The sequence below is a fragment of the Juglans regia genome, chromosome 1 (assembly GCF_001411555.2).
Source record: "Juglans regia cultivar Chandler chromosome 1, Walnut 2.0, whole genome shotgun sequence".
In the NCBI taxonomy this organism is placed as follows: domain Eukaryota; kingdom Viridiplantae; phylum Streptophyta; class Magnoliopsida; order Fagales; family Juglandaceae; genus Juglans; species Juglans regia.
The window spans coordinates 41,346,180-41,464,377 of record NC_049901.1 but is presented as its reverse complement, the minus strand read 5'-3'; the positions used below and the strand labels follow the sequence as shown (position 1 = coordinate 41,464,377).

At 34.2% G+C, this 118,198-nt stretch overlaps 9 protein-coding genes across 11 annotated transcripts; 7 read left to right on the top strand and 2 right to left on the bottom strand.

The window, feature by feature from the left end:
• Positions 1-13,430: 13,430 nt before the first annotated feature.
• Positions 13,431-21,185, top strand: LOC108995652 (bifunctional purple acid phosphatase 26-like). The gene is made up of 10 exons (XM_018971244.2): positions 13,431-13,607; positions 14,916-15,142; positions 15,297-15,497; positions 16,127-16,238; positions 16,498-16,724; positions 17,479-17,617; positions 18,391-18,611; positions 19,615-19,736; positions 19,896-20,057; positions 20,754-21,185. Exons 2-10 carry the CDS (start codon positions 14,951-14,953, stop codon positions 20,824-20,826), a joined length of 1,449 nt encoding a protein of 482 aa, XP_018826789.1. The 5' UTR covers positions 13,431-13,607; positions 14,916-14,950; the 3' UTR covers positions 20,827-21,185.
• Positions 21,186-24,369: 3,184 nt separating this feature from the next.
• LOC108995670 (synaptotagmin-5-like) lies at positions 24,370-31,934 on the bottom strand. Its single transcript, XM_018971278.2, has 12 exons — positions 31,524-31,934; positions 31,376-31,426; positions 31,164-31,284; positions 30,564-30,688; positions 30,193-30,294; positions 29,877-29,951; positions 28,727-28,806; positions 28,181-28,331; positions 27,868-28,098; positions 26,333-26,629; positions 26,022-26,135; positions 24,370-24,739 (listed from the first exon to the last, which is right to left on the bottom strand). Exons 1-12 carry the CDS (start codon positions 31,731-31,733, stop codon positions 24,593-24,595), a joined length of 1,704 nt encoding a protein of 567 aa, XP_018826823.1. The 5' UTR covers positions 31,734-31,934; the 3' UTR covers positions 24,370-24,592.
• Positions 31,935-40,624: 8,690 nt separating this feature from the next.
• Positions 40,625-45,846, top strand: LOC108995632 (putative chloride channel-like protein CLC-g). Its single transcript, XM_018971222.2, has 7 exons — positions 40,625-40,935; positions 41,031-41,231; positions 41,421-41,598; positions 42,261-42,523; positions 43,241-43,510; positions 43,617-44,748; positions 45,404-45,846. The coding sequence occupies exons 1-7, from the start codon at positions 40,778-40,780 to the stop codon at positions 45,536-45,538; spliced, it is 2,337 nt and encodes a 778-aa protein (XP_018826767.1). The 5' UTR covers positions 40,625-40,777; the 3' UTR covers positions 45,539-45,846.
• Positions 45,847-46,131: 285 nt separating this feature from the next.
• On the bottom strand, positions 46,132-51,373 carry LOC108995633 (calmodulin-binding receptor-like cytoplasmic kinase 3). 2 transcript variants are annotated; one of them, XM_018971223.2, is made up of 8 exons: positions 51,203-51,373; positions 50,149-50,932; positions 49,803-50,030; positions 49,245-49,513; positions 48,403-48,568; positions 48,229-48,318; positions 47,193-47,491; positions 46,132-46,624 (listed from the first exon to the last, which is right to left on the bottom strand). In XM_018971223.2, the coding sequence occupies exons 2-8, from the start codon at positions 50,402-50,404 to the stop codon at positions 46,412-46,414; spliced, it is 1,521 nt and encodes a 506-aa protein (XP_018826768.1). In that variant the 5' UTR covers positions 50,405-50,932; positions 51,203-51,373; the 3' UTR covers positions 46,132-46,411. The 2 variants fall into 2 exon arrangements, with proteins under 2 accessions (XP_018826768.1, XP_018826769.1); XM_018971224.2 differs by having other exon boundaries at positions 50,149-50,904.
• Positions 51,374-66,731: 15,358 nt separating this feature from the next.
• LOC108995651 (probable sucrose-phosphate synthase 1) lies at positions 66,732-74,965 on the top strand. Its single transcript, XM_018971242.2, has 13 exons — positions 66,732-67,128; positions 67,248-67,337; positions 68,975-69,216; positions 69,533-69,596; positions 69,719-70,417; positions 71,025-71,141; positions 71,298-71,429; positions 71,550-71,726; positions 72,215-72,268; positions 72,358-72,420; positions 72,540-73,484; positions 73,701-73,828; positions 74,449-74,965. Exons 1-13 carry the CDS (start codon positions 66,946-66,948, stop codon positions 74,720-74,722), a joined length of 3,168 nt encoding a protein of 1,055 aa, XP_018826787.1. The 5' UTR covers positions 66,732-66,945; the 3' UTR covers positions 74,723-74,965.
• A 2,684-nt stretch (positions 74,966-77,649) lies between these two features.
• Positions 77,650-80,671, top strand: LOC108995585 (heptahelical transmembrane protein 1-like). The gene is made up of 4 exons (XM_018971175.2): positions 77,650-78,042; positions 78,153-78,245; positions 79,561-79,618; positions 79,740-80,671. Exons 1-4 carry the CDS (start codon positions 77,795-77,797, stop codon positions 80,418-80,420), a joined length of 1,080 nt encoding a protein of 359 aa, XP_018826720.1. The 5' UTR covers positions 77,650-77,794; the 3' UTR covers positions 80,421-80,671.
• Positions 80,672-84,203: 3,532 nt separating this feature from the next.
• LOC108995595 (probable glycosyltransferase At3g42180) lies at positions 84,204-85,828 on the top strand. Its single transcript, XM_035683310.1, has 2 exons — positions 84,204-84,572; positions 85,085-85,828. Exons 1-2 carry the CDS (start codon positions 84,222-84,224, stop codon positions 85,772-85,774), a joined length of 1,041 nt encoding a protein of 346 aa, XP_035539203.1. The 5' UTR covers positions 84,204-84,221; the 3' UTR covers positions 85,775-85,828.
• Positions 85,829-98,603: 12,775 nt separating this feature from the next.
• Positions 98,604-99,887, top strand: LOC108995588 (probable glycosyltransferase At3g42180). Its single transcript, XM_035683332.1, has 2 exons — positions 98,604-98,963; positions 99,225-99,887. The coding sequence occupies exons 1-2, from the start codon at positions 98,622-98,624 to the stop codon at positions 99,885-99,887; spliced, it is 1,005 nt and encodes a 334-aa protein (XP_035539225.1). The 5' UTR covers positions 98,604-98,621.
• Positions 99,888-101,125: 1,238 nt separating this feature from the next.
• Positions 101,126-117,155, top strand: LOC108995653 (N-alpha-acetyltransferase 35, NatC auxiliary subunit). 2 transcript variants are annotated; one of them, XM_018971246.2, is made up of 16 exons: positions 101,126-101,396; positions 102,491-102,558; positions 103,570-103,725; positions 104,431-104,598; positions 105,316-105,466; positions 111,482-111,561; positions 112,194-112,466; positions 112,586-112,729; positions 113,685-113,819; positions 114,195-114,293; positions 114,684-114,740; positions 114,884-115,088; positions 115,482-115,600; positions 115,927-115,995; positions 116,355-116,453; positions 116,562-117,155. In XM_018971246.2, the coding sequence occupies exons 1-16, from the start codon at positions 101,273-101,275 to the stop codon at positions 116,637-116,639; spliced, it is 2,025 nt and encodes a 674-aa protein (XP_018826791.1). In that variant the 5' UTR covers positions 101,126-101,272; the 3' UTR covers positions 116,640-117,155. The 2 variants fall into 2 exon arrangements, with proteins under 2 accessions (XP_018826791.1, XP_018826790.1); XM_018971245.2 differs by having other exon boundaries at positions 116,534-117,152.
• Positions 117,156-118,198: the final 1,043 nt, after the last annotated feature.

The following is a 118,198-nucleotide window of genomic DNA, read 5'->3' as shown; positions in this document are numbered from 1 at the left end:
GCAGCTTCAGCATCAGAGACGCAAGTCTCCCTCACTCTGACCAATATCTCCTGCTTGAAAGCCCTCCTCTCCCTCTGCCTCAGCCCCTCCCCGACCTCCAACTGCACTGCAAATCTTGCCACACAGCTGGCAAATGGGTGGCTCTCCAAGAACCTCTTCTCCCTACTCTCCCTGTTCCCCTCCAGCCCACCAGCCCCAACCCCTTCATTCTCTTTCCCATCACCACTACCATACCTTCCCATGTCTATCAAATCCCCACCCAGTTCTGACCTCTGCAGCTCCACGAGCTTTTTTATCAATCCCTCTCTAAGCATTGCTTCAATGGCTTCTTTCCGCCCGAAATACCCAATCTCAAGCACGCAGTCCATGCCCAAGACCTGAATTTCCAGGTCTTGATGACTCAAGAAGCTTATGATTTTGGGTATTTCCCCATTGGACTCAATCTCGTCCACGAGCGGAGACTTTATAGACCTTATCAAGGAACATAGAACTCTGATAGATGCCGAGGAAGCCATTGTTACAAGTGAGCCAATTGTCGGACCCATAAGTACTTGGCCCACGAACACGTCCTTGTTGAATCTGGTTAATGCCCCAATAGCAAAAGCGCAACTCTCGCGTATCCGCTTCGAACAATTGGGGTTGCACAGATTCGATTCCAGCAACGAGAACAGCTTGGATTTGAGGACAAGATCCTGCAACTCGCGGTTGAAACCTTGGGAGACGCGGTCCTCGAACTGACTCAGGAGCTTGATCAGCTCGACCTCGTTGTCGAAAGGCTGCTCGCGCAGGACGCGGGTCAGGGTGTCGATACTCTCGCGGTCGATCCAGGCTTGGATTTCGGACTCGATGGATCCGGCGACACGGGAGATGGAGTGGGTGGAGGCCCGGCGAGCCAGGAACGATTTGAGGCCGTGATGGCCGCCGGATTTCTGGAGGTTTTCGACGAGGGCTTTGAGGTCGGAGAGGTGATGGGAGAGGGAGGATAGATTTGGGTCCTTGGAGAGGATTGCATCGGACTCGGTCTCGAGCTCCAGCAGAGCTTTAATGGCGGAGGAAGAGTTGAGCTCCTCCGAGTTGGGACTCGGGTGGGATTGTAACTGGTGCGAAGCTTGTTTCAGAGCTTCAAGGACTTTGAGGACTCGCGGGCTATCGTCCTTCGACGATGGCTCTTCCATGGTCGAGTAGAACCCTTGAGAAAGAGCTCGTAGTCTGCTGCGTTTGGGTTTTGTTTTTTTTTAGAGAGTTATGGTCGGAAATGAACTCAACGACCAGTCGTAGTTTGTAATGCCATACCGACTACTCTTGGACTCCCAACTTCGTTGTTTGTTTTGTCTTGTCTAAAACCAGCATATACTAGAATTTTCTAAGATGGGTATTTTTTTTTTTCAAAAGACGTATATTTTATCAGAGTTTAAGAGATGATTCAGCAGTTTGGTGTTTGTCATTTAGTTAGTGAGCATGAATGGAAAATTATCTTATTATGTAAGATGTGATATATTTATCATTATTAGATAATTTTTTATTAGATTATTTTTTATTATTAAATGATGATAAATATATTACATCTTACATAATAAGATAAAAATAAAATGAGAGTATGGTGTATAACATTATTCGAATATAAATTAATTAGTATTTTCAGCTCGAAAATTATTTGTGCAAGAAATAAAAAAGGGGAGCAAAATAGTGCACTGTTCATATAGTGCTCATATTTTGAACTTGCATGTAGCACGATTCTTTTCAACTAGCAGAAGATGCAGACAAAAATTAACCTGAAAATAGAGAGAAATGATAGGAAAAGCAGAAAAGCTTTGCTACACAATCTCCACCACACTCTATACTTTTTTAAATTTTTTAAATTTTTAATATTTTTTTTAAAATTTTTTTTGAGTTTATTTTTTTTAAATTATTTTAAATTTTTTATTCATTATTTATATAATAAATATTTAATAAAAGAAAAAAATAATAAAAATTAAAAATAATATGGAGTGTGAAGGTTATATAAATAGTAAGAAGTTGAGTAGATTTTTTGAAAGCAGAATTGGAAGCACATGAATTTTGGGTTGGAACTGTTGTATTTATTGAAGTGGCTTCAAGATGATATCGAGAGCTACTTAAGTACTATGAGGTGTAGGGCATGCAGAGCTCCAGTACATGTTGTCATTGGTCGTCTCGTGATATTGATGAGTGGGTTCACATTCTACATGATGCTGACATAAGTTTGGCTTACATGGAAAGATTGATGGAAAATCTAATTTATTTTTTCAAATAGAACGTATTCAGTCACATTTTAACAAGATGTAAGCCAAAATGATAATAACTCAATAATTTATTCTTAGGTCTCGTTGGAATATTAAAATGGGTTCATCTCATCTCATATCATCATTATAATTTTTTTAAATTTTTACACAAAATATAATATATAATTCAATTTTTTTAAATTTTAAAATAATAATAATATTACAAAATAATATTTTAATAATATTTTATTTAATTTATCTAAAGCTATCTCATCTCACTATCTAAATAGTATATTAATTATCCAGCTAAAAACAAAAGGTATTTCTAGCTTAAAAACAACATAATTATTCTCATTTTATGAAAACCATAACCATAACTCTCATGACCACCAATTTTTTTTTAGGACGGTGCTACTCCCATAGAAGGAGTCCACCGAATAGGCAAATTTATTAAATATTTCTTTTTTAAAAAATAAAAAATATATATTTATTTTAAAATAATTACTTAACAATTAAGTAAAAAAATAAAAATAAAAATAAATAAAAAAAGGCATTCGGTGGCCACCATCGGTGACCACCTTCTGTGTGGGAGAAGCAATTTCAACATGGCCGTGCATGGCAGCTCCCACGATGGACCATTATTTTTTTTATTTTATTTAAAGAAATATCTACTTTATTGGAGGGTAAGTATGCTATTTTTAATATAAATGTGATGTAATAATTTACTTCCCCATTTTGTGGAGTTTACGTAATTTACACCTTAGAAATAATAAGGATTTGAAAATGATCAACTTATAAATTTATAATTACAACAACATGAAATGTCGCCACTTTTCATCAAGAAAAAGTTGACAAGCGAACTAATGCAAATTAGCAAGCAAACTGCATTGATGATGATGATGATCCAGCAGGTGGTGGGCGGCATATTCGGATTCAAAGCATCCCTGCAATGGTATATTATGTTGGCTTTATCATTTAAATCCTTTAATTCAAAGATAATGCAGTGACACACGTACGCACGCACAAGCACCTAGGGGTGGGGGGCGGGCCCCACATCAAGCCCATGCCAACCCGTCCGGTCCCAGCTTAGGGCACACAACGGGTGGATGTCTCGAGGGACAGAGGTCGAGCTAGGCTGGCCTTGCTCGAGTTAGCCTAGCTCGAGTTCTCACCCGTATGCCCGATCCAATATATATTAATAAGACATTTTTTAATAAAAACAACTTCGTTTTAGAAAGATTTTTTCTAAAACAACGTCATTTTGTCTTAGGTTACGTTTTCAACACTCTCCCCTCCCGTGTTGCTCAACACATTAGGGGTGCTACCCGCCCCTACATGATGGGGCAAATCCTTCCCTGCCGCTGCATGGGTGCGTGTGGGGAATTTTTTCCAGTACCCCGCCCCCGTCCATGCGGGGGCAGGGTACCCCATCCGCTGCCCAGAGTGTAGGGGTGGACCTCCATCCGTCCACCCCCCCACCCCTTACTGGGCCTTCGATCCAGTTTAGTTATCTAGGTTCTAAATAGCTCAGAATCTGTTTTTGTGCCACTTTGTGCCTAAAATTTAACTAAAATAAATAAATATATTTAAAAATTGAAAACAAAAAATAAAATATATAGATAGAACTATTAAGAAGTATTAACTAATTAAGTAATAATCATCATTAAAGTACTAAGCTATTACGATTTACAATTATACAAATTAAGAGAACTAATAAACTATTACAATATTACAAACTCATCTCTGAGACTATGGTACTAATAGGGATGACTAAAATATTGCGGGCTATCTCTCCAAGGACGGGATACTTCACAGTATTCAACTTCCATCAACTTAATATATCGAAGTCTTGTGAAAATGGTAGAAACTTCGCTGCAAAGTATCTGTCTATCTCTGATTGAGCTTTTACAAAACTCCGAATGAATGGGGTCTGCTCCAACCTCTCACCTCAATCTAATCTACGTCTTTTCCTAATCTCAACTTCTGGAACTTGTTGGGGGGTAGGTATATATAGGTGCCATAATATTACCACCCAGCAAGATGGTAAACTCATCAAATAATCTACTAAGGGTTTCCCGAACCCTTGCTACAATAAGTTCCGCCCATGCTTGCATGTACACAATGCCCAATCCAAATATCATGCCATCTACCTTAAACCGAGGGTCAAAGACGACATCTACATATAACAAAATATTAGCCCTATTAAAATCTTCCAAATACTTGTCGTACTTTGTCCTCATAATCAATGCCATCTCCCACAGCCTAATGCGACCACCTGCGACCATGTCATCTAATTCTTCTTTTACCCTACATATTTGCTGACATAATTGATGTGATGTAGGGTACAAAGTTTCACATAGCATCGTGGTAACCTCGTAAAAAAGCCTAAAAAAATCTACAAAAATAGATACAATTTCACAATCATCATCTACGTATTTTCCCAATCTCTCGTAATCATCAAAATATTTAACATATTGGATGTTTTCATCATCCAATAATGCAAATGTCAGCTTATATTTTTGGGCCGCCTTCAACAAAAAAAATTTTGAGTTCCATCGTGTAGGCATATCAGTACAAAGGCCCTTCTTGGATGTTAAGCCCGTAGACCTTATAGAAATTTTGAATTTTTCCAACCTTGAAGAAGAATATATGACCCATCTCACAACAGTCCTGACCCGAGCAATCGCGTCATGAAGATCTTTCAAACCATCAGTGACAATAAGATTCAGGACATGTGCCGCACATCTCACATGCAAACACTCACCACCCATAATTGTCTTATTTGCCTATCTAAGATAGGTCTTCAGATGTCTCAATACGACATCGTTAGAAGAAACATTATCAATTGTGACTGTAACAACTCGGATTAACCCTCACTCCTTTATTATGGCCTCTAAGGCCTTTCCAATTGTCTCACCCTTGTGATTGATGATTTGATAAAATTTTATAATTTTCTTATCCAATGTCCAATCACAATTAACAAAATGCACAATCAAAGACATATAATTAAAATTTTGGACTGATTCCAAGTATCAGGGTGAGACAAACAAATTGACCCACCAATTGACCCCTCAACTTCTCTTTTCCAGACCAAAAATATTTTTTTACATTCTTTGCCACCGTGAGGCAAAAATGAATATTAAATCTTGATTTCAAGTAGCGAGAATATGCTTAAAACCCATTCCCATCAACAACTTGAAAAGATAGCTTGTCCATGATGATCATACGAGCTACGTGTCTTCTACATTTATCAAGATCATACTTAGTATATCCCCTCAAAGTTGCACTCTCACTACTTTCATCCGCTATTTTTTTTAGTCCAATTTCTAGCATAAATTGACTCTTATCTTGTAATGATCTTAATATTAGACTTTTTTTACATTACTATTCTAAGTGCACATTTAATTGTGAGGTGTCATGTTTCCTATAGTGGTATCTATAAATTTGTTTACAGTAGTTACACTTGACTTGGAGGTTTTTGGGGTCACCACCCTCTAGTTTGGTGAAATGAGCCCAAGCTATAGAAGTAGGTTTATTATTGGGCTTGGGGGCGGGGCAAGGTGTCATAGGGGTATGTGTTGGGCTAGGGGTAGGATTTGGGATAAGAGTAGGGGTAGGGGTACCCTAGGCTGGAAATGAGAGCTCGCACTAAAATCTGCTGGCATATCCATAAACTCAAGCAAACAAGAAATCTGAAATTATAGCAAACTTAATAACATGCCAAACAATTAACATCCAAGCATTAGCATCCAAACATTAATTATGGGACTTAACATCCAAACAATTAACATTCAAGCATTAACATATATATTGGAAGTTAGAAGATAGAGGAAATGATTATGAAAATTGAGGAAATAGTATCGAGAAATTTGTCTTAAAATAGAAAGTCACTTATTTCATGATATTGATCCTCTATTCTAAGTTGAAATTTTGAACCATATATATAAATAAACTTTGTGATAAAAAAAAAAAAAAAAAAAAAAGGTTCAACATCAAACAATTCAAACATAAAAAAATAAAAAAATAAATTTTAGAACTGTGAATGCAATAGATATCGAGTAGACAATATAAATATATATATATGTATATATAAGAGCCAGCTTGTGTGGTTAATCTTTTTTTCTTTTTAAGCAAAGTTTTCAAACTTAATCCAAATTAAATTTATGGTATTTCAAAATACCTTGAATTAATTTAGAGGTTTCAATCTCTACATTAATTTAGAAGTTTCAATCTCTAAATTAATTTAAGATATTTCGAAATCCTAATTTAATTCAGGGATTTCAATCGCTAAATTATTTTAGGGTATTTCGAAACCCTAAATTAATTTAGGATTTCAATCCGAATTAATTAGCCACAAATTCACTATCATATATTCAATTATCAAAATTCAAAACACATTACATAATACAAACCCAAGAAAATAAAAAACACACTGACAGATTCACACACAGTCACATCATTCATCAATCATCAACGAATCAAACCACATACACAATCAAGTCTCCACATACACAATCAAGTCTCCACAGCACATAATTCACAAAATCTCATCATCCATCTCCGATTAAACCTCATCCTTCCTCAAATCTTCATTCCATAAATCACAAAAAATAAAACTTTAACATTGTTTCTTATCTTCGACGACGACGTAGTGCTCACAACAACGATGGAGATTCGAGAGAGAGAGAGAGAGAAGAAAGGGGCTCATGCCGAGGGGGGGATCTTAACAAATAACGAAACGACGTTGTTTCATACTTGGGTTATATATATATATATAAATACTTACATAGTTATATATATATATATATTTTATAGGGCGGGGCCGGGCGGGGTGGGGGTAACCCCTATCTCGGCCTCACCTTGGGTGCCAGATGTAGGCAGGGCCACCCGGTCCCTGCATCTAGTGGACGGGGCAAGCCGCCCCACCATACTGAAGCGGGGCGGGGCCCCACTGTCCATCCCTACAACACATCTCTTTCATCTCTCTCTTTTTACTCTCTCTGTTTTTCCCCATTGCCGATCTCTCGCTATTGCCCCTAACTCCAAGTCTCTCTCTCTCTCTCTCTCTCTCTCTCTCTCTCTCTCTCTCTCTCTCTCTCTCTCTCTCTCTCTCCTGCACATTGGGTTGTGGGTAGACAACATCAAGATAGAGGTACTTGCCCATGGGGGTCGGGGCCCAACTTGTCCCCTGCCCATGCAGGGAAGGTGGGTAGGGCCGGGGTGGCCCTCTCGGAAGGTGTGAATAGCACCCCTACATGCACCGATCAATAGTTTATGTGCCATGAAATTGAAACTCAACTCCAAGTCACAATGCATGCATGTGTTCTACTAATGTTGTGACAAACCTTTCTGCAACCTATGTATGGGGGTACAACACTACTGCACGTATAATTTTCATCCAAGAAAAAACCTTCAAGGAATAATGTTCCTACACATGGTAATTATTTTTGCTGTCATTTTGGGATAGAGTCGCCTTGATGAATGAATAGACATGTTCATTACATTGGTAGCTGAGATTTGAATCTTTACAATAAAAATCTTATCTAAGTTAAAAAAACGTTTTGGGTGTTCACAATTTCATATATATATATATATATATATATGTAATGTATATAATAAGCCTTATATGACATTTTGTTGAATATTTAATATTGTCCAAAAAATTCTCTCAAACAGTTATAAATAGTGCATGTATCACATCATACGTGTATCGTTCTTCAGCTCTAAGCCCTAGAGATCGAAAGCAAAACTCTTGATAGTCTAATTCTTATATATTATACCTAGCACATTACAATAGCTAATTAGTAGAATTTCTTCTCGTTTGATATATATATACATATGTATATATAAAAAAACACATGCTATTTTTAAGTGATCATATTCTTTTAATCAAAAGATGTCATCAAATTAAGAGAGAGGATAAAAGTGATGCAAGATGTCTATGATTGGTGGCAATGTTAGTGTATTTAAATAAAAGTAAACAAAGAAATTAACATAATATTGGTTTATATAGATGTGATATCTAATTCCCATATATTTTGTTGCTTTCAACGTGGAAAAGGAGCAATCAAATACGCACAAAGATGTCAAAGAATGTGATAGAATCATGAGATTATTATTCTTAGGGGGTTGTAAAATAAATCGAAAAACTGGTTGAATCACATCGGTAGGTTCGGTCTAGTTTGGAACCAGTTCTTAACTAGTTTGGTACCGGTTTTCATATTTTAAAAATCGATTTGAATCGAACTGGATCGATATATATAGATATATATATATATATAGGGCTGTAATGGAGCCAAGCCAAGCCGGTTTTCGGTTTGCCAAGCTTGGTTCGACTCAAAATACTCGAGTTCGAGATTTTTTTTTATTGTTTATTCGAGCTCAACTCGATAAGCTAAACACTTAACTCGAGCTCGTCCCAAAAACGAGTTCGAGTCGAGCCGAGCTCGAGCTCGAATTGTGGATTTTTTTTTATTTTTTGAATAAGATTTAATAATTGATAAATAAAAAAATAAAAAAATCTAATATTAAATTTATATAACTAACAAGTAGAATCTTTGTTGAATTATAAAATTTTATAAAATTTATAAATAATTAATATCTAACTAGTTGATATTTATCCAAAATAATAATATATTATATGCCTATATATATTATTAGTACATACACTTAATATGATAGCATATATCTATTTCATATATGATTCTCACATACTAGTATATTAAATTATTAAGTTTTATCGACTAATTATTATACAAATTATAAAATATACTTATGAAGTATATTCACTATATAGATATAAGTAATTAGATTACATATTTATATTTTATTATAAAAGTGGTTTGCTTATATTATTAGTTACTACATATATATATATATGTGTATATATACATAGGCGTATGTATATATTTATCAATATATGACTGAGTTTTAATCGAGTCGACTCGAACATAAACAAGCGAGTCTTAACGAGCCTTAACCGAGTTAAGTCGAGTTTTGTCGGGTATGTATCATTTACAAATCAAGCAGTTATCTGCTTTCACGAACAAACTTTTTTTTTCACGAGTCGAGATCGATTCGAGTTTAACCGAGTGAGCTATCGAACATACTGGCTCATTTACAGCCCTATATATATGTACTTTAAATTTTATATTATATTATATATTATATACTAATTAAATTTCTAATTAATATAATATAAAATTTTAATTTTATTATTTAAGTCTATTAATCTTATAATATAAACTTAATATAATATTTTATACAAGCTAGACATTACTTATATACTAGTATAATTAGACACTAATTATACTATTTTAATCTTATCATTCAAGTCTATTAATCTCAATAATAAATTAGTCACTAATGAGTAATGAATTAGTAATTGTTAATAGCCCGGACACCCTAGGTTATAAAAAAATTAAAAATTAAAAATTAAGTTTAGTAATTGTTAATAATAAGGACTAAATTTTAACAATTAAGTTTAGTTTTGAAAAAATTAAAATACTAAATTTATGTAGTGTCACACGTGTAAACGGTAAATCGAAAAACTCGAAAGTTCCGATTTCGATAATGAATCAATCCATACGGTTATTAAATTTTTAAAATCAATGTATACCAATCAATGTTGTTAATACTGTACCGGCCGGTACGGTATTTTTCGTACCAGCCACTGCGCCGGTATAAGTACTATATGTATTTCATACCGGTCGAAATACCGCCGTACCGGCCTGTATTTTTTTTTTCAAACTTACAAGCTCATTTTTTGACACATAATTCAAACTAGGCTATTTATAATTTATATATATATTTATATATAATTTGTTAATATATAGACTATTATTTTGGAATATAATTTATATATATATAATTTATTCATATATTGACTATCTCAAAATGGTATACGAAACGGTACCGATACGGCATCCGGTACGGTATTTAAAATATTGATACCAATTTGATTCTAAAATTGATAAAAAAATCGGATTGAACTGATTACACCCATACTCGATACACACTTGTTACTGTTACTGTTCACGAGAGTGTACCTGCATGAATCCAATGTATACATATAAAAGTAATAATATTGTAAACGTATCTTTACTCATAGATAATAGGTACAGGTCCTTTTAACAGTGTCATATGGGAGAATAAGTTCCAACATTATGATAAGAGGTATTGCTATTTTAAGACATCTACACTACACATCTATTATTTGACATAATTTGATTTGAAAACTAAATTTTAAATTATAAATTTTACAAATTAAATTTTATCATTTTAGTGATGTTGATAATAGAATAATTTTATGATAAGGGTTATCCTTTGAGTTAAGTAACATCTCATTTTATTTATATCACATTGTGTTAATATGATATTGTTCATCAATCATTAAATCTGTCTTTATATCTTAAATTAATGTTCACGAGCACAGTAAAAAAAATCATAACTCAAAAATTGATTAATAAAGTGGTATTCGCATGCTAAAATAAGAGTGAAATAATAGTATAATATAATATATATGAACTATTTTTTAGCCTATGGTACTTATTTTCTTTCAATGAGAGCGACAGATATCTTGATCTAGGTTTTGATATTCTCTTCCACGTCAGGAAATACACACACAGAGAAAATGAAATATTAATAAAAAAAAAATAAAAAATAAACCTTGAGAAATGATGCAAATATAACTCTTTTATAGTAGAAATTTTTTTCACATCAGTCACTATTCACTATCTCACATCCCACACCTTAGGAAAAAAAAATTGTAGATATAGAGTATGATAGTGAATAATGACTAATGAGTAGAATTATTCTTTATAGTTTTTACACGACTCTTCAATAACTATATGTTATTTTTTGAATTAAAACCCATCGAAGTTAAATAAAAATCCAAATAAACTTAAAAAATAACATTTAATTAAAAAGGATTGTAAAAAATTATAAAACAATTGTGTTTATATACATGTTAGTTACAATCTTGGTGTATAACACTATTTAGTGTGAGGTCTATTATATTTATAAAATAAGTTAAAGTAACGATATCTTTTTTATGTAAGCTGATATAATAAATAATTTGTACATTAATTCATCTGTCAATAAAAAGGTTTGTAAATAGATTTATAATTTTTGTTACAATATAAACGTATATACACTTTAAAAATGATTCCATTTGATAATTCTTAAAAGAAAAAAAATATATATTTGTATTGATTTTTGTTAAAAAAATATTAGAAAATTACTAAAATGAAGAGCATGAAACATACTCTTTTAAGAAATGATTTGTATAAATTTTAAATAGACAAGTTCCATACAAGTTCTTATAAAAAAAATAAATCTCACCTTAAAAAAGTATAAAAAAATTATTTTTTATTAATAAAATTTATTATTTTATAAAAAAAAATTTATATAAAATTTATCTATTTAAAATTTATATATACCATTACCATGCTCTTTTTATCTTCAGGGAAATCTGAATGGCACGGTTTCCAATACAAAACATATGCTCGACCTGTTTACTCCTTAGAGCATTCTCATTGGATTAGTTAAAAGCTAAATCCAATGAGAATTTAGCTATTAGGTGGATAAATTGCTCACATTGAATTAGCTATATTCCAAATATAGCTACAGTAATATCCAAACTAATTTTCAAATTTGGAAGACACTATTCATTCATCAAATCTTTTTTATATTATTTCTTTCTCTTTCCTTTTAATATTAATTATTTCTCTCTCCATTTTAAATGACAATTGAAAAAATATAATTAGAATACAATTACAAATTAATATATAATATTATAAATAGTAAAATATGAAAAAATAAAATAAATTCATAATTAAAAAAATTAAAAAATTTTTAAAATTATTAATTACTCATTACTATATAATGAATAAATAGATAATTCAATTTGGAGATTTGATGTGAATAGTCAAAATTAAATTCATCTTATATTATTTTATTGTCATATAATGAAAAAATGGCTATTCCAATGTAGAGATTTATATAAATGGAATAGTTAAAAGTTAAATTCATCTTATATTCATTAAAAATATACTTTAATTTAGCTATTCCAATGAGTGCTCTTAGCTGAAGATAATAATAGCAACAAAGTTAGCCCATTCAATTTTGTCTATACTCGATGCTTTGCAGTTTGCTCTGCGCCACCCTTTTTCCCGACTACCAGTGATTTAAGAGCACACAGTATACAGTTTAAATCACCACAAAAGTTTGAGCACATTTTACCAACTTTGTAGCAAAAATCACACAAAAAGTAAGCTACATCTTACTCTTTAATTTTGATATACTTTTTCAAAAGTTAGTCATGTGAAATCATTCGTTGTCTTATAAGATTAAACTAATAGAAAAATATAATTTTTTATTATTTATTATATATTTTAACACTTTTATTTACATATAAGTCGGTCCCTTTTAATAAGTAGACCCGATCAACATGTAGAGTATTTAATTAAATGAAATAAAGTGTAAAGTTAAGATTTAAACTCAACACATTTACTCTGATACTATGTGAAATCATAACTCGTTTTAAAAGTTTAAACTAATGAGAATATGTATATTTATATTATTTATTTTATATCTTAATAATTCTATACAAAAATCTTACACAAAAGAATTTATACATTGATATAATTTAATGTAATATCTCAAATTTATTAATCTAACAAGTTAGATTAAATTATGTCAATTTATAAATTTTATTGTATGTATAAGATTATGGATTGATGGATAAAAAATGCAAATTCCTTTTTGTATTATTTACTCTTTTTTAAGGCTGTGTTTGAATATTGGGATAATATGAATTGATCTATAAATAGTATATTTTGTTGGTCATATTGAGATGTGTTTGAATGTAAATAGATTAAGATATATATTTGAATGTATAATATAAGTTAGATGAGTTTAATTTTTTATGAAAAATTAAAAAAAAAATAGCCTAAATTTAAAATGGATTAACATCTTTAGATCGAAACATAGCCTAAACAAACTTGTGACGGTTTTGTTTTAAACATTCTTTTTCGTATATTTTTATTTTATTTTTCGGAGCATATAATGGGAACTGGACACATGATAATTTTCTCTGATCATTCTGACATAGACCATGACTCAGTGGGTCCCTTCAAAGAGAACCGCTAATGGTATGCCACCACGTACGTGGAAAGCCCAACCAGAAGAATATTTCCCTCGTCTTTATGCCATCTATGAGCCACGTGACAAAATACGGTTCCTTATAGTTACATATCTACGCAGCGCCGCTCTCCCTGCCACCATACGCCTCCCATCTCCATCATGGATTATTAATCTCGACAATCGGCGTCCTCGCCCTCTACCCAAGACTGCAAATTCCTTAAGGTTCGCTCTCTCTCTGTCTCTCCCTCTCGCTGGTGTCTTGAGAATTTCTGCTCCATTATGCTGATATCATATTTCTGCTTCTGTTGTTTTCTATTTCTTTTGCTATCGGTTTCTCGAATACTTCCCATTGTTCGTTTTCATTTAGCTATGTTGTGCATTAATCAGACTACTTTTATTGGTGTAGCAATGAATTCAAACCCGATGCTTTCGGTTTAATGTATCATGAAATTCTCAAATCCTTAATGGTTGATCATTCTATGTGGAGTTTGATTTTGAAGAATGAGAGTTGTCCTTGATAGAATATGAATGTTTTACTTACCCACCTAAAAAAAAAGGGTTTTTTCTCATTTTATTTTATTCGAAATACTTCTGGCTGTTGGCTAGAGATCTGGGTCTTTTCTTTTTTATAAATTTATGGTTGGTGGTCATGCTTATGCGGTTTCGTTCTGATTGGACCATGGAATTTTGGGGCTGAGCTTTGAGAGGGTTTGTGCCAATTCGTGTTGAAGTCAAGTTTTCCTGGATATTGGTGGCAAGAAACCAGTCAGGGTAGAAGTGGAACTCTTAAGAAATGTGAAAACTCCCCCGATGTGATAGGTGTCAGAATTATTCGCCCAGAAATTGAAGCAGTTGTGGAGGATGAAAGACGAGAAGAAAGAACCGGCGAGTAAAAAGATTGCTGAGAGTTAGTCAGGTGGAAACGGATTTAGGCGTTTTTGTATAAAAAGAAACTGGCTTATGAGAGGTGAAATTGTGGTAGGAAGTTTGGTTTGAAGTAACAGAAAGGGAAAGTTCGAGTCTTGAGTTGCATAAACTAATAATCCAAAGTTGCTTGCTAAGCTACCCTTCTGTAAATGTCCTAACTGTCTCCTTTGAAGTTAATTATGGATTGTACTTGAAGGCTGAATGTAGACAGGTTTATACCTTTTTTCTTCTTATATGACGCGCTTCCTGACAAAAAATGAATGGGAATGATGGTAATTGTTTGGAAATAATCTCTTTTTGACTGAATAGAAGAGATTTTTTTTTTTTTTTTTTCCGAGGGGCTGGAGGATCTAAGCTTGGTGGAAGTTTTATTTCGAGAGGATCATCTTCCATATCAGATTGATGTTTAAATGGGCATCAAAACTTACCGTTTACCACTTCAAAATAGCATTGGTTTTTGCTCTACTCTGTTTTTCCTTTTTATTGTGAAGCATTTATAGTCTGAATGGAAACGTATGTTTTAAATAGGATAAAAATGGTATTCATTTATTTGTGGTTTACCTATGCTTAAAATAGATAAACTTGACAATTTCTTTGATGCAGCTGATAATACTTTTGTCGGTGGTTGATAAACAATCATGCTGGAGGTTGCTAGGATGCTGTCCTTGTTGCTTCAACTTGCTTTCACTTCCTTTGTCCTTTTGAGTTCTGTGAATACTGGCAATGCAGGGATAACTAGTACTTTCATTCGCTCTGAGTGGCCGTCTACAGACATCCCTCTTGATAATGAAGTGTTTGCAGTTCCAAAGGGTCATAATGTTCCACACCAAGTAAGAATTCATACTTTTGATATTTCCAGTGGAAAACTCTGGAATATCAAGACAGATAAAGGTGGAAATGGGCATCATGCATTTCATTACTATGATTATCTTGTGTTCCCTTTTGTTCCAACAATTACATAATACATATCTTTCCCTTTTTTAGGTGCATATTACCCAAGGCGACTACGATGGAAAGGCTGTAATCATCTCATGGGTGACAGATGATGAACCAGGGCCCAGTAAAGTACAATATGGTACATCAAAGAATAGATATGACCTTACTGCAGAGGGTTCAATGACAAACTATACCTTTTACAAATATAAGTCGGGCTACATCCATCACTGTCTCATCGATGGCCTCAAGGTAAATACTCATTCATTGTGTAAAATGTTTTTATCAACATAGGCATGATCTTTCTCTTGGATAAAATACAATAATTGATTGAAGTCCAAAGTAAATAAGTACTAAACAGTTGCCTCTATTGTTTGATCACATATACACCAAGGTATCTTTGTCTTATGCAATATACTAGGCTTCTTATGTATAGTGACCAAAATTGTAATCTCTTAAGGGCCCTTTAATCTTACCTACTGAATCAGCACTTTGTCTTATTCAACACTCCCCTTCACGTGTGGATTAGAGTCCCTTTTAATAAGTCCAACACGGATAATATTTAATTGACATGGGGGTGAAGTGTAATCATGTTTGCACTTAAGACTTCTGTCTTGATACCATTTTTAATCACAACTTATCTCATAAATTTAAGCTAATTGGAATGGATAAATTTAACTTTTTAGGTTATTAGGTTATAATCTAACAATGCCTTAGAAGGAATCGAGGATTGGTTTGTGATGGATGGAGTAGACTGTGCTGGGTATTCCAAATTGATACAAGCCACCGATTGTCCACTTTCTAGTTGCATATTTAGAATTTTCTTGCCTCTCGTCCTGTAATTTGTTTCCTCTTTTAGTTTAATGGTTTCTTGTTTTCAGTATGACACCAAGTACTATTACAAGTTAGGGAGTGGTGATTCTTCTCGAGAATTTTGGTTTCAAACACCTCCAAAGATTGATCCAGATGCTACTTACCATTTTGGGATCATCGGTGGGTTGTTTTCTTTCTATGCAGGGTCTTCTAGTAGAACTTTGGCTTCATGGCATTCCTTCATAATATACATTTCTTGGTCTATATGGTTCATGACCAACCATCTAATTTGATTTTTTATGCAAATTTTCCTCAATTGGTCACCTCTAGCTTCCAGAAACTATCTCTTTTGTTCAGTTATGTCTAAGGTTTCTTGACGCATCTTTTCAACATCCCCAAATTCTACAATTTACCAATGAACCCTCAATTTATGTTGCAGGAGATTTGGGCCAGACATACAACTCTCTTTCTACTCTTGAGCATTACATGCAGAGTCCAGGACAAACTGTCTTATTTGTTGGAGATCTTTCTTATGCTGATAGATATCAGTACACTGATGTTGGTTTACGGTGGGACACATGGGGTCAATTCGTTGAACGAAGTACAGCATATCAGCCATGGATTTGGGCTGCTGGAAATCATGAAATAGAGTACATGCCTTATATGGTAAGGGTTAAACAGATACTTTCATCAAACTGTTGGAGTAACTTATTATCCTGGCCTATTTCAATTATGTATATTTTTAATCAATCACATAAAATTCTCTACACAGGGAGATAGTGAATACCCTCTGGTCCATTAACAAACTGTGTTGCACTGTTGCTATAGTGCCCTATTTTCTCATTTTCAAAATCGTAGAACAGTCTCAAGGAAATCTATGTTTCTTCCACTCTTTGCTTCTACAATATGGATCGAGGAAAAAAGGTTACCAAAAAGTCAACCAACTGCAAATTGCTAGGCAGAAGGGTGCCAACCCAATGTAACGTTACTACCTGCACGAATGCTTTTTTGTCAATTACCAGCCCTAGAACATTGTATTTCCTTTGACCAATTATAAGAGGTGCAGGAGTGATTACGAGTTTATGGGCCCTTGTAGCCAATGTTCTTTGAATAAAATGGAACTTTCTCTCCCTTAACTAGACAGTTTGACCTGATTAGACCTTTGGTCATGGCAGTCATGGTAGGTCACTGCCATTTCACATCATTGTATGGCTTTGAAATAGCTTTGAAATTTTGTTTTTGGCTCTTTTTCTTGTAAGGATCATTGTGAGGACTTCACTATTAGATATATAAATATATTTTCTTTCTACTAACAAATGGGTTATACAGTCATTTGTTTAAAAAATCTTCATATTCTTAGAATTACAACCTATAAAACTTCTTGTATAACTTTTGAGAGGCTGTAAATGCATATGCGTAGGGGGAAGTTATTCCTTTCAAATCCTACCTCCATCGATACACTACACCTTATTTGGCCTCCAAAAGTAGCAGTCCTCTTTGGTACTCCATCAGGCGTGCATCTGCTCATATAATCGTGCTATCCAGCTATTCATCATTTGGTAACTTTTCATTTCCCTGTCTATTGTTGGTTTCAAAATTTTATAATTTTCTTTTGATAGACAATGGAGGAAATATTTGCTAGTTTATTAATTGCATCATGTGAGAATTCCATTTTTTATTTATTTGGTAGCTCGAGCTCAAGAACCTTTTTTCAAACTCAGCTCGTCTAATATTAACTAATTTCCAGGTACAAAAAATCAGGTTTCATTGATTATTATAAATAAATACAAATCATACTATAAACTTTAACCACAAAAAAACTTTTAGTTTGAGTTGATAATACATATAGTTATTTATACTTAAGTTATATGAAAGTATAATGATAACATGTACATGTTATACCTATAGTAACTATATAAAACTCTATATATAAGTTATAAGTTGGCATGTTTAAATTTTACATATAGTGTAGTACAGTACCATTACATTATGAGCATTATTTTATTAACATAATATAATACTCTAATCTTACTAGTTATAATAATATAACACAGTCAGAGTTTTGGTCTTTTGTGTTTATTCATAAATATTTGATTACTTAGCAAAAAAATATATTATAATAATATTATGGTTTATCCTATGTTATTATGGGTACGTAACGTACGTCACAGGTTAAATACAATTTTCAAATATGGAAAATAATGGATATTAAGCATATATATTTTATATCTAGGTATATCATTTAATATCTATCATATAAACGTATAGTATAAATAACAAATAACGTGGATGGAGAATCACAAACATAAGAATTTCTGGTTGAGTCTGACAGTGACGTACACCCCTCAATGGATGTGGCTTAAAGAAGAGTTAACAAGGGTTGACAGGGAGAAGACTCCTTGGCTCATTGTTCTTATGCATGTGCCAATCTACAATAGCAATGAAGCTCACTACATGGAGGGGGAAAGTATGCGAGCTGTATTTGAGAGTTGGTTCATCCATTACAAAGTTGATGTAGTCTTTGCTGGCCATGTCCATGCTTATGAAAGATCTGTACGGTTCTTTACCTCTACAATTTCATGTTGTTTTGCAAATGGGTTATTTTTCGATCAGTTTGACTTGGATTTTTGGGGTCCATGCCTATGAAAGATCTGTATGGTTCTTTACCTCTATAATTTCATGTTGTTTTGCATGCGGATTATTTTTGTTCAGATTGACATGGTTTTTTGGGGTCCATATCTGTTCATGCATATCATTTATCTGGATTCATTGCGTCTGTGATATTAAAGTTTTAAGCAACTAAGATTGTTAGTACGAGGATTTAATTACTTGTACAACCAATGCATTCACTTACATGTTAAGCCTTTATACTTTGAGCAGAAGTTTTGATTTGGATCATTATGCATATGAAAAATCTTGTTGACATAGGTATGCAGTAGGCAATTTTAATCTCTGCTTAAAAATTACAAATTTGGTTGTTTCTCGTGTCCTAACTATTGTTTGTTCTTTTGTATACTTTACACAGGCTATGCCTATTTAATTCGTATCAATAAATTTACTCTTACTTGTCAAAAAAGAAATTACAAATTTGGAGAATGGTTTTATGATGCCGATAAAAGGAAATTTTGAACCGTAAACACTTTATTTTAACATTTAAAGTCGAAAGTATATGATTTGTGAATATAGTTTATTGAACTGACTCAACACTCTTCCCAGCTTTCATATTCTAATTTTGGTATATTTTTATGTATATCAATGTATGTATTTTTTCATGATAATTCAAGACATGGATCGACCAGTAATGGAAAACTTCTCTATATAACCCATGAAAAAGAAATAATTGTTTTTCATTTTTATTAAATACAAATCAGTCCTTGAATCTTAACTCATTTGCAGAAAGCTTTATAGATTTCCAATTTTCGCAAATTAAACCTTGGGTTTTCAAATCTAGTTTGTCACAATGGGAGAACATATTTTATGCTGATCTACTAGCAAGATGAGTGCTGAAGCAACATAGCTATGCCAAAATTTAAGAATATTCATTTTGCGTTTTCAGTATCGAATTTCAAACATAAACTACAACATAACTAGTGGGGACCGCTACCCTGTACCAGACAAATCTGCACCTGTGTACATAACAGTTGGAGATGGAGGAAATCAGGAAGGTCTTGCTGAAAGGTGAGTTGGCCTGCATGATCAAGTAAAATTTATTGTCCTTACTAGTTTTCAATGATGAGTCATATGAAATAGTGAGTCCCTCCTGTAATCACTAGCAGAAATCATACTTATTTTCCTGCAGTGCAGTTATGGGTTAACAACTGTTAGTTGGTGCTGCAGGTTTAGAGATCCACAACCAGATTATTCTGCATTCCGAGAAGCCAGTTATGGACACTCTACGCTGGAGATAAAAAATAGGACACATGCAGTCTACCATTGGAATCGAAATGATGATGGCAAAAAAGTGGCAACTGATTCGTTCATATTACACAATCAGTACTGGTGTGTAACCATTCCTTACTTTTATTATTAACTCGTGAAAACCATCAGTCCAAGTTAACAGAATGGTATCAACAAGACTTGAACCAATGACTTTACGAACAACCAATTTCAGATACCTTGTTGAAAACCATCAATTATAAGAGCTTTAGCTATTTGCATATTGAGTTCACACATTTTGGTTTAACGTAAAAAATGTAGCATGACATGCCACTATGCCAGCGTCCTAATACTTTTGAACCACGAATGTCAGATAGTTCAGGTGTCATTGCATTCTCTTCAAATGGTTAGCCACGAAAGACAGAAATCAAACTTTCTTTCTCTGCCTCACATGACATGTGACAGAAAAAAGTGCAAGCTGAACTATAAAAGAAAATGTCAATTGGTATAACTAGTCATTGGCCATGAGGACATATAGACAATGGTAAATAATTACATGCCATTTATAAAAATAGCCAAGGTAAGAGCATTAATCGCATAGCTATGCACTCATGCATTCAATGGGTATTTGGGTCATTCACTTGTATTGATCTCAGCATCAGTAGCCTGCAATATCATGCTACAACTTTTGCCAACTGTTAAATTCAAAATATAGAGACCTGGATAGCAATTAATCAGTTACTTGGGATGCCAATGTTTATGGTGATCTACTTTTATGATATAAGAACATTATGACATGTTTGATTTCTGGTAATGCAGGGCAAGCAATATTAGGAGGAGAAAATTGAAGAAGCATTATCTAAGGAGTGTTGTTGGCCAGGTTTCCACGTAGTGATTAGAGTTTAAGTGTAGTGGCATTACATGATTTTGGAGAGGAATGGAATTGCAGAGAAAGATATGATGCCCAAGCTTGTTATTTGTATTCTGTACAAAGGAACTCTGGCCTGCCTTTGCTGATGGTTGCTTCCTCACAGAAAATGAATATTGCACATCTTGATTATTGTCATTAATAAAATTCTCGTTTGCTTATCAAAACAAATTATTGTACTTCTAATTCTCTGTTATGGAAGATGCACTTGGTCCATTAATTAAATGTCCAACAGTCTGCTCTAATGAGAATGCACGGTTCATGTATCCAGTTGAAAACGTGCAATTCATAGATGCATTATTTATTTAGAGCTGTTATGGTAACTGGATAGCTTCTTTGTGTCTCATTTGGAAATATTGCTATGCTGCCAAACCCCTCTCCCCGAACTTCTAAGAACACTTCTATTAATAATATGCAGTCTGCTTTCCACCTGGATAGCCTGAGTTCTTGCACCAAACCCGTAAACATTTTGTGGTAAGCAAAACCAGGGCTAGAAATACCAAATACCAATGAAGTTCACCACGTCAGAGAAAGGATCAACAAGATGGCTCTTGATAGTGTAAGATGTTCACTTGATCAACAAGATGGCTCTTGATAATGTAAGATGTTCACCCGCTGATCCCATATGGTAGTTCTTGAAAACTTTAGCACTTCTTGAAAAGGAACCAAACTGTGGGCATACAGCGGTAGTTCGAAGCCTCGAACCATGCATCCAGCCGGTCAAAACAGTATCCCAGCTAAATGTTCGAGTCCCATGAACTTGAAAATCATGTTGACTTGGATCCTGGGATATACATCTATGGCACGATGTTGTAATTAAGGGATAAAAGGTGTAAAGCGCACAATGCTTTGGTAGCACTTACCAATCACTTCTAGTTTTTACAGTAATTGGCTAGTTGGGACCAATTCAAAAGATCCCGCTGACGTGCAACCCTTTATAGGAAAAAGATTTCAGGTAGGGGGGCTTCATAGACCTGACTTGATTGCACAGAGAGAGAGAGAGAGAGATAATACCGGCCAAACAGAAGTTTACAAACCAGAACACTACATGGAACGCAGAAAGGCAGCATGTAACAATATTATGCAATGATTAGCCCATTTGTATCCATATCAAAGTCTCATCAATTTACATTTAGCCGTATGTTGTGAGATTATGTACATAGCAGTCTAAGACTGTTCATCCTGGCCGGTCCGAAACCCGGAAAACCAAGTTCCGGTTACTGGTTCCAGCCCGGATACTATCCGAGCCAGAATCCGCATCACTCCTAACCCGGGCCGATTACAATATTACATCCGGGTAACGGATTTTAACCCCGATACCAAGTTTTAATAATAAAAAAAAAATGAAGCCTAACTCTAAAGCCCCCACCCACCCATTGGCTGAATCCTATCTCACTGCTCTCCTCTCTCTCTCCCCCTCTAGCCATGAAACCCTAGCCTTCTCCTTCAAGTTTTGCCGCCGTCTCTCTCTCTCTCGCCATCGCCGCTGGCCAGACTTCCGATCGATAAGTCTCTCTTCTCTCTCTCACTTTGGTAACTCTCTCTTCTCTCCTCACTTCGGTAAGTCTCTCTCTCGATCTATGAGCAATGCCTTTGGACAAATCTTATATGGGTATAGAGTATATGCATTTATTTTTCTAGATCTGCTCTATTTTGTTAAACATGGGTTTTTTTTTAAAAAAAAAATTTTGAGGGTTTACATTTTGGTTCCTCTCTCTCTCTCTCTCTCTCTCACACACACACACACACACATGCTTAAACCCGCTTTCTCTCTCTTACTCTCATGTCGAAACCCTAGCCTCATCAGCCGATCAAAGCGTCGTCTTCATCCTCGTGCTATCGTCTTCATCCTTGGGTATGTTTTATTCTCTCTATTTGTTTTGTTCTCTCTTTGTTATTTTGAGTTTGTTTTGATGAGAATGTTTGAATATTTGAGGAGTATTTTTATGGGTTAGATCCTCGTGCCGTCGTTTTCATCCGTGGGTATGTTTTCTTCTCTCTGTATGTTTTATTCTCTGTTTGTTGATTTTGAGTTTGTTTTGTTGATTTCGACGAAGGTCTTGTGAGATTCAATGCTTTTTCTTTAGCTTTGTTTTTAGAAGATTTGATGTTGTCGGTGAAAATTTTGAAGTTGAATTTAATAGATAAGAAGTAGCTACTCCATATATATTATAAACATGATTATTCGGTTGTGATGAGTTTTAGACTTTGGGGTGAAGTGATGGATTAATGTTTTCTTAGATCTCCTCTTTTTTTTTTTTATAACATGGGTCGTTTTTCACTACTGATCTGTCCAGATCTTAAGTTTCTTCAGCCAAAGATCTAAGAAGGAGCAGATACTGCACATGACCTCGTATAGACCCTTTCCCCGTTCTAGCACGTCCCTGTATGGAACTCTCTCTCTTTTGTGTGTGTGCGCGCGTCTTGGTATGGGTTGTTTTCTTGAGAGCCAAACAAAATGTTTTCTACCTGTATTTTTGAAAAGTTTGACTTGTTATGCAACAATACTGAGAAAAAAAAATTTAGACTTTTCCTGTCTGAAAAGTCTTTACAAGGGTTACAACTTCCCATTATTGATTTAAAAATGGAATTCAGTGATCAACATCTTTTTTTTTAGTCCATCACTAAACATATCTTCAAAGATATTGTATCTCGGTATAATTTTTTACTAGAATCTATGCTTAGCATTGTCACAATTTTCTTTTACATGTATCTATCTTGTAGAGAAAGAGATAGAAGATAACTTAGCTAGGATGAAACAATTTGTGTTAGGCAAGCTTGGAAAAGTTTCTGATGAAATGTCAGCAAAGGCTTCTTTGGGGAGCTTTTTCGGTGTGAGATTAAATCACTGATGGGAAGACTGTGCTTCTGATTTTGTAACTCATTTCTTGTAATTTTGTGTTTGGTAATGAAATTTATAAATATTAATAGTGTAATATGTAGTAAATTGCATTGTGATGCATGCATAGATGAATATTGGATTTATTTTTTTGTTTTACATGCATTTAGTATTTTTAGAACACAAATAAAATAATGGCTTTTAGAAATAAAATAAAGGCTTTCATGAACTTGACTTCTTAGAAAAAAAATTAATAAAATAAAGGCTTTTACTTAAAAAATTTTTAAAAAAAAATCCAGGTACAACTCGGATTTCCTGATTTTAAAAACCCGGATCCATCCGGGTTCAGGCCCGGGTCTGACCTGGACCGACCTGGACCAGGTTCCAACCTGAATTTGAAACCCAGGTCCCAGTACGGATATACCTGTGTTTCCGGGTTGGAACCCAGATGAACACCCATAAATAGCACTCAAAAATACTTGATACAAGGTCTATGAATCTATTAATTCGTATCGGTGTCAGCAATGTTCTTTTAATACATTTAGCACGCAATACAACCTCTTTGATTTAGGGCCCGTTTGGAACTTGGAGTTCAATCTAATTTTAAGCTGAGTCTAACATTCAAACACCCAACTCTCAAATAACTAAACTCATCTCAACTCAAAACCTTTTCACGCATGAAACTTACAACATTTTTCAACTCAAAACATCTTTACCCGCGGGAACTACAAATCTTTTTAACTTCTCATAAATACATCTAAACTCATCTTAGGTGGGCCCCACAAAACTTACTCCACTATCTCAACTCATTATTATTCGTAAAGAAATCAAGTCAGCTCAACATCCAAATGAGGCTTTAATGTCTCACCATCAGCTACGGAACAGGAGCACTTAAGAATCACGGTAAACTGGCCGTGGCATCCACTTGAGATGCAAGTTCAGTTTTCCTGATTTTGCTTCGTCTAGCTGGAAGCACTCTCTGTATTCCCCTTCCAATACAACCCTAGTTAGTGTCAAGATGCATCTCCCCATATAATCCTGCATGATTTAAAAGTAGGTGTTAGTACATAATATAAAAATTTCGAGATAAATAGCCACCACAAGGAAGTTGAAAGCAGCAATCTTTACATAGAAAATGCTTGATTTCTGTATTTCACATCTTCAAAAGCTGAAAGCACTCTTAAGTGATAACATTAAATGACCACTGTAAGGTTCAAGTAGCATTGAAATACTGTTCAAAGGGTCAGAATGCAGCCCAGTTGTCAAAAGACGGGTTTGGGACAAGCTTGTGGACTTCAACATCTTGAGTTCAATTCTGCACTAAAAATTTTCTTAAATTACTTGATACATGGTTCTAATGGCTCTGGTCATTATCCAGGTAATTTCCTCCTCAAGAGTGGGTTGAAGAACCCTACCTTGGTGAGGCTGCACGTCATAAAAAAAGAAAAATTAACCAAGAAACTCCAAGCATATATTAACACGCAAATACATGTGTGCTTCAAACCTTTTTTTTTTTTTTTTTTCTCTTGTGCAAGGATACTAAAACAGCTGGGTCCATATGGGAAGTTGTCTAATGATCCTTCTTCATGATACGGCAGATGGGCACCATTAAAGTACATTACTTGGCATAGACTCATCAATCAGTGTAACTGGGTCCACTGATCCAGTTAAAGATGCAGCCACCTTTGAGAAAGATTGATTCATGTTATCCTAAATAGCCAATAACTAATGGGGAAAGTACATTTTGAAACCTCAATTTGATAACGGATTTGTACTCTGCAGTCCGACCTATCACAACTGATGCACTGCACCCTCTGACCACTAAAAACTGACAAATAATACATTCAACCATATTAAGATGGATCGAAAATAGGTGATATGACCCAGTTCTGAATGTCGAATCGTAACGGAGTGTCCGCATTTCAAATTAATGGTAGTTTGGGGGGGTGAACGTGACAATTTTGGTAGCTTGAGGTGCAAAGTGCAAAACCTAAGTAGTTTAAGGGTGGAAAGTGTTTCTATCCAATAATTAACTAGTCAGAGACCCTTCGATATGTTGTTTCCATCCAGATATTTCACAATGGGACTTTAACATTGGAATGATGCTCATTCAAAATTCAACCACCCATCTGTTTAGCTAGGATTTCCACAGTCCACATACCCATACAAAAAAGGCAGAGCCAACAAGGTTTAACACGCCACATTGCTGATGCAGGAAGTCAACCGGGTAGAACTATGGATTTTGCACATCTTGATGGAAAAATATACAGCAGCAACAATAAGAAGAATAACAATAATAATGACCATAGAATAATTATACCTTTCCAAATGTGTCATGGTCCCAGACTTCAAGGATTAACATATCATGTAATCCATCCTCAACAACAAAGTCAAAAGTTTGATTCCAAACTGGGTTCAAGCTCTCATTCACAACCTGAGAAACAAGGACTTGTAAGTATATCTACAGCCCAAATAACTAGAGGTAACTGCACTATGCCCACAAGAATCCAAGAGCAGTATGGTACATGCAAGGGGACCAGAATTCCACTAAAAGATACCAAACAAGAGGCCAAGGAAAAAACACAAAAGGAAACAAATCAAGGAAGAAAGAATGGCTAACCAAGAGATTACCCGAGTTTTATTTCTTGTTTCTGATTTCTTCAAGATGAGTACAACATAGGGATCGGCCTTCCCTATAAGATCCACTGCTGGCAAGTCATCAGCAGATACCACAGTAACAGAAAGAACTCCTCTAACAATAACCTCGTTTTTCTTCTGTATGACTGATTTCTCATTTTCAATGGCTTCTGTTCCGTTAACCCCATTTTTAAGAAACCTCTCCAAGGGGTTCATCGAAACATTAAAGCCAAAAGGGTTGGTAAATATACTCGCCATCCCATTAGGACGGTATAAAAGCTCCAAATGCACCTAAAGCACAAAGAAGAAAGTTTAACATACTTAAATAAACACAGATATCCATATCCCAAAATAAAATTAAATAATAATAACACCAAGTATGCAACAACGAAAGTCAAAAAATAAAATCCTATAGCAAATTTAGTTGGAAAGTAACTGTTCTATTCAGATCCCATAACCATCCTAAAAACAAAGGAATTATTTCAACTTATGAGCTTGTGTATCTCCTTAATTGATTATTCTCTTGCAACATAATGGCTCAACTGACTCAAAGACAGACCCCCAGTTGTCCACAAAGTAGTCAGATATATGGGTCATGTAGGTCAGTTTCTATGATTTCTAAGCACCTTTCGGACAAAGAAGAGTGTGTGTGTTTGTACAAAACATCTTGAGACAAAAAGCAATGATGGACTTCGTCTTATCTAAACTGCAATTATTTCCAAAAAATATAGCTCAAGTGAAATATAGATTTAAGTTCGAAAAAATACTTCTTTGTGACCCAAATTGATAAGTCTTACATCTTAAGCCTCAAAATAAAATATTCACAAGATCATTGAAGCCTCTATAGTAAAAAAGTCATCAAATTATCATCACCGAACTGTGCTTTACCCGATAGAAAGGGGTGGGTGGAGGGGAGGGTAGGGTAGGGAAGGTTGGCTGTTTAGAAAGAAAAGAAAACATGAAGATTTCAGCATATATAGGACAATATGAAGTCTTATAAATCTCCTTGGAGATACCACAGACATCCCAGATGGGGAGCCGATTCCACTAGCAGTATTACCAATTTACCAAATGTAATATGCACAACACAAAACAGACGGTTCATCATAGAATGATCATTCGAGTCTTTTTACTCTTTAGAGCATACATAGTACATTAACACCTTGAACATTAGCGCCAAACCCAACAAGATCAGTTTAGAATTTATCACCCTCAAGGCAACCAAGCAGACTTCCTTTCAGCTTTATTCCCAACATTGACAAGTTATGAATTTTATTGCTAGAACTAGAAGACAATTTGGTCAGCCTAAGATCCAACCCAGAAAGCACTTACAGGATGCATGCAGGAAGTACCTTTCTTTTAAGAAGAAAGGCATATAACATTGCGGAGGTTAGTTAACATAGCATCAGCAGGGGACAGGTGCTGCAATTCTCGAAGTTTGGTCAAACAAAAATTTGCCAACAGAAAAAGAAAGGTAGCTCTCACAGTCAATAACAAGTTTAATGATTCAAAGCATTTTGCGTTCTCACCTGCCCCCTGTGTTTATTATCTCTATGGACCTCCAAATCTTTAACAAGTTTCAACCAAACATCCTTCACTTTACCGGGCTGAAGTTCGCTTAGCTGTATTTGAGCACACCCAATGAGCTCAGATGTCTGAACCCCCTCATCATCATAAACTTTCACCACCAAATGTTGAGTGGATGCATCTTCAACAATAAATTCATAGTGTTCGTTCCAGATTGGGTTTAGATCATTATTCTGAATAAAAAAAAAAAAAAAAGGATCTCTTTCAAAAACAAGTGACGAAAACAGGAATTAAGGAAAATGCAGAAGAACTTACAACTATTTTGCTACGTTTCATTCTGTCATGTAATGGTCGTACATATAATACAGCATAGGGATCTGACTTTCCAATGATATCTTTATTTGTCAGCTCCTTTGCTTGCACAAGCTTCACCTCTAATATCCCAACAGACTTCAACTCCAGGTCACTAAACAACAAAAGCACTAACTATTAGACCGAAGAAAATCACAATATGAATCAATGAGCGAAGACCACCACTCTCTCTCTCTCTCTCTCTCCCCATTAGCCACCTAATGCATGCATAACAAGGCAGCTAGTTGATAATGATAATAATCAGTGAGCAAAGACCACGTTTCCTTTCTCCCTCTTACCACCTTGATATAGTAACTCAAGCGCATGCCAAGGCTGCTGATGAATGATAAAAATGATCATCGATGAGCAAAGACCTCCCCCAGCCATTTAGAGGCATCAGCATGCATATCCATTGTGTTCATGGCATGCACAACGATACCACAGATAACTACAAGAATAATCGCAATTTCCAAAGGTTTAGCTCATATCCTTGTCCATATGAAGGCCTACCTGTAATCCCCAGGCAAAATAGGTACAACTTTTCGAGCAGGCCACATAAGAGTATCTTCTATAGCATCCCGTATTGTACTCTGTATAAACATATATACCTCTTCGTTACACAGATTTTTTATAATGCAAATCCCGACGATGTATACATAAGATACACATACTCAGTGTTAAAAGACTAAATTCAATGCATGGCATTATTATTTGAAAAAAAAAAAAGGCATGGAAACCAGAAATTGTAGTTGGCCATAGAACACAGTTACACATATAAATCCTTAAAGTACCTCAACAAACACAATGTACTATCAAATTATCTCTCAAATTACCAAACCAAAATTTATCGATTAATTTCTCCCATGGTGCAAAAAAAAGTTCAAGTCTTGGTAAATTTTGGCATTTCAAATAAACATACAATAATTAGTTCAGTATGCAAACTGAATACAACTCGTAATTATAGTTCAAAACCTTGACACTGACTGAAGGTCACTCTCTGACAATGACTCTCCGTTGTAACAAAAAATAAGCTTATTCATGTAATACCCTGATTGGTGCATCACTAGTCAAAACTCAATGAAACATGCAAGTAATGCAAATTAGTTTCACTGGAGGAGTTAAGTTCGCAAATTGGTTCTTTCAAAGCTACACAAGTTCAAAACCTTGTGAACTTTGGCTGATAAATCTGCTTAAGTACGCACCAAAATCACTATTACGGGAGCTGACTTGGGAATATTTCTGTTATTGTTTGACCGACCTAATAAATTCCAAACCATGCTAAGCGATCAAGTGCAAGTTGCCAACTAGAGCATGAAACATATTTATCTAATTTTTGTGAATCACAATTAATTTCTTGGATGAATAATTGGGAGGAACTACAATCCTAATATCCACATCTGGGACCAGATGTTATCAGAACATCCGAAACCTCAATATGATATCAATGGACTTGATATTTTAAGACATACTGTATTTTCAAGTAGATTTTTTTTTGGGGGTGTTGGGGGGGCTGGCTTACAAGGTACAACTTTTGGTGTCTGATTGGACTGGTCAATTTCATATCAGGAACAAAAAAAACTCATAGATATTAGCACTTGATGATAAAAAACAGTCTGGTAAAATGGCAACAATAGTAACACGTGATGGAATTTTCTCAAACCTCTATTGCATCTTGGAGCCCAGGAACCGTTGATATGTCACCACCAACAACTTTAAGTGTAAAATCCAAATTTTTCTGCAAGGGAAATTTTAATATTCACAAAACCATATGCATTGTGAATGTGTGTGTGTGTGTGTGTGTGTGTGTGTGTGTGTGTGTGTGAGAGAGAGAGAGAGAGAGAGAGAGAGAGAGAGAGAGAGAGAGAGAGAGATTGAAAACTCCAAAAGATAAAAGGTCATCTGATATGCATAATTTATGCGTATACATCCTTTCTACTTCCAATATCTTATAGGATGGTTATAGAAAGACGTGGCACCTTTTCTCTTAGAGAACAACAAACAGCTCCAAAGCACGGAAACTCCTCAACCAATGGCTTAAAAATCAACCTGAAAACCCCCGTGAATCCGATATTTTTCACCTAAACAGAATAAAGAAAGCATCAAAATTAGAATCAAAGCATTCAGGGAGGAAGCTCAAGAAGATACACTGTCAGTGTTTTCAGAGGAAGTCACGCTTCCCAGGGAAGCTGAAGTTTCCAATGAAATGGAGCTACAATTATTTTTCAGTTCCTCGACACATTCAAATAGGAGAGAAAATATATCATAGCCTAAAAGTTGGTACTTAATTTCTACCTTTGAGAAATCCCATCCTAGATTAATTTCCATACAAAAATTAGAAAAACATTACCTGCACCGGAAGTCCAACACCAAGTCTAGTCTTAATATCCAGTATTATACTTGGGTTCCCATCCCAGTTCATCTCCAACTCCATGGTGACACTATCTTGATCTCCGTTTTCAATAATAGAAAGTCCTAAAAGGATAAAATTGATCCATAAGAACCTCTAACGTTATAAGAAAAATGAGTATTTATGATAATAATGACTATTTGTGACGAAAACAGATTCATTCTATCAGGAAATAGTTATAACTGGTCACAAATAAACAGTTTTATTATAACTAGCTAAATATTTAAGTTTGAAGCGGAAGAAGAGAAATAGTGGTACTATAGAGCAAAGACTATTAATCTTTTCTATATAATAGATCGTGATTCTTTCTTCTTGACTTACCAAGAGTGGTACTTAAAAAGGAATTGAATACCTCTTATGGCAAGTTAATAAGAAAGGATCATGAGGTTTCTAGCAATAAGCTCTGTTGCATTAACCAAATGCATGTGATCAAACTAGTAATTACAAACGGAAACAGAATTCTGCATGCATACACACATACACTTCAAAAGCATAAATATAAAAAAATAAAAATTAGTACGGCGAATGTAGGTAATTAACCTGTAAATTGTGGTGCCACTGTACCGAGAGTGAACTTGGAAAATTTGAGCGAGGACAGTATAATCGGTCTATATTGTTCCAGAACCGGCTCAACCGAAGTCTTTATCAGCTCAGACGCTGCCTACAATCACCAAGTTCATCCTCTAAATCACCATCACTCAAAACACAAAACTCGTATTGATCTTTTCTTTTCAACTAGATACAAATAATACCTCATCAACATAAGGCCAGATCTTTTTGAGATGAAGATTAAGCCAACTCAACTGTACCCCAAAATAAAAAAGAAAGTAAACCCACAAAAATGTCAGTCTCTCGATGATTATGTAAGAGACTCGGAAAATATGGAGAGTGATAGCTCAACTTCTGGCGCTGAGAGAAGACGACCCAGGAAGGGTAGTGATCTGGAGTGAGGATCTTTCTGGAATCTTCGACGGTCATCCTTGCAAAAGCGGCAATGGTGGTGGCCAGTGCGGACCGGCGCTTTGATCGTACGTTCTCACACCGGGCGAAGCCGACTATCAGCGCTAGTCCCATGGCAATTCCAAGTATCAGCCCCACAAAGAACCCCATTTTCGCTCTTCTTCTTCTTCACTCTTTTTGTGGGAGATCACTAGAGTAGCAAAAGACTTGTGCCGGGTAAAGAAGAAGCAGTGCCAGATTAGAGTTCAATGTCCATACGTATTATCATTGTTACCAAAGATCTTGGCGGACCAATGATCCCACCTTTTTTTCCTTCTGCTGCTGCTTTTCCAGTATCGGAACTCTCATAGTACGCGTAAAAAGAGCGTTACCGACAAAAAACTGTTTAGTTTGGTCGTTGAGGCAGACCTCTGACCATTTAAATCCCTACGTGTCGGCTCATTTGGGTTAGACGTAGATTTTTAGCTCAACTGTCAACGACCTTTACTGCTCGTCTTATAACCCACCAAGCATTATATATATATTTTTTATTCTTTTTAAATTAAATAAATTATTCTATTTATTATTCATACACCACATATCTAATAAAATAAATAAAAATTATATATAATATGTTACGTGAGATAATGAGTAAAAGTTTTACTCATTTTATCCCATTAACTTAGAACTTAGGTGTCGTGAATTGTTAATATATATATATATATATATTCAAAACAAAATCATATTCAAAAACATAAAAATAAAAATATTGAATTCTAGATTTAGTCTATCTCTTATATGTTTGTGTTTTTAGTTCTTTTATATTTTTAACAAGTCATGTGACACCACGTGTTTTTTTTTAAATTCTTTTATGTGACATCACGAACAAAATAAGTGATATAAATTAGATGATATGATAGCATTTATCCTCTATATATATATATATATATAATTATTATGGATAAGATTTCTTTTAAATAATTTATTGAATATGATAAATTATGGAAGAATCGCATTTTGAAAGATTACATTTCAAAGATTTTTATATTCTTGATATGTCAAACTCAAAAAGTAGTTCAAATTTTATTTTATTTTATTTTATAACTTAATTCTAGTCATATCAATATTGCAAAAGATGCCTTCTTTGCACCAACAGTATGAAAGGAACCTTTTTAATGAATCGTTACAAGAATCATAATCTTTTTAGAGTATCTTAGACTTTTGGTATATAAAGTTCCTTATATTTTAATTTTAAAATAATTTTTCAAAATTTGAGATCTGAGAATTTATCATCTTTAAAATGTGATGGAATATGGAAAAGAGTATTGCTACTGATAAAGGCATATGTGCACACTAATAGACACATGAATAACTAACCGTGATTTCACTATTTATATGTTTATTAAGTCATCTTTGAATGTCGATGTTATCTCAATTCATCTCATCTCAACATCTAAATACCACTCAAATATAATGCTTTTTAATTTTTAATTTTGAAGTATTAACTTGGTATAAATATAATACTTCAAACTAAAAAATAAAATAAAATAAAATAAATTATTATCTTCTAAAACAAAATAGTTTAATTGCGAATATTGATTATTATTTATTAAAAAAAAAGTGAAGATTTTGAAGAGAAAAGGTATGAGAAGTGAGAACAATGTATAATGTTGTAGGGCCAGGGCTTTTGGGGCTTGGGCCCCAGTCCTGGAGTACCGAGCAAAGCTATAACGAGGCCTGGAAACAAAGTCTAAATGCTGGGTTTTAATGGACTTGTGGATTACGGGCTTGCTGGGCCTTTGGGGACAGAGTCAGCAGTAATGAGTGAAAAATACTTCAAAATTTTGTAAATAATAGTGAAATGATTTTAAGTAAAAATATTTTATTAGATTTTGAAAAATACAATATAATTTTTGTTTTAAAGTTTGTAAAAATTGAATTGATTTTTGTATTTGAATAATGATTAGATTCAAAAGCTGAAAACTTGAAATTGAAAAGTATTTTATATTTGAGTGATAATTGTGAATGAAATTATGAAAAATTTAAAGAATTCTGAGAATTTTCATAGTGTCCAAACATGCCCTTAAATCAAATTTTCTATCCCTAATCCTACTTATTTGAAGTTGTAGGCTAGTGAAGTGCTAGTGCTAGTGTTTAGTATAAGAAGATGAGTAATGCTACTCATCATCTCAATTCTCATCATCCTCTCATCATTTCATGATATAACATTAAATGATTGAATATTATTTATTATATTTTATTTGTACACCTATCATTTAATGTCACATTATTCTATATGAGAAATAATACTTGCAGTCGTGAGTGTGCAAACGTCATGCAATCGCTTTAAAAAAAATAAATAAATATAAGACCCACATGAAAAAAAATAATAATTTTTTAATAATGAACCCTATTCTTTTTTTAAAACGATTGTACGATATTTGCGCATTCTACGACTGACCATGATATGATATAGTAATTTGGACAAGTTTCCTTATTCGAGAGAGCAACATGAAAGTACCATAGATTTTGGCTGATTCCAAGAGCAGAAATTGCGTGCCCACATTTAATTCCAAAACTGTTGAAACTTCCCCCATTCAAAGACGACATTGATGGGAAACTTCTTAAAGGATCCCCAACTTGTTTGATGCTGGAATTGAGGTTGTCTATCTTCTCTGCTTATCAATTCTAAATTCAAATTTTAAAATAAAGTTTTTGTCATGACAAGTGTAGTGCATCCATTTACCAAACAGTCAACCCCCCTTCGGTTGGGTGCTCGCGCATGGTGCACATGGAAACCGATAATTCTTATAAGTTTTATGGTAATTTCACAACCTGATGTGACAAGTACATTGCATAAACTCTGTTTTATGGTATTTGAGTAATGCTAGATAAAATTTCAAATATACAAATATTATATAAATATTTTATAAAAATATGATTCTCATCAAGAAAAAGTGAATTTTTCACATTTTTTTATAATAGAATCGACTTTTTGATAAAGTGTTTGTACGAAACACATAAATATATATATATATATATATATATAATTTCCCTTTTGAATTTTGATATCAAGGACATAAACCTTCTCATTTCTTTTCTTTTTTCTCCCCCTTCTTTAGTGGTTTTTTTTTTCATGGTTTAAATACAACTTATACAAATTCCTTGAAAAATAATTAGCACACCCAACATTACATTTGGATCTAGAACTTCAAATTCTTTAAATATCCTTATTCGAATTCGCTAATCATTAATTTGTATTTAAAATTAAATTTTAAACAATCTAATAATCACAATGATTTATCTTTTTTTTTTTATCTTTAAAATTTGAATGAATCAAGTAGTTTATTTTAAAAAATTTCTAAATTCTGAAGAATCTCATAAAACGTGTTAAGATTTGAATATGATACATTTATTTTAAATTGTTTTATTTTGTCAGTTTTTAATTGGGGAGAGAGTACAGGACGATTAGGAGTGGTTTAGATTTAAATATGAATTGAGATGGTTTGTAAATAGTAGAATAAAAATTAAATTATTTATTATATTTTGTGTGGAAATTTGAGAAAGTTATTTTGAAATTTAAAAAAATTGAATTGTTTATTATATTTTGTATGAAAATTTAAGAAAATTATAATGATGAGATGAGATGAATTGAAGTGGGTTGAAATGAGTTACGAATACAAACGAAACCTAAATTATAATTGAACACACATTTTGGGCACATCGCGACACAAGAAAAAATTCATTTTGCTAACTATGTTGCAAAGGACAAAAGAAGGCTTCCTTTAGAATTGTATAGAAAAAATAGAAATAGTATTTACAGTCATAGAATGCGTAAATATCGTGTATTTTAAAAAATAAATAAATAAATATGAGAATTTAAATGAATAAATTAATTTTTTAATAGTAACTGTATTTTTTTTAAAAGATGTGTACAGCGCTTACACAACTCATAATTGTATCTAACATTATTCAATAAGAAACTATGATTTTATTTTTCACGACATAATTAATATAGAATTAAATTTAAATTGAATAAACCATTATTATCTGTAGATCTCACAAGATGTTACTCTTTCTCTCTCAAAATGTGCAAGGGCAAATAAGTTAAATTTCTTCCTAAAAAAAAATCTATTTCGTTGTCTCTATGAAAACAACGTGATTGGGATACATACGAGTACGATTGGGCCACGTGTATTTCACTTAGAAAAGCTTATTTTTGGGTGAGAGAGTGCGCTGTCGTATTTATTGTTGTGTATTTTTGTTTGACAGTACATAAGTTCAAGCCTCTGTGATTAAGTTTGATGAGTTACATTCATTGAATTGATTTGAAGGGTAATTTTGTCCAAAAGCTCACAGCAATTGTATCCACAGTTGTCTTTTGTGTCATTTTGGTTTTACCAATGAAAGTGTTTCATGTCTGATTAAGATTCTCTAAACTCTTTAATTTTCTAAATTTTAATCTAATTCAATCATTATTTTTCAAAATTAACGTCAAGAACTCAACCATATCAGACGTAATTTCAAATATTTATAGTTTTAAAATCTCGTTTATTTTTACATATAAGACGAAATGAGCTGAAATAAAAGTTAAAAATTAAATAAAATATTATTTTTTAATATTATTTTTATTTTAAAATTTAAAAAATATTGAATTGTTTATTTTATTTTATGTGAGAATGTAAAAAAAAATTATAATAATTAAATAAAATAAAATAAAAAATTTTGTAGAAATAAACGAGACGAAATTTAAGTTACGACATTATTAACATTAGTTGGTACTCATTAAGACCCAATTTTAGATAACTCATCCGTACTCATTAGGCTTTAAGTTTACTCTATTTGTAATTTGATGCAAATAATTTAAAGGGAACATCAAAGTCAGACAGACGAAACTTTCCCTTAAATTATGTCTAACTTGTAAAAAACTCATGTAGTCGGGATTTTATTCTCAAACATCCAAAAAGATAAAACCAAATTATGGCTTCCTTGATTATTTCTCTTCAAGTTTCCCGACTTTATATTCATTAGGAAGAATAGTAAAAAGCTTAGATCATTACAAAAATAAATAAATTGGGTCTTAATGAGTACGGACTAATGTTAATAATGTGGTAAACTTTCACAATTTCGAAAATATATTCTGTCTTGTTTGCATTTAAAATTCACTGTAGTTCAACTTATCTAATCATTATAACTTTATCAAATTTTCATATAAAATATAATAAATAATTCAAAATTTTTAAATTCAAAATAATTTTCTTAAATTTTTATACAAAATTTAATAAATAATTTAATTTTTATTTTATTATTTACTATTCATCTTAACTCATAAATTCAAATCACTCTTTGATTGAGCTGTGTCTCTTCCTTGGCCTATAAATGAGAGAGAGAGAGGTGTAGAAGCCACCTACCGCTACCTGTCTTTTTTATTACGCTAAAAAGAGTCCCATATCGGAAGTTTCCTCCTATCGAGTACACGCATTTACGTACAGAACACAACTGATGTGATTTTCTCGCATGGTTTTAGAGGTAAAATAATTAAAGTTAAAAAATTAAATAAAATATATATTTTATTTTTATTTTTATTTTAAAATTTTAAAAAATTATATTATTTATTTTATTTTATATGATAATTGATGAAAATTATAATAATGAGATGAGAGATTTTTAAAATTTTTAAAATTTAAAATTTTAATCTTAAAAGTAAACCAATTTTCTATTTTACTATTAAAAAATTTATTATTATTATTATTATTTTATAGATCGTGCAAAATAATAACACGACATAAATTATGGATAAAGATAAAGTTACTATCTTCTTACTATTTATTTATTATTCTTTTTATACTTTATTTGTTTGTAATTTTTAATCTTATCTAATGGTTAAAGAAGTGAAAAATTATATATTTTTTTAATTTTTTTTTAATGATTAAAGATGTTAAAAAAATATTTAAAAAATAATAAAAATATAAAATACTTTAAATATATTATAAATAATAAATAAATAGGAAGAGAATAATAAACTTATCACAACCCATAAATTATTGTCAGAGGGCGTCTGCCACTCTGCTACCGTACTCTCCTTTCCATTCGTTTTTTTATATTATTATTTCCATAAATTTTAGATTTTGTGATTTGAAAAAAATATATATATATTTGATTTTAATTTTTTTGTTACGATTTCGAATATTAAAATTTTAATAAATTTTTTTATCAATAGTTAATAATTTCTATCGATATAAAGACCACGTCACGGGTCACGAAGATGGCAAATCTATATAATGGATTAAAATGTTCTGTTACTATTAGATATTAATTTGATTAAATTTTTAGGTTAGGTTTGAATAGTAATTTAAGATGAGATGAATAGAGATAAAAATTTAAAATAAAATAAAATATTATTATTATTTTAGAATTTAAAAAAATTGAATGATTTTTTATATTTTATGTAAAAATTTATAAAAATTATAATGATGAGATAAAATTAGATGAGTTGAAAGTATTACTCAATCCAAACTAAGCCGATCTCGTGATGATAACAGTTTTAATATATATATATATATATATATATATATATATTGTCTTGGCCAACTTGGTATTAAATGATATATTGACAATGAATAAATCTTTTCATCAGTTACTGTCAGGGGTGTAATCTGTCCGGTCCAGTTTTGGATAAAATCTAGGACCGAATCAGTATATACTGATTTTTCATTTTTCAAAATCGATTACGCTCCTAAACCGGTACATCCGATTTTACCAGTTTTCGATCCGGTCCGGTCCGGTTTATTAAAATGTAAAAAACATATAATAAAATGTTACTTCTTATGATAAAATATTATTAATAATTTAATATATATATATATCATGTTTAAAGCATATGATCAATTAAATTTTCATTTTTAAGATTAAACTTTTATTTTATAAATTATAATAATATTATCTTATATATAATTATATTAATAACATTTGATTAAACAAATTACAAATGTTCATATTTAAGATTAACATTTTATGTTATAATTTATAAATTATAATATTAAATTATTTCATATATGATATATAATTATATATTATATATAAAAAATTAATATATTATTATATATTATATATATAAATATTTTGTATAATGTATAAAATTAATTTATATATATTTTTTTCCAAATGGTTCGGTTCGGTTCCGGAAATTACGGAACCGAAACCAGATCGGTTCTAGCCAGTTTTCATAATATAGGAACTTGTTCCAGACCGGACCAATTCAAAACCGGACCAACCGGTTTGGTCTGACTTTTCGATTTTCCGGTTTAAATTTACATCCCTAATTACTGTGCCAAATCCCAAACCGCACAACCTACACTCTATGTGTGAACCGACTTGATAAGAGAGAGAGAGGGGGTCTGATAAGAGAGAGAGGTTAAAGAGAGAGAGAGATTGAAGAGAGAGAGAGGTCGAAGAGAGAGAGCTTTAAAAAAAAGTTGTCAAGCATGGAGTGAATAATAATTGATGTATAGTAAAATCTATTGACAATATATTGCAATAGATATTAATGAATTTGCCAAATTAATGAATCGGCAAGCATTAGAATTGATTTTTCTATATGCATATACAAAATCACATATTTTAAAGATTAATTTTACATATCAAGAAAACCTCTCACATTGAATTATACATATTTGAACCAAATAATAAAAAAGATTATTATTATTTATTTATTTTCCTAACTTTTTTTATATTTTACAATTAGTACCACCGCAAATTCTATCATTTAACACTTACTATAATTTTTTTCTTAAAATTCTATCTATTGGTGGAGAGATAGGAGAGGAGAGAGAAAAAAAAATAAAAAAAGATTTAAAGAGTGAACAATGTATTTTTAAATTTGTAGAAATATTGTTTATAACTATGTAAGTTTTTAGATACGCATAATCTAATAAAACCTAATTTAAGATCATATTATATAAATATATGTATATATAGATACATAATCCAATACTAATGCTCTAAATAAATAACTATTTGGTAATTGGGTAAAAATCAAGATATTATTAGTTTTGTGAATTGGGATTAATTAGGGCATAATAAAATATAAAAAAACAAATGCAAAATTAATTTAAAAGAGAAAAAGAGTAGGGAATCCCGAGGATTGATGTGGATATATATCCTCTTTTGCTACTAACAAAAATAAAAGCAACAGCACATTTCTTGTCGAAAAGTTATTAGTAGAGTCCGTTTAATTTTACTGTTCATATATTTTATTTATTTTTTATTTAATAATTAAAGAAATAATTTTTAATTAAATTATATAATTTTTAATAATTAAAAATATTAAAAAGTATTTAAAAAATAAAAAATTTATAATTAACGATATGTCTAACGATAAACTGTGTCAGTGGCCCGCTACCATCATCCTTCATTGTCTGCTCGGCACCCTCAACTTATTCGGTAAATTTTATTTTTTGAAAAATCATATTTATAATTAGAGGGTGTGTAAGTGTTGTTATTCATTTTAAAAGAAAGTGAGTAAATATAAAATATATATAAAAAAATTAAAAAAGTATACTGTTTTTGTACAATTATCTAATATTATTTTATTTTTTCTTTTTTTTAAATGTTAAAAAAATACAAATTCATTTATAGTATTTTTTTTTTAAATATTTAAAGAAACAAAAATAAATACACCAACAGACTAAGGTAAAGTCAAAATGATCAGTGGCGAGTCTCTCGTGCTTCTTTTTTATTTATCTTTTGGTATTATTATTATTAATTTTAATTTTTTTCAAGACAGCGAGTATATTTAGCTTAATTAATTTCTACAATTTTTTATTGTATTTCATCGAGTATATTTCTTTTAAATCTTATTTATTTTTTTAAACTTAGCTTAAAAATTTGTCAAGCCAGTATTTATTAATTTTAAGTTATACTAAAAAATAATTTTTCGTAAACTAAAAAATAAAAAATAAATAAAAATTAATATTATTCAGATGACTATGTAATTACCAATTACCAAACACTGGCATCACTCGTTACCATTTTATTTATTAACAAAAGAAAGAAAACTAGAATTTCACTTTGTCACAAACACGACAACCTTCGTCTCAGAACTTGAGAAGTTGAGAAACTCCGAATCAGCTTTGACCCTCTCTCTCTCTATATCTGTGTGTTCAGAGTTCTGAGCAGAATCCAGATGGTGTTCAACTGAAACACTCTAAAGAAGCATGTCCAGCGTCATCATCAGCACGGCCGATCCCAATGCCGACCGAGAGGACTCCATCACCGTCCCCTTGCTCTCCGGCCTACGATCCGTCCCCAACTCCTCCTCCCAAGTCGCCATCGTCGGCGTCAATGTCTGTCCCATCGAGAGCCTCGATTACGAGTATGTTCCAAGCGCTTTCTTCTTCTTCTTCGAAATGGGTAAATCGTGATTGTTTGATAAAATGTTTTTTTATTTGAAAAATGGAAAAATTGCAGGATATTCGAGAATGAGCTGTTCAAGCAGGACTGGAGGAGCCGGGGAAAGTTGCAGATATTCCAATACACGTTTATGAAGTGGCTCTTGTGCTTTCTCATCGGTTTGATTGTCAGCCTCGTCGGCTTTTGCAATAACCTCGCCGTCGAGAATCTCGCCGGCATGAAGTTCGTCGTCACTTCTAACATGATGTTGGAGAGCAGGTGTTATATAATTTCACTCTGAATTTTGCACTTTGGTTCTGATTGGCTTGGTGGAAACTGTTAAATTTTCCCGAGACAAATAAAAGAGAATGATTGTTGAAAAATGGGACTCTGCTCTCTCTTTTTGTTTTGTTTTGTTTTGATGAGCTCTGGGGAAGCTATTGATGGGTTTGGGAAATGTATTGGCAGGTATGGAATGGCATTTCTTGTATTTTCGGTGTCTAATTTCGTTCTGACTCTGTTCGCGTCTATAATTACGGCTTTTATAGCGCCGGCGGCTGCCGGTTCGGGTATTCCGGAAGTGAAAGCATACCTGAACGGCGTGGATGCGCCTGGAATATTTACGTTACGGACTTTGGTTGTTAAGGTAGGGAATTTTTTATGTTTCTGATATTTTTATCAAATATTTTGGATTCTATGGCTTGCTTTCCTTTCCTTTTACAATAAGACCGGAGGCATGGGGTTGCTGAATTAACTAGATTTTTTTTTTTTATATATATATTATCTGATAAACGCAAGTTGAGTTATTTTAAGTTTTGCCTACTTTCTTGAATCAGCTACTCCGTGATATTTATAGTATATGACATTTTCTAATACAAATCTACTAAATAGATAAGAAGCATTTCTCCAATGCTAATCTTGAATCAGCTACTTGTGTTAGAGGTGTTGACTGCGATGAAATCCCTCCAATATTAATAAGTTAAACCTTTAAACTTTCATAAAGAAGGCATTCGGTATGTGTATCTCTACAACTTAAGTGTTGGCCTGCTGTTTGATACTTTGATTAGCTTCGAAACTCAAGTTGCCTACTTTCAGTTGAAGTTATGTAATTACTATTCTTACCAATATAGCATTCTTCTACAGACATTGAGTTCAAATGTTGCCAACCATCAGGCAGTTGAATGTTCGAGTGTTTAAAAAATCTTAGACATTTGGCAAGCTCAATATGTTTCTTGCAGAAATCCATGTAGTCCTTGTTTTGGAAAATGGTGAGAGTGTCTTATTTTTTTTTTTATGCTCAATGAACAGATAGTCGGCAGCATTTCCGCTGTATCATCGTCTCTTCTTGTGGGAAAGGCAGGGCCCATGGTCCATACTGGTGCATGTATAGCATCATTGCTAGGTCAGGGTGGGTCAAAGAAATATGGTTTAACATGGGGATGGTTACGCTTTTTCAAGAATGACCGAGACCGAAGAGATCTTGTAACATGTGGATCAGCAGCTGGAATTGCTGCCGCTTTCCGTGCCCCTGTTGGTGGTGTGCTGTTTGCTCTTGAAGAGATGGCATCTTGGTATTTTAACATATTTATCTGATCTTGTTTGTTCTGTACATCATAGTAATTTAATGTATCTCAATTTTTCACGTGGTGATCGGATCTGGTGCAAAACCTTGAACTTAACAATTATATAGTAGTGCTCTCTGTTTATTTTCATTTGTTGTTTATGGATGGAATGAAGCCTATATATGTGCAAACATTTCAGACATGAATGTCAAATATTTATGCTCTAATACTCCCTTTTGGGGGGTACACTTAATTTTATTTTAGTTTAACACACTAAAAAGAAGAGCTTGTTACCTTTTCCGTACTTCGGAGTTTTTCCTGCATTATATATGGCAAGGTGGTGGTTTTTTGCGTCATGGAAAACACACAGAGTTAGCCCTCTCCCATCTTGACGAAGCTAGTATTTGATCCCTAAGGTCTCTATTAAGACCTCCTAAAGGCTTTAGTAGCAAGCTGGTAGCCCCTTCTGGTGTGATTTTTTTTTCTGTCTGCTTTTTTTGGTATACATGCATAGATGAGTGTTCACAACATGACCAAGCTAGCAGTAAGTATGCTAATTGTTTTGTCACACATGCTGGTCATGGCCTCATCATCTTGTCCTAAATCATGCCAAAATGTCTATTTGTTTTTCAAGTTGTATGTGTTGGTGCAGCTTAAAGGGTGAAAATGCCAAAATTAAAGCATCCTGATTCCATAAAATACTAAGCACCGAGTTCTGTTCTACAGGTGGAGAAGTGCCCTTCTATGGAGATCTTTCTTCACAACAGCTGTTGTGGCACTAGTACTCCGTGCTTTCATTGATCTTTGCTTAAGTGGAAAATGTGGGCTCTTTGGTACAGGGGGGCTCATAATGTTTGATGTCTACTCAGAATCTGTTTCATATCATCTTGTGGATGTGCCTCCTGTGCTTGCCCTTGGAGTTATAGGGGGCATATTGGGAAGTTTATATAATTTTCTTCTAGAGAAGGTTCTCCGAATTTACAGTCTCATAAATGAGTAAGCCGCCTTTTTCAGATTTGTGATGTGCACAATATTTTTAGTGTTATAAAATGTTGTGGCAACATATTATCTGAACTCACTTTTATATTTTGACTTTTTTCAGAAGAAGCATTGGTTACAAAATTTGTCTTGCTTGCTCCATCTCCATTTTCACATCTTGTCTTCTCTTTGGATTACCATGGCTTGCAAGTTGCCGACCTTGTCCAGCTGATGCATCTGAGGCCTGCCCTACAATAGGCCGCTCTGGTAACTACAAGAAGTTCCAATGCCCCGCTGGTTACTATAACGATCTTGCCAGCCTCATTTTTAACACAAATGATGATGCTATTAGAAATCTTTTTAGTAAAGGCACCGATGATGAGTTCCAACACTCCTCAGTTCTCATATTCTTTTTTACTTGCTTTTTTTTAAGCATCTTTAGCTATGGGGTGGTTGCTCCTGCTGGTCTCTTTGTACCTGTTATTGTTACTGGTGCATCCTATGGACGTTTTGTTGGAATGTTAGTTGGCCCACACTCAAATCTTAACCATGGACTTTACGCTGTGCTGGGTGCTACCTCCCTTCTTGGTGGGTCTATGAGAATGACAGTTTCTCTGTGTGTAATTATCCTAGAATTGACCAATAATCTGCTATTGCTGCCATTAATAATGCTGGTACTTCTTGTCTCCAAGACTGTAGCTGATGCTTTCAATGGCAATATCTATGACCTTATCATGAAAGCAAAGGGATTTCCTTACCTTGAAACTCATGCTGAGCCATATATGAGGCAGCTGTCAGTAGGTGACGTGGTCACAGGCCCGCTTCAGCTCTTTCATGGCATTGAGAAGGTTGGTAATATAGTTCATGTTCTTATGACGACAAGGCACAATGGCTTCCCTATAATTGATGAGCCTCCGCATTCTGAGTGTCCAGTTTTGTTTGGTATAATCCTACGAGCTCACCTTGTTACATTGTTAAAGAAGAAAGCTTTCTTGTCCACCCCAGACTTGACAGGAGGCTCCAACGCCTCTAAGCAGTTTTTAGCTGGGGATTTTGCAAAGAGGGGTTCAGGCAATGATGAAAAGATAGAAGATATAGATTTATCTGAGGAAGAGATGGAAATGTTCATAGATTTACATCCTTTTACTAATGCTTCACCTTATACTGTTGTGGAGACGATGTCCCTAGCAAAGGCTCTCTTACTTTTCCGAGAAGTCGGTTTAAGGCACCTGCTGGTGATTCCCAAGATCTCTAGTGTAAGTAATTGTGTTATATTGTTTGCCGAATTTCACACCTTTCATGGGTGATTAGATGGTCTGAGACACAGGTTACAAGTTTTTGATCTGGACAAAGTTATAGTGTAATCAATGCACGTACAGGGCTCTAGCACAAGTTTGATGCTTTTCTGCGTACTCGACCTTGGTCATGTACTGCTACATTATTTCCTTTTGTTTTATTCCTGACGCATGGATATTTTTCCATTAAGCATATGCAACTTAATTTATGCCATGTTTGAATAATATGCCGATTGTTGTCTCTTACCCTAAAAGTCGAAGAGTTTGTCTTCCTGATTTATACCTTTCATTATGTATGTTACTCTTCCTCGCCAATTTAGATTTCTTTGGCATATATTTTTCAAGAAAATTCAGTTTTTTCCTCTTGTCACAGTAGCTTGCTTATTTATCCATCTAGTTTCATTCATTTCTGGTGCTAATAATTTATTCATCTAGTATTTTCCATTTAAATTTAATGCCACTGCCAGTTTTGGCTGATAGGACGCATTGTAGGGACTACACCATTAGAGCTGTTATTGCTTATTTGGTCCAGAGGAAACACTTCTTAATTATCATTATTTCCACTGTAGCATTTCACTCACTATCTGCATCTAAATGCCTTGTTTCTTAATTGCAGAGATCCCCTGTGGTGGGCATATTGACGAGGCACGATTTCATGCCGGAGCACATATTAAGTTTGCACCCTATGCTGGTAAGGAGCCGGTGGAAAAGATTACGATTCCGGTTCCCACCTCTGAGTAAATTATTTTAGAGCACCTCAGCAAGCATTGAAGCTTAATTATGAGATTAAGTTTGTGATTAGTCTTACTGGAGCTGCTCAGATTACAGAATTATTGGAGGACCGGCTTTGATTTCTTCTTTTACAAAATCTTTACAAAATTTAGAGCTGAAGAGAGGGCCAGACAATGACAAATAATGTTTTGTTATATTATCAAATTTTATACATTAGATGATGCAATGAACGAAGTGTATGCTTCATGAACCATTAGTTGTGATAATTCTCAATGTTACAGGAAAATAAATTATAAATGCCCACTTTTGGGAAGTTTTTATCTTCTAGAGGTTAAGAGTTGCAAAATGATCCCAGCAGTGAGAATATTGGCATGCAGGTGAAATGTAGGGTAACAGGTTGATAGAATAAAGTGCAATTTTATTCTCTCTTAGTCCCTTTCATCATTCAAGTAAAACTTTCGAGGCTGTCATGAATAACATAGAAACAAAGGAGGTTAAGGTATAGAATCTTGCCCCCCTTGAAACCCATATTCTCGTTCTCCACCGCCTGCTTTTCCATGGAACGTGTGTCCATGACACCATTCTTGATTCTTATATGACATCATAGCAAAGTTCAAGGGAAGCAAAACTCTTAATACATTCTCAATTCTACATGACAGCATAGCAAAGTTCAAGAAGCAAATGCCTTTCCCATTTCCTTTTGATGCTTGTCATAGTGTGAGGCACTGCTTTGAGATGAGAAGTTGAAAAACAATAAACATCTTCTAATGTGTTCAAGAATTAAGAATAAAGCAAAGAACAAAAAAGTAAGATTTGTTCAAAGGAAAAATCTGCTTCGCCGTGTGAGCACTGAAGAAAACACGATTTACAAATGACAACTCCCAAATTGCAGTCAATGCCCTGTCCTTGCACTCTTAAGATAGTCTGCCCTTATTGCCCACAACTGTTCTCCCACTGATTTCATGTCTGGGCGATCGTCTCGAATTGGTGCTGCACAGTGGAAAGCCAAAGAAAACATTTTCATAAGTACCTCTGAATCGACGACTTCCTCCATCAAAGGATCCACCAATTCCATCACATTTCCTTCATTGTACTTGTTAAAGGCCTGCACATTATGAAATCCATTGAGAACTTAAATAATTGAATGTTAGCAGTAACTTTAAAATGCATGGAAAGCATAACTGAGCAACAAAGTAACAATAAAAAGTGACATCGGTACCCTGCATTGGCGTTATGAGTGAATCAAGCCAACATCTGAAATAACTTAATCGTAGGACCAAATCAAGACTCCCAATGGAAATATAATATTTACATTTCTTAAACTCTTGGTAATCTCAGTCCAGCCAACATTAATAGATTTAACTGGGTAAGGTTGGGTGGAAGGCTGACAATAATAAATATGGCAAGGAGATAGGACTTTGGCATCACCAATTCCAGATTGCAGCCTAGGTTACACCTGCACAAAGAATCATTTGATAGAGGCATAGTCGTAATTTTGGTGTTTCCATGAGATACACTCCATCATATCGGCGTTGTGTTTCACATGTATTAATGGTTATCCCATGTTCTGAGAGTAACATGAGGTTCCACAGTACTTGATAAGTATACACAACTGCCTCAAAATAAATTTTTTTAAGAAAAAAAACTCTGAATGTAATAGAATACATGCTTACCCATCTAAGTGTCACCCGCTCTTCAGGGGCTCTCTTCATTTCCACAGGACGGTGACCTGTCAGAATCTCTATAAGTAAAATCCCAAATGAGTAAACATCACTCTTGGTAGTGAGTTGATAGGTCCTCATGTACTCAGGATCCAGGTAGCCAACTGTCCCTTTCACTTTAGTAGAAATGTGTGTTTGATCAGATTCCAGTGGACCAAGCCTTGCAAATCCAAAATCAGCCACTTTAGCCCTCATGCTCTCTGTCAGAAGAATGTTGGACGACTTGACATCCCGATGGATAATTTGCTTCTCTATAGCAACATGAGCAAAAGATTTGGCCGATTAGTATTAAATACATAAAGAAATGACATAGGCTATACGATATCTATGTCACATGAACACATGAAAGTGTCTAAATCACAGACTGAACATTATGCACTCATTGGAATAAGAACTTTTTTCGACAGACTATGATGAGGCATGCACCCAAAGGCAGGTCTGGAAGAGGATAAGAGGAACATAGCTCTCAAGTAGCATGGGGTTTCAAGCATTCATGTTTCCAAATACGAGACTTTTATCATCATTTGTTGTCTACATGATGAATGGAAACCATTGACTGTGGAAATCATGGCTCCTCAGTGTAATAACTGTACAGGGTGATAGATACAGACCACTACAACCCTCCTATTGATGATGCAGTTGCAGTAAGGCAAAGAGAGAAAAAAGAGTTAACATATAAAGCCATGTATAACGAGAATAATCATGTACGAAAATAATATTTCACTCCAAACTGAGACTAGGACATTGTGAAGTCTAGTATTTTATATCAAAAGTATTCTGGTAGATTCTACTTCTTTGTTGAGAAGATGAAGGAACAGTAAGGAAAATGGGGAATGCAGCATAAATTCTAAAATCACTTGGTTGTAAGATTCCAATTTCATCCCCCCCCCCAAAAAAAAAAAAAAACCCAAAGAATAGATAAACTAGGATTACTTTAAAGAATTCCGATTATCCAAGAAACAAATCAATTAAACTGAATGTTAGGTACCTGCATATTGATGGAGATAAGTTAGGCCATGAGCAACATCGATGGCAATTTCAAGTCGCTGATTGAAATCCAGAATTTTTCCACGCTGACCTGCCAGTAATAGCAGCAAGACAGTTGACATCAAGGTGTTCTGGATTGAGATATTTGCCAATCTTATGATTACACTAATCTTACCATCCAAATGTTCTCTTAGAGTACCGTTTGGCACATACTCTGTGATGATTAGGCGTTCATTTCCTCTGTCAATATAACCTAGCAATTTGACTAGACTCCGGTGATCAATTTTGGCCAGAAGGTCAACTTCACTACTGAATTCTGTACGCAGACTCTCAAAGACTTCCTACACAATTATTTCAGGTTAACACAAAGAAACTCCTTCAGAATGATAAATTGAATAATTAGATAGAGCCGATGACGTGAGACTCCATAATTGAAATCCCTTTAAGCAAAGCTAGATTGAACTTAAAGTGACATTGGCACTGAGCAAATATCAACACAAACTTTTCATAGCATAGAGACAAGACCTTGCAAAACTACTCAAAAGAACCCCAAACATCTGGCTCTCATAGCCCAACTGACTAGCTTCCAAATCACAATCTTTTTTCTTTTGATAAGTACTTCCAAATCACAATTTGCAACTTAGTTTAATAAGATTGAATAACATTCATCAATCGAGTTGCAAGGAGATGCTAAATGCAAAGAACATTCCATTGCATGATGTTTCCTTCATTTCAACCTTTATTTCTGGGCAAGTAAAATCTGATTTCTTAATTCATGCTGATATCAAGTTCTTCCATAGGCTGGAGACAGCTATGCAGTTATAATCAAAAGGTGGTTGTACTTTTCTTGATCTGAATGCTCTACCACATTAAATAGTTTAAAGGTTCAAAACAACTTCTTCTTGATTTCCCAGAACGTAAGTTCTACCATTAATATCAAACTTCAAAGTTTCTTATTTACCAAAAACGGATTGAATAAGTGGTATATTCAACATAATTTAATGGAACCGATACTACCTTCTTTGCCCGCTTTATGGCAACCACCTGGCCATCTTCAAGCTGGGCTCTGTAGACAGTTCCAAATCCTCCTTCACCAATTTGTAATGAGGGCGAGAAATTGCCTGTTGCTTTGGTAACCTGGTTCAGAGTGAGATGTAATGATCCAAGTCTAGTAAGTTTTGGTGACAATGAGAATTTGGAAGGGCTAGGTGATACTGGTACTCGACGTGGACTGGCTGGAATCTTTTCAGAAGTACAAATCACATCAGAAGAAGAAACTGAATCCACTGCAAGAACAAAAATATTCATTGGTCGACTATAGCCTTAAAAAGTAAGGAAGAACACTTCATCGGATCAAGCTAGCCAAGCTTGAACAATGTGGAGAACAATACCATAATTGCAGAACACTGTAAATAGTATAAATGTACAAGCTTGAGAGCCTTTTATTGACTCTTGCTTCTAAAGATAAAAATTAAAGATATAAGATAACTAGGAAAGCTTAGCCATATCAATTCATGGCTAGGAAATTATTAATTATCATAGATGACAAGATTCGTGATGAACAATTCTACTCACTTGAATGTGGCTCCTTAAAAAGAACAGTGTGGGATGTCGCTTTCCTTTTCCTTTGAAAGCAAGCACAGAGGAAAACACAACACAGAACCAAAACTCCAGTTGTTGCGGCAGCTATTTTTGGGGTTAGCCGTTTGTGACCATTGGGATGAATGTTTTGGTGGTGGTTTTCCTGTCCTTCCTTTACCTCCTTTTGTGAAAGTTTTCTTCCTATCTTAAATTCCAAATCAGCTGCAAAAACGTAACACTTGATTTAGGTTCTAAAATTTTTACTCAAGATTTTACTAAACATTATGAAATTACATTTCTAAACCAGAAACTGTAACCAACAAATCATATTGATATATACCTAGTGCAGGATCCGATTCACATCGATTACTTTCAAGGTATTCATCGAATATGCAACCATCTGCATGATAAGATTGGAGGGCCTCGCAGAAAAAAACTTTGTCGACTGTGTTCCCATTTATGTAAAAATGTTCACAAGCATTTGAATATGAATAGTCAATGTGATCAGCGCCACAAACCTTTGAATGGAAAATTTCTGAGGCATATATTCTTGGTAATTGCACCAATAACAACAGACTTAAAACAATTAGATCCATTTTGAACGAATAATGCACTCAACCTCCAAGTTCAAGAGCCAAATGATAATCAAATATGTCTTCTCTCTGTTAGTCACCAGAATCAAGGACCGAAAGGGAGATGCATAAATAGAAACCCTTGTGCCCCAGAACTTAAACCAGATAGGAAGAGAGGTGGAAATGCAGCCTGCACTCTAATATTTTGAATTCAGTTCAAGTGCTCAAATCACTGGACTATCTTCATGATACTCAGTTCACCAAGTTGACCGAGGAGAGAAATTCAGGGAGTTGAAAGTTCAACAGCAACCGATAACTTTAAATAGCTTCAACAAGGCAAGTTCAATCGCACCCAATCAATGCGAGACTTCAATATCCAATATAATTCCAATAGGATAAATTAAAACTCCGATGCAAAACGACAATACAAACGAGTTTCAAGACTTCAAAAGTGCGTACTATACATGTACGTTCAATTAGTTCCCAAGTCCTCTACACACGTAAGCTCAGGTTTTTGCCGCCTCCTGAGGATTAAAGAAAATCCTTCATCACCTAATTCACCAAATTGAATAAAAGAAAAAAAGAAAAAGAATCAAACCCATCCTGGCACAACAGTTACAAACCCAAACCCCAAGAACTGAAAGGGCTAAAATTCTCAAAATTGCATTGAATTGCTTGAAACCCAATTCACCAAACGCAGAAATGAAACAAACCCTTATTGAGAAAAACATCTAAAGCGAAAGAATCCAGCATATACAAGATTAAAACAACAAGATTAAACTCAAAGACGAAGCCACACATCAAAAGATACGAGAAGCAAACCTGAAGAGAGGCGGCTGGGTATGAAGAAAGCTGGGACAAAAAGTAGTTTTGGATTGTTCTCGAATGTGAAAAGGGAAGAGCCATAGATGGGAAGCAAGACCAGACCGGCCTAAAGTCGAGCAAGCAGACGGGGGAGACTGATGTAAACCAATGGCCTTCTATACCCTGTATCGCACAACATGTATATGTATATAAAATAAAACAGCCGGTTTCTTAAGGCAATGTTGACCGTTACGAAAGTATTCGGATACCCGCATATGGGCATTTCAGTCATTTCATTGGTCATTTACATGAACCTTTTTGTAAAGTACCGTATGATAATTGATAGATAGCTGCCCCCCAATAATATGTGATTTAATAATTTTAGATCATTGCAACATGAGGATTCTATAAAATAGACTGTTTATATTTCAATAAACAGTGCTTGAAGAGTAAAGTAATTTTATTTTACCTTCTATGTTTTGTTTTTTTGTTAAATTCCATGTTGAGTGCAATAATGGTTCAGTGTATGTTTAGTAAATGAGATGCGATGAAAAATTATCAAAATTTCTCGCAATCTTTTCTCGTCCATCAATCATATAAGACGTTTTTTAATTTTTAATTTTTTAAATTTTTATATAATCATTACAAATTTTACAAATCTCAAAACAAAACTTAAAAATCAACATAATTTTTTCAAAATTTTAAAATAAAAATTATATCAAAAAGTTATATTCAAATAATTTTTTAACTTTATAAAATTTGTATTCAACTTTTTCTCTCTTATTTTTCAAAATCTAATAAAACATTTTAATTCAAACTATTTTATTATTATTCACAAAATTTTGAGATAGTTCAAGTATACAGAGAGGGACATAGGTAGTCTAATAGAGTTAGAGATGTAACCGGTTCGGTTTTAGATATATTTTAAAAACGAACCGGTATACATCGATTTTGAGATTTGAAGAACTGATACCGTACCGGTTACACTTCTAAACCGGTACTTTCAGTTTTATCAATTTCGGTCCAACTTTTTCGATATTATATATATTATATAATATGCTATATATAATATATATAGCATAGTCTATATATTATAATTGTATTATAGACTATAGTGATATATTATAGTATATTATAATATATAGTGATATTCATGTTTTAGTATAACTACTAATACTATAAACTATAGTGATAATATATAATTATATATATTAGATATCAAAATTATATATTCTAGAAAAAATATTTTATATAATATAAAAAATTAAAAATATATATTTACATGAATCATTATGGTCCGGTGTTAAAAAAAAGAAAATTAAAATTGAATCGATTTTGATTAGTTTTCAAAATATAAAATCGATACTGGACCGAATTCACCGATTCAATTCGATTCGGTTCGATTTATTGGTTGGCCAGTCTTTTTTCACCCCTAGATAGATAAACATAGGAATTATAGAGAATTTTTGGGTCGTTTTATATGGGCTGTCTTTTAGCAAGTCGATATTTTCGACCATTGGATCGAATGCTACTATCTCATGACATGTGCCACGTGGATGGTTGAAAATGGATAGGACCGTGTGGAGTTATGGTAGGAAACATATTATAGTTGCTTGATGATAGGGTGAGGAAAATGATTCGGCGTGGTTTGAAAGACAATTTTTTAATTTATTTTTTGTTCACATAAAGGAAGAACATCGTACCGGATATAATAATTATTTTTTTATTAATGAATAATATAATCATCTTGAATTAAGAATCTAAATTTTAAATAAATATTTTTTTATTATTGATTCGTTTAATAAATAAATAAATAAATATTTATTGATTATTGATTATTTAATAAATAAATATTTATTAATTATTTATTGATTTGTTTAAGTCATCCGTACTCCAATGATTTTGGATACTTTTGGTATAATTTAAAGGCAGATTAATATATATATAATTAAAAAATGATATTTACAATCGTGAGCATGTAAGTGCCATGTAATTATTTTAAAAATAAAAAATAAATATGAGATTCATATGAAAATAAATTAATTTTTTAATAATAAATTTGATTCTTTTTCAGAACGACTGTACGATGTTTACGTATTTCACGACTATATATAAAATTATCTTAATAATTATATATATAATTATTGCAAATTTTCTAATAAACAAATGTCCAAATTTTATCAGTCTGTCTGTTCAGAAATCAGACCTTTTTTTTTTAACCCTAAAGTATTGTATGTCAGCGTCTCCCGACCTTTTGAAATAGAGAAAAGCAAATCCACCGAGATCCATTTTGATGATGGGTCCCGAATATAAATTAAAGAATTATTTTTTAATAATTTTTTTTATTTTTTTAAATATTTAAAAATATGAAAATAAATAAATAAAAAATGCCAAATAGTCTTATCGGAGCCATTCTCGTGTTCTGCTTTTCGAAATAAAAAAATTGGTGAACAAATTAGAAAATTATATAACTAAGGACTTGGTATTAAAATAGTTATTGCATTTTATCTTTTTATTTTTTAGATTTTTCATTTTATTGTTTTGTTTATTAGGCTTTACTAACATAGAACTTGTCTGCTTCAATTTGCTTTGCCAATAATTAATTTTATAAACATGAAGTTGTAAGGTTGGCTGATTTTATTTTTATATCAGTTATTAGTTAATTTGTAATAGTTTCATTGTTTTTTTTTCTAAAATATATAGAATTGTAAGATTCAATTGACGATAGAATTATAAAGTAAAACTAGACGTTCTTATCTTAAACAATGAAAAAATGTTTATTCACTCAATAATATCACAAGAGAAGACTGTGTTAGATTTACAAAAAGACTCTATAATATAAAGTTTACAAATTGACGTATCTTAACGTAATATGTTAGATTTATTTTATAATAATAATAATAATAATAAAGTCTTGTAATATATAATATTATATTAAATTACATCAATTTGTAATTTTTTTTTTGTGAAATCTTTTTGTATACTAAATGTTTCTCCTATAAGAAAGATAAGGATGTTGGTCTGCGAATGGTAGTAAAGTCTGTTGAAAACACTCCACTTTTATTCATTATTTTATCATTATTTTTTACCTACTTTTTATTATTATTTAATAGTATCATTATTTTTTTACTATTATTTACAGAATATCTAAGATCACTTAATAGCCAAACCCAATCTAAGGTTCCGTTTGGGTAGTGGAGTATTATGAGAATACTTCATTACTGTTTATTATTTTATTATTACTTTTTACATACTTTTTATTATTTTTTACTATTATTCACTTATATTTAATATTTTATCTTTACTTTTTTACTATTATTCACAAAATATCTGAAATCACCTCACTACTTAAACTCAACCTAAGATTAGAGTTGCAGCATCCACACTATCAGGAAGAAATGAACCATATATTCTGCAAAGGAAAATGATAGATTCAGAGTAAGAACAAAAAGAAGAAAGGGCCAAAAAAATGTGAAGTTCAGAAGCAATTGGCTATGAGAATGGGAACTCGAGGGTGGCGTGAGAGTGAAAGGATGAGGAGAAGCGGCTGAAGGTGACATTGCCTTGTTTTTTACTCTACACATCAGTTTAAGGTGGAATATATTTTATTGTTTAGGGTATTGATTTTGTCATTTTGTGATCAGGGCTAGTTTGAATAGTAGAGTATTTTCAGAATTGAGAATATTTTTATTATTATTTATTATTTTATTATTATTTTTTAATTATTATTTATAAAATATCTGAGATCATTTTACTGTTTAAACACAACTTAAAACTTTCAAAAGTATAAGGTGGTGATTGGGAAAGTGTGAACAAGGAAAGAAATGAAAGAAAGAAAGAAAGAATGGTGGATGAAGGCCCACAAGAAATGTGTGGGAGCAAAGCATTTAACATGCACACAATATTATAAATATTGCACAAAAGTGTTTAAAGCCCATTTCTCAGTCAATATGGGCCAAAAGATCAGACTGGTCTGGGTTGGCTATGCTTATTGCTTGCTTCTAAGTTCTATGGTTTACAGCCAATTGTTTTTTATTTAACCAAACAAAGATTATCTGCTTCTCTGATTCTAAAATGCAATCTCTAAGTAAGCATAAAATCATCCCTTTGTTTTAATAATACCTTTTATTTATCCTAATTATTGTCATCTCTAATCACATTTGACTTGATGATGTGGCACATTTCAAATGAGTGTTATTAATGTGGTTGATAGAATAACCCATTTGAAATGTGTCATATCACTACGTGCGACTGATGAAAACAATAAATAAGATGAAGAGCAGTATTGTTCTTTCTTTTTTTAGTTAATTTTTTTTTACTAATTTAGTTAAAACATTCGAATCTTAATCATAACACGCTGAGCATTCTCGAGTCGAGACAGTCTTAAGACACATCAAAGGACAAAACCTCAATCATATGTTTTTGATTTCAAAACAATGAGTCCCACTAATAAAGAATAGATTTTTTTATATTTTTTTAAGGTGGAGTCTATTTTTTTATAAAGACTTGTATGGAGCTTGTCTATTTGGGACTTGTAAAAATCATTTCTCAATCAAGAAGAGTAATGCTAGAAACTTCTCTTATTACCATTATTAACATAGGACAATATATCATCCATCCACCATTATATCCTCTATTTTCTTTTCTTTTCTTTCCTTTTTTCTCCTCAAAGAAAATGAAGATATCTGAGTTGTGGCTGTTGATGGGTTTTCACGTGATTTCTATATATGGACCACAGAGTGCTTCAATAGCCCTTTAGACCTATCCAATTCCCCTTGATCCAATATTCTAAGATCATGTGGGTTAAGGTTTTAGGCTAGAGATGCACCGAGCCAATGGCCTCGTTTGTTTTGGGAAAACTTCTCATCTCATCTCATCTCATCATTACAAATTTCTCAACTTCCAATACAAAATAAAATAAACAATTCAACTTTTTCAAATCTCAAAACAAAATTAATATTAAAAAATATACTTTAACAATATTTTATTCAACTTTTTAACTTTAATCTCATCTCATCTCATCTCATCTCTGAAAACAAACGAGGAAGTTTAAACTCCAAAGGCCTGTCCTTTCTTTCAAAATACGTTTGCATGCTGGTATCTTGATGAGATTGCTCCACCCGATATCAGTAGCTATAGTTTAAACTCAAAAGGAGAAGCTACACTGGCAGCCTCTCTCCACTCTTTTTACAGAAAAAAAAAAAAAAGCAATCCCAAATTGGTCTAAATACCTCCATTATTTATATATATAATAAATTTATAAAATATTATAAATTAAATGTGTATACATTTAATATTTATATATATAAATATTATAAGACTCACGTCTGCCACTCTATTTTTTTTAATATTAAAACTCAATTCAAACTTTTAAAGATCATATATATTTTTTTTCTTTGGCAAGTAAAGTATTTATAGATAAACTAACAGATACAAGACACAAGTTCAGCGGGATGAGAGTCCCCTATAGTCTTCCCAAAATCAACACACATTACAACACAAAAATAAAAAAATAAAAGAGATGATCGGAGTCAAAAGATTGACTCCCATGTAATTCTCACAAAGAAAGATCGCTTGGTGATAATTTTTAAATAATCTGATGAACAGATTATAAAACTGCAGCTTCTAGCAGCAGTTTTTAAAGATCATCTTTCTTAGTATTCTATGCGATAAATAACAGTTAAAGTTATTTATGGAATAATAAATTAAATATGTCGGTTTTTTTAAGAAGATAGCCAGTGTTAAACAAATAATTAGGTCGTCTATAGTATAAAGTAGTACCATCGACGTAACCCATTAGGCATTTGACATGTATCCTCACTTATGGCATTTTCAGTCAATTACCATCTAAATGCCGATTTGACCTAAGTTTTTATATAATAAATACATACATATATATATATATATTGTTTTGGCTATATATGTTCTATGCTGAGCATCTAAAGGTTTCTATTTATTTATTATTATCTTGTTTATATATGTTAGAAATCTTATGAATCTCGTTTAGTTTATCATTTATTATTTTTTCCTATGGGCAGCATCCAAAAGATTTATTCAGACAATTATAAATATAGTACAAGTCATTTCACGCGTCGTATATCTTTAAATTTAAATAAAAAATCTTAAAAAATCTAGAAAAAATATGTTGAAAGTTGTATGTATGCCTATGGAGTGAGTGGATATTGATCAAACCTCAAAGGAATATTACAAGAGAATAATGCCCACAGTACTTGGTTTAGCTACTTTAATCATTAAAGCCAAATAAAAGGAGCTGAACAAACCTCAATTTCCATTCCATCCTCATCCTCGCCACTTGTTTTATCAAAGACAAACGCAAGTACTCTTCACACTTGTTGACCACTTTGACACACTTCCACTCAATATCTCCTTAACCTTTGCTAAAGTGGATGTAAAGAAACATTGAGTTTATAACGTATTAATGTGTATCTTCGATTTTAGACTCTATTTTTAAAACTAAAAGGGTAAAATAAGAAAAAAAAGCAAGAGTTAGATTATGTCATGGGAATGAGAGAATATATATAAATGATATTTGCAATATTAAGGAGTGCAAGTCTCGTGAATCTCTTTTTAAAAAATAGGTAAATTTAATATTCATATGAAAAAATTATTTTTTAATGGTGAACCTTACTTTTTGTTTTTTAAAAAAAAATACAACATTTACACATCTTAAAACTGTATATAACATTACTCATATATATATATATATATTTATATAGACGGTGTTGCATCCACGATAAAGGATACGAATGGTGTACATATAGTGTTATTTTTTTTAAAAATCATTTGTATTAAGAAAACAAAGATAAATACACACAGATCGAAAAAAAAAAATATTGATAAGTGGGAGTATATTTTATATATATATATATATATATCCTTATACTTAAAAGAGCCTATTCTTTATGAACAATAATTTTGTTTGACACTATCTTCTTCCATTTATGTCCCTCTATACATCCTCACAACATATATATTTCTCACAAAATCGCCACACAATAGAGCAAGGGAGCTGCATCGTGGCTACTAGAGGCAACATACGGCGGCGTCGTGGTGGTTCTACGACAGTGGATCTGGGATTCCGTGAAGAAAGAGGGCATGAGAGGAGTTGGGGTTTCGGCTGGAGGAAATGAGGAAGGGGAGGGGTCGTCGGCGAAAGAGGAGGCTGGTGGTGGTGGTGCGGTGGCGTGAGGGTAGCTAATGGCGGCGCTACGGTGATAAACTCGTACATGTAGAGGAGCTGCGTGCATGGGGCTAGGGAGGAGCTACGGGTGGTGGGTTCCATGAAAGTGGTCCATGGTGTGAAGGGAACTCGGTGGTGATGCTTGGTAGAGTTGGGGTTGACCCGCGGTGGCGCAAGGGTGGAGAACCTGTGCGTCAAGACCTATTTTGGGTTGCTCGCATGCGGTTGAGGGAGGAGCTGCCAATGGGATTTGAGGGTGGGGTTTGGTCGCCGATGTGAGGGGAAGCTGGTGAGGTGGTCGGTGACGTCGCAAGGTGGCGCTGGGATGCTTGAGGGAGGAAATCGGGTGAGAGAGAGGGAAGATGTGCGGCTACTGAAGGGGAAGGAGAGATAGAGAGAGAGAGAGAGAGAGAGAGTGAGAGAGAGTGTGTGTGTGTGTGTGACGCCCGCAACCTCCGCTTGGGATGGAACAGAGACTCAGGGCGTCAGGACATGTAACATAAGATTCCATACCCTTGTTCGTGATAGTTAATATAAAATGCATCCTAGTATGCATCTAGCAGTATGCAATAATTGCAGCAGATAAAATGGTGAAAATAGAACTTATGCCAGAATAACTTAAACATCCCAATTTCATTAGAAATCATCAAGTTCAAAGTACCGACATAGTATAGACTTAAGTACAAAGTTAAATCATTCTTTTCATGCGATCTAAGGCATGAAGGACTAGGGCTATAAACATGATAATCAAATCTAGTCTCTTCTTGATGTCAGGCTCCTGATACCCAGTGCTCCATCTAGTCTGTCCTCTTCGTCTCCTGACACAACTTCTATCATTCCAAGTGGAATGATAATGAGTCCACAAGGAATGAGATTTACATGAAATTTCAGTAAGTTAACAACCAACTTGCACAAAGATAAATCATACATGAAGAATAATAAATATGAAATGTAGAAAAATGTGCGTATGTCTCGTATCCATATTCCTCAACATCTTTAGAAAAATGGAGACATAAATTTTCATTCAAAGAACACTTTTACTTTAATTTGTCAAAAGATAACATTTTCATCATAACATTTCATCATTTTTAACAATTCATAAATTAATCATAACGTGTGGTATCGTCACAGTTCTCCATGTGTACTGTGAGTACCTGCTAGTGACCGTAGTACAACTCACGTTGACATTACGTTATCTGCAAACTCGTTCTCAATGCATTGATAACATAATATCATAACATCATAGCATGTACACCCACTAGCATTAGGTGTCATAACATATGGTTTCGTTCCGGCTTTCTTTGAAAAGAACCTATTTGAAGTTCGTTGACTGTTATTCGTTTACCATTCCATTTTTTACTCACTTCAGAGTGGACAAAAGAGTTTCATTAAGATAATTTCTCATTCTAGTCTTTGGGGTCTTGATAAAATTCATTTACATGTTATGTTCGAAAAATGTGTTTCATGACGAGTGCATATATATCAAGCTTTTCATGTAAAAATGATATTCCTAGGTGCATTAAGCAAAAATGGTAGGAATATCACTTGTAATGTAAATATACACTCAATGTATCATATAACATGATATCTTATAGTCAAAGTGATAATTGAAACATGAATGAGGCATTTATCAATAATTTATAAATAATCTATCAAGATGTAAGTTAGAAGCCAACTTACAAACTTCTAGAATAATTGAAAAATAATGTCGTAGCTGCGTAAATCAAGTGCATACTAAGTTAGGATTAATACTTCTATGAGTGAGGTCCAAAATCAAAGGTTTCAAAAGTGGGTATTTACAAAAATACACCTAGACTCTCAAAAATTGCTGTTAAGGACCTAAATTTTCACTAATTGTAAATGAATTCTAAATTTAATAAAAATTCATGCATTTCATATTTTTGGCATTATAAAACCATCTATATCCTTGGATTTTAAAAAATCAAAGTGGAACTTATCCAAATAGTCCTAACCCGTGGCATGCACTTAGTTGATGTCTAAATGTATTTTGAACTATTGACCCCTATGTTTGTATACATATGAGATTTTCTTTATCACAAATGTTCACTAACATTTTTTATGACATAGTGAAGACTAATTCTTGGATAATAGAGTTCATCTCGACACTTAATTATGGCTAAGATATATTTAATCTCTACTCCATTCAAAACCAATTCATACTTGATGATCAAAACAAGATAGATCCAAAACCTATCATGACATGCTTTTAACCATAATTTAAATCTTCTATAACTATGTTAAGACAATAATAAATAATATCAAATCATGCTTAAGACATGAAATAGCTAAATTTTCACTTAAAATTATTTAATTATCCAAACCATCCCTTAATTAACCCAGTTTTGATTTCAGCATTAAACCTTCCAAAAGCGCACCCAAATTTCGTACCAACACATAGACAAAGCTTGACATGCTAACTAAGATCAAAAGCAAGAAAATTTACAAACTTTGTGGCCTTCCAAGCACTCAAGACAGCTTTACACAAGAACACTTAAGAACTCACAAAGAACATACTCGGTTTCACTCTTTTGATCTCTAAGAGGTGAAAATGCTCTTCAAGGCTTAAGAGGAAGCTTGGAGCTGAGGTGTGGAGGAAATGAGAGAGTGATGGGGCCTTTTATAGGCAGCCAAGGGGAAGGGGATGTTCGCTTTGGTCAAGAGAATTGATGGAAGATGGAGTATGAATATGAAATTTTCATATTTGCTTCCATCACTTTGTGTCTCTTGTGCATAACAAAATAGTACCATAAACTACCATGATTTCACTTATATGGTTGCTACATTACTCCTATGGGGTTGGCTAGGTCGTGGGGCTGAGGAGAGGAGAAAAAAATCATCAAAATCACCCAAGGGGGCTGACGGGTTCAACTGATTTTTCCTTTGGCAGATTTTGATCATTGTCATGACTAATCTCGTTGAACCATCATCATGACTGATTTGTGCAGGAACAATGTCACTTTTTGAAGAATTTTTCTGGTGGTAGAGGGTGGAGAGTTTGATGCTAAATGAATCATGAAGGTGTGGCCCGAAATAAGGTGATGAGATGGAGGTGTCCTGCTGAAATTTCCAGACTGCCTTCTACGGTTTCTGTCCTTTTGGGCAAGGGAATAGTGGCCTGAAACCACCATGATCTCTTCCCTACTGTGGCTACAAGGGTCCTACAATGGTGGTCAGGTCGTGGGGCATAATTTGGTTGACAAACAAATTCATAAAATCCTCCCTTGCAACTGACGGGTTCACTTAACTTCAATTTGACAGATTTTGTTGAGTTTCAGTTTTTGATTATCTTGGGTTGGAAAAACTTAGTTGCAACTCTCATGATGGTCATGGGACCCCTTGAGGATTAGGTGAAGAAGGAGGTGGCATGGGGTGGTGGTGTAAACCATGACAGGAGGCTGGCTCAAAACCAATCCAATTGGTTACAACACAAACCAACCCAAGGTGCACTTAGTTTGGCGCTTTGAGTTGGTTGACGAAAATGAATTCTTCAAAGGCTTAAACTGGGTTTGTGAGGGTCTCATGAGTTGTTTAAGAACCATATTACCCTTGAGGATAAACCACAAAAATGTTAGGTCCAAGAGCAAAACAGTCCAAGTATTTCAAAGAACAATGCACAAAATCGATTAAACATGGTTTGAGCTTGTTATGTCATTTTTCTCAATGACATGTGGGATGATTTAACTAGGGTATAATTAACACGTTCTAATCTTGGTTTAAGAGAGTATTAATTCAAGAAAATTTAAATTAAAAAGTTTAAGAAAAGATTAAACTCAATTAACTTAAAAAGCATGACTTAAAATGCACTAACCTAAAGTATGATGGTTAATGACCTTAACCAATTTTCAAAACTTAATTTGGGTACTTTGGGTATGATTTGGGCTTAAAAAAACCAATGGTATGACTTAAAAAGGGTCAATGGTCCAATTTACACCAAAGGCCTTATGCCTTCCTATATTTGGGCCAAAACTAGCCTTGATTTCCTAAAAGCTTGGTTCAAGATTTTCTTGGTCTAGGCCCATGAATGCACTAGGGTCCTAAAAAGTCTCCCCAAAATTACTGATGGGCTCCCTAGCTCATTAACACTAAGTACCATGATTAATGCTAATCCCACTATTAACATTAATGAAAGTGATTAATCCATAATTAAAAGCCTAATCTAGAATACTTAAGTGTTAATCTAGTGGTTAATTAAGCGGGGTGTTACAGGGAGAAAGGGAAAGTGAGGGGAAAATGCTAGGTTTGGAGTTTTAAATCCCAACCCTTCATCTTGAATCCCCAGATTTGATCCAATGGTGGAGGTTTAAACACTGATTTAAACTAACTTAAAATAGATAATTAAAATATAAATACCATATCATACACTTAAAATCAACTTTAATTTATAAAATACTAATATTTCATTATTAAATAAATGATGAAGTTTTGCTAAACATTTTTAAGAGAATAAAACCATCTAATTAATTAGAGTTGGTAGCCAACTCACTCGGGACCAATCCTCACGCTGGTCGCAGCCTCCCTCAGCTTGGGATCCCTTTTCAGCCCACCAACTCGGGAGCCATCCGCTTAGGAACCACTTGCTATGGAGCCACTTGGTCGGGAGTCACCTGCTCGGGAGCAACCTACTCGACACCTCTTCTGCCCAGGACTTACTAAGCTTGGGAAGCACGGCTCGGGAAGCATGGCTCGGGAAGCATCTCGGGAAACACTTGCTTTGGACAAACCGACACCCCACCAGCTCGGGACATCACCTCACTTTGCTTGGGAGACACCCACTTAGAGATGACTTGCTCGGCACCCCACTAGCTAGGGACATCACTTCACTTTGCTCTGGAGTTACCCGCTCGGTACCTCATGATCTTCTCGGGACTCCTCTGCCCAGGATTTGTTAAGCTTAGGAAACAAGTTCACGCACGGAAGTTCAACTCTGGAAACAAATGAAGTTTAGCTTGGGATCCCTCCTCTGCTCTGCACCTCCGCTCGGGAACCTCCACCTCCATTTGCTAGAGAGATGACCCGCTCGACACCCCACCAACTTGGGACAACACCTCACCTGTTCTGGAGTTACCCACTCGGTACCTCATGATCTCCTCGGAACTCCTCTGCCCAAGATTTATTAAACTCGGGAAACAAGTTCACGCACAGAGGTTCTATACAACGCCGATCGAAGCCCAAGTCACCCCAGTGGGCTGGGAAATAACTAATCTTTCATCATTAAATAAATGATGAAGTTTTGCTAAACATTTTAAAGAGAAAAAAACCTTCTAATTAATTAGCGTTGGTAGCCAACTCACTCGGGACCAATCCTCGTGCTGCTCGGGAGTCTCCATCGCAGCCTCCCTCAACTCGGGAGCCATCCGTTCGGGAGTCACCTGCTCGACACCTCTTCTGCCCAGGACTTACTAAGCTTGGGAAGCATGGCTCGGGAAGCATCTTGGGAAACACCTGCTCGGGACAGACCCTCACTTTGTTCGAGAGACACCCGCTTGGAGATGACATGCTCAGCACCCCACCAGCTCCGGACAACACCTCACTTTGCTCTGGAGTTACCCGCTCGATACCTCATGATCTCCTCAGGACTCCTCTACCCAGGATTTGTTAAGTTCGGGAAACAAGTTCATGCACGGGAGTTCAACTCGGGAAACAAATGAAGTTTAGCTCGGGATCCTCTGCTATGCACCTCTGCTTGGGAACCTCCACCTCCATTTGCTCGGGAGATGACCTGCTTGGCACCCCACCAGCTCGGGACAACATCTCACCTACTTTGGAGTTACATGCTCAGTACCTCATGATCTCTTCGAGACTCCTCTGCCCAAGATTTATTAAGCTTGGGAAACAAGTTCAGGCACGAGGGTTTTATACAATGCTGATCGAGGCCCAAGTCGTTCCAGTGAGCCGAGAATAACTCTTTATCTCATTTCAGTCTGTTGAACGATTTTTACCGCATCAACAATAATAATACAGGACAAACGTGCCTCGCGCGTAACCTCACTGCTAGTATATATAAATATATATATATATTATATATATATATGTAAATGATGGATGATGAGAATGCAAAGAAAAACTCAAATAACTATTTAGTTGTATTAATTCGTTCAAATAGTTTGAATCTCGATTGAGAATGCAAAAAGCCTATGTGATTACTATTTAAAGAGGAAACAATACATGATAGTACTACTTTTAATCATTCCTATCACAAAGAGATTATCCTTGTCATACAAAATTTCTTTTAAGATTCTTGAATTTTTGCTTTTATATGAAATGCAAAAAGGTTAAGCCATCAAGGTAATTTATATATGAGTAATATTATATACAGTTTAAAAAAATATAAGTCTAGTACAACTCTTTTAAAAAAATGGTTAAATCTGTTATATATTTGAAAAATTTATTTTTTAATAGTGTATCTATTTTTTTTAAGAGTTATACAATATACAGTCACTTTTACATATTTCTTCCGTACTCTATAGATGTGATTGATTAAAACAATTATTTTATATTAAAAAAGTAATGAAACCAATCACATTAGTAAGATATACAAAAATTACGTAAAAATAATTGTACATAAAATTTTTATTTTTTATTTTTAAATTGTACGAAACTTGTATACCTTAAAACTATATCTAGTCTTACTCAATCTACATATCCACTCTCTTTTAAGGATTTAAAAATATACTAATAAAATATTGTTCTTTAATTTAAATTTTATTAAGATCTTATATTTGTATATTTTGAAACTTTCTTCAAAATACTCGAGTATCCATATTTCTAAGTACACTGTAAAAGATTTTATTTTTCTATTTTTATTTAAATCCCAAATTTAAGAAAAGAATTAAAAAAATTATATGCAAATTATTACTTAAAATAAAAGTTACACAAGATTCTAAGTCCCGTTTGGATACATAAATAGTTTTATCTCATCTCATCTTATTATTATAATTTTTTCAAATTTACATACAAAAATATAATAAATAATTTAACTTTTTTCAAATTTTAAAACAATAATAATATTAAAAAAATATTTTAACAATATTTGATTCAACTTTCAATTTTTATCAAAAACATCTCATCTCATCTCACTATCAAGCTTATATATCATGATCATGATTGATAAAAAACGTAAGCTTTGTTTTGAATAAAAATATCACTATTTGTTCCAAAAGTTTAAGTTGATGGAAATAAGTTAATTTGTATTATTTGTATTATATTCTTAACATTCTCTCTCACCAGGGCCGACTCAAGGGGTAGGCAGCTAAGGCCACCGCCTAAGGCCCCACCTTGAGAAGGCCCCCTAAAAGAAAAAAAAAAAATATTATGACTTTGAAAAATAAACTATAGAAAAAATATTAGTTAGCATAAAAGATGATTTTTTTTTTATCTAAAATATAATCAATCTTAAATTGTAAAATTTGGTAAAAAAAAAAAAAAAAAACAGAATATAGAAGTTTTACTAAAAAACACCTTACTCAAAATATACAAAATTTCCAAACAATAGTGAAATTGGAATAAAAGTAGCAAAATGATGATATATTACTCTTGAATATTTTATAAAATATAATTTTTATTTTGATATCAATGGCCTTATTTGTTTTCAAAATGAAGTATTAAAAGAAGTATATATATAAATAAGGGATAATATTCTATTTACAGAAAAATTAGATTTTCTTTCAAATTGTTACAGTACTTATAAATATTATTAATCAAAATAATATTAATATTTTTTTTGCATCTCATAAATTTTCAATAAAATTTTATTATTTAATATTTAAATATTATTATCATTTTTAAATTAAAACGTCATGTATTTAATAGTCGCCTTAGGCCACAAAACATATTGAGCCGCCCCTGTCTCTCACGTGTGGGTCAGTATCTTCTTCAATGAATAGGCCTAACACATGAAATATTTAATTAAGTGAGTAGAGTGTAGAGTCATAGTTCAAACTCAAAATCTTTATTTTGATATCATGTGAAATCAATAATTATTCTAAAAATTTAAACTGATGAGAATAAGTAAATTTTTATTATATTTTTAAAAAATTTAAAAATTTAAAAATTAAATATTTAAATAATAGATTCTATCTTAAAATTAAATTAAACTGAGAGAGTCTAAACTTTCAAATGGGACCTAATAGATAGCGACGCGACGCGGGATGCAACGGTCGGTAAATGTTGTACAAGGTTGCATGGCACTCGCACCATTATTTTAATTTTTTGTCTTAAAAATATATTAATAGCTCCCGAATATTCTCGGCTTAAAAACCCAAAATTCCGTTTCTTTCGTTTACTCTTTGCCCATAAAAAGCCCTACTTTACAGAGTAATCGGAAGATCCCAGTACACTGTATAAGTGCCACTCTCTCTCTCTCTCTGATCACCGTGTCCTTGACGTGTCAGCAACAGCATTGAGGAAAAACTCCCAAATCGGACCTGACCTTGTCTGTGTGCGAGACTCTTCTTCTCTCCGTGTCTTTTCTGTTTTTGAAGTTTTCCTATACTGCAGTAGAGAGGAAATCGGGAGGGAGGTCCACAGGAAAGGGAGTAGAATGGCGGGGAATGATTGGATAAATAGCTACCTGGAAGCAATTCTTGACGTGGGTCCAGGCCTAGATGACGTCAAGTCCTCTCTGCTGCTCAGAGAGCGAGGCCACTTCAGTCCCACCCGCTACTTCGTCGAGGAGGTCATTACAGGCTACGATGAAACCGATCTCCATCGCTCCTGGGTTCGGGTCGGTACACGCATCCGTTCTTTGTTCTATTATATGATTCGCACATGCTTATGATTCTTTCTCTCTCGGTGACTAAGTGCCTCTGGGATATACCATTCATGATGAGGCGTGTGATGTAGGCTGCGGCGACGAGGAGTCCGCAGGAGAGAAACACGAGGTTGGAGAATATGAGCTGGAGGATTTGGAACTTGGCTCGCCAGAAGAAACAGGTTACTCCTTTTGTTTTCTTTAAGATAGTAATTTCTTTTTTTTTTCTATTTATCTAAGTTATGTGGCTCTACTTGCTGGCTTTACTGCGATTGGCTTTTCCAGAGTTCAAGTGCGACCAATTGCTTTATTGTAACGAAAAGTATTTATATGTGAAATGGAGGTGAAGGTGCTGGTTGGGTTTTTGTCCATCTCTGTAATTTATCGTTTTTTGTAGTTTGAAGAGTTTGTGGGTGATAGTGTTTGATGTAAATGTTTTTGCCCTGCTATTGGTTCTGATCGACCGGTTGGTTTCTATAATCAAAAGGAGTTTCATTTCATAATTTCATTATTTTGGTTTTTTTGAACTTGTGTTCTCCATTTTGGAGAACTTTACTTATTAAAAAAATCTAGGAGAAAATGAAATGCCAGTTTCTGTTTGGAATTTAGAGATATTGGGTCTGTAACAGAATACAAAGTATTGGCAACCGATTGCATTTGAATTCTGTTGGTATTAATTTTAGTTTTGAAAGGAGTATTTAGCTTGGATATGGTTTTTTTTTTATAAGTAATAATATTATATATATATATATATATATCAATAGGAGTGAACAAGTACACTAGATGTATACAAGAAAACACCTAGCCCATACAAGAGAGCTCCACCCAAAAATTCCATGAAATCTACCCAAAATACATCAAGCCCAAAACACCTCCCCAACCCCTTGTTTACATAAAACTAATCCTCTACCTGAACATCCCACTACAAGATCGTCTTCATAATGCTCTCCCTTTATTCTTCACTCGACTTGAGCTACCTCCCTTAGCGTCGTAGTTGATTGCACATGAAAGATGCTTTAACTCCCTGCTTTTCTTAAAATGTGATTTAGTTTCAAGCGCGTGACTCGCCTCAATCGTAGTGAGTAGAGTTTTAAATTGGTCTTCATATGCTCCCTGTTCTTCATCCAAATACTTTCTACGACTTAGAGAGAGATTTCTTTTTTGATAAGTACGACTTGGAGAGATATAAACACAACATGTGGACCCCATTGTAATTAATGTTGGGCTCCACACCGTCTGCAGACAGCGTTTTATGTTGTGGGGTTCACAGACTGTATTTCTCTCTCCAAATTGTAGAAAGTGTTTGGGCAAAAAATTGTAGAGGATCTTAATCCATTTAGGTTTTAATCTTATTTGTCTTGCAAATGATTACCTTGGCAATCCTTCACAAACTGAATCTACTTTGACACTACATTAGGATGTCTTATGTCCAAGATAGTATGTGTCAATTTGGTGATAGATGAAAAATTAATCATGATCCCATAAAATTGCATATGCAAATTCTTGTTTGTAATTCAGAGAGAGAGAGAGAGATATAGAGTGTGGCCCTGTTGCATTCATAGCTACCCTTGTTCCGGGTAGCAATAATTCAGTAGGGCCCACATGCTGTCCTTGAATCTACCATAGAAGTCAAGCAAAGATCTTAGAAGATCTTAATCCAGGGAAAGTGTGAGAAGTTTTAGGAATTCATCAATTTAGTCCCAAGGAAACTCCAAACTCGTTCTCAACAATGGATTGTGCAACTTTGTTAAAAATTCTTGATTATAATGAGAGAAGACATTGTGTTATGGTGGCCTTATCTATTCTTTTATTTTTGTAGCATGAGGGAGAAGAAGCCCAAAGAAAGGCTAAACGTCGTCTTGAACGTGAGCGGGGCCGCAGAGAAGCAGCTGCTGATATGTCAGAAGACTTATCAGAGGGAGAGAAAGGAGATGTAGTCAGTGACATATCAACTCATGGGGAGAGCCACAAAGCCAGATTGCCAAGAATCAGCTCTGTTGATGCAATGGAGACATGGGCTAATCAACAGAAAGGAAAAAAGTTGTACATAGTACTGATAAGGCATGAACTGAACTTTGGTGCTCAATATGTTTTACAGTTATCATGCAACAGGATTGTGAATGGAATAGATGGTTTTGCTATATCACATTGTATTCAATAAAACTGCTTACAACTTCTGTTTTATGTACCCAATGAAAGAAACCTAACCATTCCTAAACCTCAATTGAGTTTCCACCGAAGATAAACTAAAGGATACTAAAGATGGCGTAGTTAAACTATGTAATTTTATTGCTCAATGCTGGGGTGTACGAACTTTGATCCTTCTGTTATATGCATGATGGTCTTCAACTAGTTTTAACAACTACTATCTGTGCAGCCTTCATGGTCTTATACGGGGTGAAAATATGGAACTTGGTCGTGATTCTGATACTGGTGGTCAGGTAATATTTAAGTGTTCAAATACTAGTTGTCAAAAACCACCTGATCATGCATTTGAGGTTACATTGTAAACTATACTAGTTGCATATGTTGGTACTTGAATCATCTTGGTTTTTTTCTGTAGGTCAAGTATGTAGTGGAACTTGCAAGGGCCTTGGGCTCAATGCCGGGGGTGTATCGGGTTGATTTGTTGACTAGACAAGTATCTGCACCAGAAGTAGATTGGAGCTATGGTGAACCCACCGAGATGCTGACTCCAAGAAACTCAGATAGTTTCATGGATGAAATGGGGGAGAGCAGTGGTGCCTATATTATTCGAATACCATTTGGTCCAAAAGATAAATATATTCCCAAAGAACTTCTGTGGCCGTACATCCCGGAATTTGTTGATGGTGCACTTAACCATGTCATACAGATGTCCAAAGCTTTGGGTGAGCAAATAGGTGGTGGGCATCCAATCTGGCCTGTTGCCATCCATGGCCATTATGCAGATGCAGGCGACTCTGCTGCTCTCCTAGCTGGTGCCCTAAATGTACCAATGCTTTTTACTGGCCACTCACTTGGCCGAGACAAGTTGGAACAACTTCTAAAGCAAGGCCGCCTATCCAAGGATGAAATAAACATGACATACAAAATTATGCGTCGGATAGAGGCTGAAGAGTTGTCCCTCGATGCCTCTGAAATAGTCATAACAAGCACTAGACAAGAGATCGAGGAGCAATGGCGTTTGTATGACGGTTTTGATCCAGTGTTGGAGCGTAAACTACGGGCAAGGATCAGACGTAATGTTAGCTGTTATGGCAGGTTCATGCCTCGTATGGCGGTGAGGAATTGGATGCTTCTTATATCCTTGTGAAAGCCGTAGTTGCTTTTTCTTGATTAAAAAGAAATCTCAAAATTTCTTGTTATTCAAGTTCCAGTCATACAAATATCATAATTTCCGGTTATCAAGGTTCCAATAATAGATCCTGAGCTATTTTTACTTTGACTGAATTACAAGAAAACTGCCCCTTATTTAAATTAGAGCATGCATGGAGGAGGTATATTTTTTTTCTTGTTTCAATTCAATACAAAGAAAAAATGCTTTAATTTGCATACTTCATGTGAACCTAGGTTGGACATATGTGACTAGTCCAGACTGTTTCATTTTCTGCTGCATTACAAATGCCCTTGGGGAGAACTCAGATGCTTGCCCATTTATATAGTGCATTTTAAGTGGCTTCCAATGTTAATTACTTAAATTGAAAGCCACTTAAAATGCACCACATCAACCAGTGTGACTGACAAAATCCATGATGAAGAACGACATTTCTCGATTTAAATTGTTATGCATAAATGGGTACCTATTCCTGTCTTAGAATATTGACATTTCCTTGGTAAGCTTCTTTCTTATACATAAATATATTTTTTCATTCTGTAAATCTTTGCAGGTAATTCCTCCTGGTATGGAGTTCCATCATATTGCTCCACAAGATGGTGATATGGATGGGGAGACAGAAGGAAATGAGGAACATCCTGCTTCTCCAGACCCACATATCTGGTCCGAGGTTCAAATGATTCCTTTTGCATCTCCTTTAATGTGTCCTAGATGGAAGCCAATAGATGTCTAAAGATATTCTCTTCCATAAAATGTTCTTAAGGACAGATGTTATGTGTTTATAGTTTATTCGATTGCCTAATACATACCATTTAGTGTTCTACAGATAATGCGCTTCTTTACAAACCCTCGCAAGCCTATGATACTTGCCCTTGCTAGACCAGATCCCAAAAAGAACATTACGACTTTGGTGAATGCATTTGGAGAATGCCGTCCACTAAGAGAGCTTGCTAACCTTGTATGTTGAATCACCTGATGACACTTGTTTGGTGAAGAAATCTTCTTGAATGTGCTGATTTGTTAAATTGGATGTGCTCCTCATTTATTTTGTCCCATACCTTCTCTCTGTATTATGCAGACTCTAATTATGGGTAATCGAGATGGAATCGATGAAATGTCAAGCACAAATGCTTCTGTTCTCCTATCGGTGCTCAAGCTTATTGACAAATATGATCTCTATGGGCAAGTGGCATACCCCAAACACCACAAACAGTCTGATGTTCCTGACATATATCGTCTTGCAGCAAAGACAAAGGTGTTATATCAGATTGAGATAAGAAATAGTTTCGCCATTAGCTTTAATTAGGAAAGTTGGCAGGTTGTTATAGAGAGTCCGTCTTCTATGAACCCATGCACTTTGCAATTAGCTAACTATATTTATTGTTTATTTGGTTAATTTTTACCAAAGTCACAAGTCCTATGGTCACTGCAGTGTACTTTTTTTAAGATCTCGGGAACTTCATATGTTGATTTTCCCAACTGTGATTATTTTGGTATCAGGTAATATAAGAATTTGATATGACCACTGTGCTCCAGTTCAATAATTTTGTTAATTGCTCTCTTGATAACATTTGTTTTTATTGTATAAATTCATCCTTCTGGATAGCTTTTGGAATCAAATTTTCCTTGCCAAGATGGTTAATGGATTCTCTCTCTCTCTCTCTCATACGCTTGCACACTTTGAAGATTTATGTGCACGGTAATTTTTGTTGCTTCTTTCATTCTGACCCACTTTTAATGCAGGGGGTTTTCATTAATCCAGCTTTCATCGAGCCATTTGGGCTTACTCTAATTGAGGTGGTCATTTTGTACTTATGAAGAGTATATTTTTCTCAGCTTAGTTGTAATTCAAATCTAATAGAAATCCTGCTCTTCTTTTGCAACAGGCAACAGCTTATGGTTTGCCTATTGTTGCCACAAAAAATGGTGGCCCTGTTGATATACATCGGGTAAGCCTTTGAAAAAGCCTACTTATTGGTTGTTTTTAAGGAGATCGCAAGTATATAATGTAAAACATAAATGAAAGTGGCCATAAGTGTTCCAAAAGTGATTGGAGATGCTGTCACAGGTACTTGACAATGGTCTTCTTGTGGATCCCCATGATCAGCAGTCCATTGCGGATGCTCTTCTAAAGCTTGTTGCAGATAAGCAACTTTGGGCAAGATGTCAGCAGAATGGGTTGAAAAATATTCATCTATTTTCATGGCCAGAGCATTGCAAGACTTACCTATCTCGTATAGCAAGTTGCAAAACAAGGCATCCACAGTGGCAAAGAAGTGATGATGGAGATGAAAACTCAGAATCAGAATCACCAGGAGATTCCTTAAGAGATATACAGGATCTATCTTTGAACCTAAGATTTTCATTGGATGGAGAAAAGAGTGGAGCCAGTGGAAATGATAACTCTTTAGAATCTCAAGGAAATGGTGCTGATAGAACGAGTAAATTAGAGAATGCCGTCCTGACATGGTCAAAGGGCATTTCAAAGGATGCACGAAAGGCTGTGTCCGCAGAGAAAGCAGACCAAAATAATACTGCTGGTAGGTTTCCAGCATTGAGGAGGAGGAAAAATCTCTTTGTCATTGCTGTGGATTGCGATACCGAAACAGGTCTTCTTGAAACCATTAGAAAGATTTTTGAAGCTGTGGCAAAGGGGAGGAGTGAAGGCTCTATAGGGTTCATACTGTCAACATCCTTGACCATATCTGAGATACACTCATTTCTGGTCTCAGGGGGCTTGAGCCCTAATGTTTTTGATGCTTTTATTTGCAACAGTGGCAGTGATCTGTACTATTCATCTCTTAACCAGGAGGATGGTCATTTCGTGGTTGACTTTTATTACCACTCACATATTGAATACCGTTGGGGTGGAGAAGGGTTGAGGAAGACTTTGGTTCGTTGGGCAGCATCGATAACTGATAAGAATGCTGGGAATGCGGAACAGCTAGTTACTGCCGCTGAACAACTTTCGACCGACTACTGTTATGCTTTTAAAATGCAAAAGCCTGGAATGGTATTTTTTGTTTTTTGTTTTTTTGAAACAGGGAATGCTGGGTGAAATGATTAATATAATAATATTACCTTTTCCATAAGAATAAATTATTAATATTTGTCCACTCAAGCTGAGTTGAACTAAAATTCTCTAGTGATTCATATTTATGGGGTGCAGTACCTGTTGAGGCTACATAATGCGAATCATCTCTAATTTCTTTTGATATTATCTTTGTAGGTACCTCCTGTTAAGGAGCTTAAAAAATTGCTGAGAATTCAGGCTCTGCGTTGCCATGTTATTTATTGTCAAAACGGGACCAGGCTCAATGTGATTCCTGTACTGGCATCTCGTTCCCAAGCTCTCAGGTATATTTTTTATATTAATGGCATATTTTCAAGAATCATGACTTAAGTCGATTAATTGTCTTCTCATATCCATGATTGAGGAACTTATAATTACAGAGTCTTATTAATTTCCATGCCAATGAACTGATTGCTAAGTGGTTTCATGAATAATGTATTGGAGTCATGACTTGTAATTTGTTGTTAAAAGCCATAGATTTTGGAGCAAAGGCCCCATCTTCTATTCTTTCGGTAAATCATATCCATGTTTCCTGTGTACAATATACATGTTTTTTTTATAATTCCAGAACTTGTCTCATTTGCAAAAGAGAAAAAGGTAATTTAGCTAACTGGTTGCTTCAATTGATCAATTAAATCGGTAACCATGAGCTGTTCCTTTATGGTTGAGTGATTGACTCAACAATATATAGAGGTCTTTGGGGACTCTTATTAAGTGGGTGGAACTGGTCCCTCACATGTTTCATTATGATTGCAGAGGTCTGGTTTAATAATTTTTTCTTCAATTCCTTAGTATTAACTCTGAGACTTCCTTGCATAATGTCCTTAACCACAATAGGCAAGCTTGAAACTTCCTTGCATAATATCCATAACTATAATATCCAAGCCATACACAATTTCTTCAGGTATCTATATGTTCGGTGGGGTGTGGAGCTTTCAAAGATGGTTGTTTTTGTTGGGGAAAGTGGGGACACAGATTATGAAGGATTGCTTGGTGGGTTACACAAAAGTGTAATATTAAAGGGAATTTGTAGCAGTGCCAATAATCAACTTCATGCCAATAGAAGCTACCCACTTTCGGATGTCTTGCCATTCGATAGCCCCAGCATTGTTCAGACAACTGAAGAGTGTGGAAGTGATGATATAAGGGCTTCCTTGGAAAAATTAGGACTTCTCTAGGGTGAGTAGTTACAAGCCTATAAGCAATGATGCCCTGTCTACTCGGTCAGGAGGCTTCCTTTGTATCTTGCCTTTATTACAAATTCCTCATAAGCGTAATTCCCTTATTCTTTTGACCTTGTCTTTTGTGCTTGTTTTTAATTTCCTCATAAAACATCAAAAGCTTTCAGGGGCCTGTGAGCTTCTGAACTGTTTGTATAGCTGTTGTAACTTATGATATGTCAAATATTGCTCAGAAGTATACTACAGAGCTCTCTCTCTCTCTCTCTCTCGGTTTAACATCACTAATATAGAAATTTAGAAGAATAAGAAGAGATTAATAGAGTTTTTTTTTTCTCTCTCTCTAACTCATGTTTTTTTTAGTTTTCTAACCGATGGATTCATAAAAACGTTATTGAATTCTAAAGAAGTTAAAAGAGGCTAAAGTTATTGCTCTTAATGGTTAAAGTTACTTTAAAACACCATATAAAGAGCAAGAGCTCGAGGTCGAGGTCTCGGTCTCGGTCTCGGTCTCGACTTTTGAATCTCCAAAAAAAAAAGGGGTGAAAGTAAGGGGAGAGTAGATCGAGGAATAAAAACTAATATATATATATATATATATATATATATATATTTAAAGAGATTTATTATACATCAATATTTATTTTTATATTCTATACTTTGTGACTTTTCATAGTGTGGAGGTATTTTTTTAGAAAAAATATATTTACAATCGTGAATTGTGTTATCATTATGTAATCATTTTAAAAAAAGTGAATAAAATATGTGATTTATATGAAAAAAATAATTTTTTAATAATAGATTTTATTTATTTTCAAAATAATTATGTGATGATTATATAATTTAAGATTATATGTAGAAATTTTTTTTTCTAAAATATAAGGTGTAAAGTGAGAAATAATAATCGGTGAGAAGAAGTTTTGATATTCAAATAGAAAACAGAAGACTTTAAAAAGTGGTAGCTGAAGGTTGACTTTGTAGCAAAAGGAGGACCACACATGAGGTTGAAATTTCAGAGTATGAGCATGCATTAAACGCAGGGCCCATATATAGAAAGGTAAAGATTTATTTAGCAATCAAGTGTCAATTCAAAAGAAGGGTCCATTAATGTAGCTAGCACGACAAGAGTGCAACATTATGAAGGGAATTAATTTGAAATTACAATGTTCAGCTTTGACGTGCCTTCAATTATCACAACCACTTAGCAAAAGAAGATCAATAAATAATCGACAGTCCCTATGTAGGCCACCTGTCTAGCTAATTAAACCGCCATCAAAAGGAAATTCGTCTTTCCTACCCTACCAATCATTTTATAAGAGGGGGGGAAAAAAGAAAAAGACAGATGAGAAACAGCTGAACTTCCCCAATCTAAGAGGAAAGATCAATTTGGAACACCCTTTTAATCCTTCTATTTTATGGATGTGAATAAAAAAATTTATTTTCTATGCTTTTTTCTTACCGGGAATTATTGGGTCATTAATAATTCAAGCTTATAGATGAACTTCTTTACCAATAAAGTTTCATTTACTTTTATAAGAAAAACAATTAAAAAATTCAACCAATCAAATTAAAGACAAGAAAAATTATACATACTATATTTTTATTTTATTTTACTATACATCAGCCACTATTCACTCTCACACTTAATACCTATAACTTTTTTATTGGGTATGTGAGTTTTTTATAGGATGTGAGATGTAGAGTGTGGGGTAGTAAATAGTGACTAATAAGAAGAATTTTTCTTTATCTCATTATGATGAGATGTCATTATCCATCAACACTATAATTTTCTTTTAAAAAATCTAAAAAATAATTTAATGAGTGTGAAAAGTATCACATTTATTTAATTCGACGAGAGTGAGATGCAAGTGTGATATGTATCATTGCCCGCAAGACAAATCACTATGTTAAAAACTTAAAAGTGACAATCTTTTGTAACTTCTTGAGCAACAAAGTTTAGTACTAATAGCTCACATGTTGAGAAACAGATGTTAGGTTGGAATCAGGCAATTCGGAATTCCATTTAGCTAATGTATAATGTGTACAAGATATCAAATCAATTGTTGCAAACCATTAACTACACCAACATTAAGAAGATTGCTTTATGTTAAGATTGTAAGAGTTTTATTTAAACTCTATGATTCACACACCCATATCCTGATGGGTTTAGAATAGTTCAATACTTATAACTTAATTAATGAGTCACAATAGGATAAGATTAATTTTAATGATATAAGATTAACTCTATATTTAATCACAGTGAGACACAAAGTTTATAGATTTCTTTATGAACATAAGTTTATAAATAGTACTGAGAGATTAAAGATTTTTATCTACAACATCATTGTGCTTCTAGTTATCGGAAGACACTTAGAGGTATAGTTAGGTCAGATTCTTTATCAAACTGTAATGGAGGGTACATTTTATAACTATTATTATTTTATTATCGTGAATCATAAAAAATTTAAAATCTAATAATTAATGTTCATATTAAAATATTTAACAAAAATATAATTTAAAAATAAATCTATCTATTCTCAAAAAGTTTTAAGTTTTGAACGATGTAAGCCTTACAAGATTCATTAATGTTGCTTATAATGATCCGTACCATATAAACAACACCAACAGGCAACGGCACACCACAAATTAATCACCCACCATGAAAAAGCAGAAGGAAAAAACATCACGATGTTGTAACTTTTGAAAGCAGGTTTTCAATTAATCGATCAACATTGTCGTAATGATGGAAGGTTGTCTTGTTTAATCTTGTTTTAGCAGGTGTGACCATGCAAGCACATTTTAATTGATTTTAACAAGATATATCCAACCACTTATGATAGAGCTGCACGTTGGCCAACCTAAGACAGACTCTTTAATTATGTTTGGCAGTTGGTGGTTGCGCATCTTGGTAACCACATTGAGAGAGAGAGAGAGAGAGAGAGAGAATGTCCTCCAATTGCCATCTTATAAGGGATTGAAAGAGTCTCCCTTGCTCTCCCAAAATTTGTGACGAATGTACAGAAGAGGAGTTACAGTGAAGGAGCTGTTTGGAAGAGAGAAGGAAAGGAGGAAATGGATCAGACCCACCGCCGGCGCCAGACCTCATCTCCCGATGGTCATGTCACAAACAAGAACAAGAAGACGGTTCATCATGAGAACTGTGAAAAACCGAAACGATACGCTCTAGTGTCGTTCTGGGAGGCTCCGGAGCACATGAAGGACAACGAGTTCATAATGCATTACTACAGAGCCAACTGGCCTCTCAAGGAAGCTCTCTTCAGCTTATTTCGTTGGCATAACGAAACCCTCAACGTTTGGACGTATGTCAAAGTTTCTCTATCTTCCAAAGCTTTAAAATTTGACGGGTTTGCTCGTTAATTTTAACTTAGTTTATTGCTTCTTCACTTTCTGATTTGCGATGTCTTTGCAGGCATTTAATCGGATTTGTTTTGTTCTTGGGATTGACTCTGGCGAATTTGATGGAAGTGCCTCAGGTTGCGGATCTTCTTGGCTTCTTTACCAGGTTGGTTGAAAATACTTTTGATCGAGTTTGGGAAAATTTTCTGCGGTGAAATTTAGATCGATTTTGCTTTTGTTTTGGTTTCTTTTTGAAGACTTAGTGAAGATTGTATGAATAAGAAACCCTCGTCGCAAGAAAAAGAAAGAATACAGTTTAGATAATGCTGCATTTTATTTTCCTGGGAAAAAGTTAATAAAGATTGCGATTTTGGCTAAGTATCTAAATAGAATAATTCTATTTGAAGGTCTTACATTACACACCGCGTGACATAATTTGATTTGAAAGATAAATTTTAAATAATGGTTCAACTGAATCTCTGATGGGAAGGATTGGAAAAAAAAAAAAAAAAATCTTAGATGGGAATATACCTCACATATGCTGACAAACTAATAGGCTGATGAGAGAACAGCCAGCTCTTAGAATAATCTCATCCACTGTGATGCCACTCTGTTAATTAATATCATATGTGTATGTATATTATGTTTATGCACACACACTTACTTTGTTCTGAGTAAAGAGAGTAAGGAATGGAAGATCAGAGCCTGGGTTAATACCTTCTATGGATGTGATGATAGTAATATCTTATACTTGTTGGGCAGTCTCTTAAGAGGGACCTAGACGATAGGGGCCAGAAGGGTTCTCTCAAAACTAGATCTATAACTTGATCTCAACACCACCAAGAATAAAATGGAACTAAATCAATAGACAGAAATAATGAACACGGTCCCATTAATCAATATATGATTGCCACCTATGACAGATTTGTCAAATCTTATGTCACATATTAAGGCTTTACAAGTCAGAAAACTTCCCAACTTATTCTTAATAATTTCTTTTAAGCAACTAATCCTAAATTTTATTTTTACTATCTTGATTTTGTTTTCTAAGTATTAATCCTTAATGTAGATGGAACTGTATGGCTAATGTTAAGTGGAACTTCTGTTTTGGTCACTAGATTAGCTACACTGTGGTCCATAGAAGTTGGGTATATATTTCTTATGTTATAAGGTTCTCCTGAGCTAGTCGTTATCTGGCTATGGTACATACTTAAAACTGAATGAAATCTTAAGATGCCTTGATAATTCTCAATAAATTTTAACCAACTTATCATTATATTCATCACACTCTTTTCATGCCAATTTACCTTATGAGAAATGGAAGATTTGGTTATCAAGTAAAATACAAAAAACTGAGTAAGGACTAGCTTCATTTCATGTCAGTTTGCATGAATGATCCATACATCTCCTTAAGGTAGAACTTAATCCTTATATCAAGTTGAAATCGTTCGGCCGTCATTCCCTTCATTATGTTCTTGCAGGTCTATACATATTAGTGCAGAAACAAATGTTTCTCATTATTTCAAAGATTTCATTGCAGTAAGTAATCTTATCATACCAGATCAAATCACTTGTTCCTGTCATTTTACCAAGAACATATCCCATTTTCTGTTCAGTTTGGTTGATTTGAGGAAAAAAAAGTAATATCGAGCTCTTGCAGGATACTACAAAACTCATAGATTTGAAGCATGCGACATCTCGAGAAAGGGATATTACCATGCATGAGATGGGCACAAGGTGGCCATTCTTTGTCTTCTTGAGTGGCTCTATGTTTTGCCTCCTCTCAAGCAGCATTTGCCACCTCTTTTCATGCCACTCTCACCCTTTAAGCCTCTTATTATTGCGAGTAGACTATGTTGGAATCACCATCATGATCATCACCTCCTTTTTCCCTCCAATCTACTACATGTTCCAGTGCGACCCTCACTGGCAATTTGTCTACCTTGGTGGTATCACAGCAATGGGGATCTTCACTATTGCCACAATGCTTTCACCCGCACTTTCAAGCGGCAAATACCGGGGATTTAGAGCCTTGTTATTCTCATCCATGGGGTTGTTTGGAATCATCCCTGCAATCCATGCAGTTTTTGTGAACTGGGGCAATCCCCAGCGCAACGCTACCCTAGCATATGAGGCAGCCATGGCAGTATCTTATCTGACAGGAGTATTGTTTTATGTTAGCCGGGTTCCAGAGAGATGGAAGCCAGGATGGTTCGATTTGGCAGGGCATAGCCATCAAATATTTCATGTTCTGGTGGTCATGGGTGCTTTAGCCCACTACGGTGCCTCGCTCCATATACTAGATGCTCAACACACTATAACCTGTGGAAGGACGATTTAGTCTATGTTTTGTGTTACCAGTAGGTTCAGTTTATGCCTTGAATATTCATTTAGATAGAGACGCTATTCATTAATTTTATTTGTTGGATTTAAGGTTTAGGTACTATTGTATAAGAGACTCCATCCAAAAGAAAGAAAAACCTAGAAAAGACTCACAGAAGGAAAGTGTACCTGTGCCATGTAATTCCATTATGCCGATTAGAGGAGAGGTGTAAAACTTGTTTTCTTTTATTTGATTATTAATTTGTTGAATTTGGTATTTGTTACTTCATTTCTTGGTCTTTGTTTCAACATATCATATGAATGATGATGTTATACTGTCAGTATATACCTTATTTCCTCCCCATCTCTAAATAAAATTATGAGCGATAGCTAGAAAATAGCTAAAAAAAAATAGAAAATTGGTTGAAAATCTGATGATGTCATAATCTGGAAGCTATAGGCTAGGACTTAAGAGATAATGTAACGTCCTAATAGAAGGCCCAAACTGCATGACCTATACTCCAAAATGACCAGTCAATTATACAATTGGAGCCCTATTAGAACATTATAAAGAGCAAAAACTTCTCATTCCTAAGGAATGTGAGATCATATACACCACCTACCCTTATTACTTATCAGAATAGGGTATCACAATCTCCCCTTTTATATTCCCGACGTCCTCGTGGGGCTAATTCTTTGTAGGCGGCATGGCTCAAGCCCCACATTTCTAGTTCTGATAGGCTCTGATACCATTTGTAACACTCTAATGGAAGGCCCAACTACATGACCTATACTCCAAAAGGACTAGTCAATAATATAATTGGAGCCCCATTGAAACATTATAAAGAGCAAAAACTTCTCATTCTCAAAGAATGTGAGATCTCATACACCACCTAAACATATCACTTATCAGTATGGGGTATCACATGTAACCGTCTCCCTAGGATTTGATTCCAAAACCCTTTTTCGACAACAAGAAGAACTTTACTAGTTAAGTGAATTGACATGTTAAAATTCTACTGAGAATATAACTTACACAAAGAGATCAGGAGCTTTCACCTATTTAAAGCCTTCAAAATTTTCTGTTCTCTTCCATAAAGGGGGATTTCAGAATTCAGATGTGATTTTTAGTCAAGCCTGTCACGAAATATTTTCTGTTATTGCAACATGAGAATATTGTTCTTCCTCGCTTACCTCTCTCAATTTAGAGCCTATATACTATATGTGTAAATTTCTGTCAGCTGTTCCCTCTGCTCTGTGCTCGGCATTCCTGTTTGTTTACTTAAGTTTCTACTTGGTTAGAACAGAGTTTTACAATCACACACACATCTCATGCATGTATTCCATGTATCAGTGTGGTAGGAGATGATAACAAGATATGATATCAGCAAATGGGATGTGATTGTATGTTTTTGAGGGTTCAGGAATTTCAGAGTGAGTGGAGCCCCTGCCCCTGCGATCATAATTGTAGAGGAGAAGGCCGAACTTGAATTTCAGTCTCACATTCATCCTCTACCCCCAAAAGACCATTGTGCTCAATCCATGTTACTTGCTCAAATTCGTTCGAGAAGCAGCTCCTCCTAAAAAGATTTTCAAGAAACCTATATATTTATTGTCAGATACATGAAAAATGCATTGGAAACGGTTAATCTTGAAGAATATTTTCAAGTGGATCGTACGTGTAAATTAAGTCCATCCTCTAAGTAATTGGCGTTTTCTATTTTGCATCCTAAATTGCTAATATTGACATTTTGTACGTTTAAACTATTAAAAATTTACAAAAGTAAATTTATAAATTAACGTAATTTTAGGTGATATATTAAATCGATTTTACAATAAAATTAATTTTAAAATCTGACGTATCATATCAAATCACGTCAATATATAAATTTGTTTTTATAAAATTTCTTTATAACTAGGTATTTCTTTTAAAAGTTATAATGTACATCTAGTAAGATATTTTTATAGGTAAAATCATATTCATCCAGTAGAAAAATTCAAAGTTGCGTCACGTCACTTAACCTTTATCTATACTAATATAGATAGTGCCAAGTTTTTTGATTGTCTGAACACTTACCATTTTTCAACTAACAAAAGTTTTACACTTTCCATTCCAAAACATTAAAATCGACATATTGCATACTTTCACTTAAAAAAAAAAAAAAAAAATTATTATGGGCACCTCCGGTAAACTTCAGACAATCAAAATTTTGTCACATTGTGGGTTAATGCAGAAATGGCATTTAGAACTTGTTTGGATAGTGAAATGAGATGATTTTAAATGAGTTGAATAAAATATTATTAGAATATTATTTTTTAATATTATTATTATTTTAGAATTTAAAAAATTAATCGAATTGTTTATTATATTTTATGTGTAAATTTAAAAAAATTGTAATACAATAAGTTGAGATGAAACGGAACCTTCTTTGTATCCAAACGCGGCCTTAATTATTCCAGTCCAAAGGCTTGGCTTTCACAAGTTAATTGCTAAATGACTTTGAGCTGAAGCAACTATCTAGCTAGGGTGAAGCTTACGTTTAGGGAATTAAAAAGTTTGGGATTTGAACTTTGAAGTGAGTCTTGGATGATCATCAGATCAAATCTTGGATCATCAGAAAACTTCTGGATGCGGCTGCTCTTTGATTTCACGGCCAACTTCTTGTGGCTGCTGCATTTTGATTGATACGTAACTTAGATGATAAATAACCTCCCCAAGTACTCTTCGAAAAGTGAACAAAAAATATTTTGAAAAAACATTGGAAATGGGAACTTTGCCTAGCTTGGATAATTGGACTAGTTCTAGCATGAACTGGTTGGTAGTGTTTTGACCATTAATGGGAACTTTTGAGTAATAAGTCATGCAACTCCAAGTTTCATCGATATCAACTCCAAGTTGTATCGACTTCAGTGCCACTCCTTAATTATCTGAATCTAACTGTACGTAAAAATCATAGATTATACTCGAGGCCTTTCACTAGGCTTTTCCTATATAAATTTGCATGCAGATCAAAAAGGTTGGCAAAGAGTCTGCAACTTCTCCTGTAGCTAGTATATGATCTAATTTCCATGATCTTCCTCTCCCCCACCAAAAAAAAGTGAGAGAAAAAGAACTGAATCCATGGCAAGGTACTTCAGCTGCTCTATTTCATTTGTGATATTTCCATTTTTTCTTATCCTCGGCCTCCTCCTGATCCTGATGATCTTCCTCTTCTCCTCTTTCATAAATCATGAAGAACATTCCGCTGATCTCCTTTATTCTTCTTTCACCCCATCCATTCATCTTAGAAAAACCAACCACTTAACTGACAGAAGTACCCCACCACGAGTTTCCTTAGATGGGGTTCTCTCAAATTCTACGAACAAAAGCAGTACACACAAGGTTAGCAGCACCAAAGTAAGAAACATCTATATTCTGAGCGAAGTCATCATCTTTGTTTGAAATTTAATCATGAACTGCCATTGATTTCTCAGTACCATTTACTCTTCTTTTAAATATGTTGCTATAAACAGAAGGAAATAAGTTTAAAGAGAATCGAAGGAGAATTAGCTAAAGCAAGAGCAGCCATACGGCAAGCAATTCAGTCAAGGAACTATACATCCGAGAAGAAGGAGACTTTTATACCTAGAGGGTCCATTTACAGAAACCCCTATGCTTTTCATCAGTTAAGTTTATAACATTCAGAAATCACTTTAAATTAGTCTTTTCCATTAAAGATTTAAGTCTTTGAATGATCATAAAATCTTTGTACAAAACAACCTTTCATCTCTGATATCTATTTGTTGTTACGTCATGATCATGATCAGGAGCCACATAGAGATGCAGAAGAGGTTCAAGGTATGGACCTACGAAGAAGGAGAGCAACCTTTAGTCCACGATGCGCCAGTAAACAACATCTACGCCATGGAAGGGCAATTCATGGATGAAATAGAAAGCTATAAAAGCCCCTTCAGGGCTAGCCATCCTGAAGAGGCACATGTATTTTTCCTGCCTATTAGTGTAGTCAAGATTGTTGCCTATGTTTACACGCCTATTACCTCCAAAGCTGATTTCCATCGTGGTCGTCTGCAACGGATCGTAATGGACTACATCAAGGTCATCGCAGATAAGCACCCTTACTGGAACAGAAGCAAAGGTGCTGACCATTTTATGCTTTCATGTCACGATTGGGTACGCTCGACTCTCTATTTCATCTCATCGATCGTGCATGTTTATTTAGAAAAAGAAAAAATTATTTACAAGCCCGGTTAATGACTTGTAACGCTACTATAAGAAAATTGATTATTTGTAACTTTCAACGAAAATAATTATTTTTTATTAAAATAAATTTATTTTTATCACAAATAGTTATTATTTCGCATTAATAATTGATGTAAAAGACTGTCATATGAACATATGATTTGTTAGCAACTTAGCATAAAAAAATATGTCTTGAACTTTTTTTTATATATAATTGCAAGTACGCCGACTTATAAATAGCACAACTCATTTACTTGATTGTAGGATTTAAACAAAAAAGCTAACAAATGTGTAATATAACTGGTCAACCCACTATACTATCTATATTTTACCCCTAACCCATTTCTTAAGCTAAGTTCAAACCTAGCTCCTCATATTGATCGCTTGATTGTTGCATGTATGTATTCCTAGCTAGTGTTGATATTGCTATTTCCATAATTCAGGCACCAGATGTCTCAGCTGCTAACCCCGAAATCTTCAAGAACTTCATTAGGGTTCTCTGCAATGCTAACACCTCTGAAGGATTCCAGCCAATAAGAGATGTCTCACTACCTGAAATTTATTTACCCTTTGGAAAGCTCCGCCGACCAATTCAAGGCCAGGACCCTACCAACCGCCCGATCCTCGCCTTTTTTGGCGGCCGGGACCACGGACACATTCGGAAAGTGCTACTCAAGTATTGGAAGGACAAAGATAGAGATGTACAGGTCCATGAGTTTCTCCCCAAGGGCCCAAACTACACCAAAATAATGGGGCAGACGAAGTATTGCTTGTGCCCTAGTGGGTTTGAAGTGGCAAGCCCTAGAGTTGTGGAAGCAATTCACACGGGATGTGTACCAGTGATTATCTCCGACAGCTATTGTTTACCATTCAGTGACGTCCTTAATTGGAGCCAATTTTCTGTACAAATTCCCGCAGAGAAGATACCAGAAATCAAGACTATCTTACAAGGGATTCCCCATGAAAAGTACTTGAAAATGCAGAAAAATGTAATGAGAGTGCAGAGGCATTTCGTACTAAATCGGCCTGCTAAGCCATTTGATGTCATCCACATGGTGCTTCACTCAGTGTGGCTGAGGAGACTTAATTTCGCACTTCATACTTCAATGCAGGCTGAGGACACTGCATTATAATCTTAGCTTATAAGCTAGCCTGCTGACATGATGAACTTGAGCACACTACTCATGGGATGGCTATACAAGTTATAATTTTTTCCCCACATATATACATACATGTCAGCCATAATTAAGCTAGCTATCTACCTTTAATTTCTTCATGTCAGTTTGGCATGAGCTAGCTAGCTGTGCCTATATATACAAGATATATATAGTACGTAGCTTGTTCGAAGTATAATTAATTCCTTGGGATTGGAGGGGATACTCTTATTATTAATATCAGATTCTTGCAGTACTCCTACAATTTTGAAGTGAAAAACTTATTTATATATATTCTCCTCAAATCGCACGAGATCAAAACATGTAGTACTGGGACGTTTTTGCTGTACTGTAAGTGCGCGCGCGCATGACGCCAAGCTGATCATCAGGCGCTATAAGAAGCGAATACACACAAATCATGAACAAGAAAGTTTTGAAGAAGGGTCTGGCTTAATCATCTTAATACCAGAGCCGAGAAGATGATTTTTATAGATATTGAAGTGTACATAGAATTAATCAGCTAAGTAATGGCCGAATATTTACAAAAGGAAATTAGAACGTACTTTCAGAATATTAATTTGCAACTAAAAAAAAGGAAAGAAATAAAATGCTGTCAACTGTGCGTGCTATATGTGCTGTCCAGGATTGCTGCTCGGAATTCACTGCAAAACATGCGTGCCTTGATCTGATTTTGCTTGATTTACGGGACTTGCTTGAGTACTTACGTTAACAGAACACAAATCAATCCCTTAATTTATTGACTGTACGTTGAGGTACTGGTGTCTGATCATGACTGATCTAACGCGCCGGTAATAGCTAGACTGGATGCATGCATGGACATGGCAATTTGTCATGGCCTGGTACGTGTATACCTCCGCGACATTAATTGGGAAGAGATAGAAGAACTTCAAATTTAAAGAGTTTTTCTGTCAGTTTTTTTTTTTTTTTTTTCATTTTCTTTTTCGAGAGGTTAACCAATTAGTAACAGATCGCTTGACGAAAAGACATTACAAAAAATTAGACTTTTTGTAGCGATTTTAAGATCGTCGCCAAAAAAAGTCGCAGCAAATAAAAACATTTTACGGAAAATTTTAAGTCACCGCTAAATTCTAGTGCAAAGTCGACGAGAATTTACTGCTTATTTTCTTCTAGAAGAGCACCAGGAAAGGGCCGGATTTTTTTTATTTCTGAACAGATTTACCAAGGGATCAGGTTAGAGACGCTAGCTTTAACTGTTTGATAAATTGTGTTTTTTTTAGTACTATATAATACACCTTGGTTCTTGGGAATCGATTTAATGTACGTTTCGAATTTAAAATCATTTCATTTAATCTTAATTTATTATTATAATTTTTTAAAATTTTAATATAAAATATAATAAATAATTTAATTTTTTAAAATTTTAAAATAATAATAATATTAAAAAATAATATTCTAACAATATTTTATTATTTCAACTCAACTCAATTTAATTCAATTTAACGTCTAAACGCAACCGACTCCTCAAATATATAGAATAAAGATAGACATATTAAATAATTCTTAGAATATTTATTGTTCATGGATCGAGTCATTTAATATTATCCAAAATATTATACACATATATATAGTAATAAATGTTGTAAGACACCCTCTGCATGTATCTTAATTAATATCTCTCTCTCACCTCAGCTCGGGCATGGATAACAAGTTGAGATAATTTTATATGGTTTTTGAAGATATTTAATAATTGTGATGGCCAAGATCATGTCCTAATTTTAGGATAGCTTTTAAGATAAGTTCTTATATTTAAGAGTCATATACGCCATACATGTTGATGGAAAAAAATTAAATAAAAAGATTAAAAAAAAAAAAAACTAGATGCATGTGTGGTGTAGAGCTCACTACAAGAAATTTTACTTTTAAGAGGAAGTTTGTTAAGGAAGAATTAAATTTGGTCTTAAAAGCAATTTTTGAATTTCATCTCAAAACTTGGTTGAGACGAATAAAATTGTCTAAAAAATACAAAAATGTTCGAACCGAAAAAAAAAGATTCAAACAGGGAATTAATGTATGTTCGAACAGTATATAATCTGTTCGAATAATAATCTTGACGAGAAATTTATTTATTTTTTTCGAGAAAAGTTCATAACCGTTCGAACTTACATTTATTTGTTCAAACGGGAGAGATTTGATGGGAAAATATGGCAGGAAAGTTGTTGGACCGTTCGAAAAAAAAAAATATCGTTCGAACCAATTTGAATACTACATTTATTCATTCAAATGACTAATTTGATTGGAAATTATATAAAAATTGTTTATCATCATTAATTTGTGTATATATTTTTTCCATTAAAGTAATAAATATTTTTCTATTAATTTGTTATCATTTTCAAAATATAACAAATGTGTATATATTATATATTATGATTTATGGTGAGTTAAAATATTTATAAATTCATAAATTAATTTTATGTAATTAATTTCAGAATTTTATAGTGATTTCTTTTATATTAAATTTATATAAATATAACTTTAAAGATAGTGTCATTTTTATATTATCATGAACGATAAGTAAAATGAAAAAAAATAAAAAAAGGTAGTAAACACTAAAAATAAAAATCATACATTAATTACATCTCAAATATACAATGTTCGATACAATATAAAAAAGTAAAATAATAACTAAAACAATCTATTTGCTAAGTAGATCAAAATCTTCTTATAACATTTTAATACGTTCATCCAGATCCTTAAGTTTCTTAAGGATGGACTTAATGAATTCTATAAACAGAGCTCGTACCTGATTCAAAATAGTCCTAGCAGGCTGTCTCTCAGCACAGACAACACTATTAGAAGCTGGATCGGTTGGCGTGCCACTATGTTGTATTGCTGCAGTCTTCTGCAAATGCCCCTTACTATTGTTAATGGGCCCCATCTGTGGCGACCTCCGTTCAGTCACTTGCACTGTAACCCCCGATCGGAGTAGGAGGTTAGATATCAGCAATGCAAATGTTAGATTGCCTCTACTGGAATAACATGACTTCGATCAAATACGGAGGAAGAAATACAATGTCAGATCAATCGGCTCCCCCAATGCTATCAACAACAAAAATCTGACTCTCTCGATCCTGAGATCAGTCTTGTGTTTTTTTTTTATCGATGTTATACCCAACAATCAAATTAAGCATTTTGAAAAATGTTATACAATCGATCTATCGGATCACCTTGCTGCCATCATATGAAGGAGCCGAAAGGTATCGTACAAGCTGATTGACCTGATCGTCTGTGAGACCATCATCAGGTAGATCCTCATCCTCACTATCATCCGAACTAGCATCCGGCTCTACATTTGGTGCTAGCGATGAGGTGCAGTCAGTGTGTCCGAATTATATGGTGCAACCGCTGCTCTTGGTGTAGCTGCCGTAGCCGCTGTAGGATATGCGCTGGCCACACGCGGAATATCAAGGAACTCATCAATAATGCGGAGAGAGAAAGTAATACTCACTCCCTGAACTGCTAAGGTGTAGCACAAAGCATCATAGTCACGATCTCCCATGGCATGGTAAAACTTACCGACTATCTTCGGATATGCAGTCCTCCTCTGCTGACAGATCGGTGTCCATCCCCGGTTGGTGATGATGAAGTGTATGCTTTGTCCCTCCCATGCAAGATTGCATAAGTCATCCAGAATGATCTCCCGCTCAACAAGTACATGCCTCGTCTCCTGAGCATGAGTTGTTCCGCTACTTTGGTCGGTTTGATCTCTCCCACGTTTTCTTCCGCTGGTTACCATTAGTATATTGTTTAACCACAAAGAAATTAATAATATAATTAAAATAATTGTGTAATTATATTATAACTTGAAGAATTATACTATATTGAACTAAATTAAAATAACTCGTTCGAACAAAACATATTTTGTTCGAACAAACCATTTGTAATGTAACTTCATAGTTCGAACTAAGAAAATCTATATTCGAACTGAATGGTCTGTTCATTCGAGCAGGAAATTTGTGTTCATTTTAACACATTTAATTTGTTCAAACAAAAATATATCTGTTTGGCAATTGAGCATTTGAACGGCTTATAGTCCGTTCGAATGAGAAAACGCCAAACAGCCATGGCTGAGTCGACTCAGCCCCGAATGAAAAAACCTAGGATTATTGAAAATTCTTGATTTTAATCGGTAGAAATGATTAAGTAGTGAAGCCTCGTCATTTCTACCTATTATTTTAGTGTTAGTTGACCGGAAAACACCACAAAGGGTGAGATTGATTCGAAATTCAATCCCCTCAAAACCAACCCATTCGAACAAAAAAACAAATAATAGAATAGGAGAAATGACCCATACCTCTTAAAAATTCAAATGTTGGCTTGCTACAGCTGACTTCGTGTTGGACGAGTGGCAAAGGAGTAACGTGCTACGATGGAATTTATTCGAACTGATTGTGTAAATGACAATCTATTCGAACTGGGTATATGAAGTCCATGACGTCTGCTTTGAACGGTTATTATATGCACAAATGTAATATTAGTTCAAACTAAATAAAGTCTCGTTCAAACGGAATTATCTCGTAGAGTACGTTTGGAGTGAAATTTCGTGCCAGATACTCGAAAGATTCACTTATTCGAACGCGAAATGCCACATTCGAACACATTGGCGGAATTTGGTTACGAAAATACCCTCTGATCTTCTCTACATTTGAAGAATATGTCGAGAAATATTCTTATTTGTTCGTTCGAACTACTATCTTATCCGTTCGAACGTTAAAAGTTGAATTAAATCGTAGTAGAGTTGTGTGGCTTTTTGAAATTTTCCTGGTGGAATGCTTAAATTACCCATTCGAACGAGACTTCATAGATTCAAATACATATACCTTCTGTTCATTTTCAAGCACAAACTATCACTTTAGAGGCAGAGTAGTGAGCAATTTTGTATGTGTTAGAGTGTTGTGGAGAGAGAGGAACAATTCTAGTGAGAGAGAAGAGATTCCTGGGAGAGATGAGATGTTTAGAAGATGTAGACATTATTTTTTTGCTATTTGTTTTTTGTATTTTGAGTTTTAATATTTTTGTTTATTGAATTTGATTTATGGTTTTCTCATAATGTGTTTTATGCATATGTAGATATTGTGGATTCATAATTGTTATTGGATTGCAAAAATTTGAGGTAAGATTTATAATTTTTAGTGATTTGATAATTTATAGTTTTTAATTAATTGTATTTAGAAGTTGGTATATTTGTGTTTGGATGTGGGAATATAAAAATATATTTGTGTTTGTGGCATTGTGCAATCCCATGTGAAATGTTTGTGAAATATGCATTTTATGAGATTGTGTTTTCATAAATTATGTTTTTTGGTTCGGTGTTTTGTCTCTATTTCATGTCTGAAATTTGAGTTTGTCCCGTTCAAACACTATAATTTTCATTTAAACATATTATCTTGGTCAAACAGAATCAAAATCCTGTTCGAATAGACTAATAAGTGTTCGCAGGGTTGTACTCATGTGGGTAAAAATAATATATAAAAAGAATATTTAAAAGATAATTAATTAAAAAACTACAATGTATAATAAAGATTTTAGTGAAATTAAATTATAATTAATACTTAATAAATAAGAAACATAAAAGTGATTTGTACTTAAATTAAAAATAATACTTAAAAGATAATTAATTAAAAAAATATAATGTATAATATAAATTTAGTGAAAATACATTATAATTAATACTTAATAAATAAGAATTTCAAAAAGATGAAGGCGACTGATCTAGAAAAACTGATAATGAATGAATTCTAAACAGATATTTGTGTAAGTATCATTCTTATAAATATTCGTAACGTTTGTTCGAATAATAATTTATTACAATTTCAAACAAATATGTCTCCTAAATGCAAAATAACACGTGCGCCATCATATCCATTACCGACTCCCCGTATAGTTCATCTGCCATCAACAGTGGGCCAACATCAAAAGACTCAGAACAAAATATTTTATCAAATTAAATGTCACATTTAATGCTTAATTTAAGTTTTATATATATATATATATGTATCTATAAAATAATTTAATTTAATTAAAATATATGTTTTAATTAATGTATATATAGTTGTTGTAAACCATCGCCAAGGTCGAGGCCCTACAAGGGATATCTGCACAAAGAAAGTAAGGAAAATAGATAAAATTAAAATTGATATTCCTGATGATCACACCGATGCCTCTGGAGATTCAGCAACGTGGCTTGTTTCTTATGTTAGTACGCTTACTCGCGTGTATGCACCGATGGCTACATCCTCCTAGGCTAAAGTTCCCCAAGATATAAAATACCACCTAAAAAATCGTTGCTTAGTAATAAACTATATCCCAAGAAACTTAGGGCAGGTTTGGGGGGTGAGATGAGAATTTTGTGTTTTGTTTTGAAGTTTAAAATATTATGTTTTAATATTATTATTGTTTTGGGATTTGAAAAATGTGTATTGGGATTTGAAAAAGTTGAATTGTTTATTATATTTTGTATGGAGATTTGAAAAAGGTGTAATGATGAGATGAGATGAGATGAGAATTTTGTGTTTTGTTTTAGTTACCAAACCTGCCCGTATAACATGTTAATTTAAAGTTACTTTGTATTTATACTATTTGTTTATAATTTTTGAAATTACGAGTTTGAATTTAATTTTGGCCAACGAGGGGATTGATTAAAGATTGAGAAACTGATGTCGAATCCATTCTGGAGATATAAAGATTGATGTCATGCACACTATCAGAAGTTTAGTATTACAACTGAGGCACGCCAAAATCCATTCCAAGCAATGCCACCAAACGAATGAGAGAAGATTTATGATGTGTTTGAAGATCCTACTTATCAGGTAATTTTGTTGCTATATTTTTTTAACAATACATGCTAGATGTATTAAACGTATAGATGGGTACTGTGAAAAAAGTAAATAGATCAAATTTAATGATATACCAGCATGCGAGTTCTCGATCTTTTCATCGTTTGTCTAAAAAAAATGGTAAGTTATTCTAGTCCATGTTAAATATTAACATCTCATAGACTTTTCTTATTTAAGTTTTAATATAGATTTTCCTTTTGAAGGATGAAGAAAGCTTTGCTGACTATGACCTAACCCAATTGTATGTTAAATCACATAAAAATCGTGATGATGTTTGGACTAGTCCCAAAGCAGAGGTAAATTATATAAGTTTAAATTTCTTTAATTCCATTGTCTAATAATACTTTTGTTACTTATACTAATTTTAATATTTTTTTTAGGACAAGATGATATCTCTTAAGGAAATTGTTGTGGATCCATCTAATGAAACATCTGTTTACGATACTCAGATCCTTTCTCAAGTTTTTGGATCTCGTTCTAGATATTTGAGGAGCTCAGGACATTGCGTGGAACCATCCTTAACATTATCATCCTCTTATCGAGCCAAGTCTAATGGCGACAAAACTAATAAATTGGAGGAAGCAACATTTGAGATAGAACGATTGACGTCCAAGAAAAAAGAGTTGCTGACCCAATTAGATCAAGCAGCGGACTTAGAGACGAGATTATAAAAGAACGTGTAGAAGAGGCTGGAGTTGAATAACCAAAAAATATTTGAACAATGGCAGTCAATGATGTCCCAAAACTATATGTTACTATCATAATCTTAAAATTTATTTTTCTTTAATTGTCTTTCTATTATGATGTTTCAAAACATTTGAACAATTGTGATGTTTGAATTACAATTTGTGTAATATTAATATGATATTTTTAATTAATTTTTGTTCTGTATGATTAATACCATTTGAACGGTAAATAACCAGTTTGAACGATAAATTACCATTTATAAATCTATTTGAACAAAAAAAGACTCATTCGAACAAAAGTTAGCCCATTCGAATGACAACCGAGAAATACAATCTGTACAACCGTTCGAACAATAAAATATTTGTTCAAACAATATTAATATACAAAACCCCATTCGAACGGGCAGAATTTATGTTAGAAATAAGTCATTTGAAAAATTTATTAGTTCGAACGGATATAATCGGTTCGAACACTCTGTCTGTTCTAGCATGATCAAATATGGTTATTAGTTTGAATCAAAATTTTTTATTATTCGAATAGTACGGTATGTGTCGGTTCGAATTAAAATGATTCCATTCGAACCGTTTTTTCAGACGAAATTGATTCGTCTAAAAAACAAATCCATTTGAACAGTTTCAACTAGTGACACCCAATTTCGTTCATAAAAATAATTTTTTGAGACACCAAAAGCCTCTTGAGACAGGCTTTTCAAGATAAAATAGTCTTTCGTCTCCAAAAATATTTTGGGATGAAAATTGAGTTTTTTGAGACAAAATAATTTGTCTCAAAAATCCCAATCTCTTGTAATGGCTACTGAATAGAAATTTATTTTTAAGATTACTTGATTTTTGTACGTAAAGATGTTACCACGATAATTTTTCCTCATAAGTCAGGACTAATTAATAAGATTATATAATAATCTCTCTTGTTATATAAGATCTTTAAAGTTTTATGACATATCAAAGGTCACACTTATAGTGGCACACATTATACAAAAAATAAAAATAAAAATATTTTTATATCAACTGCTAGCTATTACAAGCATCCAGGCGCCAAACCAGTGTTGTATATATATTTGATATGTTGCTAAGAATTTTCATTAACTTGTCCGGCCTATATATAATATCTTCCACCCTTTTTTGTGAAAAGTAAAAAAATAAAAACCATATTGAATCATTGATGATACCGCTACATCGATCACACCTTAATTAATACCAAAAAAAAAAAATCATATGACAATCATGTACAGTACTTTGACTTCGGTACTCGTTCTAATTATATAATCAACATGTAATTAAGGAGAAAAAAATCACTTCCTTAATTGATAATTGTTTCCAATTTAGGAGATGATCATCAATTGTATTTATATCTCGATCATGCAATTATTGTAAGAAAAAAAAATCAAGGCTATGCTAATTGATATAGAGAGTCGACGCACTTGCCAAATTTGGATATATTAATCTGGATATATATATATATATCATCATCGTCATATTTTGCAACATGTGCCAACATGAGCAATATATAGAAAATTACTATATATATTGCTCAACATGATCGAAATCATCAAGATTATATATATATATATATATATATATATATTTAGCCTCTCTAATTATAATATAATTCTTGGCTGGCTTTAAAGGCACGTACACCTTCTATCAAAGCATTTGAAGTGTCTATCAAATCACTTCATATATATGTGCGCATATGATCAAGAGGAAGAGTACACACCATGGCCTGGCGCTCGTTTATATATTACTGCATGGACAAAAGGGGAAAGGAAGTACTTCTATATATGAGCTGGTGCGTATATGTCCCAGCTAATTTTTAAAAAAATTAGATCAATGTTAGATATAATTTTAAAATATGTAAGTTTGGCATATTATTTATTTTAAAAAATAGTTATATAGTTCGTCATTAAAAAATGATTTTTTTATATAAGTATTAAATTTATTCATATTTATTTAAATGAATGTACGGAAGTTACGTGTCACCATGACTATATATAGAAATCATTTCTCAAAAAAATATCTATTAATATCATGTTTGTGTATGTGTGCACGCAGATACGTGTGCGATGAGAGAGAGACATCATGTCGCAATCGTGGCACACTACTAGTCTTAATTTCTACGTGTAGAATTTATTATTTTCTTGACGCGTAACAAATTTCAACTTAACTTGAACATGACTACCGCGTTCAATAGTGATCTAAAGCACGAAAAAATTACTTTTTCAGTGGAAGAATGATGCATAGTTGAACATTGAAATACCAGTTTAAACTACAAACATATATATACACATAGAGATATACGGAGAGATAGAATAAAATAATTTTTATATATAATTTTAAGATGTATACGTCTCGTGCATACTTCTTGAAAAAAAAATCATGAGCAAGTTTAAGATCAAAAAAGTCATTTTTTAATTTTGAGTTTTACACTTTTTTTTTTTAAATAAAAATAAATGTACGAAACTTACCTACTTTATAATTATATATAATATTACTCATACATAGAGATAAAAGTCTAAAACACAAAAAAAAATAGTGGTTTGATCAATATCGTGATTTGGATGTTGAGTAATATATATATATATATATATAGTAATTTTCTTCTTTAAGTTGTTGTATTATCACTTTTGCAAGGAAAATAATAACTTTATAACTATATTTTACACGAACTACTTTACAACTTTACATGAAATGGATTATAGTTTTGTAATATTAAAATTTATTCTTAATAGGGTGACATGATTTCATTAGTTATTTGAAAATAAATTATAAAAAAATTGTAAAAGTATCATTACTCCTTATTCTTAACGAGTCTTCTTTAAACACCCGTTAGTCTTGACTTGAATAAAGACTCGTTGGTCAATAAAACGTAGCGAAAAAGCTGAAATATTGACCCCCATTTCTACAATACAAAAACCATGGTAGACGGTAAAATGCAGCCTCTATGCATATATAGTTGCTAATTAATTAGTGGCCACATAAATATATTAATGCTTGATCATCATGATCATGATCACTAGTACTCGACCTGGCCATCAACATCGATCCCATATTGCTCTCATGCATGTCTTCGGTTTAGGGATATTTTTTGGGATATGTGGATGCACTACAAGAAAACTGTTTATTTGTGGTCATTTAATTCCAGCGAAATGACTATTTACAGTCAAAATGAGTCTGTTTTGATCACAAATAACCTTTTCGCCGCAATTAAATGGCCACAAAAGTCTATTTTTCTTATAGTGATGTAGAAATATCAGTGCATATATATATAATTATATATTAATTAGTTGTATACATATATATAAATAAATATTAATGCGCCCAGAACTTGATATATATATATTAATCATGTACGTACGTGTCCCTATATTTATTTTATCGTACGATTTTATTGGCCATTTGATTGAGATCAGACTTACTTAGAAATTATTACAAGCTAGCTAATTAATAAGGATGGAAATTATAATATATAGGAATGTAATCTTTAATTTAAAATTTGAACGGAACGGTACACCACCAGAATTTAAGTAATCAAATATTACATTCCTATTTAATTTATATCATAGCATAATTAATTAAGTTGGCAAAAAAAAAAAAAGAATTATTGCTTTTGGAAATTCATTAATATATATTTAATTTTCCCCATATATTTCATGATTTCATATCTCTCTCTCTCTCTCTCTCTGTGGCAGAAGAAGAAGAAGAAGAAGATTAATATAGCAAGCTAGCCATGGCAACGGCCTTGAGCTTTCATTTACCTATTCCAGTTCCATTAACTTTTCTCCTCCTGATGATCATGCTCCTTGTGATATTCCTTGATCTCTACTTCTCCCTTACCAGCTTAAACAAAAGTAGCCATGATGCAGATGATGATCATCACTTGCACATTCAGCAGCTTCTTCCAGCTTTCATACCAACTTTTTACCATACACAAACCAATTACCAATTAACAGCCAAACAAGCTGTTTCACCAGCATCTGCTCCAACCGTGTCTGCACATCAAATATCTGATTCAGTTCTACTGCATGGTCCTCCGCCCTCCTCAACTCCCTTCACTCTTGAACCCAGGAACGTCCATACTTCTTCCAGCCATATCAAAGTGCGACGTCGTCTTTGATCATATCATCACAAGTCATATATATATATATATATATATATATATATATATATATATGCATGTATCATGTATGTATGTATTCATTCAAATTTTTTCCTATATAATTAATTGTGTGTACGTTTCTGGTGTTATATATTGTGCAGAAGAAAAGTAGTACGGAAAGGATTGAAGCAGACTTGGCTAGAGCACGAGCGGCTATTCGCAAAGCGATTCTTACTAGGAATTTTACGTCCCACGACAAGGGATCAGTGATCGGTTTCATCCCGAGAGGATGCATTTACAGAAATGCCTATGCCTTTCATCAGTAAGTCAACATATATGTAGATCATATCATATCATATCACATCATATATATATATATATATATTTGATTTTGATTTCCTTTTATATATATATATATATATATAATTATGACATTCTGTTTTACATCTAATATATATATATTTAAAAAATAATCAAATGATCAATATCATTATTTTCTGATATTGCAAAAAATTCATGATTAGATGCGGCCATGCACGAGATGATTGTTATAAAAATATTATGATTAAAAAGAAGATGAATATCATTACGTACTAGTCAACTGATCATTAATGACATGATTGGAAACATAAGGTTTTAAAATTAGTAATATCTTAATATATACCATATCATATGTATTGTCCTACTAATTACTATATATGTATGTACATATATAACTCTAATGATATGTATTGATTTATATCATGTGTGTGATATGCAGTACTATGATATATTAATATATTATGCGTTGTAGCAACTACGTACATATATACACAAACAATATAAATAGTTTCATTTTTCATCGTCCTCCATCGATTATTATGTTATAATGGTTCGCCTTAATGTTCTATGTATATATATTTTGTTTGATACTTTACACTTTAAATTATTCAACTCTCTACCAATGGATAGTCCAACATGTGAAATATTTAATTAAATAAAATAAAGTGTAGAGTCAAGGTTTAAATATATAATTTCTGTTTTGATATCATGTGAAATTACTATTCATTTAAAAAATTTAAGCTAATAAAAAGAGATGGATCTTATAGGCTTTTTGTTTATGAAATAATATTCATAAGTATTGTGCGTTGACCATTAGGAGTCATATTGAGATGGTGAAGAGATTCAAAGTGTGGACCTATAAGGAAGGAGAACAACCATTGGTCCACGATGGGCCCACAAAGCACATCTACTCCATCGAGGGCCACTTCATCGATGAAATGGACGGCGGTATGAGCACGTTCATGGCCCATCATCCCGATGAGGCCCATGTGTTCTTCCTACCCATAAGTGTTACCTACATCGTTGAGTACATCTACCTGCCCATCACCACCTACGATCGTGATCGATTGGTCCGTATTGTCACCGATTACATCTACACCGTCCGTAAAAAATACCCATACTGGAACAGAAGCAGTGGAGCTGACCATTTTTTAGTCTCCTGTCATGATTGGGTATGTTCTATTGCATTTTTGTTTTTGTTTTTGTTTTTTATTTCTTTGCAAACGTTAATTCCAGTATCATTGTTACTCATATATTATAAAATAGATCTAACAAATTATACGATGAAATTACGTGAATTTATAAATTTATTTTTATATAATAATCTTTTTATATTTGTAATACTTCTCTTAAATATTTTAAGACATATATACTTTGTTTTTCTATTATGTTTTTCGTGCATCAATTAACATATATTCGGCTTCAAATTTCAGGCACCACAAGTGTCGAAAGAGAAGCCTGAACTCTACAAGAATTTCATAAGAGTGCTATGTAATGCCAACACCTCAGAAGGATTTGAGCCTAAGAGAGACGTCTCGTTACCAGAGTTTAACTTAGAACCTTTCAAGCTCAACCCTCCTCGCGACATCGGCCTACCCACTGCTAAGCGTACAATCCTCGGCTTCTTTGCCGGAAGGGCGCATGGAGACATCAGGAACATCTTGTTCGCACATTGGAAGGACAAAGACGAGGATATCCGAGTCTTCGAACACCTTCCTGAGAACCAAAATTACAGCAAACTCATGGGACAGAGCAAGTTTTGCTTGTGCCCAAGTGGTTATGAAGTAGCGAGCCCAAGATTGGTGGAGGCAATTCATGCTGGGTGTGTCCCGGTTATAGTTTCTGATTACTATGTTCTACCCTTCAGTGATGTGCTTGATTGGAGCAAGTTCTCGCTGCAAATTCCAACAAACAGAATTCCAGAGATCAAGACGATTCTGAAAGGTATTCCAAACTTTCAGTACTTGAAAATGCAGAGGAGGGTGACAAAAGTGCGAAGACATTTTGAGATGAACCGACCAGCAAAGCCTTTTGATGTTTTTCATATGTTGCTTCACTCTGTTTGGCTTAGAAGACTTGACATTCGGCTACCGTAATGTAGTTTCCTTTACCCATAGTATTTGACAATTTGTACAGCTTCTAAGAATTCAATACGTTTCATGTTCATGAGACAGGAAAAAAAAATCATATTTACAACGAAAGATAAAAGAAGAAGAACAAACATCAAATTAACATTGGCATGTAGGTTTCTTCATCTCCAAGAAAGTCATGGGTATGTAGAGTAAGGTTGTGTTTGGATGTTGAACTGAGTTGAGTTGAGATGATAAAATATTGTTAGAATATTATTTTTTAATATTATTATTATTTTGAGATTTGAAAAAGTTGAATTGTTTATTATATTTTATGTTAGAATTTGAAAAAATTGTAATGATAAGTTGAGATAAGTTGAGAGATGTTTGATAACCAAACACAGAATTTGAATCATAGGTGGAAGATTGTGGAAGGTTCGCTCTTACAAGTAAGTTTTGTTACTTGTAGAGTTTTATTATGGAGAGTTTTGTTACTTTAGGAATGATTTGGATGGAAGATTTGGTCTACACCACTTATTATGGAGATTCTTTACAATATTTGAAAAAAAAAAAATGCTATAGTTATAATGAGATCTTAAAAAAGTAAACTTATAAATTGATATGACTTCATATAATATATTAGATCTATTTTATAATAAAATTAATTTTTTAATATAATGTACCACATCCAATTATATCAATTTATGAGTTTATTTTTATAGAATCTCTTTGCAATTAAAACATTTAACTCTTGTAATATATTTTGTGTATAACGAGCTTACAAATTGATAATATATTTTTAATTTGAAAGAGATATATATATATATATATATATATATATTATATCAAATCACGTGAACCTATAAAAATGTCATAAACTATATCAAGAACTACTCATCAAACAAAGTCATAAATTCTATCATAAAATGATTAAAGACATCGAAGAAACTTTGATTGGCATATTCAATTGATTCGATTCAAATACTAAGTAATTGTGAATTAAAATATCAACGACCATGATTAATTACTTATTTTTCTGGAAAACTGCTTTTTAATGATTAATTTAGTTATATGGGTGGTGATGAATGTCCAATCATCTACAATAAAACCCAAGAGCTCATGGAAAGAACTGTGAGTTCAACCTCAGAATAGCCTCTCCATAAACTAAACCAAGGAGTAACCAAGTACAAAGAAACGACCCCGACCCGACCCGCTCCATTTCCATACCCTAAAAGGCTAAAACCCTGACGCAGGCGCTCACTCTCTCTCACTCTCTCTCTCTCTCGTACCCTAAAAGAAAAAGGGTCTTTGACTGTTTGGACACAAAGCACTTGCGAAGACCGGTACAGTCAGTTTCTCAAAGACATCGGAGAGAGAATCCCGAGTACAAAGGACAATTTGAGCTTCTAGTAATGGCCGATAATGGTGCCCAGGAAGCGGCAGTGGACATATCCGTATCCGCACGCGCCTCCATTCCTTTTGGAGATAACTCGGTCTGGGCTGATGTCTCACCCCTCCTCGAATCCGCATGTAAAGGTTGATTCCTTCTTTCCTTAATTCGCTTCTCATCCCTGATTCCACTCTGTTTGCTTGTCGAGAAAATAAAAGAAAAGCGAAGAATATTTGAGTTATATGATTTAGCTGTTTTACCCCTTCCCACGGCTGGAAGGAAGAAACTTCAGTTTTTCTAAGGAGACAAATGGAATATTTAGCTTCCATTAGTTCAATGAAGATCTTGGCCCTCGTCATTCTTTAATTAACAAGGCTTTGTTTGGTTGCGGAGGACTGGACTGTTTATTGAATCGATAATGTTTAATATTTTGGCTTTTTTGAGAAACTATACTGTGAAAAGTGGGTAAAGGGCCATAACTTTGATGCTTCATCTGTTGCTAAGATTGTATACGAAAAGCAATAAATTACTCAAATTTTATGATTTTCTGTTTTTAATGAAAATGAATGTTTTGGCATTTGGTTCCCCTGAAACTATGGAATCTGGATGCTTATTGTACTGGTCATATCCACTCATTTGGTTAGTTGAGTTTTCCCTTTTTCTTTTTTCAAATACAATACCTAAGGGGATTGTTTCTCGCAACTATAGAAGTGTGGGGCTTGGTAAGTGTAAGTGCACGGATTCAACTTTCAAGTCTAGATGACTACCCTATGCAAATACCGAACGATGGGAATTCAAGCCATTTCTCCCAGTTCACCACTGGATAATGGCCCTTTTTTCTAAATGCAATAAGGTTAATTATTTTTTTTTCCTTTTTAAACACTTTCTCGGCCACACTCACTGACATAGCATTATAGTGCTAGATGAAATGGGAATGAGATTATCTTCAGTGACATTTGTACCATGTGGGTATGATATCCATGCTCCCAATTGATCGGGTCTCTCTCTCTCTGTTTTTTTTAAAGATCTTTTTATTTCCACTCAGATCTTGACTCAGGTGGTAAAAGGATGGGACAGGGTTGGTGTAATCTTAAATTCTAAATCTGCATATCAGAATGAAATGTAAATTTAAGTATATGATGCAAAATACAGGGTCTAATGTGATTATTGGTATCGCTTACTCATTTTGTTTTTTAGCTTTGCTTTTAATTCATGTTCTTTTCATAATATGTGGTCACAGATCTTCGAGATGGTGACCTTATTCACGGAGATAATTTTAATCTTTTTGCTGCCATGTCTGCATTGGAGGTACTTTCAATGTCTTCTATAAGGATTAATCTTTATTTTTTTTCCTAGTTTTGTTGTCTAAACATAAATTATTTGTATTTGTACTAGATTTATGCTGCATTAAATAGGATTGGGAGTTGGAATCAAGGCTCTAAACTCTAACTTCAATTGGTGTTGGGGTCATTTTTATATTCTGAGAAGAATCAAGACTCTTAAAGCCGTCTCATCATTCTACAAATACATTCATCTGTTAACCCAAACTCACGAGGGACGAAAATAGAAGCAAATAAATAAATCAATAGAATTAACAAAAGAAATAGATCATCATCATCAAATACCCAAAAAGTCCCTCCCATGTCAAAGATTTCCAAAAACCCATTGCCAAAGACAAAAAGAAGCATAACCTTGGTTTGTTCGTTGGAGAACCTACAAGTAAAACCAAGAATAATCCAGTAGAAACACAAAATTCTAGGGTTTCTGAAAAAATCCCAATGAAGATTTGGAATCCGACTCCGATTGGAGCACTTTCCAAATGCACCATTACAATGCCTTTTACAAGAACGACACCTTTCAGCTATTTTTTATTTTATTTTAAATTAATGTCAGTAAGTCCAAGTCCGAACTCCGAAACTCCAACTCAAATTGAAGTAGAGTCAGAATTTAGGAATTTTTGCACAGCCCTAGCATTGAACAGCATTGTAAATTCCGTTAATAAAAGGAGAACTACAGTAAAGTCCAAGTACATCGGGAGCGAACAGATACCATGCCAATTAGAAGAGATTACTCTCTGAAATTATGTGTCAATATATCCAGAAAATATAATTGCTTGTTGGATATGACCTAAAATGAATTGATACAGTAACTTTCATGCATATGTTATTGAATTCCATTTCATTGTTTGTTTTTCCCTAACGTGGCTCTTGAATACAAAGATTTGCATAATATTACTGTTATCCCCTGCAAACTTTGTTTTATTTTGTTCTCTATATTCTTACTCTATGCATCTTAGTTTGTAATTGTTATTTTTACCAGATAATGGATCCAAAGATGGATTCTGGTATTGTTTGTAAATACTACTCTGTTGATGAAGCCATTGAGAATGGCGCTGCTCCAGTTCCTATTAGCTTTGACAAAACTGTTGATGTTCAACGCACCATTGATATAATGGACCATCTTCTAGCGTGTGAGGTATATGCAATTTACTTTTCATGATTAGTCTTCTGTACATAGCACATACCCAGCTCTATACAAAATTTTATTTTTTTCAACATTTAGTGACACATGAAGGTTCATAGATTATGCTTTTGGAAAATTAAAGGAATAAAGCTTCTCCCACCAAAAATAAGAGTCATAGGTTGATGATATTAATGAAGGAATAGAAGACCTGAAGAGAAGAGAGGCATCAAAGAAATGCTACTCTCTCTCTCTCTCTCTCTCTCTCTGGTGTGTGCGCGTGTGCATGTGTATGTCTGATACACAAATTTACCCTCTTTATCAGCTAATTCATTTATTTATATAAATGGCCCATATATTTCTTCCTAAGGTGCTCATTTTTTTTCTTATTTTAAACCTCTTATTATGGAGTCTGGTGTGAAATTTATCTAGTTAGATCTTGTATTTAAAATATCAGTCTTTTTCGATAAGGGAAAAAAAGTAAAAAAAAAAAAAAACGTACAATGCACAAACACACTCATATACATATACAACCAGGAATATATATGTGCATATGTAGGATTAGATGTCTCTTTTATGAATCACAACCATGTCATATGTCCGTGTCTGTGTTGCCACAATCTAACCACCTTTTTATGTTTTTCTATGCAAATTATATTCTTCGATATGTGTCTTGCCTGATATTTGTGCTCTCATCTAAATTACAATCCTCCATTGCAGGCGACATGGCACAAGGGTCATTCATTGGCACAAACTGTCTTCTCTTGTATCTATCTTTTGAGGCCTGATAGGACATCTTCCCACGCCTTGCTCCATTCTTATTGCAGAGTCATACGTGCAACCTGCAAGGCAGTTATTTCAGTTGTCTCAGATGCACGTACACATGAAGTAAAGTATTTCAACAACTCTTTTTGCCTCTCTTAATAATCTCTCTTCATTTTATGAAACAAGTTTCTGGTATCGATTTTTCCCTAATTTGAGGTGAACATTGTCTATGGGAGTCGTTTAATATTCTGATAAGTAGACTTTGCAATGAAATGTATATTACTACATTTGGCCTTGGATCAAGAAAAACAAAAGAATGCCACATCATAGTCATGAATTGGTTTTGTATGTGCAAAAAGAGCGGAGAGTCTGCAAATCATCTATCACTTCATTGTGAGATTGCTATGACCTTGTGGAATGACTTCTTTGCTCGGATGGGATTGGCTTGGGTGATGCCGAAAAGGGTAATCGACTTCCTAGCTTCTTGGTGAGGCATCCAGGGCAACTCTCAGATTGCAATAGTATGGAAAATGGTTCCAATTTGTCTATGGTAATGTATTTGGAGGGAGAGGAATGAAAGAAATTTTAAAGATTGAGAGCGGTCAATGGATGAGATTAGAAGTCTATTTTTCAATACTTGACTTCATTGGTTGATTGTAATTGATTTTGATGGCATGAATTTTCATGACTTCCTTGTATCATTAAACTAGCACGCATAGGTGATGACTTGTATATGTCCCGTATGCTTGGGCCTTTGTCTATTTTATGATCATTTAAATTTTGTTTACCGATAAAAAAAAAACAAAAGAATGCATTGGACCTTATTTGTTTCTTTTTCAGGAAGAGGATCTGTTTACAATGGCATACGGCCTTCCCTTGGATGGGGATGGAGATGAAAAGTGCTTATCATTGCTAAATGCTGTTGAAGAAACAACTTCTCGCCAATTGCGTGCTTGCAAAGCCCAATCCTCAAGAAGAAGAGTGTTAGAAGGTAATTTTTAGATCTCTTGTTTGAGTTTGAAAAAGCAGTGGTTCTATCCAATACAACACCTAGTGGGGGGTTAATAGGTGCAGTTCGAATTTTATTTTCTAATAAAATATATAGACAAGCAAGCAATTAAAAGATGAAACCAATCACACAAATAATCAACACAGAGATTTGGTCTCGAAGTGGAAACTCATTTGAAAAATGTCTTCAAATTTTAAAATCACTCCGGGTGTAAGACACCACCTAAAATCCACTATAGAAAAAGTTTGTTACAACCAATATAGAGACACTCACAAAACCTTTGTAGCTTGCAACACCACTAGTGACCCACTCGATCTCTACACGTATATGTATCGGAACTCCGACCTTTCTATAGCATCCCACGAGAACCTCTCGATCTCTGCAGCAATAGCAACTCCGGAAACCTTCCTGCCAATGAACACGTCCACTTCAATGGACTTAAATACGGTTTGATCTTGAGTGTGGTGTGGTGGAGATGTGTTTGTTCAAGAGAGATTCACAATGTGGAGAAAAGTTTCTCTCTATGGCTCTTGGAAGCAACTAGGGTTTTTGCTCTGTTTCCCCACACCAAAGAACAGAAACAAGTTGTTATATATATAGTCCTTGTTGGATCACAGCGCTCAAAATCCTGAATTTTAAGTTGTCTTGAACATTGGCTCGAGCGAAGTGTCGAGTGCAAATCGAGCACACGTTGTCTTTCAAAAACCGCTCGAGCAACATGTCGAGCGCACATCGAGTGATAGTTGAGCCGTGTTGAGCACAGTTCAATCCTTTTCATGTTACACCGCTTCAACACTTGTTACAACATAATTTTGCACAGGTTTTTACAAGAATATGCCAACCAACTAATTTTTACCTAAACAATCTCCCCCTTTGGCATTTCTATGACAAAACCTTTAACTTATACATAGGACCTAATCGTACACACCACACCTGTGATATCCCATATGATATGGATAAGGGTAGGTGGTGTATGGGATCCCACATTGCTTGGGAATGAGAAGTTCTTGCTCTTTATTATAAGGTTCTAATGAGGCTCCAATTGTATCATTGACTAGTTATTTTGGAGTATAAGCCATGTGGTTTGGGCCTTCCATTGGGGCGTTACAACACCCCAAACAAGATTCCCAGATTCAAGCATAGTTTTGAACACGTTGAGATATTTTTGCAAACACTTAGCAAACGGTTAAACGTACCGACAAAAATATGCAAGAAATATTCTCATAAGTATAATCAATGTCTATTCGCAAATCACAAACCAGAATACACATATAGACATGACAAGCACATATTTCATAAAAAAAACATTTCATTAAGCAATTAATCAGACATTGAGTTCAATTAGACAAACAACAGCAGCACAAGTAGCATGTGATACAAAAACAAAAGCTACTTCCCCACAAAAAATGTGTTACTAACACCTATCCTTCTTCCTTTCTTACTACTCCCCCTACATCTATACCACTCCCCCTGAATTTATACTACTCCCCCTTTTTGTCACAACAGGCCATGGGTCTCAATTATCACCATCACTCTGACTGCCACCATCATCATCATCATCGAAGCGCTCCTCCATATCGTTGAAGCGTTGAGTCACAAGCTGCTGTAGGCTTTCAACTTTAGCATCAAGGCGGGCTAAGTACTCAAGGACCTGCTGAAGGTTGGGCTCGGTTGAACTTGGTGCCGATGTGGATGGTGCCGAGCTAGGAGGCTATGAGCTGGATGGCCGAGAGCTGGATGGCTGAGAGGAGGGTGCATGAGGATGCTCAACAATCAGAGAGTGAAGGGTAATGTGAGCACGACTAAGTTGCATGGTTCTACGACCAATAGGAGCGTTAAGAGGGATTCTAGGCTCATGGAGAAGAAACACTACTGACTTCGAGAGGGCCAACCGAGTGATGAGGCAGGCAAATGGCAATCCAGTCCGTACTTTGGTAGAATTAAAGGCCTCAAGCAAGACCCAACAAAGATGACTCCCCATATCAATGGAGACATCATTGATCAGTGCATACAGAAGAGTGGCGCAGTCAAGACCCACATCACTCTGATGACCAGTAGGATACAGATTTGTAAGGACAATTCTACTGAGAATGAGATATTCAGGTGGAAATCTTACCGTTAGAATGAGTGACTTACCATTCCAACCACTAGACGTACCATACAGACATTCAGCAATGACTGGTGAACTAAGAGGAGATGTCCGTGTATAGGGATACACATTCAGCAATGATTGGTACGTCTAGTAGTTGGGATGGTAAATCACCCCTTCTAATGGTAAGATTTCCACCTGAATTCACATGTATACTTCAGTGTACCTGGGCTATGCCTACTTTCTTTTATCAATGAAATAATTTATTACTCATAAAAAAAAAAGATTTCCACCTGAATATCTCATCCTCAGTAGGATTGTCCTTACAAATTTGTATCCTACTGGTCATCAGAGTGATGTGGGTCTTGACTGTGCCACTCTTCTGTATGCACTGATCAATGATGTCTCCATTGATCTGGGGAGTCATTTTTGCCGGGTCTTGCTTGAGGCCTTTAATTCCACCAAAGTATGGATTGGATTGCCATTTGCCTGCCTCATCAATTGGTTAGACCTCTCGCAGTCGCATTTCTTCCCCATGAGCCTAGAATCCCTCTTAAGGTTCCTATTGGTCATAGGACCAAGCAGCTTAGTCGTGCTCACATTACCCCTCACCCTCTAAGTGTTGAGCATCCTCTGCACCCTCCTCTTAGCCATCGAGCTCTCGGCCATCCATCTCACAGCCTCCTAGCTCGGCACCAGGTTCGACCGAGCCTATCCTTCAGCAGGTCCTTGAGTACCTAACCCGGTTTGATAGCATTGATGCTAAAGTTGAAGCCTATAACAGCTTGTGACTCAACGCTTAAACGATATGGAGGAGCGCTTCGATGATGATGGTGGCAGTCAGAGTGATGGTGATAATTGAGACCCTTAGCCTGTTGTGATAAAAATGGGGAGTTATATAAATTCAGGAGGAATGGTATTGATGTAGGGGAAGAAGGATAGGTGTTAGTAACACATTTTTTTTGGGGGAGCAACTTTTATTTTTGTATCACATGCTGCTGTTGTTTGTCTAATTGAACTCAATGTCTGATTAATTGCTTAATGAAATGTTTTTTCAGTTTATCGTTTAACAAAATCAACTCACTTTCCTGCATTTTTACTTTATCCTTGAGTGACACATTCCTCTTTTGCAACTGATCGGTTAGACAAATGGCTTCATTCAATTTACCGTGGAGATCCTCCTTTTCTCTTTTGCAGATATCTATATTCTCAATATGTGCTTTATTGAGTTTCCTCAATTTTACACATTTCTTGTACAACTTCTCATAGATTTCCTGCAACTCATTTTCATCTCTGGATATAATCTCATTTTCAAACGTTGATTCACTTCTGTGACTTTGGCCACCAACAGAAAAAGTGAATGTCATGTAGTTGAGATTTTTCTTTAGAGAGGGGCTCTCTGAAGAGTCACTTGTCTTAGAACCATTATCACTCAAGGAAGCACCCTTTGCTTTCCCTTTCTGTAATTTGCACACTCAAGGTGAACGTGCCCAAAACCATAACATTCATGACACTGTATATCAGATTGTACCTTGTCTTTGGTAACTCTAGTGTATTTCTTAGAGCTATTTTCCTTATTTCCTGAACTGAAATTTCTATCGACTCTCTCAAACTTTTTCTTCTTTTGTCCCCAGTTCTTTCTATTTCTAGACACAAACATCTTCCTAAATTTTTTAGCATAAAAAACTATTTCTTTGTCACTCATAGCTAACTCATCGGATGACTCATTGATAGTGTTGAGGGCTATGGACTTATTTTTCTTATCCACAGGAAAAGTATGTTCATAGGTTTGTAGAGAGCCCACCAGCTCTTCAATCCTCATATTGTCCAAATCTTTGCTCTCTTCAATGGCAGTGATTTTGGGACGTAATCTCTCAGGAAGAGATCTGAGAACTTTTCTCACAGTTCTATTTTCTAGAAGTTTGTCCCCTAAATTAAAACAAAAGTTGACAATGTCATTTAATTTGCATATAAAAGACGTCAAATGTTTCATCATCCCTTATTCTGAGTTCTTCAAAGTTGGTAGTCAATATTTGAAGCTTATAGTTCTTCACAGCCTTGGTACCTTCATGAATAATTTCAAGAATGTCCCATGCCTCTTTGCAAATTTCACACATGGAGATTCGCTTGAACTCATCCTGGGATACGGCCATGAAATCGCATTTAGGCCTTTACTATTCCAATTACACTCGTTGACTTCATCCTTGGAGTAATTTTTCACATTTTTGGGAATTTCAACTTCTTCAACGATTGTAACAGGTTGTTTCCATCCTCTTACCATGGAAACCCACACGTTCATTTATGGATTTTAGAAAAGCTCTCATTCGAACTTTCCAATATGCATAATTGCTACCATCAAAATATGGTGGCGATGTGAGTGATTGAGACCTATCCATTTTAACTACTACAGCAGGATCACACTCAGGAACTAAATCCTAGCGGAGTGAACCCTCTCTGATACTAATTGAAAAGGCAGTGATTCTATCCAATACAACACCTAGAGGGGGGTGAATAGGTGCAATTCGAATTTTCTGGTCTAATAAAATATATACACAAGTAAGCAATTAAGAGATAAAACAAATCACACAAATAATCAACACAGAGATTTTGTCACGAAGTGAAAACTCATTTGAAGAACGTTTTCAAATTCTAAAACCACTCCGGGTGTAAGACACCACCTAAAATCAACTATAGAAAAAGTTTGTTAAAACCAATATAGAGACACTCACAAAACCTTTGTAGTTCCTAAACTTGGCTTGCAACACCACGAGTGACCCACTCGATCTCTACACGCATGTAGTGTCGGAACTCCGACCTTTCTATAGCATCCCACGAGAACCTCTCGATCTCTGCAGCAACAGCAGCTCCGGAAACCTTCTGGCCAATGAACACGTCCACTTCAATGGACTTAAATAAGGTTTGATCTTGCGTGTGGTGTGGTGAAGATGTGTTTGTCCAAGAGAGATTCACAATGTGGGGAAAAGTTTCTCTCTATGGCTCTTGGAAGCAACTAGGGTTTTTGCTCTATTTCTCCACACCAAATAATAGAAACAAGCTGTTCTATATGTAGTCCCTGTTGATCACGATACTAAAAACCCTGAATTTGAAGTTGTCTTGAACATTGGCTCGAGCGAAGTGTCGAGTGCACGTTATCTTTCAGAAACCGCTCGAGCGACACGTCTGGCGCACATCGAGTGAACCTCTCTGGAAGAGTTCAGCTTGAGCGCTACATCGAGTGCACATCGAGCGAAACTATCTGGAAGGTTGCGCTCAAGCGCCAGTTGAGCCGTGTTGAGCATACTTCAATCATTTTCATGTTACACGGCTTCAACACTTGTTACAACATAATTTTATATAGGTTTTCACACGAATATGTCAACCAACTAATTTTTCCCTCAACAGAGTCTAATTTTGTTTTTTTTTTTTTAAGCAGAAGATTTTTGTCAAGACTGCAAACAATTCAATTGTCATTATAATTGTAAGACCATAGCCGTAGCTACCTTGTGAAATATAAGAAGTGGTCATGAAAGAGTTTCTGACAGTATGTTGGCAATGGTATGCTTTTTTCTTTGGGCCAATATTATACTAGCTTCAGTAGCAAATGAAGGTGTCTATTTGAGCCATATGGCAAACTTAGTCAAGTTTTCTTGATGCCAATGTCCAGTCTCATAATTTTTTTGATAAGTAATGATGATTTTTTCTAAGTAAAAGATTATGATAAGTAATAATGATTATATTGACGAAAACAATACCAATAGCCTATGTACACCGGAATCATATGAAATTTTAACTCATTATATTTTTCTTTAGAATTGATAGTACTTCATGCTTTGTAAGATCTAGTGTGCCTACATGTTAAAATGTTCAGAAAATTTTTTCTTTATGAAGTGCTGGCTATTTTGATGCAGATATAGAGCCATTACAAACAAATCTTGATCTGGAAGAGGGCTACTGCAAAGCATTGTTGTGCCGCTTACGCTTTCGTAAGGTCTTACCATGTGTAGACTCTTTATAAGGCCTGGAATTAATAGAGATCAATACCCCTGTATCATCTATGATCACACACACACATGGATATATATAATATGTGTATGTTTATATATGTTTGTACCTACACATAATGATATTTGTTTTATACGCTGTAACTCAGAATACTAGCAACCCTTCAATTGTTTTTGTATTGCGGTCATGTGTGTCAGTGCATGGTATCTTGTATATGTCTTTGATGCTTTGAACAAGCACAAAATTTCTTGAGAAGATGCACCAGTCAACATTAGTTGACATTGTTGTTAATTTGTTATTGTCAATACTACTCCTGTATAAAGATAGAAAATGCAGTTCATCACCCATTTTCTTTATATGCCTCCATGTTTTCTAAGCTTAAGTGAATTATTCTGAGAATGCTGGTGTGAGATCACTGATCTGCTACATATGAGTGCAAAAAATTGGATCTCCCTTGTCTAAAATCCTATGATTAGCTTTATTTGGTGTTCTCTTCTAGCAGTTATTTGTATAAAAACCATAGTGCACTTTTTTACTACCTTTGTTCTGTTGCATCAACCAAAACCAGTATTACATTTCTTTTTATTAGTATTGTCAACATCTTTCCTTTGTTTTCAGCATTTTTACCATGTTCTTACGTCTATGAGGCGGCCTCAAGGGAGAGGTTTGGAGTTGGCAAGGAAACATATATCATCGTGCATATTGGAGCTAGAATGCATTCTCAAATCGTCAGAATTTCTTAGATCTAGTGCCTGTGGAAGTTGTGAGGATGTCTTAGACGATAGTACAACTGGTTCTGGCTGTCAACCAGTTGGGTTTGATGCCAGCTTAAATTCTAGATTATCTGCTCCTACTCCACCTCGTGCAATTAAAATTCTTAGTTGGAAAAAGGTGAGAATGTAGAGAATTTCTTCAGATATGTCGGCTACTTCAATATTTGCAGAAACCTTCATCTATTGATAAAAAGAAGAAAAATAATTCCTGACGTCATTTTCTCTCTATTCCTCCAGGCCATTGAATATTTTGTGAAACTTCTTCATGATCTAGACATTCTATGTTCCTACTCCTTGGACCCATTGCTAGAAGGAGTTTTGCAGTTCTTGGTTCAGTTCCAAAAATCTCAACCTGATTTGGTTGCGAGATCTCATCTTCAGGCTGGTTTAACTGCATCCGGCTTATTTTTTTTTATTGTTGTAATTTGATGAATGTGCCACCTTTTGATTTCGTTAATTGAAGATTGTAGCTTTTGACGATCACTGAGATTGTTTGGCTGTTTTGGTAAAATTTTATTGGTATCAGGTTGTTTAGGTAATTTTTTTCTAGGTATTAGGCTGTTTACGTAATTGAATCCTTTTTCCCGACAACAGGGTTTCTTCTTTTTTCCCCTTTCAGATGGAAGATTCTTGACTTTTCTAGGCATGTAAATGCCCTCCCCTCCTATGGTTGTACTGCCCCTTGTACCTGCGGAAATGTAATATAAACAAACATGCTAACATTTTTCTGCATGCTAAGTTGGTACCTCTTCCATTTCTCTTGGGTTAAATGCATGGGAGCGGAGGGATTTGGCTCCACTTCCACTTGATAAAAGAATAATGATTTTACTGAAAAAAGATGATGTTTTATGCTCACTAATTGTTTGCATTAGGAATAATTGAGTTCATTATAACTTTGAAAATGCACACTGCCATTGGGTGGAGAGCCCATCATATTACATTAAACTAAAGCAAATGTTTAGGGTGATGCTAATTCTTATGCTGTCGAATGTATGAGCCAGAGCATAAATTTGGGAGTGGATTATGATTGATAGCTCACAGTCAAGCAAAGAGCCCTGTTAGGATGTTTATACTCGATACTCTATTGCATGAAGCATTGACCAGAAATTAGATATTGTGCACATTGGAAAGTGCATGGTAGCAGAGATACTATAGCCTCGACTACAAATTCCTTATTATATAATATATGCTTCTATCTTTTGCTGATTATTTTTATTAGAATGTTTCAAATGTTCATCTTGTTGGAATGTTTTGATTCCTACTTTACTTCAGACACTTATTGCTATGTGTTTATCTTTGTATAACTGGATTATTAACTCTGGTAACTTATGAACAGCTTCTGCTACTTCAAGATGGGAAACTTTATGGGCGGGATTCTATATTTGCTGTGATCACCAGAGCTGCAGCATTGCCCGAGGTTACAAAGAACCATAATATTCAGAAGAATGAATATATTGTGCAACTAGGACAGGTGAAGGCAATGTGATATTTTGGTATAATTATGTGTGCCTTCGCTGTCTATTCCAAAGTCATTTAGTAATAATAATTCCATCTCATTTAGCTATGCTATTTGCCAGTTTGGGTTGTCTCCATAATCTAGGGCATGGTAATTGAAAGCTCTATTATCGAGAAGTTATATATCAAATACACAGAAAAAATAAAGCTTTGTCATGAGGATATTATTGTTATTAATCGAAATTAATGGCTTGGCCAGAAGACATTGTAAATGATACTTAGGTTGTCACTTGGCCTGTGTGCAGCTGAGTTTGGGGAACAGCTTTTAGTATCCTTCTGGTTTTTTGAGGAGGGAATTCATCTAATATATGCGTTGCCATTACTTAAACAGTTAGTGATCAATATGCTCAAAATTCTATGTACAAATGCTGCATGGCAACGGCGTAAGCTGGGGAAAATGCTTCAAGATTGGCGTGTTATCTATGTACAGGTATGTCTCTTATTTTGATGTCTTGTGAGTTATCATATTGTCGTTCTTGTTCAGTCAAATGTCCTCAAAAAATCATTTTTACCGTGGAAAATGATATATTTAAATAACTTAATTGATATTTGAGCTGTCCGCATTTAGATCAATGATATTTAGTCATCCAAGCTATATAGTATGCACTTGTGAAAAAAACTAGTATATTTACTTGTATGGTTCAAAATATCATGTATCTGTTAGGAGCAAATATGAATTCTGTGTTAAGGTAGTTCTAACCTTTTGCAAGACTTGTGCTGCTAGTTTTTTTTATTTAAGTTATGAATATTGTGTTTGCTCTACAAGAGGTATCATGCTTGGCAGTTAATTTATCTATGTTCTCTCTTTTGTGGCAAACAGCTAGAGCTGGTGTTTCGAAAAGATTTTGGGGAGGTCTCGAGCATTCCAGATGACGAGGTATGTCAGTCTGCCATGTGTCTAACTTTGTCTGCTTGTTTAGGGAAGATTCTCATTCTTTATAACTTTGTTAAGTATTATTAAATGCTGATGCTTTCAACAGAAGGATCTATTTTCAATTAAAATTGATTTTGGTTTTGCAGAATATATGTGTGAAAATATTCCAGCATATCCTCCTTTGGGTAGAGGAGCAAACATACTGGATAGCTTCCCGTTTTCTTATTTTGGGTTTTGAGTTGGAGCTCTATTCCCCAAGTGAATATTGCATGGTATATTGGTATATTTATGTTGTCTTGATCAAGCTTGCAGAGAAAACACATCTTAAGATGGCAACGAGGAATGACACTAGTAAGTATGCTTGTTATATTGTCACTTGATACTTCATAAGAAACTTACATTATTTGATGAACCAAGATGCACAAGGCCCAGATTTTCTCCCCCCTTAAAAATGAGGATGTAGAACAGATTTGTGTATACATACATTTAAACTACTGTATATTTTTTGTTAGGCAAGGAGTTTGACAAATAGTTCAGAGAAGACCTGTAGTTTGACAAATAGTTAGGAGAAGATCTGTAGTTTGACAATTACTCTTTGGCAGGCCCCTCTGAATATGTTCCGTCTCTTCCTGTCTGGAAGCAGAATAAATTTTATTGTTATATGCATGTGATTGTATCTCCCTTGAAAAATTTCTACCAAGTATCTGATACCCTTTGATGTGATCCTGTGCTTCTGTCGAACAGGTAAACGAAAGGCAAAGAAAAAAAGAGATTCCCTGAAGGATATGGGCAGGGAATACCGAATTCCACCTGCAGTCTTGTTTGTTCAATGCCAAATGTTTCTTGTTGAAGGGCTGACAATGGTAATTCTGCCTGCTTTAATTAAAAAATGATAAGAATGTGGATGACCACATCTAGGAAATGTTTTTAAGGTGCATGGGAGTAGAAGTTGACGTCCTGACCTCTGAAGGGTTATGGTGATTGCGATCGGTAGAACCTTACTCTGCACAGGTTGTTTTCTTTGATAAGTTACACTGAACAGGTTTATGATGGGGAGTCTTTCTGATTTAATCAGACAGGCCATTCTATGTGGTGGATGTGATAATAGATTCTTCACATTCTTAAGTATTTTTGTTTTGCTTAAATATTTTCCAGTCAAATGTTCTACTCATCAGTCAAATCTTTCCAGCTGCTTGCTGCTTTGGCAAATGAACACATGATCGTACAGAGTCCAAGTCCTTTTAATACAGAACAAGAGGTGAAGCTTCTAATCCTATTTTATGTATACTTGTAAGTCTAGAGCAGGAAGTGGAAAACATGATGGTGCAATCATTATTAAACTGATTGAGACCATTTCAATTGTCTTTCCACCCCTTTAAACTTCTTGATTTTGATGGAGGAAACAATTGGTCTTTCCTTAGATGCCTCTTCTAGAATTTTACAACATGGACTAATTATTGTATTTGAAATTGATTAATCCTATTAGTCTTGACAAAGTTTCATTAGTTTGCTTACGTTAACTAGCTCGTTGGCCTGATTGCCTTTTGCTTCTTTATTCATTTGACTTGGCTCCATGGTTTTGAATTTAACATGTACAATCTATTGCTTCTTTTGCAGAGATTTATTCAGCACTTTGAACTGTTACAAAAAGCTTGCGTTCCTGATCACATCTCATACCCCTCATTCAAGGAATCGACAGCATATGCTCGCTTCTCTGTAAGTTTTTTGTTAACACTATACATTCTGTTGTCATACTCCCTCATATTGAAAATAATGCTCTCTCTTACTCTGCTTAGACCCTGGTCATGTATAATTACTTTAAAGATGCCCAGAGGATTGCAAAGGAGGCCAAGAGTAGTTTTGCCAATGACCCTGAAAAATTGGCTGAACTCAGAAAGATAGAGCAAGTCGCAGAGCACAATAGCATTGCCTTGAATGTCATTTGCCGGGTAGGAGCCCTCGACCGTACACTAAAGGTTTCTTTTGAGTTTGGCCACCATCCTTACTTTGCTACCGCCGTCGTCAAGAGATCTTGAAGCTGTCATTGATATCCCCCCAATTTTGAAACGCTTCACAGGATTCAGTGGCAAGTGGTCATGCGGTATAGTAGTTGTAACATTACTTATTTGTTCAATCAATTTTCTCAATCATTTATTACTTATTGTTTTTGTAATTTTCAATGGGAAAACAAATAAAGAACATATTGTTTATGTACAACTTTCTTGCATTTTTTTTTTCCTTGGGTTGGGAGGTGGGATGATTTTATATATAAATGTAAACTCAACAGTCAACACACACGCTGAGGGAAAATGTATCATAGACCAAAAGACTCTTGGCGGATCATAGTGCAAGTTTTGTTCTCTTTTCCTTCCATTCATGTGAAGGAACCGGGGGAAAAAAAATTATCTTTTGATACAGACAACTTGACAAGATTGCTTGAATGGAGAGAGAATCAGTGGCTTATTGATAAATTTGTCTCCAAAACCATGGGGTAAAAAGACTTGGAAAAGTTCATCTATAATATTATTATAAGAGAAAAAGTTATTTTTAATTATAAATTGTCATTCTATTATTGGTTATATGTTATTGGACATTTTATATTGTATTTTTTTTTCATTTATGTGATTAAAATATAAGTTATTTAAGACGTGTTATAATAAACAAGTGTATGACTGGAGATGACAAGATTTAAGACAGAAAAATATCGCGGTGATCTCAGCAGTATGAACAAGGTTGCATTATTATTATTATTTGCCAACAAACTTCCATAGGCTTTGCTGGGAATCTATTGAATATTGTTTAATCAATCATATCAACATGGGAATGGTGATAAAACTAAGATAATTGGACCCTTTCTCTGTTCATCTCTCCTTGTCAGTTTTGCGTATATGAGAAATTAGTGATTAAGAAAAAGTAAGATTTATCAAAAAAATTGATGCTATCCTTGAGAGGTGGAAGGACGAAGGGGACTTGCCCTTTGTTTTCTTTTTCATTAAAATGATTAGATTCTTTGGTTAATAGATGGCAAAACAAGCAATGTGATAGACATATTGTAACCGTTAAATTCTCCCCTGATAACAAGAAGGAAAATTCTAACTTTTTTCTTGCTTTGCATTTCAAGCTATCCAAATTGAGATTGTACTCTCAAAAGTTAAAACCACTAATGTGAGGAGAGTAATCCCCAGGGTCGGGCCCGTGGAGTAGGCTCGGTCCACAAGGCCTGAGGACAAGAGCTGGGTTGGGCCAGGGGGCCCACGAAGAGGAGCAATCAAGCAATGCGCGCAAACTAGAGGACAAAGGGTCGGATTGTCTGACACCACTACTAGCCGACAATCAGGGACACTCCTTGTCCCTGAATCTTGGCATTTGGACAAGTCAGAGGGATGGATGTACCTGACTGGAACCACACCACATTTAATGAGACAAAGACGAACACACAATGATAGGGAGCCACGCCACAT

Coding starts and splice junctions, on each gene's coding strand:
- LOC108995585 (XM_018971175.2), top strand. CDS start 77,795: ATGGATCAGACCCACCGCCGGCGCCAGACCTCATCTCCCGATGGTCAT. Junction 78,043..78,152: donor GAAACCCTCAACGTTTGGAC/GTATGTCAAAGT, acceptor ATGTCTTTGCAG/GCATTTAATCGGATTTGTTT. Junction 78,246..79,560: donor CTTCTTGGCTTCTTTACCAG/GTTGGTTGAAAA, acceptor ATGTTCTTGCAG/GTCTATACATATTAGTGCAG.
- LOC108995652 (XM_018971244.2), top strand. CDS start 14,951: ATGCTGGAGGTTGCTAGGATGCTGTCCTTGTTGCTTCAACTTGCTTTC. Junction 15,498..16,126: donor GTCTCATCGATGGCCTCAAG/GTAAATACTCAT, acceptor TCTTGTTTTCAG/TATGACACCAAGTACTATTA. Junction 17,618..18,390: donor ATCCAGCTATTCATCATTTG/GTAACTTTTCAT, acceptor TGAGTCTGACAG/TGACGTACACCCCTCAATGG.
- LOC108995595 (XM_035683310.1), top strand. CDS start 84,222: ATGCAGAAGAGGTTCAAGGTATGGACCTACGAAGAAGGAGAGCAACCT. Junction 84,573..85,084: donor TGCTTTCATGTCACGATTGG/GTACGCTCGACT, acceptor TCCATAATTCAG/GCACCAGATGTCTCAGCTGC.
- LOC108995632 (XM_018971222.2), top strand. CDS start 40,778: ATGTCCAGCGTCATCATCAGCACGGCCGATCCCAATGCCGACCGAGAG. Junction 42,524..43,240: donor CTTGAAGAGATGGCATCTTG/GTATTTTAACAT, acceptor TCTGTTCTACAG/GTGGAGAAGTGCCCTTCTAT. Junction 44,749..45,403: donor TGATTCCCAAGATCTCTAGT/GTAAGTAATTGT, acceptor TCTTAATTGCAG/AGATCCCCTGTGGTGGGCAT.
- LOC108995670 (XM_018971278.2), bottom strand. CDS start 31,733: ATGGGGTTCTTTGTGGGGCTGATACTTGGAATTGCCATGGGACTAGCG. Junction 29,952..30,192: donor GTTGTTCTCTAAGAGAAAAG/GTGCCACGTCTT, acceptor TTTCCCTTGCAG/AAAAATTTGGATTTTACACT. Junction 28,332..28,726: donor ATTTTGCCTGGGGATTACAG/GTAGGCCTTCAT, acceptor TTTGTTGTTTAG/TGACCTGGAGTTGAAGTCTG.
- LOC108995651 (XM_018971242.2), top strand. CDS start 66,946: ATGGCGGGGAATGATTGGATAAATAGCTACCTGGAAGCAATTCTTGAC. Junction 69,217..69,532: donor TTGTACATAGTACTGATAAG/GCATGAACTGAA, acceptor CTATCTGTGCAG/CCTTCATGGTCTTATACGGG. Junction 69,597..69,718: donor ATTCTGATACTGGTGGTCAG/GTAATATTTAAG, acceptor TTTTTTCTGTAG/GTCAAGTATGTAGTGGAACT.
- LOC108995588 (XM_035683332.1), top strand. CDS start 98,622: ATGGTGAAGAGATTCAAAGTGTGGACCTATAAGGAAGGAGAACAACCA. Junction 98,964..99,224: donor TAGTCTCCTGTCATGATTGG/GTATGTTCTATT, acceptor TTCAAATTTCAG/GCACCACAAGTGTCGAAAGA.
- LOC108995633 (XM_018971223.2), bottom strand. CDS start 50,404: ATGGATCTAATTGTTTTAAGTCTGTTGTTATTGGTGCAATTACCAAGA. Junction 50,031..50,148: donor TGAATCGGATCCTGCACTAG/GTATATATCAAT, acceptor ACGTTTTTGCAG/CTGATTTGGAATTTAAGATA. Junction 49,514..49,802: donor TTTTAAGGAGCCACATTCAA/GTGAGTAGAATT, acceptor TTGTTCTTGCAG/TGGATTCAGTTTCTTCTTCT.
- LOC108995653 (XM_018971245.2), top strand. CDS start 101,273: ATGGCCGATAATGGTGCCCAGGAAGCGGCAGTGGACATATCCGTATCC. Junction 112,467..112,585: donor AAATTCTTAGTTGGAAAAAG/GTGAGAATGTAG, acceptor CTATTCCTCCAG/GCCATTGAATATTTTGTGAA. Junction 115,089..115,481: donor GGCAACGAGGAATGACACTA/GTAAGTATGCTT, acceptor TCTGTCGAACAG/GTAAACGAAAGGCAAAGAAA.